General features: G+C 42.5%; 1 protein-coding gene and 1 long non-coding RNA gene across 3 annotated transcripts; one reads left to right on the top strand and one right to left on the bottom strand.

Moving 5' to 3' along the window:
* Window positions 1–30,501: 30,501 nt before the first annotated feature.
* Window positions 30,502–143,938, top strand: hepacam2 (HEPACAM family member 2). Its single transcript, XM_048547587.1, has 10 exons — window positions 30,502–30,721; window positions 39,475–39,825; window positions 47,152–47,436; window positions 81,975–82,271; window positions 99,493–99,618; window positions 115,804–115,828; window positions 117,551–117,588; window positions 134,100–134,176; window positions 139,630–139,751; window positions 142,725–143,938. Exons 1-9 carry the CDS (start codon window positions 30,643–30,645, stop codon window positions 139,729–139,731), a joined length of 1,380 nt encoding a protein of 459 aa, XP_048403544.1. The 5' UTR covers window positions 30,502–30,642; the 3' UTR covers window positions 139,732–139,751; window positions 142,725–143,938.
* On the bottom strand, window positions 45,832–83,097 carry LOC125460289 (uncharacterized). 2 transcript variants are annotated; one of them, XR_007249234.1, is made up of 4 exons: window positions 82,796–83,097; window positions 68,172–68,233; window positions 64,785–64,945; window positions 45,832–47,232 (listed from the first exon to the last, which is right to left on the bottom strand). It is a non-coding gene; the product is annotated as an uncharacterized LOC125460289 (long non-coding RNA). The 2 variants fall into 2 exon arrangements; XR_007249235.2 differs by lacking the exon at window positions 45,832–47,232 and adding an exon at window positions 53,407–53,697.
* Window positions 143,939–144,179: the final 241 nt, after the last annotated feature.

The raw sequence follows: 144,179 nt of genomic DNA, 5'->3' as shown, positions 1-144,179 counted from the left end.
CCAACAAATTGCTGCCACTGCAGCTGCAGGCTGTAATCAGCTCTTGCTTTCCCACACTGCAGACGTGAATACTTGAATCTAAAATCCAACTTAGCTAACCCAATTTGCATCATGATCAAGAAGGCAAATGATAGTCGTTACGCATATGCCTCATCAGTGCACAGTGTTCATGAAGTAACCTTTCTTTCAAAATTGTCCTTGTGTGTTAAGAATTATGAAACAGTAGACCCACACACAGCAACAATCGATGACTTTTCAGCTACCACCTGTGTCCTTTTCATAACAGAAAATGTCAATGTGTTTCCTCTTCCAAGCTAATTTGCAGTGTGTGTTACCGAGTTTATAAAAGCACAATCTGAAAAGACCCCGTTTTCCCATAGCTGACAGTTCTGAAGAAGCCATACCAGAATAGAAACATTAACTGTTTCTTTACACACAGATACTGCCTGATCAGCTGAGTTTTCAATTCCTTGTGTTTGTTTATGATAATGATCCTTATTGCTGTGACGAGGTTAATTGCTTTTAACCACCTTTTTGGCAAAATAATGTTTTGCTTTGTGACACCCTGTCCAAAAATTAAGTTTGGGCTCAATACACTTTACTGAACAATAATCCCGAATAGGATCTACGCAATCCAGTGTCAAACCTGTATATGCAGTATCGTGAGAAGATGTGCTTGCAATTTGCAATAAAAATCAGATGACAAAATGGGGATTGTATTGTACTTGGCAAACCTGATTGAGTTCTGTGATAAAATTAAAGATATGCTGGGTGGGAGAAATGGTTTGGATATACTGTACGTAGACTTTTAGAAAGACTCGGAAACTATTGGAGAAGATCTAGTGATACAGAATGAGGAATTTGATGACAAATTAAATTAAAGCTTGCTAAAGGATAGAACAAAAGTAGTAAGAGTTTAAAGCAGTTTCTGTGAATGTTTGGAAGTAATCAATTGTTTACTATGGAATTCTGTTGTCAAACTACTTCTGTCAACCATGGACATCAGTAATTTCAATATAACATCAAATAGAGCAATATTTAATTGCTCATGATACCAAATAATTCTAAGGATCAAAGGGAGTAGCAACTGAAGATTTGTAAGATGGTGGAATAGCAAGCCCCATGCTAAATAAAAGTTGTTCAGGCACTTGTATGAATATATCATAGGTTCACTGGTGAATTGAGAACGGAGGGTTTTATGTGGTGATTTGATAGTAATAAAATATAGAATGATGTTGTGCTGAACAATACGCCATTTTAAACCAATCTCTCTGCTTGCCCATGGACCATATGCCTCCATTCCTTGCATATTCATATACTTATCTAAAAGTCCCTTAAACACCCCTATAGTATCCGCATTCACTACCACCCCTGACACAGTTGTTCCAGGCTCCTATTACTCTCTGTGTAAAATAAACTTGCCCTTCACATCTCCTTTGAGCCTTTCCCCTCTCACCTTAAATGCATGTCCCCTAGTATTAGATATTTCAACTCTAGGAAAAAGATTCTGACTGTTAACTCTGTCTATGCATCTCATAATTTTATAAATTTCTATTAAGTCTCCCCTCAGCCTCCACTGCTCCTGAGAAAACAGCCCAAGGTTTTCTAGCCTCTCTGTATAGCTCATGCCCTCTAATCCATGCAGCATCTTGGTAAACCCCTTCTGCTTCCTCCCTAAAGCCTTCACATTCTTCCTATAATGTGATGACCAGAATTGAACACAGTACTCTAAATGTGGCCTAATCAAAGTCTTATAAAACTGCAACATAACATCCCAGCTCTTGTACTCAGTTCTCCAACCAATAAAGGCAAGCATGACATATGCCTTCTTTACCACCCTACCTACTTGTGTGGCCGCTTTCAGGGAGCTATGGACTTGAACCCCAAAACCCCTGTACATCAATACTCTTCAGCAATATTTAACATTATGTTGAAAAAGGTTAAAAAAAAGACTGTTTAATAACTGCTTCACTGGCATTTGGTGAAGCATGATCGAGCTAGTTGTTGAAGGAGAGACAATAACAACTTTTAAAAATACACTTAATATATGGCTCGAGGAAAGGATGTATTGAGAACAAGCTGAATGCATGGCATTGGGGTGATTACACATTTGCGGAAAATTTGTATTCTTTTAAAATTTGTTTATGAGAGGAGTATTCACAAGCTAGACTGTCATTTATTGACCATCTCTATTTGCCATTGAGATGTTGGTAATAAGATGCCTTCTTGAAGTGCTGCCAGCCCTGGGAGATTGTTAGAAAGAGTTCTGACTTAGAGGTAATGAAGGAACGGTGATATATTTCAAAGACAGAATGGTATATGCCTTGGAGAGAATCTTGCAGGAATGTTCTAAGTTCTTGTACAGGATGTGTGTGTCACAAGCAAGGCTGGCATTTATTGCCAATCTCTGTTGTATTTGCACGTAATTACTTTTTATGCCTTTTCAGAAAGTGCTAATCACACTGCCAAGTCGTCACATGTAAATCAGATCAGGCATGAACTGCAGATTAAATTCCCAACGTCTTAGTGAATCAAAGTGCTTTTAGGACAATGGTTACAGGGTCACCATTAGACTAGATTTTAATTCCAGATTAGATTTATAATTCCAAATTTTATTGAATTCCAATTTCATCATTTGCCATGGTGGGAATTAAATTCATGCCTCCAGAACATTACCCTTGGCCTCTGGGTTACCGGTCCAGTGACAATTTCACTTTGTCACAACTTGCGTATTTATGAGTGGTGTCCCATTCGTCCCTCTAATGCCATTTCTGCCCTTGTCCTTCTAAGTGGTCTTGAGATTAGAAGGTGCAGTTGAAGAGCCCGGGTGAGTTGCTGCAGTGCTTCTGATGGATGGCACTTACTGCTGCAATTATGTGTTTCTGGTGAAGAGAGTGATTGTTAAAGGTGTTGAACAAGGTGCTGATCAACCAGACTCTTTGTCTTGAATGGTGTTGAGCTTCTTGAGTGTCATCGAAGCTGCACCCCAACCAAGAAAGCAGAGCGTATTCCTGGCTTGTGCCATGGTTGGAATAATATCTAACATAAAGAAAGATGATTGTGGTTATTAGAGGCCATTCATTTTCGTGCCAGGCATCACCGCAGGAGTTCCCAGTCTCCAAGGGCCAGCATCTTCAGCTGCTTTGTTAATAACCTTCCCTCATGACACTGGAAGGATAGGAAGTGAGCTGCTCGCTACAGAATTCCTCGCTTCTGACCTACTCTTAGAACATAGAACATAGAACATAGAACATTACAGCACAGTACAGGCCCTTCGGCCCTCGATGTTGTGCCGACCAGTCATACCTATCTGAAGCCCATCTAACCTACACTATTCCATGTACGTCCATATCCTTGTCCAATGATGACTTAAATGTACTTAAAGTAGGCGAATCTACTACCGTTGCAGGCAAAGTGTTCCATTCCCTTACTACTCTCTGAGTAAAGAAACCACCTCTGACATCTGTCCTATATCTTTCACCCCTCAATTTAAAGCTATGCCCCCCCCCCCGTGCTCGCCGTCACCATCCTAGGAAAAAGGCTCTCCCTATCCACCCCATCCAACCCTCTGATTAGTTTATATGTTTCAATTAAGTCACCTCTCAACCTGCTTCTCTCTAACGAACACAGCCTCAAGTCCCTCAATCTTTCCTCGTAAGACCTTCCCTCCATACCAGGCAACATCCCAGTAAATCTCTTCTGCACCCTTTCCAAAGCTTCCACATCCTTCTTATAATGCGGTGACCAGAACTGTACACAATACTCCAAGTGCGGCCGCACCAGAGTTTTGTACAGTTGTATCGTAACCTCTTGGTTCCGGAACTTGATCCCGCTATTAATAAAAACTAAAACACTGTATACCTTCTTAACAGCCCTGTCAACCTGGGTGGCAACTTTCAAGGATCTGTGTACATGGACACCGAGATCTCTCTGCTCATCTACACTACCAAGAATCTTACCATTAGCCCAGTACTTTGCCTTCTGGTTACTCCTACCAAAGTGCATCACCTCTTGTAGCGACAATATTTGTATGGCTTGTCTGGCTCAGTCTGATGAATGGTAATACCCAGACTGTGAATAACATGGATTCAATGATACTAAAGTCATTGAGTGGCAAGGGGCATATGGGACACAGGCAACTTCAGTATTTGAAGAGTTGCAGATGGTGCTGCACGTTACACAATCAGTGTCGAGCATACTTACTTCTCACTTTGTCATGAGTGAAGGTTATTAACAAAGCACCTGAAGATGCTGGCCCTTGGAGACTGGGAACTCCTGCAGTGATGCCTGGCACTAAAATGAATGGCCTCTAATAACCACAGTCATCTTTCTTTATGTTAGATATTATTCTAACCAGGAGAGAGTTTTCCTCCTGATTCCTATTTTATTAAGGCCTCTTGATACCCCACTCAAATGCTGGCTTGATATGAAGGGCAAACACTCTGGACTTCTGGAGCTCAGCTCTTTTGTCCATGCTTGGAACAAGGCTGCAATGTGGCCAAGAACTGAATGGCTCAGATAGATCCAAAACCAAGCATCAGTGATAAGAGTGTGAGGCTGGATGAACACAGCAGGCCAAGCAGCATCTCAGGAGCACAAAAGCTGACGTTTCGGGCCTAGACCCTTCATCAGAGAGGGGGATGGGGGGAGGGAACTGGAATAAATATGGAGAGAGGGGGAGGCGGACCGAAGATGGAGAGTAAAGAAGATAGGTGGAGAGGGTGTAGGTGGGGAGGTAGGGAGGGGATAGGTCAGTCCAGGGAAGACGGACAGGTCAAGGAGGTGGGATGAGGTTAGTAGGTAGCTGGGGGTGCGGCTTGGGGTGGGAGGAAGGGATGGGTGAGAGGAAGAACCGGTTAGGGAGGCAGAGACAGGTTGGACTGGTTTTGGGATGCAGTGGGTAGAGGGGAAGAGCTGGGCTGGTTGTGTGGTGCAGTGGGGGGAGGGGATGAACTGGGCTGGTTGAGGGATGCAGTGGGGGAAGGGGAGATTTTGAAACTGGTGAAGTCCACATTGATACCATATGGCTGCAGGGTTCCCAGGCGGAATATGAGTTGCTGTTCCTGCAACCTTCGGGTGGCATCATTGTGGCAGTGCAGGAGGCCCATGATGGACATGTCATCAAGAGAATGGGAGGGGGAGTGGAAATGGTTTGCGACTGGGAGGTGCAGTTGTTTGTTGCGAACTGAGCGGAGGTGTTCTGCAAAGCATCTTTGCAGAACACCTCCGCTCAGTTCGCAACAAACAACTGCACCTCCCAGTCGCAAACCATTTCCACTCCCCCTCCCATTCTCTTGATGACATGTCCATCATGGGCCTCCTGCACTGCCACAATGATGCCACCCGAAGGTTGCAGGAACAGCAACTCATATTCCGCCTGGGAACCCTGCAGCCATATGGTATCAATGTGGACTTCACCAGTTTCAAAATCTCCCCTTCCCCCACTGCATCCCTCAACCAGCCCAGTTCATCCCCTCCCCCCACTGCACCACACAACCAGCCCAGCTCTTCCCCTCTACCCACTGCATCCCAAAACCAGTCCAACCTGTCTCTGCCTCCCTAACCGGTTCTTCCTCTCACCCATCCCTTCCTCCCACCCCAAGCCGCACCCCCAGCTACCTACTAACCTCATCCCACCTCCTTGACCTGTCCGTCTTCCCTGGACTGACCTATCCCCTCCCTACCTCCCCACCTACACCCTCTCCACCTATCTTCTTTACTCTCCATCTTCGGTCCGCCTCCCCCTCTCTCCATATTTATTCCAGTTCCCTCCCCCCATCCCCCTCTCTGATGAAGGGTCTAGGCCCGAAACGTCAGCTTTTGTGCTCCTGAGATGCTGCTTGGCCTGCTGTGTTCATCCAGCCTCACATTTTATTATCTTGGAATCTCCAGCATCTGCAGTTCCCATTATCAGTGATAAGAGTTATCACTGATCAAGTGCTGCTTGACAGCACTGTTGACAACCCTGTCTATCATTTTGCTGATGAAATGGATTCATTGAGCCAAATAGCCTATATTCATAGTGTAATTTTGATGTTTTATTTTTGTGATAGTCTCCAATGCCCTTCTGAACATTGATGTCTTGCCACATAGTTCCAAAAGGAAGTCTCACAGGAAATTTAATTCACCTACTATGATGGATATGTGATGGATCTTTGTCAATCTTGCTTCGTGCCTTCTGCTAGTTCCTTCTATTTTTCAGAATTTTTATTGGCAGAGCTGGGTTAGTGCAGAATACATTATTTATCCTGACTAACCCGCTTTATTATTTAGTTAAAGAAGATTCTGACGGAAGTGAATGTTGTAAAAGCTGTAGTCACTTGATCTTTGAATCGTTGTTACAACCAAACAACAGCCAAGATTCCCCAACTGATTATGTTTCCATACAGGATTCTTAAAACCATTTAAGTTCCCATGTGAGAACAGATGTACTGCATCCCTGCCTTTACTCACCAACCCCTTTAGTTGGATGTGGCACAGTTAATGTAGAAAGGATCCCTCTCCAAGGGACACCTTTCTCTGAGATTCAACTGAATTAATCTACTATGAATGGATGTTTTATGTTTATGTTTGTCTGTCTGTGTGCATGCGTTTGCATGCATGTGTGTGTATGTGCGTGCGTATCTTGTGTGTGTGATTGTGATGTTTTTTGAGAAGCCCTATTGAGCTGGACTGTTAATCCGGAAATCCAGATAATGTTCTGGGGACCTGGGTTCAAATCCCGATATGGCAGTTGGTGAAATTTGAATTCATTAAATATCTGGAATTAAGAATCTAATAATGACTATGAATCCATTGTCGATTGTCGGAAAAGCCCTTCTGATTCTCTAATGTCCTTTAGGTAAGGAATCTGCCATCATTACCTGATTTGCCCTACATATGACTCCAGACCCACAGCAATGGGATTCACTCTTAACTGCCCTCTGGGAAATTAGGGATGGGCAATAAATGCTGCCGAGCCAGTGATGCCCTCATCCCGTGAATAAATAAAGAAAAAAAAAAGCTTTCTGAACATGGAACATAGAACATAGAACATAGAACATAGAACAGTACAGCACAGAACAGGCCCTTCAGCCCACGATGTTGTGCCGACCATTGATCCTCATGTATGCACCCTCAAATTTCTGTGACCATATGCATGTCCAGCAGTCTCTTAAATGTCCCCAATTACCTTGCTTCCACAACTGCTGCTGGCAACGCATTCCATGCTCTCACAACTCTCTGTGTAAAGAACCCGCCTCTGACATCTCCTCTATACTTTCCTCCAACCAGCTTAAAACTATGACCCCTCGTGTTAGCCATTTCTGCCCTGGGAAATGGTCACTGGCTATCAACTCTAACTATGCCTCTCATTATCTTGTATACCTCAATTAGGTCCCCTCTCCTCCTCCTTTTCTCCAATGAAAAGAGTCCAAGCTCAGTCAACCTCTCTTCATAAGATAAGCTCTCCAGTCCAGGCAGCATCCTGGTAAACCTCCTCTGAACCCTCTCCAAAGCATCCACATCTTTCCTATAATAGGACGACCAGAACTGGACTCAGTATTCCAAGTGCGGTCTAACCAAAGTGTTATAGAGCTGCAACAATATCTCACGACTCTTAAACTCAATCCCCCTGTTAATGAAAGCCAAAACACCATATGCTTTCTGAACAACCCTGTCCACTTGGGTGGCCATTTTAAGGGATCTATGTATCTGCATGCCAAGATCCCTCTGTTCCTTCACACTGCCAAGAATCCTATCCTTAATCTTGTACTCAGCTTTCAAATTCGACCTTCCAAAATGCATCACCTCGCATTTATCCACGTTGAACTCCATCTGCCACCTCTCAGCCCATCTCTGCATCCTGTCAATGTCCCGCTGCAGCCTACAACAGCCCTCTATACTGTCAATGACACCTCCAACCTTCGTGTCGTCTGCAAACTTGCTGACCCATCCTTCAATCCCCTCATCCAAGTCATTAATAAAAATTACAAACAGTAGAGGCCCAAGGACAGAGCCCTGTGGAACACCACTCACCACTGACTTCCAGGCAGAATATTTTCCTTCTACTACCACTCGCTGCCTTCTGTTGGCCAGCCAATTCTGTACCCAGACAGCTAAGTTCCCCTGTATCCCATTCCTCCTGACCTTCTGAATGAGCCTACCATGGGGAACCTTATCAAATGCCTTGCTGAAGTCCATATACACCACTTCCACAGCTCGACCCTCATCAACTTTTCTAGTCACATCCTCAAAGAACTCGATAAGGTTTGTGAGGCATGACCTGATATGGGGGTATATCTCTGCTTTTCATTTCGTCACTGCCTCGGGAGATATCACAGCCTCATGATAGTCAGAACTCAGCTACACAGTCTAGCATGGAGACTGTCTCTTTTTGTTCAAAACTCCTCTCCTCCATTAGTTTCAGAGGCCCATGCACTTGGTCTGCATGCACCAAGTCAATGGATTCATTGTGTGAGTTCCTACTGGTGAACAGAAGAAAATCTAATCCTTTTGCCAGTATACCAGTGCAATTTTCCACTTTGTCAGATATGGGCTCAGTGTTGTAACTGCACTGGAAGAGTTTGGTTAAGAGAATGGCAAGTTCTGGTGTACGTGTCTTTAGTACTATTGCCACAATGTTGTCGGGGCCCATAGCCTTTTCAGACTCCAGGGCTCCCTACCATTTCTTGATATTACATGGAGTGCATTGAATTTACTGAAAACTGGTATCTGTAATGCTTGGGACTACAAAAGACAGCTAAGATGGATCATCGACAAATGCTTCAGTAAATCTGCCAATGCTTCAGCCTTATCTTTTCCACAGGTATGCTGAATCCTTCCATCATTGAGGATGGGGACATTTTTGGAGAAACCTCCTCCACTGAGTTACATAATTGTCCACCATTAATCATGTGTGGATGTGACAGGACTGCACATCTTAAATCTGATCTGTTGCTTTGCTCTGTCTTTTGCTTGTTGCTTATGCTGTTTGGAATGCCAGTAGTCCTGTTAGCTCATTTTACCAGGTTCACATCTCATTTTTAGATATGCCAAATGCTGCTCCTGGCATGCTCTCCTCCGAGGTTAATTCCTTGCCTTGGTGGTATTGGTTGAGTGAGAGAAATGCCAGACCTTGAAGTTACAGATTGTGCTGGAGTATAATTCTGCAGATTGGTAAGGATGAGGTCAAGTATTTTCTTCCGTGTAGCAGTCATGTCCTTTTGGATCTGACCAGATTAATCAGTCGTGCTGATACCAAGCCACTGTTGATGGTGGTCATTAAAACCTAGAGTGTTAAAGGGAACTGCAGATGCTGGAGAATTCAAGATAACAAAGTGTGAAGCTGGATGAACACAGCAAGCCAAGCAGCATCCCAGGAGCACAAAAGCTGACGTTTCAGGCCTAGACCCTTCTCAGATGAAGGGTCTAGGCCCGAAACATCAGCTTTTGTGCTCCTGGGATGCTGCTTGGCCTGCTGTGTTCATCCAGCTTCACACTTTGTTATATTAAAACCTAGAGTATATTTTGTGTCCTCAGTACTTCCTCCAAGTGTTTGTTCAACATGGAGAAATATTGATTCATCAGCTGAGGAACGACATTACATGATAGTCACCAGGAGGTTTCTTGACCATGTTTAACCTGAAGCTGTGAGATTTCTTGAGGTTCGGGGTCAATGTTCAGACTCCCAAGGCAGCTCCATCTGAACTACATACCATCATCTCTGCTGGGTCTGTCATGCCTGTGGGACTTATCCAGTGTTGTTGATGGCGGTGTCTGGGACATTGTCAGCAATGATTCCACGAATATTACTACGTTACCAGTCTGTGAGACAACTCCCAATTATGGCACTAGCCCCCAGATGTTAGTGAAGAGAACTTTGCAGTTTCAGCAGGCTGTCCTATCATTGCCCTTTCCAGTGCCTAGTTCGATGTGGTCTGTCTGGTCCCATTTCTTTGTTGAGACTTTGTAGCAATTGAAACAACCGAGTGGCTTGTTAGACCATTTCAGAAGGCAATTGAGAGTTAAGCATATTGCTGAGGAGTCACATGTACGCCAGACCGGATGAGGATGGCAGATTTCCTTCCATGAAAGGTATGGTGAACCAGATGGATTTTTCTGATAGTTGGCAATGATTTCATATTTTTTATTGAATTCAAATTCCACCATCTGACAAGGTGGGATTCAAACCCTTTTCCCCAGAACATTAGCTGAGTTTCTGGATTAATTGCCTAGCGATAGTACCACGAGGCCATCAACAAATGATACTCTGAAGACTTTCACTGAATCATGTTCAGATTACCTATGACTTCTTGGAATATTTTGGACATGAAATTTGAGTCTTGGAGCAACTGGATCTTGATGGGAAAACCATACTTGATAAAGAATTGTGTCAATTGCCTCACACCACTGTTTCAATGATATGGTTCTCACAGCTGAGCCTTTGGAAAACTGGAAGTCATATCCATGACAGTAAGGATAAGATTTTTTGGACAGGGATCCCACGCAGTTCAGTCATAATACTGAGTGGTCTATTTGCTGCAACTGTAATCTTTCTGTTGTAACTCTATCCAGTTAGTTGTCCTCAGTTCCCACTTATAAATCTTTGGACATCGTTTTTTACAAGTTTGGGTTTTCTGGCTTTCTAGTAAAATTTTAATTCTAGGTGCCTCACTAAATCTTTCACTGTTTGAGACACAGAACTTCTAAATCTTCAAAAATAACCTCCCCTAAATTTGTTTGGTATGCTTTGGCATCAAATGCAGAAATTTCTCTCCTGTCATGATGCAAATTCAAGAAAGGCTCTTGCAGTTTTTCCTTTAAAATTTATAAAGTGACAATTTACCCACTCTTATCGTTTTGCCTCATCCTTAGGTTCAGGGCAAGGCATTAGCTCTCAATTTGTTACAAATAGACACTGGGCAAGTTTTCCCAATATGTTACAATTCCATATGGGATACGTGAAACTGTTACATTTTCAGGTGAGAAGTAATGGCCTGATTCGTCTTTATTCCTTCCCTAATAGATACCTTGCACCCAGACCATGTTAACTCATATGTTGAAAAGCACTAATTTAACCATTTTTTTCTTGAGTTAACATGGGGTTTGCGAAGCACAATGAGAAATACTCATGCAACATACATCCAAAAAGATTAGAAAGAAGAGATGAGTCCAAAAAGGGAAGCGTTATTTTAAAAATCTACACAAATCACTCTGAATTATTTGCAAAGAGTGGATGTTCGAATGTTGCTGACATTGCAGGGAAGTTACTGGTAATGTTGATATTTGTGGCTGTTGATTTCACAATCCTGAATTTTGCCAATTGGTTTAGATTCTATAATTAGGTTGACTTTTGAGCAGAATTGAATTCCAACATTCTGGATAATGCAAGTCCTTTTGTTATCCTTTTCACTTGGTATGCAGCACTGGAAGTGCTTTTACCTGCAACACAGAGGGAACGACAGGACAGTCCTTTGAGACTGACCTTCACAGTATGTTTGTGCTTGAATCACGCGGTTGTATACAATATGCGTCAGTCATATTAGTGTATTCCACAAAGAGTTGAAACTTGCTTTTTAACCCCAATTCCTGGATAGTGTAAAATGAAAAATACGATAGATGTCTGCAGTTTGGGGCATATTCTGCAGAACGGACATGATACTGAGCAGAGATAATGGGAACTGCAGATGCTGGAGAATCCAAGATAACAAAGTATGGAGCTGGATGAACACAGCAGGCCAAGCAGCATCTCAGCAGCACAAAAGCTGACGTTTCGGGCCTAGACCCTTCATCAGAGAGGGGGATAGGGAGAGGGTTCTGGAATAAATAGGGAGAGAGGGGGAGGTGGGACAAAGATGGAGAGAAAAGAAGATGGGTGGAGAGGAGAGTATAGGTGGGGAGGTAGGGAGGGGATAGGTCAGTCCAGGGAAGATGGACAGGTCAAGGTGGTGGGATGAGGTTAGCAGGTAGGAAATGGAGGTGCGGCTTGAAGTGGGAGGAAGGGATGGGTGAGAGGAAGAACATGTTAGGGAGGCAGAGACAGGCTGGGCTGGTTTTGGGATGCGGTGGGGGAAATGGAGATTTTGAAGCTGGTGAAGTCCACATTGATACCATTGGGATGCAGGGTTCCCAAGTGGAATATGAGTCGCTGTTCCTGCAACCTTCGGGTGACATCATTGTGGCACTGCAGGAGGCACTTGATGAACATGTCATCTGAAGAATGGGAGGGAGAGTTAAAATGGTTTGCGACTGGGAGGTGCAGCTGTTTATTGCGAACTGAGCGGAGGTGTTCCCAATGTAGAGGAAGCCACACCGCGTACAATGGATATAGTATACCACATTGGCAGATGTGCAGGTGAACCTCTGCTTAATATGGAAAGTCATCTTGGGGCCTGGGATAGGGGTGAGGGAGGAGGTGTGGGGGCAAGTGTAGCGCTTCCTGCGGTTGCAGGGGATGGTGCCGGGTGTGGTGGGGTTGGAGGGCAGTGTGGAGCGGACAAGGGAGTCACGGAGAGAGTGGTCTCTCCGGAAGGCAGACAAGGGTGCGGATGGAAAAATGTCTTGGGTGGTGGGGTCGGATTGTAGATGGCGGAAGTGTTGGAGGATGATGCGTTGTATCCGGAGGTTGGTGGGGTGGTGTGTGAGAACGAGGGGGATCCTCTTTGGGCGGCTGTGGCGGGGGCGGGGTGTGAGGGATGTGTTGCGGGAAATGCGGGAGACGCGATCAAGGGCGTTCTCAACCACTGCGGGGTGAAAGTTGCGGTCCTTGAAGAACTTGGATATCTGGGACGTGCGGGAGTGGAATGCTTCATCTTGGGAGCAGATGCGGTGGAGGCAGAGGAATTGGGAATAGGGAATGGAATTTTTGCAGGAGGGTGGGTGGGAGGAGGGTATTCTAAGTAGCTGTGGGAGTCGGAGGGCTTGAAATGGACATCAGCTACGAGCTGGTTGCCTGAGATGGAGACTGAGAGGTCCAGGAAGGTGAGGGATGTGTTGGAGATGGCCCAGGTGAACTTGAGGTTGGGGTGGAAGGTGTTGGTGAAGTGGATGAACTGTTTGAGCTCCTCTGGGAAGCACGAGGCGGCGCCGATACAGTCATCAATGTAACGGAGGAAGAGGTGGGGTTTGGAGCCTGTGTAGGTGCGGAAGAGGGACTGTTCCACGTAACCTGCAAAGAGGCAGGCATAGCTGGGGCCCATGCGGGTGCCCACGGCCACCCCTTTAGTCTTCAGGAAGTGGGAGGAATCGAAAGAGAAGTTGTTGAGGGTGAGGACGAGTTCAGCGAGGCGGATGAGAGTGTCGGTGAAGGGGGACTGGTCGAGCCTGCGGGACAGGTAGAAGCGGAAGGCCTCGAGGCCATCTGCATGAGGAATACAGGTGTATAGGGACTGCACGTACATGGTGAAAATGAGGTGTTGGGGGCCTAGGAATTGGAAGTTCTGGAGGAGGTGGAGGGTGTGGGTGGTGTCACGGGCGTAGGTAGGGATTTCCTGGACCAAAGGGGAGAAAATGGAGTCCAGATAGGTGGAGATGTGTTCGGTGGGGCAGGAACAGTCTGAGACAATGGGTTGACCAGGGCAGTCAGGTTTGTGGATTTTGGGAAGGAGATAGAAACAGGCCGTGTGTGGTTCCATCCCCTATTCCCTATTCCTCTGCCTCCGCCGCATCTGCTCCCACAATGAGGCATTCCACTCCCGCACATCCCAGATGAGCAAGTTCTTCAGGGACCGCAACTTTCCCCCCACAGTGGTTGAGAACACCCTTGACCGCGTCTCCCACATTTCCCGCAACACATCCCTCACACCCCGCCCCCGCCACAACCGCCCAAAGAGGATCCTCCTCGTTCTCACACACCACCCCACCAACCTCCGGATACAACGCATCATCCTCCGACACTTCCGCCATCTACAATCCGACCCCACCACCCAAGACATTTTTCCATCCGCACTTTGTCTGCCTTCCGGAGAGACCACTCTCTCTGTGACTCCCTTGTTCGCTCCACACAGCCCTCCAACCCCACCACACCCGGCACCTTCCCCTGCAACCGCTGTAAGTGCTACACTTGCCCCCACACCTCCTCCCTAACCCCTATCCCAGGCCCCAAGATGACTTGCCATATTAAGCAGACGTTCACCTGCACATCTGCCAATGTGGTATACTGTATCCATTGTACCCGGTGTGGCTTCCTCTACATTGGGGAAACCAAGTGGATCCTGGGGACCGCTTTGCAGAACACTGTTTCGGGCCTAGACCCTTCATCAGAGAGGGGGATGGGGAGAGGGAACTGGAATAAATAGGGAGAGAGGGGGAGGCGGACCGAAGATGGAGAGTAAAGAAAATAGGTGGAGAGAGTATAGGTGGGGAGGTAGGGAGGGGATAGGTCAGTCCAGGGAAGACGGACAGGTCAAGGAGGTGGGATGAGGTTAGTAGGTAGATGGGGGTGCGGCTTGGGGTGGGAGGAGGGATGGGTGAGAGGAAGAACAGGTTAGGGAGGCAGAGACAGATTGGACTGGTTTTGGGATGCAGTGGGTCGGGGGGAAGAGCTGGGCTGGTTGTGTGGTGCAGTGGGGGGAGGGGACGAACTGGGCTGGTTTAGGGATGCAGTTGGGGAAGGGGAGATTTTGAAACTGGTGAAGTCCACATTGATACCATATGGCTGCAGGGTTCCCAGGCGGAGTATGAGTTGCTGTTCCTGCAACCTTCGGGTGGCATCATTGTGGCACTGCAGGAGGCCCATGATGGACATGCCATCTAAAGAATGGGAGGGGGAGTGGAAATGGTTTGCGACTGGGAGGTGCAGTTGTTTGTTGCGAACTGAGCGGAGGTGTTCTGCAAAGCGGTCTCCAAGCGTCCGCTTGGTTTCCCCAATGTAGAGGAAGCCACACCGAGTACAGTGGATGCAGTATACCACATTGGCAGATGTGCAGGTGAACCTCTGCTTAATGTGGAATGTCATCTTGGGGCCTGGGATAGGGGTTAGGGAGGAGGTGTGGGGGCAAGTGTAGCATTTCCTGCGGTTGCAGGGGAAGGTGGGGTTGGAGGGCAGTGTGGAGCGAACAAGGGAGTCACGGAGAGAGTGGTCTCTCCGGAAAGCAGACAGGGGTGGGGATGGAAAAATGTCTTGGGTGGTGGGGTCGGATTGTAAAATTTGTTATCTTGGATTCTCCAGCATCTGCAGTTCCCATTATCACACAACTTTAGTGTTTCTCTCTCTTTCTCTCCCTCCCTCCCCCCACCCCCACCTCCTCTATTGTGCTGCAGGTGACTATAAAGGAGAAAGCTGATTGGTGAGTAGCAGGTAAGTCCTTTACAACTTCTTTTGCTTATAGTACTTTTTTTGCCACTCCAAAGTTCAATTTAAAGAGGTAAGCCATTGGCAGGTGAGCTCAAAGTCTTGGTTTGCTCCTCTTGCTCAATGTGGCCGATGAGGGTCAGTTTCAGACCCCAGGTCAACATGGGTGCAGGGCATGCCTCCAGGACAGCTCCTGGAAGCTCTAGTTTCAGACCTGGAGCGGTGGTGGAGACACTGTGGGGCGAGGCAGAGAGAATCATGGATAGCATCTCTCAAGAGGTGGTAACACTGCAGGCTCAGACTCTGCAGGCAGGAAGAGAATGGGATATAGTACAGGAATATTCTGTGGCGATTACCCTGCAAAACAGATGGACCATTTTGGATACTGTTGAATGGAGTAACCTATCAGGGAAAAGCAGCAGCAGCAACAACAGCTAAACTTGTTGCGCTACGGTAGGTGCTCCTGCCGAGGGGAGGGATAAAAATTGTGCCACTGCATTAGTTATAGGAGATTCAATTGGTGTTCCTGTGGCCGTAAACGAGAATCCAGGATGAAATGTTGCCTCTGGTGCAAGGGTCAAGGATGTCTCGTAGCAGATGCAGGACATTATTTGGGGGGTGGGGGGGAGAATAAACAGCCAGTGGTCATGGTACACGTAGGTACAAACAACATAGGTTAAAAAAAAGGGATGAGATCCTAAAAGTAGTATACAGGGAACTAGGAAGCAAGGTTAAAAATCTGATTTCAAAGGAATTACTACTGGTCCCTCATGCTAGTCAGAGGAGAAATGACAGGATGTATCGGATGAATACATGGCTAAAAAGATGGTGTTGGGGGAGGGTTTCAGATTCCTTTGGCATTTTGACCAGTTTGGGGGAGGTGGGACCTGTACAAATTGGACAGGTTACACCTGGGCAGGACTGGGACTGATGTCCAAGGGGGAGTGCTTGCAAAAGTGTTTGGGGAGGGTTTACATTTATATGCTGGGGGATCGGAAGGAGTCAGAGAAAAAGGGAGCAAGGACAAAAACAAAAGGTATAAAAGGGAATAAGAAAAGTGACAGGCAGAGAAACCTCGGACAAAATTCAAACAGGGCTATTGAGAAAACTAAGATCGAGAAAACTGATATTAAAAAGACAAGCTTAAAAGCTTTGTGCCTTAATGCGTGGAGCATTTGCAATAAAGTGGATGCGCTAATTGTGCAGATGTAAACGGGATGTAAACAATATAAATGGGATTATGGACACATGGCTGTATCGTGACCAGAGATGGGAACTGAATGCCCTACAGTATTCAGTATTTACGAAGGACAGGCAAAAAGGTGGCATTGCTGGTTAGAGAGGAAATTAACACAATAATGAAAAAGGATATTCGCTCTGCTAATGTAGAGCCCATACAGATAGAATTGAGAAATACCAAGGGGCAAGAAACATTTGTGGGTATCATAAATAGACCCCCAAACTGCAGTAGTGATGTTGGGAATGGCATTAAACAGGAAATTAGATTTGCATGTGATAAGGGAATATTGGTGATCATGGGTGATTTTAATCTGCACATAGATTGGGCAAATCAAATTAACTGCAATGCTGTAGAGGAGGAATTCCTGGAGTGCATATGGGATAGTTTTCTTGACCAATATGTGGAGGAACCGAATAGAGAGCAGGCCATCTTAGACTGTATGCTGTATCACGAGAAGGGAATCATTGCCAGTCTAGCTGTGTGAGACCCCATGGAGATGAATGACCATAACATGATAGAATTTTTTAATCAAGATGGAGAGTGAGGTAGTTGATTCAGAGACTTGGGTGCTGAATGTTAATAAAGGGAACTATGAAGATATGAAGCATGAGGTGGCCTTGCTAGAGTTACTTAAAGGGATGGCAGTGCTTAGGTAATGGCAAACATTCAAGGAAATGCATGGAGAAACTGCAACAACTGTTTATTCCTGTCTGGCATGAAAGCAAAATGGGTAAGAGGGCCAATTCATGGCTTTCAAAGGAAATTAGAGACAGTATCCGATCCAAGGAAGAAGCATTCAGATTAGCTAAGAAAAATAATATGGCTGAGGATTGGGAGCAGTTTAGAATTCAGCCAAGAAGGACTAAGGAATTGATTAAGAAGGGGAAAATACAGTACAAAAATTAGCTTGAAGGCACGTCAAGACTGATGTTAAGAGTTTCTATAGCTACATGAAGAGAAAGAGATTGGTGAAGACAAAGGTAGGTCCCCTGCGAACAGAAATGGTAGAATGTATAATAGGGGACAAGGAAATGGCTGAGGAACTGAATTCATACTTTGGCTTTGTCTTCACAAAACAGGACACAAATCAAATACCAGAAATGTTGGAGAGTGCAAGATTTAGTGAGAGGGAAGATTTGAGGGAGATCAATTTTGTTAGAGAAATGGTGCTGGGAAAATTGATGGGATTGAAGGTGGATAAATCCTCAGGGTGTGATAATCTACATCTCAGAGCGCTTCAGGAAGTGGCTCTAAAAACAGTGGATACATTGGTGGTCATCTTCCAGGATTCTGTAGATTCTGGAACAGTCCCTCTGAATTACAAGGTGGCTAATGTCATTCCAATATTCAGAAAGGGAGGTAGAGAGGAAACAGGGAATTATAAACCAGTAAGCCTCACATTGGTAGCGGGGAAAATTCTCAAATCTATTATCAAGAACTTTATGTTGGAACATTTAGAAAGCAGTGGCAAGATCAGACAGAGTCAGCATGAATTTATGAAGGGGAAATCATGCTTGATAAATCTGTTGGAATTCTATGAAGATGTAACTGTAGAGTTGACAAGGGGTAGCCAGATGATATGACATATTTGAACTTTCAGAAAGCGTTTGACAAAGTCCTGCATGAGCGATTATTGTTCAAGATTGGGGAATGTGTACTGAGATGGATAGAATACTGGTTGGCAGAGAAGAAACAAAGAGTAGGAATTAGTGTGTCCTTTTCAAATTCACAGGCACTAACTAGTGAGGAGCCATAGGAATTGGTTCTGGGACCCCACCTATTCACAATATATAATAATGATTTGGATGAGGGAACAAAATGTAACATCTCAAAGTTTGCAGTTGATAGCAAGTTGGGTGAGATAGTAAACTGTGATGAGGATGCAGAGATCCTTCAGCATGATCTCAACAGGTTGGGTGAGTATGCAAATCAAGGGCAGATGCAGTATAGTTTGGATAAATGTGAAGCTATTCACTTTGGAAGCAAAAACAAGAAGGCAGATTATTACCTGAATGGCTAAAAATAGGGAGAGGGGAGTGGGCAGTGAGACATGGGTGTCCTTGTGCACCAGTCGCTGAAAGTAAGCATGCAGGTGCAACAGGCGGTAAAGAAGGCAAATGGTATGTTGGCCTTCATTGCGAGAGGTTTTGAGCACAGGAGCAGGGATGTGTTGTTGCAGTTATACAGGGCCTTGGTGAGGCCACAGCTAGAATATTGTGTGCAGTTTTGGTCCCCTTTTCTGCAGAAAGATACTCTAGCTCTCAAGGGAGTACAGCGAGAGTTTACCAGGCTGATTTTGGGAATGGAGGGACTGACGTATGAGGAGGTATTAACTAGGTTAGGATTGTTTTTGCTGGAGTTCAGACGAATGAAGCTGGGGGAATCTCATGGGGACTTGTAAAACTCAAACTGGACTGACAGGGAGGATTTTCCTGATGGTGGGTGTGTCTAGACCCAGGAGTCACAGACCATTTAGGACAGAGATGAGGAAACGTTTCTTCACCCAAATAGGGGTGAGCCTGTGGAATTCATTATCACAGGAAGTAGTTGATGCCAAAACAGTGAATGTATCCAAGAGGCGACACTTAAATAGGGCATAAAAACCAAAAGAACTGTGGATGCTGTAAATCAGGAATAAAAACAAAGTTGCTGGTAACATAGAACATTACAGCACAGTACAGGCCCTTCGGCCCTCGATGTTATGCCGACCTGTCATACCGATCTCAAGCCCATCTAACCTACACTATTCCATGTACGTCCAGCAGATCTGGCAGAATCTGTGAAGGAGAAAACAGAGTTAACATTTTGTGTCCGGTGACCCTTCCTCAGTGTGTGTTGACTTAGATATGGCACTTGGGGCGAATGGGTTCATAGGTTATGGGGAGAAAGCAGGATTATGCTGTTGAGGTAGACAATCAGCCACAATCGTGAAGAATGGCAGAGTAGGCTTTATGGGAAAAATGGCCTCTTTCTGCTCCCATCTTCTATGTTTCTTTGTTTCTATGACCGCAATCCAATGCTCTGCAATTATTACATGCTAATCTCTTCTGTGGAACCTTTTCAAAAACCTTCTAAAAGTCCAAGTAAACCATTTCCAATCATTACTCCTTATCAACTCTATTAGTTAAATCCTCAAAAATTCCAATAGGTTTGTCAAGCATGATTTTCCTTTCTTGAATCCATGCTGACTCAATCTGATCCCATCACTGTTCTTCAGGTGCTCTGCTGTTAAATCTTTAATTGTGAAGTCTAACATTTTCTCATACACCAATTTCAGACTGACTGATCTATATTTCCCTGTTATCTTTTTGTCCCTTTTATTAAATAGTGGAGTTGCATTAACTATCCTCCAATCCACAGTAACTGTTCCAAGCTCAATAGAATCCTGAAAGATGACTACAATCTCCTATCACTATTACCGTCCTCTCACCTTCCTTCAATCCTGTATAGCTGAGCCATCCATGTGCCATACTCTTGGTTTTTGTTGCACTGCTTTGAGGAAGTATCACCCTCACCAGTATCCACAATGGCAAATCAGATGGTGAGCGGAACCTCTGGAGATCCCTGAACTAGCTACCTGCTTCTCTTGGGCTGCCTGGTGGTCATTTCCTTATCTGCCTGTTTGACCCTAACTTGTGGAGTGGCCACCTCTCTGAAAGTGCTATCCATGAAATTCCCTGCCTCACAGATTTAATTCAGTAACTCCAGCCACCATGCAAGTTCTGAAATCCGTAGCTCAAGGTTATGCAGCCAGTGGCACTTCCTGTGCATGAGTTCTTCTGGGACAAATATAGTGCCCATGATTCCCCACATGCCACAGAATGAGCTTTCCACTAGGCTGTCCTAGCCTGCAATATCTTGAGCTTACTTTAAGCTTTCTTTTGTATTGTTTAACATAAACTGAAGATTAATAAGAAGTAGAAAATCCTCACCCTTTTGCTTACAATTCTGCTGCCTCTCTGACTGCTATTAAAGCTTACTTTTACTGTGTTTGTTTAGAAATTTCGGTGTTTCAAAATTACTGGAGGTGAAATACAATTCATAATGTAAGACCATAAAGCCGTAAGAAACATAAGAGAAACAGAAATTGGAGCAGGCCATTCACCGCCTCAAGTCTTCACTCCCAATTAAAAGGATCATAGCTGATCAGATATTCCTCACGTCCACCTTCCTGCCTTTTCCCCATGACTACTGATTCCCCCACTGATCAAGAATCTTTCTCAGCCTTGAAAGTTAACAATGATTCTACTGCCACAGCTCTCTGTGACAAGAAGTCCCAAACGCACAACCTAATGAGACATGTTTGAAAGAAGGGCAGGACTGACAGCTCAATATTCAAGGGTATAGACATTTCAAATGGGATGGGTAGAGACAGATATAAAAGTGGTGGGATCACGAAGTGTGAAGCTGGGTGAACAGCTTTGCATTATTGGCAAATGAAATACCACTGCAGTAATGAGTGAGGATGTCCAAGAAGGCATTTCAAATGAGGCCATCTGGATACAGGGTAGAAATAAAAAAAAGAGCAATTAAGTTGCTGGGATTATACTACAGGAGGGAAATAAAGGGAGCAAATGTGTCAGCTAATCACAGAAGGGTGTGGGGTGGTAGGGTTGTAGTGTAGAGAATTTCAACTTTGCATATATTAACTGGGATCATCTTAATGTGAAAAGAGGAGACAGGGTGGAAATTGTAGATTCCTGCATCCAGGAGAGCATTTAATGGCAGTACATAGACAGTCCTGTGAGAGATGGGGCAGTGCCCAATCTATTCCTAGGGACTGAAGGCAATGAAGTGGTTGAAGTTTCATTGGGCGAATATTTTGGGCACAGTAGAAAAGGACAAGGAGCATGCAGAAATCAAGGGTCTAAATTGGTGGAAGGCCAATTACAATATCATTAGATGCGCTCTGACAAATATATACTTGGAGAAATTACTTGAAGATGAAACTACATTTGGAAAGTTTAAAAGTAATACGGTGAGAATTCAGGGCTTGCATCTTCCTCAAAGAATGATGAGCAAGAGCAGCAAGTCCAGAGAAACCAAGATGTCAAGGGATATCAAGAATTTGATCAAGAAAAATAAGGAAGCATATGCTGGGTACAGAGCATTAAAAACAGGGGAGGCTCTTCAAAAGTATTGAGAGTGCATGGGGGAGTGTTTAAAAAATAGAAATTACTAAGGCAAAGAGGAGCCATGAAATATCTTTCGCAGATAGGATTAAGGAAAATCTGGAGGTATTTTATAAATATGTTAAGAGTTAACTTAGAAATAGTGGGGTCTACTGAAAACCAAATAGTCATGTGGATGTGATAATGGGAACTGCAGATGCTGGAGAATCCAAGATAACAAAATGTGAGGCTGGATGAACACAGCAGTCCAAGCAGCATCTCAGCAGCACAAAAGCTGACGTTTTGGGCCTAGACCCTTCATCAGAGAGGGGGATGGGGTGAGGGTTCTGGAATAAATAGGGAGAGAGGGGGAGGCGGACCGAAGATGGAGAGAAAAGAAGATAGGTGGAGAAGAGAGTATAGGGGGAGGTAAGGAGGGGATAGGTCAGTCCAGGAAAGACGGACAGGTCAAGAAGGTGGGATGAGGTTAGTAGGTAGGAGATGGAGGTGCGGCTTGGGGTGGGAGGAAGGGATGGGTGAGAGGAAGAACAGGTTAGGGAGACAGAGACAGGTTGGACTGGTTTTGGGATGCAGTGGGTGGAGGGGAAGAGCTGGGCTGGTTGTGTGGTGCAGTGGGAGGACGGGACGAACTGGGCTGGTTTTGGGATGCGATGGGGGAAGGGGAGATTTCGAAGCTGGTGAAGTCCACATTGATACCATTGGGCTGCAGGGTTCCCAAGAGGAATATGAGTTGCTGTTCCTGCGACCTTCGGGTGGCATCATTGTGGCACTGCAGGAGGCCCATGATGGACATGTCATCTAAAGAATGGGAGGGGGAGTGGAAATGGTTTGCGACTGGGAGGTGTAGTTGTTTATTGCGAACCGAGCGGAGGTGTTCTGCAAAGCGGTCCCCAAGCCTCCGCTTGGTTTCCCCAATGTAGAGGAAGCCACACCGGGTACAGTGGATGCAGTATACCACATTGGCAGCTGTGCAGGTGAACCTCTGCTTAGTATGGAAAGTCATCTTGGGGCCTGGGATAGGGGTGAGGGAGGAGGTGTGGGGGCATGTGTAGCATTTTCTGCGGTTGCAGTGGAAGGTGTCGGGTGTGGTGGGGTTGGAGGGCAGTGTGGAGCGAACAAGGGAGTCACGGAGAGAGTGGTCTCTCCGGAAAGCAGACAGGGGTGGGGATGGAAAAATGTCTTGGGTGGTGGGGTCGGATTGTAGATGGCGGAAGTGTCGGAGGATGATGCGTTGTATCCGGAGGTTGGTGGGGTGGTGTGTGAGAACGAGGGGGATCCTCTTAGGGCGGTTGTGGCGGGGGCGGGGCATGAGGGATGTGCTGCGGGAGACGCGGTCAAGGGCGTTCTCAACCACTATGGGGGGAAAGTTGCGGTCCTTGAAGAACTTGGACATCTGGGATGTGCGGGAGTGGAATGCCTCATCGTGGGAGCAGATGCGGTGGAGGCGGAGGAATTCCTCCACCTCCGCCGCATCTGCTCCCAAGATGAGGCATTCCACTCCCGCACATCCCAGATGTCCAAGTTCTTCAAGGACCGCAGCTTTCCCCCCACAGTGGTCGAGAACGCCCTTGACCGTGTCTCCCGCATTTCCCGCAACACATCCCTCACACCCCGCCCCCGCCACAACCGCACTAAGAGGATCCCCCTCGTTCTCACACACCACCCCACCAACCTCCGGATACAACGCATCATCCTCCGACACTTCCGCCATCTACAATCCGACCCCACCACCCAAGACATTTTTCCATCCCCACCCCTGTCTGCTTTCCGGAGAGACCACTCTCTCCGTGACTCCCTTGTTCACTCCACACTGCCCTCCAGCCCCACCACACCTGACACCTTCCACTGCAACCGCAGGAAATGCTACACTTGCCCCCACACCTCCTCCCTCAACCCTATTCCAGTCCCGAAGGTGACTTTCCATATTAAGCAGAGGTTCACCTGCACATCTGCCAATGTGGTATACTGCATCCACTGTACCCGGTGTGGCTTCCTCTACATTGGGGAAACCAAGCGGAGGCTTGGGGACCGCTTTGTAGAACACCTCCGCTCGGTTCGCAATAAACAACTGCACCTCCCAGTCGCAAACCATTTCCACTCCCCCTCCCATTCCGTAGATGACATGTCCGTCATGGGTCTCCTGCAGTGCTACAATGATGCCACCCGAAGGTTGCAGGAACAGCAACTCATATTCCGCTTGGGAACCCTGCAGCCCAATGGTATCAATGTGGACTTCACCAGCTTCAAAATCTCCACTTCCCCCACCGCATCCCAAAACCAGCCCAGCTCATCCCCTCCACCCACTGCATCCCAAAACCAGTCCAACCTGTCTCTGCCTCCCTAACCTGTTCTTCCTCTCACCCATCCCTTCCTCCCACCCCAAGCCGCACCTCCATCTCCTACCTACTAACCTCCTCCCACCTTCTTGACCTGTCCGTCTTCCCTGGACTGACCTATTCCCTCCTTACCTCCCCACCTATACTCTCCTCTCCACCTATCTTCTTTTCTCTCCATCTTCGGTCCGCCTCCCCCTCTCTCCCTATTTATTCCAGAACCCTCACCCCATTCCCCTCTCTGACGAAGGGTCTAGGCCCGAAACGTCAGCTTTTGTGCTCCTGAGATGCTGCTGGGCCTGCTGTGTTCATCCAGCCTCGCATTGTCATATAGATGAGTTCTTAAATTGTTATTTCCCACCTGGATTCACAGATGAAAAGGATGTTGTGTTGGGATTTCAGTTGTGATGGTGAGGTTCTAAAACTTGTGAAGATTAATAAGGAGGGGGTATCAATGCTTTAATGGGCATAAGGATAACAACTGATGAGTATTTTTTCTTTACTTGTTCATGGGATGAGGGTGTTACTGGCTAGGCAGCATTTATTGCCCTTCCCTAACTGCCCAGAGGGCAGTTAAGAGTCACCCACATTGCTGTGGATCTGGAGTCACATGTAGGCCAGACCATGTCAGGATGGCCAGTTATAACACCTTTAGTGACAGCTGCATAATATTTTCGATCAATGTTGTGGTTGATTGACTCGCTGAGCTGGTTCGTTGTTCCGCTGATGTTTCACTACCATGTTGGGTAACATCATGAGTGCAGCCTCCGATGAAGCGCAGTTGTGTTTTCCCACCCGATATTTAAACTCTGGTGTCCATTGAGCTGGATTACCTCACTTCTGGTTTTCCTTTGCAAAGGAGTCCATATGGGTCTAGCTCTATGTGTTTATTTATTCTTAGTGGAGAACCAGGCTTCCAGGAATTCTCGTGCTTGACACTGCTTCAGCTGTCCCAGGGCCCTGGTGTTGTCCCAATAGAACTGGTGGTTTTCCTTATCCATGTGGATGGAGATGAGTGAGTATTAGTCGTGTCATTTTGTTGCTAGTTGATGTTTGTGTACTCTCGTGGTTAATTTCCGACTGTCTGTCCAATGTAATGTTTGTCGCAGTCTTTGCAGGGAATATTGTAGATGACATTGGTCCTGTCCATAATGGACAGCAGGCCTTTGGTTCGGGTTAGCAGTTGGCATCGGGTTGATGTGGGTTTGTGCGCTACTCTGATGCCTGGTGATTGTAGGAATCTTGTGGTCAGTTAAGATGTGTTCATGATGTCAGGTGATGTGATGAGTGTGTTGCTCATGTAATGACCATCTTCTGATCCTGTATTTTGGGTATCCATTGTCTTTGAATTTGTGGAAGAGGTACTCTTCTTCTTTTTGGAGTAGTTCTGTGTTGCTGCAGTGTATTATGCCCACTTAAATATTGTTCTGATGCAACTTCATTGTTTGATTGGGACAACACCAGGATCATGGGCCAGGTGAAGCAGAGACAAGCACAGGAATTCCTAGAGGCCTGGTTCTCCACAAAGAAAGCCATCAACAAACACTTAGAGCTAGACCCTGTATATACTCCACTGCAAAAGAAACTGGAAGTAAGGTAATCCATCGTAACAGACCCCAGAGATTAGATAACAGGTGGAAAAACACAACAGAGTTTCATTGGAAGCTGCACTGATGACGTTACCCAGCAGAGTAATGAAATGTCCGAGGAACAACGAACCAGTTTGGAGAGATAACCAACCATAGCATCCACAACAGCTACAAACCTATTCTAAAACCTTAGGTATTAGATCAATGTCTCCCCAAACAGACATTTGTCATGTCTGTCCCCAGTGAGTTCTGTGCTCCATCCCATTATTTGCCAACTTGTCCTGCATAAGTGTGGGAAGACGATCAGTGATTGAGTTTACAGTATGTTTATGTGCTGTCCCTGTCATAACTATATTGCTAGAATTATGTGGATCTGTAAGATTTAAGTATGAAGTCTGCAGCAGTGGGAAATGTGTAATACTGAGTAGATCTGTCATGAACATGAGACATAAGTCCTGTTTACTAATGACTGAGAGATTTGAGCGAGAGCAGAGAGTATGATTGGAGGTGCTATGAGGAGGGACATCCTTTGAAGATGAATTCACCGACTGTGGTCATTCCAGTGAATTAACAGACATTTTCTAGCGTTGTAGCTAGTCATCAGGGAAAATGCTCTACATTGAGCTTCATGGCTGTTTGCTCATGTAGCTTTTGAAGTGTTAGAGACAACACAGTCTGGAGCTCAAGGAACACAGCATGTCAGGCAGCATCAGAGGAGAAGGAAAGTTCACATTTCAAGTCAGGACCATTCTTCAGAAATGGTGAGTGGGGAGGGAGCTGAGAAATAGAGGGAGAAGGGGAAAGATTTGTGGGCTGGTGATAGGTGGATGCAGGTAGGGAGTAATGGGGGTTGGTCGACGGGAAGGACAGGTGGGAGAGAAAATGGACAGGTTTTGTCAGATCAAGGAAGTGGGAGGGAGGATGGGAAAAGGTAGGTGTGGTTGATTGGTCAGTGGGAAGGACAGTGCGGATAGGTGGGTAAGAAGATAGACAGGTTGTGCTAGTCAAGGATGTGGGGATGAGAGGGAGGTTTGGACATGGGATGAGGCTGGGGGGTGTGGGGAAATCTTAAAATTGGTGAATTCTATGTTTAGGTCATTGGGCTGTATGGTCCCAAGGTAGATTATGAGGTGTTGCTCCTCCAGTTTGTGTGTGGCTTCATTGTGGTATTGGAGGAGACTCAGATGGGCATGTCACCCTGGGATTGGGAGGGGGAGTTAAAATGGTTGGTGACCGGAAAGTGTTGTTGTTTGTCACATACAGAGTGCAGATGCTCCACGAAATGGTCCCCGTGTCTGCGCTTGGTCTCACCGATGTAGAGGAGACCGCAATTGAGAGCAACAGATACAGTAGACCAAGTTGGAGGATGCACAGGTGAACCCCTGTTGGATATCAAAAAAATGCCTTGGGCGTTGGATGGAGGTGAGGGGGGAGGTGTAGGGGCAGGTGCAGCACTTCCTGTGGTTGCAGGGAAAGGTGCTGGATGTTATGGGGTTGGTGGGGAGTGTGGAGCAGATGAAGCAGTTATGGAGTGAGCAGTGCCTACAAAAGGCACATGGGGTGGGGAGCGAAATATCTCTTTGGTCATGAGGTCGGACTGTAGGTGGCGGAAGTAGCGGAGAATGATATGCTGGATGTGGAGATTGGTCAGGTGGTATGTGAGGACCAGGGAATTCTGTCATTATTTTTTGGGGGGCAAATGGGGTTTGAGAGCAGATGTGCAGGTCCTACAATCTGACCCCACAATCCCTTGCATTTCCCGCACTTCTGCTCTCAAAACCCCACATCCTATCCCACAATCCCTTGCATTTCCCGCTCTTCTGCCCTCAAAATCCCTCCATCTGGTCTACTGTATCCATTGCTGCCAATGTGGCCTCCTCTACATCGGTGAGACCAAGCGCAGATTCAGGGACCATTTCATGGTGCATCTATGCTTCAAAGGTGACAAATGACAACACCTTTCGGTCACCAACCATTTTAACGTCCCTTCCCACTCCCTGGGTGACATGTCCTTCCTGAGCCTCCTCCAGTGCCACAATGATACCACCCGCAAACTGGAGGAGCAGCACCTCATATTCTGCCTCGGGAACCCGATGGCCTTAACATAGAATTCACCAGTTTTAAAATTTCCTCACCCCTGGCCTTATCCCACATCCAAACACACCTCTCATCCCTGCCTCTTTGACCTGACACAACCTGTCCACTTCTTCCCCATCTATCTGCCCTACCCTTCTCACTGACCAATCCCCATTACTCCCTATCTGCATCCACCTATCACTATCCCACTGACAATTCTCCAGCCCTACCCCACATCCTTTTATTTATTTCTTGGCTCCCTTCCCACCTCAGTTTCTCAAGGGTCCCAGACCCAAAACATCAACTTTCCTGCTCCTCTGATGCTGCCTGACCTGCTGTGTTCCTCCAGCTCCTCACTGTGTTGTCTCTGCCTCCAGCATTGGCAGTTCTTGCTGCCTCCACCTTGAAGTGTTGACTGGATCGCCTCATGAAGTCATGTGTGAATACCAATTCTCTCCATCTTTCTATCTTCTACTATGAGGCCTTCAGCATTACATCCAAGAACTTGGGAACTCTCGCAGGTCTACTGCTCTACTTCTCAACATTCTTCTTGCTCAAAAGTTTTTCCCAACCACCTTCCTATCTACTCTACCTGCATCCAGTTCCCTCTTAAGATATGCGGGTTTGTCTTAAGAAGTGTCGGCTAGCTTGGATCCAAAGTAGCCTTACATGAACCAAAACCAACTGATGAGTGTGCAGCCAATCAGTTACATCTTCATTGTTGGACTCAGCCCACGATTATAGTGAATACCATGTTTTTTGTTTATATATTGGAAATATTATCACACACAACCAATCAGTTTTTTTTACCGAAGAACAAATCACCTGTGGTTTTTCTCATCTATTAACTAACCCTATTAAATCACCCACATTCCAATTGATTAATGGCTACACATAACATGCTAAGGATGATGCAATATTACCAAAGGTAGGGAGAATGGTAGGGGATTAAAGCAAAATGGAATTAAGGGGGAGATAAAGCACTCCACACCCTCCAACTTTATCTTAAAAACACCAAGAGTGTGTGTACGCCAGAGGCTCCTTTTCCAAGGACACCCAGGAATTAAGTGGAAGAAGTGCAGTCAATCAGCAACTCTGATCCCCTCCACAGCCTGCTGCCTGGACCTATTAGCGACCAACTTGGCCAGGCCCAGAAGCAGGCCACGAGGAGGTCCTCTGATTTGCCCATATCCAGATGCTTCAAAACCAGAAGTGTGGGACTGAAGTGCAACCACAAGCACAGAAGAGACTTTTGAATCACTAGAAAGGGAAGCAGGCAGTTTTTGTGCTTTTGGCATCACCTTGACCTGGTTCGGGGAATTACACCTTCCAAGCCTGTTGGTCACTAATAGGCTTATGCAAATAATATCTTAGAATTTCACTACAGTTCTTTTATTAAATGCGTAATTGCAAGTTGCTGTCGGCAGTGTTCTGAAGGAGGAGTCATACTGAACCGGAAACATGAACTCTGTTTCTGTCACCACAAATGCTCTGAGACCTGTGGAAGTTTCTCCCGCTGCCTCACAGCGCCAGGGATCCGGGATCTCCCTGTGTCTGAGTGGGTTCCTTCCGGGTGCTCTGGTTTTCTCTCAAAGTCCAAAGATCTGCCTGCTAGGTGCATTGGCCATGCTAAATTGCCCGTAGATTTGTTGGGTTAAAGGGAGGTGGGTCTGCGTGGGATGCTCTGAGGGTCCGTGTGGACTCATTGGGCTAAAGGGCATGTTTCCACACTGTAGGGATTCTATGATCTATATTTGTTAACTGTAGTGATGCGCATTAATTTCATTAAATCAAATGATGTACACCAGCATTTTGAAGTACAACTCTATAATGCTGGGTTCTGCATTGCTTCACATTCAATTGCATTTTCTACTGTTACTTGGGTGGATGTTGGTCAATGCACCCACAAAGTTGTACGGTTGTTTGTTCCGTTAAAATAGATATACCAGTTTTCACTGTTCACAATGTTTGTATTGTCGAAAACTGAAATAAACGATTTCATCTGGAAAAATAATAGTTCCACTGAGACCCTTATCTGCGGTGTCTCCATAGGGTAAAAGGTATCATTTCTGTCTAAAGACCTGATCATTCGCTTTGTTCGACCTTCAGCCAAGAGTAAACGGTTCAGAAATAGATCCGAATGGATTGAACGTAGTTCTAAAATCTCCAGGTGAGGCAAACAGAGGATCCGCCCCGTGCATCGCCGAGACAAATACATAAGCGCGGTCACTCGAGCTCCTGCGCTGTTCAGCAAAATCACTGAGCGCTCAGGCTGTGGTGCACATTGCTGGTAGTCTTGGTGCTGTGTCATTTTGTTAAACCAGGCTGGTTGCTCAACAGAAGCAGAAACAATCTCCTGGTTTTAACCAAACGCCATGGGTTTGTGACCTGTTAGAGTCCCGAAATTCTTGCTCTTCCTAGAGACTGCCATAATGCAAGGCAATTCCCCAGTGTTGGTTGAAATAAATTAATTAATTGTCAAAATAATAAACAGGACCTACTTTATGTGTTTCAAGATCCCTTTATTCTGTTATGAATTGTTTTCAGTTCATGATCAAATCGTAAACAGTTCCCCAAAGTTATCATTAAAAGTTCCTCCTCAACTTGGTTGTTTGGTACGCACCTGAAATTTCACAGCAAGAGGATGCATTCGTGTTTCCGTTCAACAAGGGTCCGAGTTTTAAACATATAAAACCTAATAGTGCGATTACCACTGTTCCGGTGATCCATGCTCGTGTGCGCACGATGGTGATTTATCCACAATGAAGTATGATTTTCCAATATTAGTATTTCTATAGCATGTCAGTGCTGTGAAAATAGGAGATGTAAACTGATGGATAGGTGCACTGTGTGTTTATATGTGTTATCTCTCTCTCTCTCTCTCTTTCCGTGTGTGCTGAGAACCCGGAGCCAAAGCCGGGGGTTGACTCATTTCACTGTCAAACGAAGCTGGGACCAGTTGCACCCGAACAGAAACCGTATTCAGTCACGCAAGCTCTCTATGGGACACGATGCTTTCATGGATCCCTTCAGTAGCAAAACTCATTTTCTGCTGTATGAGATATGCATCCTGGCAATAGGTAAGAAAAATAGAGAACGTTACTTGTGTTTGACTATCCAAAAAGTTTTGAACTTAGTTAAATAATTTAAGCGACCGGTCAGGGTCTAGGATTGCTGCAAAAGGCTGAATGCAACGTTAACTGACCAATTGCATACTGTTCCTTCAAACTTTTGAATATATGTTCAGTTGCTTTTAAATAAGAGTTGCAACAAAATCATCTGCTGGGGATAATCAATACTGGGGAATTGCCTTGCATGACGGTAGTCAAGAGGAATAGCAAGGATTTCGTGACTCTAACAGGTCGCAAACCCATGCCGCTTGGTTAAAACAGGGAGATTATTTCTGCTTCTGTTGAGGAACCAGCCCTGGTTCAACAAAATGTTTTTGCACCAAGACTACTGGAAATATCCACCACAGCCTGAGCCCTCAATGATTTTGGTGAACTGTACCGACTGCGCTCATGTATTTATCTCGGGGATGCACAGGGCGGATCCGCTGTTTGTCTCACCTGAAGCTTTTAGATAGAACTACGTTCAATCGATTCGAATCTATTACTGAACCGTTTACTCTCGGCTGAAGGTCGAACAAAGCGAATGAAGATGATTAGGTCTTTCGGTCGAAATGCTACCTTTTACAGAGTCTCACTGGAACTATTTTGTTTCCCAGAGATCATTCTCCTTCTGGTTAGTTACACAGTAAGTCAAGTGGCGGAATAAAAGTGAGGATAAGCTGTGAAAATTGTGGACTTGTGGGTATATTTGTGGCTCTGTCCGTGAGAAGATTCGGTCTAAATTTAGGAAGTAGATCTTATTTCTAGTGGGTGCTCTGTAAAACTCCATTCCCCTACCTTTTTAGCGAAAAGGTCTTAGTCTTGCAGGAAGTGTTCTGGAAAATAAAGGGTAAGTGCAGAGCCCAGCAGGTGTGTTTGCACTCACTCACCTGGAGTAGGCTACTTTTACTATATTATAAATTCTAAATACCTTTTAGGACATAATTTTTGCATGATTTTTATTCACAACATATATTTCGTGGTTATATTTTAATGTTTATGTCACCTTGCTGCAGTTGATATCAGATAATTTAGTCTGCAATTAAAAGCTGTGATCTATGGAATGGATGATAAGTATCAAGGAAATTATTAATAGGTAAACCTGTCAGCTCCAATTAGTTAATGCTATTTGCAAAGTGGCAGCTTGAAATAAAACTGCAGCATAGTTGCAGAATTGTTAAATGCTATTTTACCTGGTCCTGACATATAGTGAAAATCTAAAAATAAACAAATGTTCTGAAATGCTATTTCATTATTATTACAGTGATGAAGAGAGTGATTGGAGGGTTCTGTTCATTTATTTTGTTGCTGAGAAACCAAGGGGAATGGGTTTTGGCCCAAAGTACAAGGGAACATCAAGCTCAAAATGAGTGAAAGAGGTGACACATAAACAAAGAAGTCAAAATCAGAAGACATAAATGTAGGTTTGAAATCTTGGATATTGGAAGTTACACAAGGGTTTGAGCCATCAAAGACAAGAAGTGGTAATTGATTGTTTATGGCTCACAATCTATAGACCCCAAAAGGCAAGAAATTGAGTTGGCATCAGGATACAAAAGGATGGAGCCTTTGATCAAAGATTTTGACTGTTCAATTGGGTTGAGTCTCTGCACTTTCCAAAACGTGGTCAGCAGTGCAGTGACAGGAAAAAAAATACATCAGGAGTACATCTCTCATTTGGATCCCATCCAGGAACAGTATTGATGGTATGTGTGCTGTCATATGTGAGGCCTGCTTGTGAAGTGTGGGGCAGGGAGCATCCCAGTCAGCCAGATGATTAGGGAACTATGATGGCAACTTAAGGAAACTTGAGGAATGGGGCAGGGGATCCAATGTGATAACTTCAAATCCAGCTAAATACTTTAGATTATTCTGGCTGAGAAGTAAAGAGCATGCCAGATATGCCCCTTTGTGTCTTGGCAACCTGCCATTGGCAAACTGTTGCAACACAGTATCTTTCTCATCACCCCTGGTTCCAGTCCACTTCTGCTCCCTATTCCAAATTGTAATCCAAAAAACCCTCTCCAAGTGTAATATGTTTTGGAACTTTTCAACTTCAGATGTATTTTGGTTTTATTACCCAAAATAGCAACTTGGGAAAGCAGGTCATCTATTGAATGTCTCCACACTCAATTTTCAACCCAATAATTTGAAATAAAACTTGGGTGGCCTCAGCCATAGTTGAGAAATCTGCTCCATTTGTAGCCATAGAGTCATTCATCATGGAAACAGACCCCTTGGTCCAACTAGTCCATGCCAAACATAATCCTAAACTAAGCTATTCCCACCTGCTTGCTCCTGGCCCATATCTCTCCGAACCCTTCCTATTCATGTACTTACGCAAATATATCTGGAGGCTTATTCTACACATGAACCACTGTCCACGTAAAAAAGTTGCCCCTCATGCCCTTTTTAAATTTTTCTCCTTTCACGTTAAAAGTTTGCTCCCTGGTTCCTCACCATGGGGAAAAGACAACTGCCATTCACCTATCTATGCCCCTCGTAATTTTTATGAACTGCTGTAAGGCCACTCCTCAACCTCTGAGCTACCAGTTAAAGAAGTCCCAGCCTATCCACCCTCTCCCTACAATTCTGCCATGAAGATGGCATTTCACTTCAATGATTCAGTGAAGTCAGATTATATCAAATTCACACATGTTGCTGAACTTCAGCAAAAAATCTTTATAATTTCTGCAAAATTAAGCAATAAATACAAACATTGTGATATCTTTTCAAATGTGATTTAATATTACATAAACCATACACATTTCAAATAGCAGTATGTTTATGGAGAGATTATACATTTAATGGCAAATATGAAATAATATGGCAGATTTAAGATGGTAAAATCCTCCCAACTTGATGGTTTGCTGAACATTTTCTTCATTTGATGAAGTAAAACTGAAGCAATATTACAAATTTCTACCACTGCTTGTTTCTCCTTCTTAATGCCCTTTTTTTAGTCCCTTTCTTTAGTCTCAGTCAGTTTGTTTACCCACCAACCAGTCCAATTTACATGTCAATAAAGGATTGGTCACTATTACTCTCCATGAGCACATTTGCCTCAATTCTGCTCAGACAGAAAAAGCAAAAGATTTCCCTAACCTTGTCAGTCAAGTTACTGTGCATTTGGCTGTAATGAAAAGATGGTTACACTAACGTATTTTGTGCATTAAAGATTGAGATTTACCAGTGAAATTTGGAGGAATTTCAATAATTCAGTTAGATTACAGACCTGCAGTACTGTTCAAATTATAAATGACAGGTCAGCTATTTATATTCCCATTCTTTGGATTGTACTACTGACAACAGATAGAAACTACAATTAGCCCATTTACCTTTCAAGACACAAGCCCCAAAATAATTGATAGCAGTAATAAGTCTCAGCAGGATAGGACTGACTGTTTCACGACAGCCTGCAGGCCTTGACAGCAGTGCGAGCAAGTCATGCAGCATACATCAGCAAGACATTTTCAACAAGAATAAAGAGAAGAAAATTAAAAATCGTAACAGTTAGGAATGACAGTGAATGCAGCTTTGAACTGTGTCATCTTCCTGTCCCGCAGGACCGACCAGTCCCCCTCCACCGACACGCTCATCCTCCTAGCCAAACTCGTCCTCACCCTCAACAACTTCTCCTTCGATTCGTCCCACTTCCTACAGACAAAGGGGGTGGCCATGGGCACCCGCATGGGCCCCAGCTATGCCTGCCTCTTTGTAGGCTACGTGGAACAGTCCCTCTTCCGCACCTACACAGACCCCAAACCCCACCTCTTCCTCCGTTACATTGATGACTGTATCGGCGCCGCCTCTTGCTCCCCAGAGGAGCTTGAACAGTTCATCCACTTCACCAACACCTTCCACACCAACCTTCAGTTCACCTGGGCCATCTCCAGCACATCCCTCACCTTCCTGGACCTCTCAGTCTCCATCTCAGGCAACCAGCTTGTAACAGATGTCCATTTCAAGCCCACTGACTCCCACAGCTACCTAGAATACACCTCCTCCCCCCCATCCTCCTGCAAAAATTCCATCCCCTATTCCCAGTTCCTCCGCCTCTGCCGCATCTGCTCCCACGATGAGGCATTCCACTCCCACACATCCCAGATGTCCAAGTTCTTCAAGGACCGCGACTTTCCCCCCACAGTGGTCGAGAACGCCCTTGACCGCATCTCGTGCATTTCCCGCAACACATCCCTCACAACCCGCCCCCGCCACAACTGCCCAAAGAGGATCCCCCTCGTTCTCACACACCACCCACCAACCTCCGGATACAACGCATCATCCTCCGACACTTCCGCCATCTACAATCCGACCCCACCACCCAAGACATTTTTCCATCCCCACCCTTGTCTGCTTTCCGGAGAGCCCACTCTCTCCGTGACTCCCTTGTTCGCTCCACACTGCCCTCCAACCCCACCATACCCGGCACCTTCCACTGCAACCGCAGGAAATGCTACACTTGCCCCCACACCTCCTCCCTCACCCCTATCCCAGGCCCCAAGATGACTTTCCATATTAAGCAGAGGTTCACCTGCACATCTGCCAATGTGGTATACTGTATCCATTGTACCCGGTGTGGCCTCCTCTACATTGGGGAAACCAAGCGGAGGCTTGGGGACCGCTTTGCAGAACACCTCCGCTCGGTTCGCAATAAACAACTGCACCTCCCAGTCGCAAACCATTTCCACTCCCCCTCCCATTCTGTAGATGACATGTCCGTCATGGGCTTCCTGCAGTGCCACAATGATGCCACCCGAACGTTGCAGGAACAGCAACTCATATTCCGCTTGGGAACCCTGCAGCCCAATGGTATCAATGTGGACTTCACCAGCTTCAAAATCTCCCCTTCCCCCACCGCATCCCAAAACCAGTCCAGTTTGTCCCCTCCCCCAACTGCACCACACAACCAGCCCAGCTATTCCCCTCCACCCACTGTATCCCAAAACCAGTCCAGCCTGTCTCTGCCTCCCTAACCTGCTCTTCCTCTCACCCATCCCTTCCTCCCACCCCAAGCCGCACCTCCATCTCCTACCTACTAACCTCATCCCACCTCCTTGACCTGCCCGTCTTCCCTGGACTGACCTATCCCCTCCCTACCTCCCCACCTGTACTCTCCTCTCCACCTATCTTCTTTTCTCTCCATCTTCGGTCCACCTCCCCCTCTCTCCCTATTTATTCCAGAACCCTCACCCCATCCCCCTCTCTGTTGAAGGGTCTAGGCCCAAAACGTCAGCTTTTGTGCTCCTGAGATGCTGCTGGGCCTGCTGTGTTCGTCCAGCCTCACAATCTATTATCATCTTCTCACCTTATTCGTTTCATTTGCTATTTTACATTAAAATGATAAGCCAGCAAAAAAGTCCAACTCAATTTATTTTGGACACATTCCTAAACAAGTAGTCAGTATTTTCCAAAACAAGTCATATTTTCTTAGTCAAATCCATTATATTATAATTACTGCAAACATATCACTCACTCCAGCACACAGACTACTATGCTTGGGCTGAATTTTCACCTGCATGTTGACTGATCTACATTATACTCAAACAAAGTCAATGGAACATTGGAAAACATTTTCATTGAACTAAGCAAAACACAAAGAAGCCCTCCATGTATTCTTTTAAGTGGATTAGTGTATCCTAGAAGGAGCTTTCCACGATAAATGGAATACAGCAGCTATACCAACTGATGGTTCAAAATACTGACAAAACCCTGTTTTAGATAACAAGGTGTAAAGCTGGATGTATACAGCAGGCCAAGCAGCATTAGAGGAGCAGGAAAGCTGACATTTCAGGCCTAGGCCCTTCTTCAGAAAACAAATTTCAGAAAATTCATTTCTGAAGAAGGGCCTAAGCCCAAAACGTCAGCTTGCCTGCTCCTCTGATGCTGCTTGGCCTGCTGTGTTCATTCAGCTCCTCACCTTGTTATCTCAGATTCTCCAGCATTAGCAGTTCCTACTATCTCTCAAACAACACTCTGTTTTACCTCTCCAAGACCAGCTGCAATATACTTCCATGACCCTCCGCACCTCAAAGTCCATCACTGCTCTTCAGTTTATAGCCACCTTTCCTGCTATGTAATTCTTCAGCCAGCTTTCAATTTTCGTCTGATTCTGCCTTAGTCATTGAGATTTTAAATCTTTATATAAATACAGCTTCTTGTTCTCAACACAAACAGCATATATCTCTCTGTTGTGTTTCCCTACTGTATTAGCATTCTACTAGTGATGGTAACATTCAAGTAAAAATATTCACATTGGGAGTTTTCAAATCTGGTGCAAGGGTCCACCTGAAGGTGAATTATTTGTTCATTTAAATGGGAATGAAAATAGAATGGGATGATTATGTTGGGCTTTTTCCATATGTTACATGGTGTCAAGAAATGGTGAAGACGCAGATTCAAAATGACTTGAGAACAGCCCATCTTTTATCTTTATTCTTCATAGAATGTTGAAATTATTGGCTAGACCTGCACTTATTGCCTATTTTGATTGCTTTTGGGAAGGTAGTTATAAACAGTGCTCAAACTGCTGCCATCTGTGTGGAGTGGATACACTCATAATGTTTTTGTTGTTGTTGTTGTTAGGGAGGGAGTGTTATTGCTTTGACAACATTGAAAGACTGATGATGTAGTTCCAGAGGAATCTATTGCTCTTTTCATCTGTGTAGTTGTGGTCAATGGCTTAGAAGATGCTGAATCTCGGCAAATTACAGTTGTGCATCATCAATAGGTGCTACACACTGTAATGGTAATGTTGTTGGACATCAAGGGTTGGATGTTTGGTGGCCCTGGTCATTTCCTGCAACATGTGTGGCTCAAAAGTGACTTGCCACTTAGTTCATTCCTAAATAAAACATTGAGGATGGTGGAATTCAGAAACTGAGGTTTGAAGGATCACTGGATCTGAAATGTTAACTCTGCTTTCTCTCTGATGCTGCCTGATCTGCTGAGGCTTTCAAGAAATTTCTGATTTTGTAGCTTAATCCTTCAGGTTGTTCAGATCTTGCCATATGGACTGAGGAGTTGTGCATCAAATTGAACACAGTGCAATCCTTAGAGAAACTTCCCATTTCTCACCTGATGTTGAAGGGGAGATCATTGATGAAACAATGGGTTTACAGTCATCAGTAGATTCTTAATTACAAATATTTATTGAATTCAAATCCCACCATTTGCCATGGTAGGATTTGAACCTGGGTCCCCAGAATGTTATCTGGATCTCCAGGTTAACAGTCCAATGATAACACCACTAGGCCATCACCATTTTTAATACGCTAAATGTGTTCAGTATCGATAATAAGAGCAAAATACTATGCATCCTGGAAATCTGAAGCAAACACAGAGAATGCTGGAGAAACTCAGCAGGTCTGGCAGCATCAGTGGAGAGAGAAACTGAGTTAATGTTTCAAGCCCAGTGTGTCATTTCTTTAGAACAGGTGTTGAGTATCAGGTGTTAAGAGCAGGTGTGTGATGGAATGAAATGTCACTGTCTAGGCTACAACATGCGTGTAAAAGTATAAGTTGCCACAGCAATTCATATTTGTCGTGGGGCTAGTTTGCCCAGTTAGCTGCACAATCAGTGTAGATCAGATTGGTGCCAAAAGAACAAGGTTTGATCTCTATTTTGGTTGGGATTGACTTGTGATCCACCCTACCCATGGTGGAGGTTCGTGCACTGACTTAACTTTGGGCAGGGAACTCAAGAAGAAATGTTTGGATAATGAAAAATGTCAAATGTGAGACAGGGATGATAGGCCTGAAGTCAGTGTTATTGGTTAAATTGGCTATAGGGTTCCAACAAAAAATTTAAAAATCAGCTTGGATTCCTGGTCTTGATCATTCTCCAGTCATTTTTGCTGAGAAGTATCTGTTCATGGGCATTTGATAAGCTCAGTACCTGTGTCAGCACATCAAAATCGAAGTGGGCTGATGGCTTTCATTCTTGAGGATAACATGTCAAAACTGGTCGCTTGGATAAGCTCAGGGATAATAGGAACTGCAGATGCTGGAGAATCTGAGATAACAAGGTTTAGAGCTGGATGAACACAGCAGGCCAGGCAGCATCAGAGGAGCAGGAAGGCTGACGTTTCCTGCAACGTCAGCCTTCCTGCTCCTCTGATGCTGTTTGGCCTGCTGTGTTCATCCACTTCTACACCTTGTTAACTTGGATAAGATCAACAAGTTTTCTGGTCTCTGTCTTTAGTCTACTTTCGTCAAATCATTTGGAAGGGGAATTGAGGGAAGAAAATGGAATAAAATAGCTCTTGCATTTTCTGCAAAAGATATCCCCTGTACAAAGAGATCAGTTTTCAGTAGCACTATTCAGATTCAGCAGGAAAATGTAAGTGATTTCTGAAAAAAACAATTTTCCAAGTAAACAAATGACATGCTGTTTTCATTTGCTAACTACAATTTTTCCAACATTGAAAAGGATATTATTTCCCTGAGAATCAATTCTTCAGTTCATCTGAGCAGGGATCTGAATTTTTGTCATATTTTTGTCTAATGCAATATACTAAAAATATTTACTCTAATGATGTTTTATTTTAATTGTGTACTTTTCAAATTCAGCTGAAGTGTCTGTATTAGTTTGACAAATAAAATATAAAATTTAGCATTTAAATGAAGTGTAAGGATTATATTTTTCGTTTCTGAAATATCAAATATTTGTGGCTATATTTAAGATTCAAATGGGTTTTCAATTTTCTTAATCTTCTCTTTAGGCTCTTGTGGAGATGTTACAGTTACAGTGCCAAACATACTGATCCTGGGCACTGTCGGACAACCTCTATTGCTCCCTGCAAACTACACCACTGGAACTAACGATCACAACATTCAGATAACATGGACTTTTCAAAGTCAATCTTCAGGCTCTATGCTTCTGGTAACTGCTGTGAACAATACCTTGACTCCTGACATGGAACATGGCCATAGGTTTTTTTTGTCCCCTCCCAGTGCTTCATTACTGATTAACCCAGTGGAATTACGTGATGATGGTGAATATACTATTAAAGTGACTGTTTCCGGGATGAAGCTGGCATCAGCTAGTCGCCAACTGATTGTACACGTCAACGGTGAGTAGACTGACAAACTTTCTTTGAACAGCAATTATTTATTAGTCAGGGTGTTGCTCACATGGTGTGCAGGTCAGGAAGGTGAGCAGGGGCATGTCTGACTTACAATTCTTCCAGCAATAATTGAAAAGAATTGCCCTCCAAGCCCCGATCAAAGTTGTTCCAGAGATAGTGGGAACTGCCGATGCTGGAGAACCTGGGATAACACGGTGTGAAGCTGGATGAACACAGCAGGCCAAGCAGCATCAGAGGAGCAGGGAAGTTGACATTTTGGATTGAGTCCTTTCGCAAAAGTTATTGCTTTGTTCTGGAACTTATTTACTTCCACTGTTTGTACCTCCAAAGGAGCTGCACTTCTGTAAATAACGGATAGACATCCTATATGTAAGCTTAGGGCTACCAAATTATTGCCTTAATATTTGACAGATTTTAGATCAACTTTTCAGAAAAAGATTCAGATTCAATTTGGTACAGTTGAAATATTTTTACATTGTCATCTCATGTTCAATGATTATTTGTGAGAGGACTTCAATAGAGCACTCACAGTATGTTCACCTACCTGGGAATGCTTTTGTTTCAGTCCTTTTGCTTATCAAACATTACCACAGGTTTATATTATTACACAACTTGGAATTCAGAATTAGTATGACTTTGTGGTGACAATGGAGATGGACTGATTCAGATAAGTCATACAGAATTAGTCCAGTACTCCTTGCATGCAGTGAGATGTCTTGATGATTGCATTGCATAACAAATGCTTGTACCCATACTTTTGTTTCTCTCTCAACATGTCCTTTTCATTCACAAGGGACTACTTTTGCAAGAAGATTTGCCACGAGCTGAATGTTATTCTGTGACCATTGATCATAAAACCAGCCTTGGACTTTATGTACTTATTGTACAAAAAAAATTTCAGTGCTTTATGTGAGAGGGCAAACCAAAGTGACACTTCAGGCATGTGCAAGCCTCAATGAAGTAACATAGTTTTTCAATTCAGGTCATCTGCCAAATCTTGTAACTTCAAATAAAATTTTGTTCATAGCTCACACTTTGTCCAGGAAGATGATTGCATCAAGAATCCCAGATCATAATCTGCTCAAATAAACAATTGGTGATAAATGTGGTAACATAGTATGGAGCTGGAGTCACACAGCAAGCCAGGCAGCATCAGAGGAGCTGGAAAGCTGGTGTGTTGGGTTCTGCAGAAGGGTCCTGACCTGAAACCGTCAGCTTTCCGGCTCCACTGATGCTGCCTGGCCTGCGGTATTCCTCCAGCTTCACAATGTGTTGTATCTGATTCTAGCATTGGCAGTTCTTACTATCTCTGGTGATAAATGTAGTCCTTTTGTGTGCTTTCAATCATAATTTTCATAGTCCATTGTTTGGTTTGCTGAGATAATCCATAATTTTTACCTTTTTATTTAATTTGCCTCAATTTAACACTGAAAACAAAATCCATCAGGCAAAGCATTTTAAACATTCAGTTGAAGGCTCTGATTACGTTGAATGTTTTAATGGAAGAATAGGGATTCATGATCAGATAACAAATGCTTGATACTGGAGGCAGTTGAGGCAGAACGAAACTCTTGCTGACAGTGCTTATTTATACCTCCACACATCTTGAGACTATCAGAAGAGACCTGCTCTGTTATTTCCAATTTATGTGAGGGTTTATGTGAATGATTGATTCCTTCAGATTTACATGAGGCAAACATTAAAGATAAAAATTACTACCTGTTTGTTTAGTTTATTGTTCAAAAGTTGCCAAGTGCATCGCTTTGAAAGTCAAATGTCCAGCCCATCGCTGTGTATTCATGTGTGTAAAATGGCAATCGTTGTGCACTATTCTTTGACTTAAACTCTCTGGAAGCTGGAAGAACTTTCAAATTAGTTTTCTTCAATGCCTGACAGTCTCATACGGAAATGTGCAGAACATTGGTTACATCCTCACATTCATTCTGTTCCCATTGCTGGCAAACCACTTCCTCATTTGCAGCCAGGCATGAGTCAAACAGGTGACTGCATTGACTTGTGTTGCAAAAATTTAAGGGTGGCACTGTGGCTCAGTGATTAGCACTGCTTCCTCACAGCGCCAGGGACCCCAGGTTCGATTCTGGTCTTCAGTGATGTTTGTGAAGTTTGCACATTCTCCCTGTGCCAAGGTGGGTTTCTTCCAAGCACTCCAGTTTCCTCCGATAGTCCAAAATGTGCAGGTTAGTTGGATTGGCCAGAGTAAATTGCCCTGTAGTATCTAGCTATGAACAGGGTAAGTGGGTTATGGGGAGAGGGTGGGGGACTGGGTCTGCATCTGGGTGAGATGCTCTTTGAAAGGTGGGTGTAGACTCGATGGCATCTTTCCATATTGTAGGGATTCTATGATTGAATAGCAGAGCAAACTTGATGAGCTGAATGGCCTAATTCTGCTCCTATATATGATGGCTTTAGTTTAGTTCACTTTTAGTTCACCTTTAGTTCACCACCACCAAGCATTTGTCTTGTGGGCTACTGAGACACAACAAAGTTTTCACTCTTTAGTCATATGTTCAACAAGCCAAGTTGTGCAGAAAATAATTTTTTGACTATTCACATTTGGCAAATCCATAATGTTTGCTTCCAGCATTCTGTTTTCACAAGCTTTGTAAAATCTGTCATTGTTTCCTTACTTGGTTCTTCTTTACTTGTTTCTATTTTTCTCTGTACGTCATCGAATCCAATATTTTGCTGCCAAGTTAAAATTGGAAGTGCCCTTTTTTTTTAAGATTATGTGAATGCTGTTTGATATCCAAAATAGTGTTGGCAGCGTGTGTGCACATTTCTGTTGTGGGTTGTGTATAAGCCATGTTGGTGAGGATGTGACCAGCACACAATGGGAGTTGGGTAGAAATATGCAGAGGTGGCAGATCACAATGTTCATCAGTGTATTCGGCAGTAAGAAAGACCGTCTGCCTCAGACATATTTAACAGGATCATCCATTGTATTCCACATTATAATGTGGACATGGGTGGCAGTTGCCTGTCAGTAATTGAGCTTGAGAAGGTGGTCATTACTAACCTTCTTTAAACACTTCAGTTCATGTGATGAAGGTAATGTCATAGTACTGTTAAGTATGGGTTCCAGGATTTTGATCCAGCAATAAAGTATGAATGGAGATACATTTCCCAGTCAGGATCATGAATAATTAGAGGTAAACTTGAACATGACAGTCAATCCATCCGTGCCTGATGTTCTTGTCCAATAATAAGATTGTGGTCATGAGTTTGGGAGAACTGTAAAAGAAAGCTTGGTGTGTTGCTGCAGTTTACCAACGTTCTGCAGTCATGTGAATCAGTGGTGGAAGGAGAAAATACTTCAAGCAGTGGATTGGCTGCAGATTTATAAAATTTCTTTGTTCCGTAGAGAGTCAGGATTCTTGGGTGCGGTTGGAACTGCACTAATCCAGGAAGTGAAGAGAATTCCATCCCACTCCTTTCATGCCTTCCATAGTGGAAAATATTTGTAGAAGTAGCCAGTGAGTCAATTGTTGGAGAATTTCCAACCTCTGACCTGTTCTAATGGTCCAGTACTACAGTTTAGTTTTTGGTCAGTGTGAACACTCAGGATCGTGACACTGGGGGATTCAGGAATGGTGATGCAGTTGAATGTGGTTAGGTTCTGTCTTACTGGGGATGACCATTGTCTGGTATTTGTACAAAATGAATATTTCTTGCCATATATGAAAGCCTGAATATTGTCCAATTTTGGGCTCAGACTGTTCAAATATCTGGAAAGGTATTAGTGAAACCGAACGTTAATGATTGCACAATGAACATCCCCAGTTCAGTTGATATAATGGAGGGAAGGTCATTGATGAAGCAGCTAAAGATGATACCCAAATAACTTGCACATCAATGTTAACCTAATGACCGAAATCATTTTTCTTTATGCCAGGCATGACTCCAACCAGATGAAATAATTCCTCCTATTTCAAGTTGACTTCTATTTTTTAGCACTCCTTGATGCTCCATTCCATTTAAAATTTAGAACATAATAAAAACTTTAGGGACAGGAGTAGGCCATCTTGCCCTTTGAGGCCGCTCCGCCATTCAATAAGATCATGGCTGATCTTTTCAATGGCCTCAATTTCACTTACCTGCTCTCTCACCATAATCTTTAATCCCTTTACTATTCAAATAATTATCTATTTTAGCTTTAAAAACATTCAGTGAGGAAGCCTGAACTACTTCACTGGGTGAAGAATTCCATAGATTCACAACCCTTTGAGTGAAGAAGTTCTTCCGCAATTCAGTCCTTGATCTGGTCCCCCTAATTTTGAGGCTATGCCCTCTTGTTCAAGTTACAGCTGCCACTGGAAACAACCACCCTGCTTCTATCATATCTATTCCCTTCATAATCTTACTTGCTTCAATAAGATCTCTCCTCATTCATCTAACTTCCAATGAGTATAATCATAGTCTATTCAGCCTCTCCTCATGAGCCAACCCTTTCAACTCTAGAATCAACCGAGTGAATCTTCTCTGTACCCCTTCCAGTGCTAGTATATCCCTTCTCAAGTAAGGAGACCAAAACTGCACGCTGTACTCCAGGCATGACCTCACCAGCACCCTATACAGCTGTAACATAATCTCCCTGCTTTTAAACTCAATCCCTCTTACAATGAAGGGAAAATTCTATTTGCCTTCTTAATTACCTATTGTACCTGCAAACCAACCTTCTGCGATTTGTGCACAAGTCAACTTGAAATAGGAGGAATTATTTCCTCTGGTTGGAGTCATACCTAGTAGAAAGAAAAATGGTTTCGGTGATTTGATCAACATTGATGCACAAGTTATTTGGGTAGCATTTTTAGCTGCTTCATCAATGACCTTCCCTCCATTGTACCGACAGAACTGGAGATGTTCATTGTGCAATCATTAATGCTCGCTTTCACTAATACCTTTCCAGATAATTGTCCCTCTGCACAGCAGCTTGCTACAATTTTTTACTGTTCAAGTAATAATCCTTTTTATTGTTTCATTGACACCACGAGCAGTTACTCTCACCTGGCACCTGGGATTGAGGTGTTTCGAAGCTGAGTTGCTGAAGTCGAGTGCAAACTGGACATCATTGAATAAGTTATTGAAGTGTAAATGCCATTTGATTGCACTTTCTATGACAATGCCATTGATGGAGAGCAGAATAATGGGGTCATAGTTGACTAGATTGGATTTGTCCCACTTTTTATGGACGGGGTTTTCTAAAATTCATATATGGTATGTGGGCATCACTGTCTGGGCCAATATTTATTGCCTGTCTCTCGTTGCTCTTGAGATGGTAGTGGTGAATTGCCTTCTTGAACTCCATCTGCTGTAATTAAACTCACAATGCCATTAGGGAGGGTGTTCTAGAACTTTAACCCAGGGAAACTGAAGGAACAGGGATAAATTTCCAAGTCAGGATGGCGAGTGTCTCGAAGGAGAAGATGCAGGTGGTGCTCTTCCCCTGTATCTGCTGCCCTTGTCCTTCAAATGGAAGTTGTAGGTTTGGAAAATGCTACCGAAGGAGCCTTGGTGAATTTTTGCAACGTATCTCATAGATACTAAACTCAGGGGCAGCAGTTTATAGTGAGGAAGAAGATGCTGACAAAGCATTGGAAGAAGTGGAAATAGTAGGAGTAATGCATAAGAGTGAAAATTGATAGGTAGAGTTTCGTGGAAAGATTGGTTTTGCTGAGAGTGCATAGGTTGAGTTCCCTGAATGGCTTGCAACCCAAGTTGTGAAGAAAATTATGAATGGTATTCGCAGAAGAACTTGCCATGGTCTTCCAATCTTCCACAGTTTTGGGAATAATCTTAGAGGGTCGGAAAGGGGTAAACCTGACATCCCTATTTAAGAAAAGGTGTGAGGATATTTCCTTCACTACAGGTGAATTAGTTGAACATCAGAAATAGATAAAATTTTAGAAACAATAGTCAAGGAAAAAATTAATAAGGACATAGAGGAGTTTAAATTAATTAAGGAAAGCCAGCATGGGATTTATGAGAGACACATTATGTTTGGCTCAATTACTTGAATTTTCTCTTTGATGAATTAACAGGGAGGTTTATGAAGGGAATGCAATAGATATTGTCTGTACGGATTTTAGAAAAACTTTGACAATGTACCACATCAAAGACTGGTTAACAAAACTGCAACTCACAGAATAGGAGGGCCGGGAACAGCCTGGATCATAAAGTAGCAGTTAGAGTTAACCGTATTGGTTGATGTAGTTAGTCTAAAGCCACTATAGGCAGGTAGGGGTAGAGATGGCTAATTTTGTTCCCTGAAGAGCATGAGCAAACGAGACTCTGTTTTTATTTGGACAATACTAGTTTCATTGTCATCATTGTTGAGTTTTCCCTTTGAGATTCCTTTAATTATTTCTAGTTAAGTTTCCCAGATGCATTAAGGAATTTAGAAACTCATGTCACTAGAGTTTAAACCCTTACACCTGGCTTACTCATCCATTTGGCATAACCACTGAGCTGCCATTTCTACTGGTGACACAAAAACACCATTAAGCCATTGTTGTTTAAGCATTTCAAAAGATTGAGGCAGATTCCAGCTCTGCAACAGGTTTGGAAATTGTAACAATCTGAATGGACTAATTATCAAAAGCCATCAATAGAAAGTAAAGTAACCGTACTATAAGTTTCATTAGATATTGTGAGATTTTGCTCCACTTTCTGGTTTTGTCAAACAATGTTGTTGGTTCATAATGGGCTCTAACATAAATATTTGGTAACATTTTAAGGAACTGAATTTTCTATTGCTTTGTGGACTTCCTGATTCTGTCAAAATTGCTGGGTCATATGTCAAATGGCAGAAATGCTTTACCTCTGTAGTTCTTCCTTTTCTCAACCTCCATTTCAAAATGAGGACACAATAACAAAAACAAGCACACAGTGCTTACACACCTGCAACAATGGTCCTTGTTCATCTGGAGCAAATCTTTGATTTGTCTGCTCAAGAATTGTTTAAAATATAATGTAAATGAAGATGTCAATTATTGTCACTGAAGGTAGTTTATATGTAACACCTGATTGAATTAACATGCAGTTATGTTCAGATTTTTATTTTTGTGATTCGTTTTACTAAAGCACAAGTCATATAAACCTGGAGAGAGCCACACTCAACTGTTTTCCAGTCAGGGAGAGTGCTGCACTGGGAGGAAGAAATTGCAAAATCTACTTCATAATTTGCTCTGAGGCTAAAAAATAGAATAATACGCAAAGTTTGCAGTTATCTTGAGCTTTGTTCAGGTTATCAGCAGTGACATTTTGACTGTGGAACATCCTTTTATTTTGCAGTTCCTGTTTCTAAACCAGTCGTGCGTAGTGATCCGGCCTGGGGAGCAGTGGAGTATGTGGACAATGCAACACTCACCTGCACTGTGAATAAAGGCACAAAGGTCATTTATCAGTGGCTAAAGGATGGAAAGCCCTTATTGCCAAGCTCTCGTCACACCTTTTCGTCGGACAACAAGATGTTATTCATTTCCCCTGTTTTAAAAGACGACCTTAGCAATTACACATGTGTGGTGAAGAACCCAATCAGTATGAATGAAAGTGAACCGATTGCACCAAATATTTACTGTAAGTCATATGTTAAACATTGATACGTAGGAATAGTTCAGAGTTTTAAGGAGCTGCTAATTTAAATATGGTATAATATTTTGCAATTTATTAAGCCTGTCATGTTGAAAGGACTGATTGCAATGATAGACCAAGATGGTAAAGCAATGAAAATGCTTCAGTTTCACAAACACAGACAACATATCCTGCCAAAGGAATGACCAAACTTGACAATCACAAACAACACAGTACATTGATAGCAACTGGAACATAACATATTATTTTCCCATAATAAAGTGCAAATATCTGAGCTGAGCGTGAGCAGAATTTCTGTCCCCTCGAATGATTAATGACATGTATGTTGGCTCACACAGAAACCTGATAGTACAAACGGGGAACTGTGCCTTGAAGTGGAACACATCCCGATTTCAAGTAGAAACAAGATTACAAGTGTGAACGTGGTATCCTGCAGCAAATAGAGACACAATGAGCTAAATTTATACCTCAGATATGTTGAAAGGGAGGCAGAAAATCTAGGAGGGGGAAGCAATCTGGACCAAGCTCTGATGCATTCCTGACAGTGAGCTTGGCCTGGTCCAGGGATTTACAATGGATAAGGCATTATTTAGGGGAAATTTAGTCATGTTACTCTTACCCATGATGGCGTTATCTCTGACTTTGTGCAAGTTAGTGGCTCCTTGGAAATAGCCCCTCTCGCAGACTCACGGGTGATTGGAACCAGAGGCTCCATGCTGCAAAGTGGGGAATGTATAATGTAAAACCTTCAGGTGCAACTGAGACCAATCCAACAGAAAGGGTTTCCACTTAGCCTGATGAAATTCTTTGTCTGTATTTCAGTTACTTGGTTACTGCTGCCTGCACCTGTGATGGAGCCTCCAAGTTGAGGCAGCCTCATCAGCATTTCGTACTATCCCAATCTCTGAACTGTCCATCAGTGCCCAGCTTTCCCAGTGGGGCTGTCAACTCCAGGCCCTCTGAACTGGCAGCAATGTGACTCTGCCTGCTGTCCAGAACTGAACAGTGCATGTGGAGGTAACCATAAAGATTGCAGCACTGCTCTCCCTTTCTGTAAGGTCAAGGTCTGGGTCCCCTTTCAAACCTGACGCTGGATCCTGAGGCTCATGGAAATTCTAGACCATTGTAATGCCTTGCCACAAACCAAGTTATCCTAAAACAGTTACAATAGTAATAATTGCTTAGAAGCCAATAATACCTGAGCTTATGGAATTCTTTTTTCTCATTACAAAGTAAAAAGCATTAAAAATGTGCGAATGACACACTGCTGTGGTTGGTCTTGAATGCAACAACATAGACTTCCGGTATGACCAGTATTTCCATTTCTACACCTTACTCATCTATTCTGTTTTTATTTTCTTCTCTGGGACAGATTAGAGACAGGACTGGATGAAGAATCAGTCAAGGAATGAATCCGCTGCTGTCACCAGTCACCATTTTGTACTGCAAGTGGCAGAGTGTGTTATATTTCCCTAAAAGATGACAGTACTTTCCAAGTAGTTGGTAATAATACAGACGTAACAGATCACATATTTCCTTCGTACCACCTATCTCACACAGGTGTAAGTATAATTGGAAACTCATTGGAAAATGACAATGAAGTTAACCTCAGAAAATTCTCTCAGGCTGGATGAGTGATTGGGGACAACATTTTCGATTCTAGAGTTCCTATGGGAATATTGCCACAGGAGAAAATCTGGGCCTGTGCCACAACATGAGAATATGATAATTTGTGTCAACTAATTGAATTTCGCCAGCACACTTACATGGAAGACTGAGATTTCCATAGAGTTGTTATTTCCCTATGTCTGCATTTGAAGATTCAGGAGATTCATCAGGATATTGTCTGGCTCAGAGAAGTTTATCTATGAAGAAATGTTCCATAGGCTTGTTTTGTTTGGAACAGGGAATGTTGAGCATTGAGCTGTTTGAACTGTATAGGTTTATGAGGGGCAAGGACAGAGTGGCTAGGAAACAGCTGTTCCCCTCAGTTCAAGGATCAGTAACAAGGAGGCATAATTTTAAGGTGAAGGTCAGGACTTTTCGAAGGGATTTGAGGAAAACCTTTTTCACCCAGAGGGCAATGGGAATCTGGGATGCACTGCCTTGGAGGACAGTATAGGCAGGAAACCTCAGAACTTTTAAAGCTACCTAGATGAGCACCTGAAGTATCACAACATTCAAAGCTGAGTGACAAGTGCTGTAAGTAGGATTCATATAGATAGGTTGGCTCAAATTTGATGAGCTGAAGGGCCTCTTCTTTGATCTCTGACTGTGACTCATTTGTTTCTTGCTGTCCTGATCCTTTTTGTTTGAGATGTTGTCCCGCATTACAAGAGGTGTGTGTGACATTGCGCATTGATTCAGCCTCTTCAATCATTTAGAATCTCCGGCACAAAGATAAACAAACGTGCGTCCACATGATTCTTGGAAGAATTTTTTAAATGCATTTCCAGTGGATGTGCAGGACTGTTAGGCTGCTGTTGGTCAGATGTGCTCGTGTATTTTACGCCTAGAACCTGGGCAAAGTTCCCGAATTTGTTAGTGATCCAGACGGGATACCCTAGACTGTTAGGTTCCTGAAAAGTTGAGGACAAATGAACTGACTCACCTTCTTTATTCATTTGATTGCCTCGGTTGATGATAACAAGGTTAATTTTAAAAGTTTCCCTTCTCTTGTGGACATGGGGGCAGTGTGGAGCGAACAAGGGAGTCACGGAGAGAGTGGTCTCTCCGGAAAGCAGACAGGGGTGGGGATGGAAAAATGTCTTGGGTGGTGGGGTCGGATTGTAGATGGCGGAAGTGTCGGAGGATGATGCGTTGTATCCGGAGGTTGGTGGGGTGGTGTGTGAGAACGAGGGGGATCCTCTTTGGGCGGTTTTGGCGGGGGCGGGGTGTGAGGGATGTGTTGCGGGAAATGCGGGAGGCGCGGTCAAGGGCGTTCTCGACCACTGTGGGGGGAAAGTTGCGGTCCTTGAAGAACTTGGACATCTGGGATGTACGGGAGTAGAATGCCTCATCATGGGAGCAGATGTGGCGGAGGCGGAGGAATTGGGAATAGGGGATGGAATTTTTGCAGGAGGGTGGGTGGGAGGAGGTGTATTCTAGGTAGCTGTGGGAGTCGGTGGGCTTGAAATGGACATCAGTTACAAGCTGGTTGCCTGAGATGGAGACTGAGAGATCCAAGAAGGTGAGGGATGTGCTGGAGATGGCCCAGGTGAACTGAAGGTTGGGGTGGAAGGTGTTGGTGAAGTGGATGAACTGTTCGAGCTCCTCTGGGGAGCAAGAGGCGGCGCCGATACAGTCATCAATGTAACGGAGGAAGAGGTGGGGTTTTGGGGCCTGTGTAGGTGCGGAAGAGGGACTATTCCACGTAACCTACAAAGAGGCAGGCATAGCTGGGGCCCATGCGGGTGCCCATGGCCACCCCCTTAGTCTGTAGGAAGTGGGAGGAATCGAAAGAGAAGTTGTTGAGGGTGAGGACGAGTTCGGCTAGGCGGATGAGCGTGTCGGTGGAGGGGGACTGGTCGGGCCTGCGGGACAGGAAGAAGCGGAGGGCCTTGAGGCCATCGGGATGCGGAATGCAGGTGTAAAGGGACTGGACGTCCATGGTGAAAATGAGGTGTTGGGGGCCAGGGAATTGGAAGTCCTGGAGGAGGTGGAGGGCATGGGTGGTGTCAACCTCTCCACCCGTCTCACCCACTCCAACCTCTCCCCCGCAGAACGGGCAGCCCTCCGCTCCCTCCGCTCCAACCCCAACCTCACCATCAAACCCGCAGACAAGGGTGGCGCAGTGGTAGTATGGCGCACTGACCTCTACATCGCCGAGGCCAGAGGCCAACTCTCCGACACCGCCTCCTACCTCCCCCTCGATCATGACCCCACACCCGAGCACCAGACCATCATCTCCAACACCATTCATGACCTCATCACCTCAGGGGACCTCCCACCCACAGCCTCCAACCTCATTGTTCCCCAACCCCGCACGGCCCGTTTCTATCTCCTTCCCAAAATCCACAAACCTGCCTGCCCTGGTCGACCCATCGTCTCAGCCTGCTCCTGCCCCACCGAACTCATCTCCACCTATCTGGACTCCATTTTCTCCCCTTTGGTCCAGGAACTCCCCACCTACGTCCGTGACACCACCCATGCCCTCCAACTCCTCCAGGACTTCCAATTCCCTGGCCCCCAACACCTCATTTTCACCATGGACGTCCAGTCCCTATACACCTGCATTCCGCATGCCGATGGCCTCAAGGCCCTCCGCTTCTTCCTGTCCCGCAGGCCGGACCACTCCCCCTCCACCGACACCCTCATCCACCTAGCCGAACTCGACCTCACCCTCAACAACTTCTCTTTCGATTCCTCCCACTTCCTACAGGCAAAGGGGGTGGCCATGGGCACCCGCATGGGCCCCAGCTATGCCTGCCTCTTTGTAGGTTACGTGGAACAGTCCCTCTTCCGCACCTACACAGGCCCCAAACCTCACCTCTTCCTCCGTTACATTGATGACTGTATCGGCGCCGCCTCTTGCTCCCCAGAGGAGCTCGAACAGTTCATCCACTTCACCAACACCTTCCACCCCAACCTTCAGTTCAGCTGGGCCATCTCCAGCACATCCCTCACCTTCCTGGATCTCTCAGTCTCCATCTCAGGCAACCAGCTTGTAACAGATGTCCATTTCAAGCCCACCAACTCCCACAGCTACCTAGAATACACCCCCTCCCACCCACCCTCCTGCAAAAATTCCATCCCCTATTCCCAATTCCTCCGCCTCCACCGCATCTGCTCCCACAATGAGGCATTCCACTCCCGCACATCCCAGATGTCCAAGTTCTTCAAGGACTGCAACTTTCCCCCCACAGTGGTCGAGCAGGCCCTTGACTGCGTCTCCCGCATTTCCCGCAACACATCCCTCACAGCCCGCCCCCGTCCCAACCGCCCAAAGAGGATCCCCCTCGTTCTCACACACCACCCCACCAACCTCCGGATACAACGCATCATCCTCCGACACTTCCGCCATCTACAATCCGACCCCACAACCCAAGACATTTTTCCATCCCCACCCCTGTCTGCTTTCCGGAGAGACCACTCTCTCTGTGACTCCCTTGTTCGCTCCACACTGCCCTCCAACCCCACCACACCCGGCACCTCCCCCTGCAACCGCAGGAAATGCTACACTTGCCCCCACACCTCCTCCCTCACCCCATCCCAGGCCCCAAGATGACTTTCCACATTAAGCAGAGGTTCACCTGCACATCTGCCAATGTGCTGTACTGCATCCACTGTGCCCGGTGTGGCTTCCTCTACATTGGGGAAACCAAGCGGAGGCTTGGAGACCGCTTTGCAGAACACCTCCGCTCGGTTCGCAATAAACAACTGCACCTCCCAGTCGCAAACCATTTCCACTCCCCCTCCCATTCTTTAGATGACATGTCCATCATGGGTCTCCTGCAGTGCCACAATGATGCCACCCGAAGGTTGCAGGAACAGCAACTCATATTCCGCTTGGGAACCCTGCAGCCCAATGGTATCAATGTGGACTTCACCAGCTTCAAAATCTCCCCTTCCCCCACCGCATACCAAAACCAGACCAGTTCGTCCCCTCCCCCCACTGCACCACACAACCAGCCCAGCTCTTACCCTCCACCCACTGAATTCCGAAACCAGTCCAACCTGTCTCTGCCTCCCTAACCTCTTCCTCCTCTCACCCATCCCTTCCTCCCACCCCAAGCCGCACCTCCATCTCCTACCTACTAACCTCATCCCACCTCCTTGACCTGTCCGTCTTCCCTGGACTGAACTATCCCCTCCCTACCTCCCTACCTATGCTCTCCTCTCCACCTATCTTCTTTTCTCTCCATCTTCGGTCCGCCTCCCCCTCTCTCCCTATTCATTCCAGAACCCTCACCCCATCCCCCTCTCTGATGAAGGGTCTAGGCCCGAAACGTCAGCTTTTGTGCTCCTGAGATGCTGCTGGGCCTGCTGTGTTCATCCAGCCTCACATTTTATTATCAGCAGATATTTAAATGTTGTGGCTGTTACACTGAAGGTTGCTGGTACGTTTGATGTTGATACTAAACAGTTTCACAATTTTCAGTTTTGCAGATTGGCTGAATATTTGTAGTTGAGATTTATTTTGATTGTGATTGAATTCTAGCAATCAGGTTGAGGGAGAGTCTTTTATTGTACTGTCCTTTTGTTCCAACTGATTTGCAGCACTCTCAGCATCTAAGTTCACTCTACCTGCAACACAGGGAAGACAAGGGTCAGTTGTTCAATAGTGATTTTCACTGTCTGCTAATGCTTGAACCCAGACTAGTTCACCTGAGAACAGTCAGTCTGACAAGCTACTCCAATAGAGTTAAAACTGGCTTTTAAACTCCTGTCCTTGTGTGTTGTTCAAAGAGAAAACACAAGATGTGTTCATAGTCTGGGACATAATTTGCAGACAGTGGCTTGCACTGCCCAACCTATTTTGATTTGCCTCTTTCTCCCTTTAAAGGGCTGTTGTTTGAAGTTTTATTTGCATCACCAGTTGTGACATTCCTTGGGTCTGTTGCTCCCCAGTCATTTAATTTACATCTGCAGCTATTTTTGGCTGTATCAAATTTATTTTTAAAAACATAGTCTGAAATGACGTTAAAATTATTCATAATCCTTTGGGGTTCTCATCCATGGTCATGACAGTACGAGTGAGTGCAGTTTGAAGGGGGATCTTCGAGCATAAGATAAGGCTTTGCTTTGTGAGGCATCCCTTCAATAATCAGTGCAGTTTTGAACTGTGAGACTGCCCTGATGTCAAAATCGCTCTCATTTTCCAGTTGATTTCCAACTGCCTTTCCAACTACTTTGAATAGATGATAAATGGAATCTGGAGCTCCCAGGCATCTGCCAAATTAGTATGAGGCCAATAAGACAAAATGGTGGCATTTATGGGAAGGTAGTCGTGTAGAGGTAACACCGCTAGGCAAGTAATTCAGCTGCTGTGGCAATGTTCAGGAGATGTGGATTCAATTCCCATCCTGACAGATGGTGAAATTTAAAAATAGTGAAGCAAATCTAAAATTGAAAGCTATAATGTGGCATGAAACTATCATCAATTGTTGCGCTTTTAGTGAGGGAAGTGTGTCATCTTTACTTGGCTGGCTCTGGCCAGCATGTGACTTCAGACCCACAGCAATTTGGCTGTCTGCAGGCTGTCCTCCAAAATCATGTGGTAGGTCACTTAGCTCAAGGGTGATCAGGAGCAAGTAATAAATGCTGGCTTTGCAAGCAATCCTCACATCCCAGCAATGGTTTCTGCCCTTCACACTTTGATAGCTACAATTTCAAAGACTATTTCCTTATACTGAATTCATAATTTGAAAAGATTAGCTTCATCAACAGTCTGGTTTGTCAGGAATTTCTCTGGTGTCTCATTCTCACATTTCAGGCCTTTGCTGTTGCTTCAATTTTCTGAGAATGACCGAGCTGTCATCATTTTGATGTTGCACCCTTGCTTAAATTTCAATTCTGCTTTTTAATCTGGAAATGTTACAAAAACTATCTAAAAGTTACTGCTCTAATGATTCTTCTTTCCTTTCACTCCACACCTACACTTCTAAAAAGCATTATTGCAATGTATTTTCTTTATTTATTCATGATGTGGGACATTGCTGTCTAGAACAGCATTTACCGCCCATCCTTATTTGCCCTTGATAAGATCGTGGTGTTCTGTTTTCTTGAACTGTTGTAGATTTGCATGTAGGTACGTCAATAGTACTGTTCAGAACGATGTTCTACAACTTTAATGCATCAACAGTAAAGGAGCATTGATTTACCTCCACGTCAGGATGGTGTTTAGCTTGAGGGTAACTTGCAAGAGTGGTGTTCCCATTGATCTCTGCTCTTATCCTTCTGTATGATGGACGCTGTAGGTTTGGAGTATCTGAGGAGCCTTGGAGAATTGTTGCGGTGCATCTTTTGGATGATACACTGCTAACACTGTGGTGGAGGGAGCGAATATTGAAGGTAGTGGGGTGCAAATCAAGCGAGCTGCTTCCTACTGAATAGAGTTAAGTTTCTTGAGTGTTGTTGGAGATATATTCACATAGGACCAAGTGAGGATTATTCTGTCACTCTCCTAACTGTGCCTTGTAGATGGTGGACAGGCTTTAAGGTGACCTGAGTTGAGTTACTCATGACAGAATATGAGCCTCTGACCTAATCTTGTAGCCACAGTATTCAGGTGGAGTTCAGGTCAGTGGCAATTCCCCAGGATATTTAATGGTCACGTCATAGATTGTCAAGGAATGATGACTGTTATGATGCTCATCTTATTGAATCTGAGTAGTAAGTTTCCCACATAAACTGCAGGATGGACTTTTGAATTGATTGAGGATTATCAAGCATCAAGAGAAACTTCAGATCTGTAGTTGCCCAAACATCAAGTCAGTTGGTGCATAGGGAAGACAATAGACTTCCAGAGTAGGGGAGAATCCTGTATGGTTTTTAATAGTTTCACCACAGCTTAGTTTCTTGTTCAGGCAATTCAACCAGTGCACAAAATAACCAATTATTTGCTTTTCATACTTCCACATTTGTAATGCAAATCCTATGTTTAAAGAAGTTAAAATCATACTTCAAATGAAGCATCCATGACAGAAATAAAACTTTAAGTGGGCCAACTGGTTAAAGCACTGAGCAGCTATCAATTCGCATTAGGAAAATTGGACAATCCAATTCTTTTGAGCTTCAACAGTGTGCCCTAGAATTTGGAGAGGAGACTCCTGCAGGAATTTTCATACCAGGTTATTAATCAACAATCTGTGCCAGAAATATGATTATATGATTGCCAAATATGAGACGAGCATGAGCCATCCCACAGTGACGCTTGTTCTTTTGATGTTGTTGTTTCATGGATTTTCTGACTTTGGAAATCCATGGCTTGCGCATCCACTAAGCTGGAAATGAAGCTACTATAGATCTATAGGTTTTGTTTATATTTATTGAACTGACCTCTTGTCCGACAATAGTACTTAAATTAAAAGATCTATTTACAGTCTCATTGTCAGTATATTTCAGCATTTTAATGGTTTGAATCAATTTTTTTTGTCTTTTCCTATAAAAATGTGTTAAATTCTAAGTGGACCCTCACTTTAAGTCCTATTATTACTTTTGTCATTTTACTTTGAGACCTGACCAGAACCATTGCATTGACAAATTTGGAATGCAATGTGATGTTCCAAATGTGGCTATATGAGTCAAAAGAAATACTTTTACTATATCCCAGAACTTGGTTTACTCAGTGCAAACAGCCTGGAATTAGGCACTGTAATGACGTAACTGTATTCAAGGATAACTTGTATCATATTATTGTCAAATGAATAATATGAATTTACACTTGTAATGCATTTTAATTCACACATCCTTTAGTGAAAATGTACAGATTATTTAATCTTTGAAGTGAAATCTATTGTTGCTCAATGACTATTGCATTTTAATTTAAATATTCTTCGAAGGCGCTATTGGCTGAACTATTCCTGCTTCCTACTTGAGATGAGTTGAAGACAATTACTGTAAATTGCATTCAGTGACTCAAAAGCTATAGCTGTCTCCTGCCTTACCATTCAAGCAATATAATGTTGCTGTTTCATAGAATCCCTACCCTGTGGAAACAGGCCCTTCGGCCAAGCAAGTCCACACCAACTCTCAGAACATCCAACCCAGACCTGTCCCCCTATAACCCACTAATCTACACATCCCTGAACACAATGGGAAATTTTCCATGGCCAATCTAGCCTGCACATTTTTGGACTGTGGGAGTAAACCAGAGTACCCAGAGGAAACCCATGCAGGAACGAGGAGAGTGTGTAAACTCCTCACAGACAGTCACCCGAGGGTGGAATCAAACCTGGGTCCCTGGCTCTGTGAGGCAGCAGTGCTAACCACTGTGTCACCGTGCTGCCATAGTTCAACAAATAACCTCAAAACAAGGTACTGTGTTGGTATGTATTTTGAACTTGTGCAGTTTCCTATTTGGGAAATACCAGAGAGGGTGATAATGAGTATCGAGGAAGCGATTGCAAATATGCAGGTGATTTTGAATTGGTTGTGGGTTGTGGATTTGCATTCACAAGATCAGAAACAAGGAAAATCATCTGCTGATCATCCATATGATACAATAAAGCATAAAACATGTTTGTGCTTGTGCAACGGGGACCCGAAGAAGTAAACTGTTCCAATCGTAATGACTATTATGAGGCAAGTGACATAATTGTTATCCAGTGGAGTGGGTCAATTACTGAAATCAGCACTTAGGTTCAATCCATCTGAAACAGTGGAACAGATATAAAAACTAAAGTCCAAACTCCTATTTGAAAGAACATGGGAATAAATTGAATACGGACTGGAGTGATCGGAACAACATCAGCCAGGGGGACCTCATAGGAGATAACACGGTGTGAAGCTGAATGAACACAGCTGGCCAAGCAGCATCAGAGGAGCAGGAGAGCTTGATGTTTTGGGTCGGGACCCTTCCTCAGAAATGGGGGAGGGGAAGGGGATTCTGAAATAAATAGGGAGATAGGGGGAGGCAGATAGAAGATGGATGAAGGAGAAAGGTGAGAGGAGACAGACAGTTCAAAGATGCAGGTTTAGAGCCAATGAAGGTGATTGTAGTTGAGAAGTTAGGGGGAGGTAGGTCAGTCCAGGGAGGACAGATAGGTCGGGCGGGGGGGGGGTGCGGGATGAGGTTAGTGGGTAGGGGATGGGGTGGGGCTTGATGTGGGAGGAATGGTTATGGAGGCAGGGACTAGCTCAGTTGGTTTTGGCATGTGGTCGAGGTAGGGGAGATTTTGAAGCTTGTGAAGTCCACATTGATACCCTTGGGCTGCAGGATTCCCAAGCGAAATATGAGATGCAGTTCCCTCATCTTTCAGATGGCATCATCGTGGCAATGCAGGAGGCCTAGGATGGACATGTCATCCGAGGAGTCGGGGGAGGGATGGGTGAGTGAAATGGTTCATGACTGAGAGGTGTAGTTGTTTGTTGCGAACAGAGCGTAGGTGTTCCGCAAAGCGGTCCCCAAGCCTCCATTTGGTTTCCCCAGTGTAGAGGAGGCCACAACGGGAACAGTGGATACAATATATAACATTGACAGATGTGCAGGTGAACATCTGTTTGATGTGAAAAGTCTTCTTAGGGCCTGGGATAGGGGTGAGGGATGAGGAATAGGAGCAGGTGTAGCACTTGCTTCAGTTGCAGGGAAAACTGCCAGGGGTGGTGGGGCTGGAGGGGAGTGTGGAGCGGACAGGGGAGTCACGGAGAGAGTGGTCCCTCCGGAAAGCTCATAAGCGTGGGGAGGGAAAAATGTCTTTGGTGGTAGGGTCAGATTGCAGATGGTGGAAATGTCAGAGGATGATGCGTTGGATTTGGAGGTTGGTCGGGTGGTACGTGAGGACGAGTGGGATTCTGGTTTGGTTATTATTGCAAATAGTGGGTGTGAGGGATGAGTTGCAGGAAATGCAGGAGACACGGTCGAGAGCATTTTTGATCACTGTGGAGGGTAATGAAAGGTGATCTGCTGATGGAATACCGGCTGTCATGGAGTTATTTCAGTACCCAAAGACAGATTGGGGGATTGCAACTTGCTTGAAATGAGACAGCACAGCATCCTGTGCAGCTTGTTTCTTTCAATGGTTTTTGTGTATGGCTAATGCTAACTTTGCTCATTGGCTTTGCAGTTTAACAGGGAGTGAAAAACTGTAAACTTCTAACACTAATTAACTCTAGCCATTGCTGCTTAAATGTAACCTCTTCCTGTTAAAGTGAAGGAGCATTGTACCGAGAGCAGGTGCTAAGAGTTGAGCAAGAATGCATTTGTGCTGGGACACCAAGAAATAGCACATCATGGGATAGAGAGGCCCCCAAGATTTGGACTTGCACTGGAGATCTTAGTGACTGTGCTTTAAAAGAGGGAAGATGTCCAGCATTCAGAAGTAGAGGGCTGGAGACTGCAGGCACATGTTCGAAAGGCAGTGGGACCAGGTAGCTGTGGAGTTAACGGTGAGTGTCAAGCTCTAAATAACTTGATGCAGTGCCTTAAGAAGGTCAATGGCCACGCACAAAGTGATCTTGGCAAGTAAAAACATCTTCAGGTGCAATACATGACCAACTATGTAGCTCATCTCAATCGCAGAAATTCACTCGAACACTATTGATCACATACCGACAATACCTACCAATTTTAATTCATTCTAGCATCAACAAACTTCATTTCACCCTCACAGACTGTCACTGTTGCAAGTCTCACATCCAAGTATCACAGCTTGCGCACAATAGCAGCATCTCTAATTTCTTCAGTGGGGAGGTTATGTTCCACTAATGGAATATAATGGTGTTCCACTTGTGCAATTTGCAAATTCACAGATTTTCCAAATACAGTGGCTGTCATTTTCCATATCAGTTTCAGCTGTGCTTGTTTCGATCAAAAGACTACATGACAACAAAGATATTTTACATTTACTTGAGTCAAATGATTGATTCAGACCTTTTTTTAAGGAATGGCATGAATTTAAAGAATTTAATGTTATCCGAAGCTGGTGGAACTCCCAAATTCCTTCGCTTTCTCCTAGTCCTTTTTCGCTTGGAGACTCTAGGTAGCATTTTAACCAATTGATTCCACATACAAATGATATACATCCACTGTCTGATACAGCTCAGTTAAAAAAAAAACTCTGCAATCAACATATCCATCACTGGGCTGAACCATCTTTCAAATCTGCTGTTTCATGTTGAGTTTCAAGTACTTTGTTATCGTATTTGGGACAGTTCATGGCATAATTGTACTTTGAATCACACCTGAAATATTTATTGACTACACCCTGATCATTTTTAGGGTTATTTTGCTTACTGTAATTCCCAAATTCTCTTCTAAGAAGTATCAATACCATTTTTGGTCTCCTTCTATTATTTACAGTTCTCTTTTTGTCCTGTCACCCTGATCTGTATCTTGGTGGTCTTGCTAAATTGTTAATATTTTCTCAGGTATTGCCAATTTCTGCCCTTGTGCTCTGAATGCTACTAAGAAGGAATGCTTCCCTTGGAATTTTTTTTTAAGCACTTCCGACATTCGCCCTAGTGGAGTATGTTTATCCACAAATTTAACTTCTGTCAAGAAGTCTGCTCATGGTTGAAACTTTGGGTACAGTTCAATACCTTAAAAACAGCACAGATTGGGTAATTTCCGAATTAAATTTCTGGAGGCAAGCATGCAACATACTGAATTCCATTTGGCAATTTTCAACAGTGCTACCCTCAGCCTTTCGAAATGTGTCAGAATCTGACAACACCTCAGAAGCAGTCAATCTTCTTTATCCTGTTGATATATTTTGTCCATAAAAGTTGACAATCTGTAAAACTTCATCCATGTTCAAATCATTAGGCTCCACTTCTGAAAAAAGTTTTATTTCTTAGTTTGCTTCTGCATGGTAACAATTGTGCTAAGGCCATACCTTACTCCCTCTTTGGTAAAGAAATAACCAAGACGCATATTGGAACTTTATTTTCCATTGGCCATAAAGCACCCCTATTATCTCACAAAATAGAGGTGGATAATCATTCCCCAAAATGGAGTTGTTGGTTGGTTAGCCAGGCTGACTGGTTTTCGTGCAAATGTTTCATCCCCTTGTAGGTGACATTTTCAGTGCTGTGTAACCTCTATTGAAGTGCTGTTGTTCTGTTCCTTCCTGAATTTATATGGTCCAGTCTGACATGGTGGCTCGTTCTGTTTCCAGTTTTGCTCCTGAGTGATATATGTAGATGGGATCTATTTCAACATTTTTTTTACTGTACCAGTGGTTGAAAACCAGGCTTCTGTGAATTCTCGTTCTCGTCTTTGTTTTACTTGACCTAGTACTGTTACATTGTCCCAGTTAAACTGGTGTCCTTCTTTATTGGAATGAATAGAAATGAGGGAGTTTGTCATCCTGTTTTGCTGCAAGTTGGTGTTCATATCTGCTGGTGATGAGTTTCCTGCCCGTTTGTCCTACGTATTGCATAGCGCAGTTGCTGGATGGTATTTTGTATGTCACGTTTGTCCTGCTCATGGTGACTATGGGGTCTTTCATCTTTGAGAGTAGCTGGCAAAGTGTGGCTATTGGTTTGTGTGCTGTCATTATTCCAAGAGGTCATAGGAGTCTTCTAGTCAATTCCAATATGTTTCCAATATAAGGTAGGGTGGCCAATGGTTGGGGCGTACTGTCTCTTCTTGGTGTTGTTCATTTGCCAAGCATCAGCAGATGAAGCTGCTAGGATACCCATTGTTTGCAAGGACTTTGTACAGGTGTTCCTCTTTGTTTTTTGTGTACCTCCAGGGTGTTGCGAAGTGTCATCACTCGTTTAAGCAGAGTCTTGACACAGCTCTGTTTGTGGGCAGTGGGGTGGTTACTGTTGTAAATCAGGATTTGTAATTCTGAATTCTTGGAAGCTCGGTTTTCAACCACTGGTGCCATAAACAAACATATTGAAATAGACCTCCTACCACTACGGAGCAAAGCTGGAAACAGAACTACCCTCCATGACAGACTGGACCGTATGAATTCAGAACAGAACAGAATAACAGTGCTCCACTGGAGGTTAGACAGCACTGAAGATGTCACCAAAACAGGCAGGGGGGAGCTGAAATGTCTGTATGAAAGCCAGTCAGCTCGGCGAATCAACTCCAGCCACAACCCGAGCTCCAGATCTTCACTAAAACATTACCCAAAATGTTAAATTTTGATTCCCCCATCTTCTACTACCAACAGTTACCTAAACGATAACTGTTTTTAAACAATATTCAACTCCACGATTTTATGAGAGGTTCATTTAGTTAGCTGCACTCCATAAAATTCACCGCCACTGATTACTTGCTCCCTATATTTATACAAACAATTCAAAACCAGATGTCTTTTTAGTAATATACCCATCACTGGTTCCCTCATTCCATTTGGTCTTAGGCATTCCTTCATACCAGACTGGATGATACCAGAGATCTCACTTCTGGATATCATGTCAGTGATGCAAAGATAGCACGATGTTTTGGGACTCAGTAATTAGCTAATTGTTAGAAGATCTAGCCATGGAATTAACTTTCCTATCCATCCCAACCAGTCTTCAAATTTATCCAAAATGTCACAGCTCGGCTCACAGTACCACAGAGCATCACATTTACATCTTCCTCCTGATTAAAATTCCTGTATGGACTTTCCCTCCCTATCTGGGAACTACAGACTGCTGAGCCTTACGTCAATGCTGGGTAAGTTGTTGGAGGGAATTCTGAGAGACAGGATTTACATGCATTTGAAGAGGCAAGCAATGATTGGGGATAGTCAGCATGGCTTTGTTTGTGGGAAGTCTTAGCTCACAAACCTGAGTATCTTTTTTGAGGATGTGACCATAAAGACAGATGAAGGCAAAGCAATAGACATCGTCCACGTGGACTTTAGTAAAGCCTTTGACGAGGTTCCACATGGTAGACTGATCAGTAAAGTTAGATCACATGGAATTTAGTGGGAGCTTGCCAATTGGGGAGAAAATGGGCTTCAAGTTATGGGACAGAAGGTGGTAATGGATGGTTGTTTTTTGGATTGAAGACCTGTGATTAGCAGTGTTCTGCAGGGATCGGTGCTAGGTCTACTAGTGTTATTCATTTATATAAATGATTTGGATGAGAATATAGGAGGCACAGTTTGTAAGTTTGTGGATGATGCCAAAATTTGTGGTAAAGTAGACAACAAGGAACGATTACAAAGGGATCTTGAACAATTTGGCCAATGGCCAAGGATTGGCAAATGGAGTCTAATTTGAATAAATGCAAGGTGTTGCATTTTGGTAAGATAAGCAAGGGCAGGACAGACACAGTTAATGGAAGTGCCCTGGAAAGTGTTGTCGAACAGAGCAAGCTAGGGGTTCAGGTACATAGTTCTTCCAAAGTTGAGTCCTAAGATGACAGGTTGGTTAAGAAGGTGTTTAGCACACTTGTCTTCATTGCTCAGATCATTGATTATAGGAGTTGGGGATGTCATGTTGGTGAGGCCAGTTTTTGAGTACTGTGAACAGTTCTGGTCGCTTTGCTATAGTGAAGATATCATTAAATTGGAGAGGGTGCAGAAAAGATTTACAAGAATGCTACCAGGACTGGAGAATTTGAATTTTAAGGAGAGGCTAAGTAGGCTGGGACTTTTTTCACTGGAGTTGGGAGATTGAGGGGTAACCTTATAGAGATTTATAAAATCATGACGGGCATGGATAAGGTGAATAGCAAATGTATTTTCCTGAGGATAGGGGAGTTCAAACTAGAGGGCATAATTTTAAGGTGAGAGGAGAAAGATTTAGAAGGGACCTGAGGGGCACCGTTTTCAAACAGAGTGGTTTGTATGTGGAATGAACTGCCAGAGGAAGTGGTAGATGCTGGTACAACATTTACAACAGTGAAAAGACATTTGGACAGGTACTGGAATAAGGAAGGTTTAGAGGGATATGGGTCAAATACAGGCAAATAGGACCAGTTTAGTTTGGGAAACTTGTTTGGCCTGGACAAGATGGATCGAAGGGACCGTTTCTATGCCATGTGACTCTATGACTCTCTGAGTCTATATCTGTAAACACCTCCAACCCTTTGATTCCCACAGCACTTTCTACTCTACGATGAACCCCTTATTCCAGCACACCTTTAACTGCCTTGATCTCAAGACGTTGATCACTCCTTCAAGTCTCTCTTTCTTTCTATTGGCATACAATTTAGTCTGACTTACTCTCTGTGAAGTTATCTTGAGCAAACACTTCCTGAATTGCATACTCTTTATGCCAATGATACTTTTGACTGTACATCTTCTACAGTTCATTGCAGCATAAAATAACATTCCCTCAAAATGAAAATGCTGGTATCATACTGTTAAATGTTATTGGTGTCAGCTGAGCAAGTTATTTGCATTATTTTGGGAATGGAATATGAATGATATCAATAAGATGCATGCAAACATGTACTGCTTATTAGCACCTTGAGACTACCACAGCTTTTTACGCTGGTTGAGAAAGAAATTAGCTTGAGAAAAAATTGAGAGAATTGCAATAAAAATAATAAAATATCGGCAGCTTCAGGGAAAACTAGCTGTGCTTTGCTGAACAGTTCCACATCATAAATAGTGTCATTTATCAAAAGCCAAATTTGAATGAGATGTGTTTTGAATAACAAAGTAGCAATAGATTCAAAGTAGTAACGTAGCAAAGGTGAAAGATTAACACTTGGTGATATACTTCATCTTTGATCAAAGCCAATGTGATGATATATTTGAAATCAACAAACTTACCATGATTATTAACTATTGCATTCGCAGAAAAGCTGTGGTCTGCATCTCCACATGTAACAGCACAGTCCTGTTCATTTTTAGCTGAGCCCAAGAATATAGGAAAATCACGGAGTATGTTTTTGTTATTTATTCTGAATGAAATATCCAATATCAGCCATCCCCTGGAAGTTAAAACTGCAACTGTGTCTTTGTGAAAGTGATACATTTAATTCAAAGACAAAGAAAATCCAGACAGTTTCACACTTAAATAAATTTGCAGCATATTAAAGGAGCTGCATAACCCAGTTTGATATTGTTTATAATATCATTACATAAAAATCCAACCTAACACTTTTATTAAACTGCAACAATGTCAACTTACTTTGATAAGCCTTTTGTTGCAAGAAAACATGCCAGGTGCTTCTCAAGAGTGTCATCAGATAAAAATTGCATCAAATCAAAGTTATAGAAAGACATGAGTAAGAAAGGTTTCGAGGTATATGGGTCATACAGAGGTAAAAGGGACTAGTTCTGTTTAAGATGTCTGGTCAGCATGGAGAAGTTGGACCGAATGGGCTGTTTCTGTGCTGTATGATTCTTTGACTCTCAGAATCTAAGTGGCCAAAGGTTTGGAGAAAGAGATAGCTTTTAGTATGTTTCTTAAAGATGGAAAGAGGTAGGTGCTGGAGATGTTCATGGACAGAAGCCCAGCATTTCGGATCTGAGCAGTTGAAGGTTCTGTGATCATGGGCTAATGAAGTTGTAGATGAGTGCAGAGATCCTGGAGGGTTGTAGTGTTGAAAGTAGTGGTTAGAGACTGGTGGTTAGGGTAAGAATTTTAAAATCAAGGTATTGTTAGACCAGTAGTCAGTGGAAGTCTGTGAGAACAGGGATGATAGTGAATGGGACTTGATACAATCTCGGTTAAAAGTCAGAAATCCATTATCCATACACCCCAAAATTGAAAAGACTTAAAAACTGAAGGCCTTTTCAGAAACTGACCCGATGAGACACGTTGAACTTGGGCCCTTTGGAAAGAAAGCTTCCTTTTTAAGTCAGCTTGGGTTTAGCAAAGATTTTTTTTTCCCAAAGACCAAAACAGACTGCAATGGACCCAAAACTAAAAATGTCCTTTATCCAAAAGCCAGTTGGTCTCAAGATTTTCACATTACGAATTACCAGCCTGTACATGAAGCTAATTTTTTTGAGTGACCTTAGGGTTATGAAAGATGGAAAATGGGAAACTGGCAAGTGAGCTTTGGAATAGTTAAGGTTAGAAGTAGAAAATGCATTGTTGACAGTTTCATTGGCAGGTTGGTTGAGGCATGTTTGAAGTCAGGAAGTATCATGAAGGTGAAAGTAAGTGGTCTTGGTATTGAAGCAAATATAGGGGTGGAGCTGGCCTTAGGGTTAACCAGAACACCAGGGTTACAAACAATGACGATTAACTTGTATGCAGAGATTTGGAAACAGTGGCAACGTTTGTGATAGTGGCTGAAGACATGGGTTGAAAATCAGTTTTTAGTTGGAGAATATTCCTATTTATCCACTAAATCCTGACTCAATGAAAGACAAACAGTTTGACAACGTAGATATAGTCGAGGGTCAAGAGAAGAGGTGATGATGTTGAATTGGGTTTTTTCAGTATGTCACCTGAGGTTGTATTTCTTATGACGTTGACAAGGAGTGACATATAGATAGGAAAAGATTGGGAGAAGGGGGAACAAAGATAGATCCTTGGGAGGCATCAGATTTAAAATTGAAAAAAGTATGAAGAGAACCAGTTCCAGACAAGTCTCTTCTTATGAGTGATAATTAAATGCACAAGCGAGGGCAATCCTACTCGGTGCAGGGGAAAGGCACCAGAGGAGAATTCCCCTTTCCATTTTGATGTATTTGCCACTTTTGTTTATTTTCATGTTCTGTTTTTTAGACATTTGAATCAAAGATAGTGTGCCAGGTTTGTCATTCCTGAAGGCCTCATCTTTTAGCATCACTTCATCATTGCACAATTGGACAAAATAAAAGTTTGTGGGAGAGAAATGCTGTTGCTCGGATTTTATAGCCTTATTTGATTGTGCTTTATTTTAATTAAAGATGCGATTAATACTAGATAGTAAATGCTAATTTCTGACAAAGAAAATGTACTGGGACCTATTTTTCTTGATGACCAATAAAAGTCAACAATAGGTTTCAAAATTAAGAATATTGCACTTAATTATCGGGAATGAGTAATTTCAGATTACTTGAAAGAATAACAGACAGTTGTGGTGAGGCAGCAACAAACCAAAACCAACGGACACCTGCCTGTTAATGCATTTATTGCTAATAATGGATTATTTATGCTGATTCACGATGTGACCATGAGAGCTGGCATACCCTTGCTACAATGTAATGAACACTCTAGAAATGTGGAATGCTCTGGGAAATTGGATTTTTGTACCAGCATAAATTGATCATGGGCAAGTGACCCTACCTCGAGGCCAGTAGGTCTGGGTTTATATCCTGTTTGCTCCAGAGGTACATATTAACATCTTTGAACCAGTTGATCAGAAAATATCTAAATTGACCATGGGCATAATTCAGCTTTTCTAAGAATCCTGAAATCTTTGTGCTGCTTGGTTCAATTCTGCCCATATTAAACTTCTATCTAAATGTATGCAGAAACTCTAATCTAATGTGCCGATATAAAGATGTTCGAGCATATAGATAACTAATTGTCAGAAGATTAAGGGGTGAATGAAATTTAAAAGACATAAAATTATTAACAATTTTGCATTACAGTTTAGCTGTACTGATTTTAAACCACATTGTGTATCATTTCATTTTTGTTCTTAAGGCATTAGATTCTCAGGGAATGCTTTTGAAATAGGTTCAAAAGTTTGATAAAAGTCATAATACTTCTATGCATATATGGAGACACTAGCATTTTGACTGTATGGAGTTGCAATAAACGCCAGAAACTGTAGTTTTGAGATTCGAAATGATCGGTACTTTGAGAAGCCGTTAGCATATTGTAGTAACATTCTCCTCTATCATTGGATATGTCTCACATACCAAAAGGTATAACTTTATTTTTAATTTAAAGGAAAAGTGGGAATTATTTACAAGATAATTACTGGACTCTGCTGTAAAATATCACATCAATATTGTCAGTATATAACATAATGGGTGGATTTGATCCAATTACTGAACAAAGTGGGCCTTGCTGAGAAAGTTGGGAGAAAGGGTTAAATAAGCAGGAAGGAGATTCATTATGTTGAGTGTAAAAAGACTCATTTTCTAAACAAGTGTTGAACAGCAGGACAGTAATCTCTCCTGTGAGTAGTGAGATACCTATTTGCATGGATTTGCATGCATTAACATTTCATTATTAGATGAACTCAACTCAGTTTTCCATTTGCCTACCTGAGGCCTGCTGACTCCAGCACGCTGCTGGTTCTTCTGGCATCCATCTGCATTGCCAATCACTGCCATAAAAAAGCAGACTGTCATGAACAGCAACCACTCTTCCATTATCCACCTTCCTTACTCACTCCATTCATCCATCCCCCAAAAGTTCAAACTCTGCTTGACCTTTGTGCTGCCTCTGCTCACTTACTTGGGACACCTCACCACTTTCCCCCGAGCTTCAATCACATCTATTTTCATCTCACTCAAACGCTCCCCATTTATCTCAAACCAGGGAAAAAACACAATAGGGTAGAAAGAGCCAAGAAAGTAATTAGATGTCTGATATTTGACATCTCACCAACTACAAGAAGAACTTGAACAGAATGAACATGTCCAAACCCCTGGACTAATATCAGAGGCTTCCCTTGTCTTACTGTGATGAGACCCCCCTCACTGACTGCATCTCCTTAAGCTTCACTGAGGACTGCTCACCTGAGACTTTGAGCCATGGAGTGTGTTTATGATGTAAACTGCTGCAACATTGTACAGATGTGAGATTGAGGTAACTGGATCACATAATGCAAAATAACCAAATCCTTTACTGATTGCTGCTGACCAGAGTGACAAGCTGTTTGGCTTTTTGTCTGCATTGAACAGTAAGGTAGTACAACAGGTGTGACCCTTTAAATTGTGGCTGGGAGGACAAAGCGTAAACAGCTAAGGCAAAGCAGAAGCTGGTGAGAAACGAGGTAAGTTCTAATTGAAGATGAAATAGTGAGCCAGGAGCCTGGTCCAGTCTGTGAACTGGGTGCATTTCCCTGTACATAAAGTTCCTTGCAGTATAATTCCAATGATAGTTCACAGCATCAACCAAAGTGCAGCGTTGAAGAGCAGAAATGGACCAAAGATGTGCCATGATAATATGGAAAGGCTGGCACATGTTGGATGCCAGTATCCATAGAAGTGAGGGTGAATTGGGCTGGTGTCCCAGAGCATGCGCTAAAATATTGCAGACAGAGATGGTACTCCAGAAAAACAAGGAGCGAGCTGCAGTCACCAAGTGACTTTCAGTTCAGGAATTCTTGACATTTTGTTGTATCCATGCGGTGTGACAAAAAGCTGCATAATAACAAACTTAAATTTGGTGTTAATATTGTGATAACAAATAGTAATCCCCATTGAAAGGCATCTCACCACTGTGGCATGAGCAATTCACCAGAACGTCCAAAACTGTTGGAAAATGCAACGAGTTGCACCCAACATTGAAATCGTCCCTGCTCGATGTCTTTTGCAATTCTCCCAGATTTCTTACCATAGCCCAAATCGTTCAGGGCCTGAGAAGATTCTGTCCTCTATTTCTCTCCAGAGATGCTGCAAAACCTGCTGAGTTTCTCCAGCACATGATTTTTTTTGTCATTTCCAGCATTTGCACAATTTTACTTTTATCCCAGTTTTCAACTTCTACATTTTCACTGGCAATTTGACTGGATCTGAGCTCCTGCAAAATAGCTAGCCAACTAAAAGAAATTCCACATGACATTGACTCATTACAGTCTCTCATTCACATGAACTATGCCAACATCATTGATTTTACGAGTAATTTGTAACTTCTACACATTTTCTTTCTTTCTTCCATGCAGGCGTGTGTGTGTGAATGTGGTGCAGACTATTCCTGTCTTTTCTTTCAGCACATCAATAAACACCACTTTGTTAAATAACCTTAAAGAACTAATTGCAGTTCAGTTTTTAATTGGACTTTGCAAATAGCTTTTGGGGAATGCAACTTTAAACAACATTTGAAAAAGACAGTTAAGAACCATCTCCGTTGCAGACAGGGGAGGAGGATTGTAAAATAATTAAATTCAGAAATTCTTTTGACTGTAACATGTATTTCAATATCCCATATCTGGGCTCAATTCCAGCCTTGGATGACTGTGTGGAATTTGCACATTCTCCCTGGGTCTGCGTGGGTTTTCTGTGTGCTCTGGTTCCCTGCCATGCTACAAAGCTATGGGTTAGGTGGGTTGGCCATGTTAAACTTCCCTGTAATGTCCAGGGTGTGCAGGCTAGGTGGATTAGCCAGGGTAAATGAGAGAATAGTGTGGGGTTGTGGGTCGGGGTGGGATGCTCTTTTAAGAGTCTGTGCAGACTTGATGGGCGACATGGCCTATTTCTGCACAATGGGGTTTCTGTCATTCTGTGATTTTTCTCTGAACAATCTCACGGTTGTTCCTGTGAGAAGACCTTGTTTCCGAAGATACACAAGCTGTATTTGCACTAATAAATTTACTTGTGTGGAATTGTGTGATATAAGTATTATACATATTTACAGTAACCTTCTCACATGCTTCAATGTCACTGTCTTTGAATTGCTGTACAATTCAGTGCTGAACAAAGCTGATTCCATTGTTAAAGTCAGTGAAAATCTCGCAACAAAGATGGAAAATTATAGGCCGATTAGCCTAACCTCGGTAGTTGGTAAAATTCTAGAATCCATTGTCAAGGATGAGATTTCTAAATTCCTGGAAGTGCAGCATCAGATTAAACAAGTCAGCATGGTTTTAGTAAGGGGAGGTCGTGCCTGACAAACCTGTTAGAATTCTTTGAAGAGGTAACAAGTATGTTAGACCAGGGAAACCCAGTAGATGTTATCTATCTAGACTTCCAAAAGGCATTTGATACAGTGCCTCACGGGAGGCTGCTGAGCAAGGTGAGGGCCCATGGTGTTCAAGGTGAGCTACTGGCTTGGATTGAGGATTGGCTGTCTGAAAGAAGGCAGAGAGTTGGGATAAAAGGCTCTTTTTCGGAATGGCAACGTGTGACGAGTGGTGTCCCGCAGGGTTCAGTGTTGGGGCCACAGCTGTTCACCTTACATATTAATGATCTGGATGAAGGGACTGGGGACATTCTGGCGAAGTTTGCCGATGATACAAAGATAGTTGGACAGGCAGGTAGTACTGAGGAGGTGGGGAAGCTGCAGAAAGATTTAGACAGTTTAGGAGAGTGGTCCAGGAAATGGCTGATGAAATTCAATGTGAGTAAATGTGAGGTTTTGCACTTTGGAAGAAAGAATTCAGGCATGGACTATTTTCTAAATGGTGAGAAAATTCGCAAATCAGAAGTGCAAAGGAATCTGGGAGTGTTGGTCCAGGATTCTCTAAAGGTTAACTTGCAGGTAGAGTCTGTAATTAAGAAAGCGAATGTAATGTTGTCGTTTATCTCAAGAGGGTTGGAATATAAAAGCGATGTGCTTCTGAGGCTTTATAAGGCTCTAGTTAGGCCCCATTTAGAGTACTGTGTCCAATTTTGGGCCCCACACCTCAGGAAGGACATACTAGCCCTGGAGCGTGTCCAGCAGAGATTCACACGGATGATCCCTGGAATGGTAGCTTTAACGTATGATGAACGGCTAGGGATCCTGGGATTGTACTCATTAGAGTTCAGAAGGTTGAGGGGAGATCTAATAGAAACTTAACAGATAATGTATGGTTTAGAAGGGGTGGACGCTAGGAAGTTGTTTCCGTTAGGCGGGGAGACTAGGACCCGTGGGCACAGCCTTAAAATTAGAGGGGGTAAATTTAAAACTGAAATGAGATGACATTTCTTCAGCCAGAGAGTAGTGGGCTTGTGGAATTCATTGCCCCAGAGTGCAGTGGAGGCTGGGACGTTGGATGCCTTCAAGGCAGAGATCGACAAATTTTTGATCTCAAAAGGAATCAAGGGTTACGGGGAGAGTGCAGGGCAGTGGTGTTGAAATGTTCATCAGCCGTGATTTAAATGGCGGAGTGGACTTGATGGGCCGAATGGCCTTACTTCCACTCCTATGTCTCATGGTGTTATGGTCTAACTTGTAGGCAATAGAGTCCTGTGAAAAAAGATCTCAATAACTTTCAATTTCAACAGTGTTTTTGAATGGGTATTATACAAGTAAGTCAAGAGAACATAGAAGAGTGAGCGATCTTTTGCATTAGGGTGATGATAACTATACAAAGAAATTGATGATAGTGAATGAATCCATATTGCCAGCTAATTCCTATAGATTCATAGACATTGGTCCTAGGACCCTTTTGTCAATTTTTATGAAGATTTGGAGCTGGGGATAGGTATAATGTTGGAAATGGAAATAAAATTTGGAGCAGAGCTCACATAATAACAAAAATGGCAAATTATATACAAAGAAATCTGGATACATTGGAAATGTTAGTTGCAGACTAGCAAGTAGTATTCAGTGCAATGGTGGAGAAATAATGGTAGTATCAATGGAAACAAAACAATGGCACCAAGGGACAGGACACAATGCAGAAGGGCTTTGGTGGATTGCTCACTGAAAACAACAGTGCATATTGTGATAGCAATGTAGGATGACAAACAGATCTCAGGATATGAAAGATACAGCACTGTTTTCAGGAGATCATACTCTATCGTAAACTGTATAGGCCCACCTGGAGTAGTATGTCTAATTCTTGTTATCATCCCACAATAAAAATATCCAGAGAAAGCAGAAAAGGCAACCAAACTGACAAGCTATGAAAGCATCTGAATTTTGAGAAGCTGAAGAGGTTGCAATTGTCTACAGTCTGAACGAAGATTTGGAGAAGACATTATGCACACTTAAGATTTCTAAAGGAAATAGACCAATTGAATTGTGATCCCATACTTGAAATCCAAACAAACTCTTAAAAAAGAGAAGCTGCAACAAGTAATTTAGTTGTTAACAATGTTCTCCAGATGGTGGCAAACATAAAGGATAGATTGTCAAGGGGACAGTAAAGGCAATAAAGTGAAAATGTTTTTGAAAACATTTGAAAGTATATTTGTAGGTACCAGTTTTTGGAGGTTGCCAGATAGAATACAGCGTTTTCTGTCCTCGCTTTTCAATGTTACTTATAATTAAAATCAAATACTTTAATGTCAAAGGGTTTACAATCCACCTCGTTCTATATCCTGTTGCTTCGGGGTATAAACTGTGGTGAAAGATCACCTATTATTTGTGTTTGCCAGCTGCTTAGCGACAGGAGGCTGCAATATAGCGACAGAGTAGTCAAAATAATGTCATCAGCCGTAAAATGTTATCAATGTGTACACTTGCTTTTATTTGTCATCAGTCTCAGCATATGATGAACAGGTGGTATGTTGTGTGTACTGTAACATAGTCCAAAGGACTAAGGCAAGTAATGCAAAATGGATACAACACATTGATGATAAGACGTTATAATTTTTCTTTCAGTGTGAATTTTATTTCATTCTATCCTCCCTTAAAAGAGTGATCAATGCAGTTCCCTGGATACCAGTAACCCCTTTACCTCACATATAAGCTAGGAGGGTGAAGAATGGTGCAGAATTCAACAGAAGGGTGTGAAAGATGATCCAATCCTGATCTCCCTAACCACTAAACAAACTGCACTTCTAGGAAGGATCACTGTAAGAATTGACAGCCCTGGTTCAACTTTCTCTTTAACCTAAGTCATCAAGACCAAGAGTAACTCTTTAGTTTGCCCAAAGCCAAAATGATCTAAGTACAGATCACAAATTGAAATAGGGCCTTAACTTTGCTCTTGTGTTCGATGTTACAGTAGCATAAACCTGCTGAATTATGGAGAGAGCCAAAATGGTATTAACTTACTGGCCATCCCGTGAGCTGTCAGTCATTTGGCTAAAACAGAATACATATCATAACTGTCGATGTTTATGACTGACCAGTGATTCCTTGTATCGTCTGCTTCTCAGACATTGGAGGCAAAAACCAGCATAAGATTTAAACTTCCTACACTGTTTTGAGATCATCCCAGAAAACACAACTACAAAGTTTTCCATTGTTGAAGCAGTGATGGTGGTTTGGAGATTGCTAAATTAACTAAAAAAGAGAGACTTGAGGCTGTGAATGTCAGCCTTTTTCCTGATGGTTGAACATGCTTACAGACCTTTAGGGATTATTAAAACTTATGGAGATGTTTCAACCACAGAAAAAAAACTCAACAAACTGCACCATGAGATTTCACATTAAAAAAAAATCTTTGCTCTATTTCAAGAGTTAACAAAATATTGTTATTCATTTAACATTATAGTTTACAACTCCAAGAAGTGTGAGTCCAGTTGTGTTTTTATTTCTGCCAAGATGTTCCTTATATTGTATAAAATAACTTGATGGTGCATTTACTTCTTTAGAGACCAACTGAAAAGAATGCCTGAGTTCACTGGAATTGATGTTAACTCTCCATCGTATTCCAGCTTTCTTCTGAGATGAGATTCTTTGGGGATCCTTTCCTATTTTTTGGCAATGCACTCTTTTCCTTTCCACACTTCACACTGTTGTGGATATTTCAGCTCCTTGCTCATATTACACGCAGATACCTAAATACCTTCCCACAGCTTTCCAAGGTAACTCAGTTGATGCTTTTCTGTCTCAGAGATCTGCGAGAACCACTGATAACAAAGCGTGGAGCTGGATGAACACAGCAGACCAAGCAGCATCTCAGGAGCACAAAAGCTGACTTTTTGTGCCTAGATGAAGGGTCTGCAGTTCTCAGCATCTGCAGTTCACATTATCTCTGCGAGAACCTCTGTTGGTTTCTTCTATTAGTTGCAAGCTGGAGGAAATTTTACACCTGCCTTCCCTTGCCAAATTCAAATGGAGATGAAGTACACATACAAATAGTTTCCATGCGATCAATTAAAGTCTCATGAGTTGCAATCCATACCACAGCAAAACTGCAACTGCCACCTCAGCAAACATACACAGCTAACTGACAGATACTGATAAGCAGATACAGATAACAAAAGAACCTTGCACTAACAGCCCATCTTTCTGACAAGGTCACATGCTTTGGGATATTTTCAAACAGAAATGCATACAAAATATTTTACCTTCCATGACACTCTTTGATTGTGTAAACTACATGAATAATTTATATTGTTAATGCGGTTTTACAATCCTTTCTGCAAACAGGTTGGACCCACAAAGCTGCTTTCTGCTTCCTTTGAACAGGAACCAAATATATATATATATATAATTAAAATATTCTTTTGAAGTGAAGGCAGGCCTGGTTTAACTGCTGTAAGATAGAAGACTCCCTATCATTTACAGCTGTCACATTATTAATTTTGACCTTGAGGATAAACATAAGTTACCTTTTAAGTGTAATCACTCCAAGCTTGTTTGAATTGCCTTTAGATCAGTGTTATTACCAGTTTCTCAAACAGAATTTCCCATTTAACATACACTAAATGCATTAATACCTAAAACTGAAAGTTATATTCTAAAATACAAACCATAAACCAGATTGTCACAACAGTATCAATATTTTAATGGAGAGAAATATGTTTTTGTCACACATTCGATGCCTTGAGCTTAATTTGTCAGGCTACTGGTTTTAGGCAGAAATTTCGTATTTGGAAGGTTCATGCAAATTTTCTGCATTGCTCATTGTAACAGTGGTATGATATTACATCACACATCCTCTGTACTTATGCCTCACATGAAGCACCTTGAAAACGTTTGAGTGTTAATAGTGCGAGATCAACGTAAGTTTTTTTTTGGTTGTGGGATAGGATTGACGCCCTGGTGAGAGAGAAGGAGATGACGGACTCCTCACACAAGCCAAAAACCAAGTGAGGTCAATAGTGGACTGAGGAGGGCCAGGAGGGGGCACGAGAAAGACTTGGCAGGAAGGGTTAGGGAGAACCCGTAGGCATTTTACTCATACGTGAGGAATAAGAGAATGATCAGGGAGAAGGTAGGGCTGATCTGGGATAGCGTAGGGAACTTGTGAAGTCTGAGCAGATAGGGGAAGCCCTAAATGAGTTTTTTGCTTCGGTTTTCACTAAGGAAAGGGACCTTGTTGTGAATGAGAACTTTGAGGAGCAGGAAAACAGGCTTGAACAGATCAAGATTGAGGAAGTTGATGTGCTGGAAATTTTGGCAAACATTAAGATTGATAAGTCCCCAGGGCCAGACCAGATTTATCCTAGGTTGCTCCGGGAAGTGAGAAAGGAGGTTGCTAAGCCGCTGGCGAAGATCTTTGCTTCCTCACTCTCCACAGGAGTGGAACTGGAAGATTGGAGGGAGGCAAATGTTGTTTCTCTTTTCAAGAAGGGGAATAGGAAAATCCCTGGAAATTACAGACCAATCAGTCTTACGTCTGTGGTCAGCAAGGTTTTGGAAAGAATTCTGAGGGATAGGATTTATGACTATTTGGAAAAGCATAGCGTGATTAAAGGGAGTCAGCATGGCTTTGTGAGGGGCAGGTCATGCCTTACAAATCTTATTGAGTTCTTTGAGGAAATCACAAGACAGGTTGACGAGGGTCGAGCAGTGGATGTGGTGTACATGGACTTCAGCAAGGCATTTGATAAGGTTCCCCACAGCAGGCTCATTCATAAAGTCAAGAGGTATGGGATACAGGGTGATTTGGCTGTCTGGATTCAGAATTGGTTGGCTGACAGGAGGCAGAGAGTGGTTGTAGATGGTAAGTATTCTGCCTGGAGGTCAGTGCTGAGTGGTGTCCCGCAGGGGTCTGTTCTTGGGCCTCTGCTCTTTGTAGTTTTTATAAATGACTTGGATGAGGAGGTTGAGGGGTGAGTTAGTATGTTTGCTGATGACACAAAGGTTGGAGGTGCCGATGATAGTATCAAGGGCTATTTCAGGCTTCAGCGAGACATTGACAGAATGCAGAGCTGGGCTGAGAAATGGCAGATGGAGTTCAACCTGGATAAATGCGAAGTGATGCATTTTGGAAGGTTGAACTTAAATGCTGAATATGTGATTAAAGGCAGGATTCTCGGCAGTGTGGAGGAACAGCGAGATCTTGGTGTTCAAGTGCATAGCTCCCTCAAAGTTGCCACCCAAGTGGATAAGGTTGTTAAGAAAGCATATGGTGTTTTGGCTTTCATTAACAGGGGGATTGAGTTTAAGAGCCGCGAGGTTATGCTGCTGCTCCACAAAACCCTGGTGAGACCACACTTGGAATATTGTGTCGAGTTCTGGTCGCCCTATTATAGGAAAGATGTGGAGGCTTTGGAGAGGCTGCAAAGGAGGTTTACCAGGATGCTGCCTGGACTGGAGAGTGTGTCTTATGAGGAGAGGTTGACTGAGCTCAGACTTTTCTCTCTGGAGAAAGGAGGAAGAGAGGTGACCTGATCGAGGTGTACAAGGTAATGAGAGGCATGGATAGACTCGATAGCCAGAGGCTTTTCCCTAGGGCAGGGTTGACTGCCACGAGGGGTCATAATTTTGAGGTGTTCGGAGGAAGGTATAGAGGAGACATCAGAGGGAGGTTCTTCACTCAGAGAGTTGCAAGTGCATGGAATAGTTTAGCAATGGTAGTCGTGGAAGCGGAGTCATTAGTGACATTTAAGCAACTGCTGGACATGCACATGGACAGCAGTGAATTGAGGGGGATGTAGGTTAGGTTATTTTATTTTTGGATTAGGATTAGTCCACGGCACAACATCGTGGGCCAAAGGGCATGTACTGTGCTATACTTTTCTATGTTCTCTGTTCTCTGTTCTGAAACATAAATAGTGAAACACCACTCCACTCCAATTTTAAACTATCTCAGGTTTCAAGCCTATAAGTTACTCAATAGGTTCACTGCATCATTTTACTTCAGCTTAACCAATGCTGATGGTCAAAGACTGCCTTTACAAAGATAAATTTAAAGCTTCACTTTGTGGGACCCAGAGGAGCCTGAAGGCTATTTGCAATTACACTAGGAAAGTGTAGAATCATTCATTTCTATGGTGCTGACGAGCCAAGAGCCCGACGCTTCCTGTTGTCATATTTATTGTGTAAACCTGTGGAAAAATCAAGTTTTTCATATCAAACTTTTAGTCAAACAGTTGGAGGTCAAGTTATGCAAATTTTGAGAGGGTGAATTTCACCACTGTCTCACAGTCTCACCACACACCTGTGTCAGCTGATCAGAGTTGCCAGAATCTGCCTTGGGAACCTTGTGATCAGCTGAAATAGTCACTGTGCCAAAACAAGTACAAAAGGAACCAAAAAATAATTTTAGAATTCTGTAACACAGGAGGAGTTTAGTAATTGCCTTCAAATGGCTTGTTTTGCACTAGGCCAAGTATAACTCAAGTGGCGTAGGCTTGGTAAATTTAGAGTTTTCAGGTAAAATTCAAGCATCAACTTTTACACAAGATCAAATATTGCTTGGACATATATGACAGTTGCTTGCACATGAAACATTTGAAAATCAAAATTATGGAAAAATGCTCGAAGTAATGTAAATATTTTATGTAAGATCAGGTCAGATGACCATTCTCATCATTTTGGAATACTGAGATGATGCTGAATTGCCAAGATATTTTATTAAACCTGTCATGCACTTTGAGGAACTTGATATGATAATATCTTATGGAATGAGACCTACACACTTGTAAGTAAATTTGAGTGTTCTGTGTCGATGGGCAGTTGCATGCAGAACATCAATGCCTCCCTGTGGAGAAAGTAAATGTTATCAACATGGAGAAATTGCAGGTTGTCATTTTCTTTTCATATGTGTTTTATTTTGGATTTGTGTTGGGAAAGCTGAATTAATACAACTCTTGGCTGTGGAAACCTGGCTGTGGAGAAAGTGCCACAGATGCTGTAACTTAGATCTCCTGGACTGGGGAACAGATACTAACTGATGATGAAGGGCCGAGGCCAAAAACATCAGCTTTCTGGCTCCTAAGATACTGCTTGGCCTGCTGTGTTCATCCAGCTCCACACCTTGTTATCTCGGATTCTCCAGTATCTGCAGTTCCTATTATCTCAGAAATTAACTGAAATTGGGTTTTACTGTTCCTGAAAATGGTTTTGAGGTAGTCATCAGGTTTGTCTGGTGTGGAGATGGGTTGATCCAAGACTTAAAAGCTGTTAACAAAACAATGAAACAATAATATTCCCTCAATCCCACACTTCTTACATTCTGCCATTCACTTACACACTCCCCATACCTTGCCCACACCAAGCCATGCCACTTTATAAACCGTACCAAAAACATGACTCCACGTACCTCCAAGACAACCTATACCCCTTGATACAACCTCTGGGTCCTTAAAATCCCCTGCACCAACTTGATGCTATCTCAGGCCAACCATATATTCCACACAATACCCTTTATCCCTAAAACCTCCACCGCAACTCCCTCAGAACCCACCATAGAAAGCATCAGGATCTTTGATGAGATGGAATAAGATAATGTGTCTTGATGAAAGTAACACTCTAACTAATAAAAACCCATTTACTGCATTTAGTATCCTTCATCCATTTATTTCCTAACCCTAATAAAAGCAATGATTTTCCAACCTTAAAAAATTGATATTCTGACTTCAAAGACTTTTTCAGCATTTGAAGCTGGCGATCAAACAATGAAGTGACAGGTCTCACACTGTGACATTAATAAATTGTGAAGTCATATCCACGGAGCACAAATCCCATAATGATAGTGCACCAGCCTATATCGACACACAGTGAAATTGCTGGCTCAGACTCTTTTGCTGATTTTTCCCAAAAATTTAAAGACCATGAAATTTAAATGTCTTGATGATTTGACAGCTCCAATGACATTAATTTATCCCTTGACAGGTTGACAGTTCCCATGAATTTTATAGCTTCGTTGAGTTCAATCTACTTGTGACAATCTCAGAAGCATCTTGGTCTTTTCAATAAGTTCCTTACCTCTCCCAAAAACACTAAACCTCTCCCAAAGGTGTCCCTGGAGATATCCAAAAGGATACTGTACCTCTCCAAACACATCTGGCATTTTTCGACCTTTTTCTGCATAATGTAAAGCCAATAATTTAGATTTTGTATATATCCCACTGATGAAAATTGGACCCATTTGAAGGCAGCTGCGCTTTAACACAGATAGCTGCTGCACTGATCCAGGGATATGTCAAGTACAACCCATACCCGCACACACCCTTGTAGCCCAACAAAACTAATGTACGCCAGGTTTAGAGGGAAGGACTTCCAGAATCATAGCTCTTGTCATGAGCCACACCTGGAGAGCATATTGATCATCAAGAATATTCCAGCATTAGTATTTTTGACTATTTGAAGTATACTAAATCTACATTTCATACAGCTTTTCCATTTTTCGTCTTTTAATTGGCTTCTTTGTCTCATGCGCACTATTGCAGTCCGCAAGGCAGATAGAGCTGTTAGGAATATCTCATTCTTGTCGGGACTGTTTTTCCCTGCAGTTACTTAATGATGGTAGTTAAAATAACAGCTTTCATAAAAATCCCTGCAGATTTTGTAAAATGTTCGGTTAGTAGCTGTGGTACTTGATCTGATGAATACCTTTCTGTGGTATCTGGTATCAAATTGAGGGTTCAATTTCTATCATTTGAACATATACAATATTGAAATAATAAATTCACAACAAATATTCTTTCTGATAGTAATTTGATGGTGGAATGGAATGACCTTTGAAAGGAAAAATCATTGAGGAAACAGTAAACTCAGATAAAGACAGAGAAATGATACATTATTGGGGATAAAGACTGAAGTCAGGCAAGCCTCATGAAGAAAATAATTCACAGTGGGACCGAAGTTTCAGTCATGTGACATCTGTGTATACAATGATTTTTACCTTTTTACTTTTTAATATTATGCAATCATTACAAAATAAGGTAAAAGATTATGCGCAGTGTCTATCTTCTCCAATTATATTATTTATAATGTGATAGTAGAACACAGAATTGCTCTGGTTGTTAAGCACAAATATTAAAAATACATTTTTTTTGTGCACTTGGGATTCAGAACATCGAATGTCTTACAAGAAACACAGCAGGGAATGAAATCTATAACAACTTTTAACAAGGGAGTAGATAAATATTTGAAATAAGAAAGGAGAATTGTTTAAAGGCGACGGTAGAGAACTAAATACGCAGTTGCTTCAGAGAGACCATGTAGGAAATCAGAGCAGGATTGGGCCATTTGGTCCATCAATTACAGGGTTTGATTTCTACATACAGGATGTAGTCACAGGTGTTCCCCATGGATCTGCCCTGAGCCCACATTGATTTCTGAGAAGTTGGATGGAGAAATAGAGTTGTACATTATATGAAGTGTGATGAATTTGAGTTGGCTGTCAAAAAAAAGGAATACATGGTTAGCGTAAGAAAGCTAAGGTGTAGACAAGGACCTTGAAATGAATGCCGAGAGATTCCTGAAGGTTGTTAGAAACAAATAGCAGGATGGAGTTTATTTTACATGTGGCCTGCAGCGTTCAGTACAGGGAGATGTTTGAGGTGGCTTTGCATGGCTCTAATGATGCCCCAACTTCTCCAATGATGGGAAGATCCCAACAGACTAATGAGCAGAAATTGATTCACTTAGGCTGAGCAATGTTGTCAGCTGTAGCCAGTGACTGGGTCTGAGATCACCTTGAGTGCATGTGTTGAACAGACCTAGCGCCAAACCCCACACATAGATAAAGTGCGAATTCAGATGCAAATGCAATGTGCGTCGGATTGTTAATGAGTCAAATTTTAATCAAATAACCAAATATTAATGAGTCAAAACTTTAGTCGCTAGAGTTAAATTTTAAATAAAATGAATATACTTAAGTTTATACAATGATCAGCATCATCTTCACATCATGGGTGTAGTATATCCATTACAAAACTCTTTAATTTTTAGGCTAGTGTTTTCAGGGTTCTGGAACAGACCGCCAGATTACTACTCATGCTGTGGAAATTTTAATTTGTTCTATAAATTTTTGTCACATTGTCCAATAATCTCTAAGAGTTTCATAGAATGCTTTGAGATTTCTTATTCTTCTGGTAATCTTTCTTCCACTTGAACATTTTCAGATGGTCCCTATGATCTAATGGTGAAGTCTGAACCACGATTCAAAGTTAGTGAAGGAGTGTTCGCTGCTGGCAAAGGAGAGCCAGTCTGGTTTAAATGTTCAGCAAACTCCAACCCACCAAATGTCTACTCATGGTTTCAGAAAGATGACAACAAAACAACACCCATCCAGTGGGGGCCAGTGTTAAATATCAAGTCTGAGAAAGTACCGGACAAAGCTGACTACATGTGCTGTGTCTACAATAATATTACTGGCAAACGGAGTGAAACTCAATTCACTTTCATACTCTCTGCTACTGGTATGTACAGACTTGTTGATATCAACTCATTAATGGCAGCTTTTTAAAAAATAATATGATCATTGGTATTCTTCAAACTAATTTGAAGAGTCAAAAATAGAACATCACTTTGAATGGCAGATTAATTAATTGGAAATGGAACTTAATGTGAATTAAATTGATGTTACCGTCAATCGTATGTTGAATAAGTTATCATTTTCAAAAGAAACAATGGAATTATTTTGCAGTGTGAATGATGCATATATCGGAATCACTACAGTTTTGCTTTATGAAAAGTTCATTCAGTCCTTATTTGCAAATACACTCGGTTCTGCTATAGCATGACAGTTGCGTTCCGATACAGCATTGCATTATAGAAAATTGCACTACAGAAATAACGGGCCCTGTAGGAAAAGTGGGGTTCGGGACATATCGCCAAAAAAACACTCAGAATCACTCAGTAGCCTAACACAAAGGATAGCTCAATTTGAATAAATATTTAATTCGTATTGAAAAATGAAATAAAAGTAAATTTAATACTTTACCTTTAAAAAATGTCAAGATGACTTGATGGACCTGGAGACTGTACTATACCTCCCACAGAAAGCACTTCATGACAAAACCCGTGAAGTGATCACACGATGGCAGCGTGGAGACTCTTTCAGTGCTAACATTGTACGTGTTCACAACAAAGCCTGTGAAATGACCATGTGATGTCGAAGCATACCCCTCTGTGCACCGATACAATTTTGAGTTATGGTCAACGCAAATTTGTGTTTCAGAAATATCATTCTCCTATTTGTCAACTGCATTACAGCCAATTCGCATTGAGGGAAGACGTGTTGTAGCAGAACCAACTGTTAACTGAACTGAGCGTATAGCAAGGATCCCTGGTCTCACATAAAAGTTAAATACAGTGGGTATCAGAGATCTGAAACAAAACACAAAAAAGTGCTGGAGAAATTCAGCAAGTCGAACAGCAAGTATGGAGGAGAAACAGAATTAATTTTTGACTGGAAAATTATGCTTTTATGCTTTCGTCATCCTCACAATCTGTTCCAATTGAAATTCAGCATGTCCATAGAGACTCTTACAGCATGGGATGGCAACTGCTCTTCCTAACACTGAAAGAAACGACAGACAGTTGTGAACATAGCCCAGCCCATCCCGCCAAATCAGCCTTTCATCCATTGACTTGAGCTATATTTTCTAAAGACCTCTCCCACCCTGGGTATACTCTCTGCCACCCTCTGGTAGAAGATATATAAGGTTGGATATATATACACACAGATTCAAGAACAGCTTCTTTTAAACTTTTGAATGGACCTCTGTAATGTTAATGTTGACCTCCCTTTGCAGCTTTTCAGCAGCTGTAACATTGTATCCTGCACCCTGTTCTCTTCCCCTAATGCACTTATACAGTATGATGTGCCAGTAAAGCACATAAGCCAACACTTTTCACTGTACCTCAGTACATGTGACAGGAATAAATCAAATCAAACCAAATCTCTTCACACCTCCCCCTAACCCCGACCCCCCCAGCTAAGACAGCAGGATAATAACAATGATTTGCAGGGTCTCCTGTTCCAAAGAGTCAAGTCAAACTTGAAATGTTAAATGTTTTGCCTCTTAACCCATGCTACGAGACACATTGAATTTCCACAGCACTTTTTTTTTATTATCCCCGATCTCACATACCAAGCTCTAACCAGAAAATCACTATCTCATTGAATGGATCGCTTTAGGTTTTTTTTTAAAATAGCAGCTAGAGTAAAGCTCCATGAACCACGTGCCATGTTTCTGTATATTAGTTTATAATGAATTATTAAAATACTTTCTCTATATTATCTCTGAAATGCACACACATTTACACTTACCTTATCTTTAGAATTCTAAAACAAGTCCAGCAAGTCCACATTCAATTTCCAAGAATTCAGGACTGATATTACACAGATGTACTTGAAGAATTACACCAAAGGAACAGATCATTTTGTCCATCTGGTCTCTGTTATCTTTATGCTGCACACCCTCCCTAGATCCCATATTTCTTCATCTCACTCAAGCAACATGTTCCTTTCTCATTTAGTTAACTTCTAACACTTTTTGTGATGATGAGGCTGACATTCTCACTACTCTTCTTAATTTCCTATTAGATTGTTAAGTGGCTGTCTTATTTTTGCGCTTCGGAGCCATATTTCCCCCACTCCCCTCAATAAGAGGAAATATTTTCTCTTGTTTGACTTCATTGATCCTGTTTTTTTCAATCATCCATGAGTCTATGCGTTTATCATGCAAAACAGTATTGAGGACTTTGAGTTCATTGGGGCTACATTGGATAGCCCTGGAGTATGCGGTCTGGAATTTTCACGGAATCACAACCCAGCTGGCTGCAGTGAAAACAACACAGTATCTTCATACTGTATCAGAGATAATAGAAACTGCAGATGCTGGAGAATCCGAGACAACAAGGTGTAGAGCTGGATGAACACAGCAGGCCAAGCAGCATCATAGGAGCAGGAACGCTGACGTTTCGGGCCTCGACCCTTGATGAAGGGTCTAGGTCCGAACCGTCACCCTTCCGGCTTCTACGATGCAGTTCAGCCTGCTGTGTTCATCCAGCTCTACACTTTGTTATCTTGTAGCTTCATATTTCTTGCTCACTAGCATGATTTCTGTGTGCACCAATGTTAACCATTCTGTTGATTGACTGGACGTAACAGCACAAGGACCATTGTTATTACTGGCCAGCATCACTTGAGTCAACTCGTACCTCTTTAAGTGCCGGTGCTTTGCGGCTGTAGTGTGTGCTGGAAACCCTTTGTGAGCTTTGTTTGATCTGGTAAAGAAAAAAGAATGATTGAGTTGGGATACGTAGCTGCCAGGTGTTTTATTCATGCTGCAATAGAGATCTTGGTGGGGAATCTTGAAAGGAGGGCAGATGTCCTGTCCTCTTGAAGATCCCTCAGAGTAACGAAGATGCTAGCTATCGAGTCCCAGAGTAAGGACAGGTACAGAGAAAGAAATCAAAATGGAAGAAGAGAGAGACATTGTAAGAGATAGTAGTGAAACTAATGAAAGGCAAAAGTTGGGGGAAAGTGCTGATTAAAAAGTCTAGGTGAGAAACAGCATGAAAAAGAAACCCAGAATCCACATCAGCAGTCAGTCATCAGTCAATCCAATTAATCCATGGATGTTGAGTCTAGTGCAGCTTGAAATTTCTTCTCTTCATACACCTTTGGGCTTCGTCATTTGTCCTGCTTTAAAACCAGCCTCAGTTTGGTGAAGAAGGGTTTGCCATCAGTGGTGGCTCAGTGCAGTGTCTTCCCAGATTTTTTGGTTAGAGGCAATCTTCTTCAAGCGGACTTTAGCTTATCTGTTAAAATTTTTGCTGAGTGTCCCATGATCTTTGGCCATGAATTGGGATAATTTGGCAGGCAAGTACTGTTGTATAGGATTCTTATATTGTGTGTGGACATTCTTCCTCCCACCCATCCCCTCCTCCCACCTCAAGCCGCACCTCCATTTCCTACCTACTGACCTCATCCTGCCCCCTTGACCTGTCCGTCCTCCCTGGACTGACCTATCCCCTCCCTACCTCCCCACCCATACTCTCCTCTCCACCTATCTTCTCCTCTATCCATCTTTGGTCTGCCTCCCCATCTCACCCTATTTATTTCAGAACCCTCTCCCCATCCCCCTTTTCTGATGAAGGGCCTAGGCCCGAAACGTCAGCTTTTGTGCTCTTCAGATGCTGCTTGGCCTGCTGTGTTCATCCAGCTCCACACTTTGTTATCTTGGATTCTCCAGCATCTGCAGTTTTCATCATCTCTGATCACAATTTTAACCTCACTGCGAAGTCTCTTCCAGGGATGCCTAACCTGAAAAAGTTACCCTCCTCCCTCCGGACCAACCTCAGGGGATCTCTCTCCCACTGCAACTCTCTTGTAATCTCTTCGGCCTTGAAACTGCTCGACCATGTGCTGAAGCAAACCAGGTACCACAGCCACATCACCTTCCTCAGCACCTGCCTATGGAACCAGATCATTCCTAATGGACTACAGTCCACATTCAATCCTTCCCAATTTGGCCCACAACGTGACCATATCCCCATCCAGAACATTGAGACCCTTCAGAAGCATTTCTTCCTGCGAGTCCTGAAACACATTCACACCAATGCGCCAGCATCTCCAGGCACTGCAATCCAGCCTAGCCCAGCTCAGAGCCTCCCTCTCCCAGACCTGCAAAGGACCTCTTCTGTTTTTTATTCTCTGCAGGATCCACAAACTGAACACACAGTTCTATTCAACTTTACTGGACACCAAAAAACCACAAGTACAACAAACTCACTGGTTCCTGCTACCTTCAGCAGGATTCCTCCCAAATCCCCAGCACCCCCGCACCTCCCCAACAATGTACCCGCCGCCATTGGCCATGAGGCCACTGCTGGAGAACCCACCGATGACGTCACATCCGCCACCACCGGGCACACCACCGGGATCGCGAATGCGACCGCTGCTGTAGCCACCGTCGCCACTTCTACAACGAATACCACAAACATCACTGTCACCGCTGCTGCTGCCGCCCACGACCGCGTTGCATCGCCAACCGCTAACGCCGATGCAACTCTGCCCACCGCCGATGGAACTCCGCCCACCTCCAACACCAGCGGCACTCCTCCCACTGTCGACAGAACCCCGCCCTCACCCGACGCCGACGGAACCCCGCCCACAGCCGACACCGACGTTGCTCCGCCCACAGCCTCCATAGCCAGCAACCCCAGAGAAGACAGCCACACTGAGCCCTGCCGCATCTTCACCATCCTCCCAGACCTCCCACTGATGGAGGATGAATGGTCAGTCCGCAGCAAAGGGCTCACCTTTGTCCCCCTCCATCCACACATCAACGAATACCAGTCACGGTTGGACATAGAGCAGTTTATCAGCCACCTCCACCTCCACGCTTACTTCTCTAACCGTGAGCCTAACCCTCTCTCCCCTGACTCCCTTCACCCGCCTCCAACACAAGTCCTCCACCTGGACACCACCCCAAGGCCTCCTACCCTCCCTCGACCTCTTCATCTCCAACTGCCGTCGAGACATTAACCGCCTCAACCTCTCCACCCCTCTCACCCACTCCAACCTCTCCCCTGCAGAACGGGCAGCCCTCCGCTCCCTCCGCTCCAATCCCAACCTCACCATCAAACCCGCGGACAAGGGATGCGCAGGAGTAGTGTGGCGCACTGACCTCTTCATTGCTGAGGCCAGATGCCATCTCTCCGACACATCCTCCTACCGCACCCTGGATCATGACTCCACCCCCGAGCACGAAACCATCATCTCCCAACCCATTCACAACCTCATCACCTCCGGTGACCTCCCACCCACAGCCTCCAACCACATCATTCCCCAGCCCCGCGCCGCCCACTTCTATCTCCTTCCCAAAATCCACAAACCCACCTCCCCTGGCCAACATATTGTCTCAGACGGCTCCTGCCCCACCGAACTCATCTCCACCTATCTGGACTCCATTTTCTCCCCCTTGGTCCAGGAACTCCCCACCTACGTCCGTGACACCATCCATGCACCTCCTCTATAGCTTCCAATTCCCTGCTCCTCAACACCTCATTTCCACCATGGACATCCAGCCCCAATACGCCTGCATTCCCCATGCAGATGGCCAAAAAGTCCTCCACTTCTTCCTGTCCCGCAAACCAGACCAGTCCCTCTCCACCGACACCCTCAACCGCCTAGCTGAGCTCGTCCTCACCCTCAACAACTTCTCTTTCGGTTCCTCCCACTTCCTATAGACAAAGGAGGTGGCCATGGGCACCCGCATGGGCCCAAGCTATGCCTGCCTCTTTGTAGGTTGTGTGGAACAATCCCTCTTTCGCACCTACACTGGCCCTAAACCCCACCTCTTCCTCCGTTACATTGATAACTGTATCGGCGCCGCCTCTTGCTCCCAAGAGGATCTCGAACAGTTCATCCACTTCACCAACACCTTCCACCCCAACCTCAAATTCACCTGGACCATCTCCAACACATCCCTCACCTTCTTGGACCTCTCTGTCTTCATCTCAGGCAACCACCTAGAAACCGATATCCATTTCAAGCCTACCAACTCCTTCAGCTCCCTAGAATATATCTCCTCCCACCCATCATCCTGTAAAAATGCAACCCCCTATTCCCAATTCCTTTGCCTCCACCACATCTGCTCCCAGGATGAGGCATTCCACTCCTGTACATCCCAGATGTCCTCGTTCTTCAAGGACCGCAACTTCCCCCTGGCAATGGTCAAGAACGTCCTCAGCCATGTCTCCCGCATTTTTAGCAACTCATCCCTCACACCCCGCCCCCTCAATAACCACAAAAAGAGAATCCCCCTCACCCTCACATACCACCCCACCAACCTCCAGATACAGCGCATCATCCTCCAACACTTCTGCCATCTACAATCCGACCCCACCACCAAGACTTTTTTCCATCCCCGCCCTTGTCTGCCTTCCGAAGAGACCACTCTCTCCGGGACTCCCTTGTCCACTCCACACTCTCCTCCAACCCCACCACACCTGGCACCTTCCCCTGCAACCGCAGGAAGTGTGACACGCCCCCACACCTTCTCCCTCACCCCCATCCCAGGCCCCAGGAGACTTTCCACATCAAGCAGATGTTCACCTGCACATCTGCCAATGTGGTATCCTGCATCCGCTGTACCAATTGTGGCTTCCTCTACATTGGGGACCACTTTGCAGAACACCTAAGCTCGGTTCGCAATAAATACCTCCCAGTCGTGAACCAATTTAACCCCCCCGCTATTCCTTAGACGACTTGTCCATCCTGGGCCTCCTGCGGTGATGCCACCCGTAGGTTGCAGGAACAGCAATTCATATTCTGCTTGGGAACCCTGCAGCCCAATGGTATCAATGTGGATTTCACAAGCTTCAAAATCTCCCCTCCCCTTACTACATCCCAAAATCAGCTCAGCTTGCCTCCGCCTCTCTAACTTGTTCTTCCTCTCACCTGTCCCTTCCTCCCACCTCAAGCCGCACCTCCATTTCCTACCCACGAACCACATCCCACCCCCTTGACCTGTCTGTCCTCCCCGGACTGACCTATCCCCTCCCCACCTATACACTCTTCTCCACCTATCTTCTCCTCTATCCATCTTCGGTCCGCCTCCCGCCTCTCCCTATTTATTTCAGAACCCTCCCCCCATCCCCCTTTTCTGATGAAGGGTCTAGGCCCAAAACATCAGTTTTTGTGCTCCTCAGATGCTGCTTGGCCTGCTGTGTTCATCCAGCTCCACACTTTGTTATCACTGGAAAGGCTAGCATCTGATGCCGAAGCCTTGAATTGATTGGCTCTCAAGGCTACTTTGGAGAGCAGTTAAGAGTCAATCACACTGCTGTGGGTCTGGCATTGCAGCTGATTGTCTCTTCTAGAAAGGCCACTATGGATCTCATGCCATCTCTCTAGCCGACGGGAAAAATATCCACTATCGCCGTTAAATCAACAGTGGTGAGATAATGGAAACACATGGTTTGCAGCCACCGTAGAGGGAAGGAATAGCACAGATGCCAACTCACCAAAACTGCATATGGAGTTCTGCTGCACAGAATTCACTTAAAAACTTGATGAGAAATGTCACAGAAACATGTGAAATCAAGTGAGAGTGCTGTGTCTTCATAACCTTTCTCTTGTTATTCCTTTGATGGAGGGTTCAAGTACAGATTGATCAGAGTTAATAAACGAGAAAAAGGTATCAATACTTGGTACAGTTCGACACACCACCACCCGATGGGAAAGCTATGGAAAAACAAATTTACGGGGAAATAATAGAGCAGTGCTCAAGCTGTTGTTTTGCGATACTGTGAAGCTTTACTTAGCCCTAAGATAAACTGGGACATTAGTAGTTTAAAGAGCAGAGAGGGAGAAGTTTTTTTAAAGAGTCTTCATGAAGATATTCTTAATCAACATATTTCTGGTGTAACATGGGGTGATGCATTGCTGAATTTGGTTCTGGGGGACAAGGTGCATTTAGAGTCAGTAAGGGAACATATAGGAAAGAGTGATTGCTTAGCTAAGGACAAAAACATGGAAAAATCTCAAATAAAAATATTTAAATGCAGGAGTGTCAATTGCAGTGTGTTGTGAATGGATTTTAAACACCAGACTGCCTTTAAAGAGGAAGCAGTGCAGGGATAGTCAAGATACATCCCTACAAGAAATGTTAGGGCAACTAAAGCCAGTGTTTCCTGGCTGAGAGTGAGAGCATTAAGAAAAGGTGTGTATGATAGAGAAAAAAAAACAGTGGATTCTGGAAACCTGAAACTGAAACAGAAATTGCTGGAGAAACTCAGCAGGTCTGGCTGCATCTGTGGAGAGAAAGCAGAGTCAATGTTTTGGGTTAATAACCCTTCTTCAGAGCTCAGAAATGCTGAGTTTATCCATCAATTTCGGTTTCTGTGTATGCTGTGATGTCAGGTTAGAAATTCAGTTGAGATCAACCAGCTGAATAAGGAAGTTTAGATGGGAAGTGAAAAGGAGATGAAAGAGGTCAGGAGATAGAATGAGAAAGGACTTCGGCCTGAACTTTTGTCTGTGAGTCAGGTGCACACAGTAGGGAGAATTTCCCACTGCACTATCCAACTTTTAAAAATAGCTGTCCAAACTCAGATATTGGAGTTGGGGGCGGATGACTCCGGAAGAATTGAGGAATATGCTGGATGAGGAGATGGGCTGGGCAGAGACCTGCTTTGGGACTCTGGCTTTCAAGCCTCAAACAATCTGGTCTTTAATCTTCTTATAGATTGGGATAGTCAGATTGGCAAATGAAGCCATGTGGAAGAACCCATATAGTATTTTCAAGACACTTTCATATGTTGTGAACCCAACCAGGATCAGGTTAGAGATAATGGGAACTGCAGATGCTGGACAATCCGACATAACAAAGCGTGGAGCTGAATGAACACAGCAGGCCAAGCAGCATCTTAGGAGCACAAAAGCTGACGTTTTGGGCCTCGACCCTTTGAATCTGATGATGCGTGATGAGACAGGTTTAATAAATTATGGCAGAGTAAAAGATCCACTTGGAAATGGTGACAATTAATTGGTATAATTTAACATTCAGTGCGAGAGGGAGGCACTTGGATCAGAAGCAACTTTGCTAAACTTAATTAGGGGCAATCACAAAGGAATGAGAGCAGAGCTAACTGAAGTGGACGAGGAAAGTGCTTTAGCAGCAGAGACAGCTGATGAACAATGGCAGACGTTTGAGATAGTATGCCATTACACACAGCAAAGATATTTTCCTGTGCAGAAGGGCCAAGGAAGGAGAAAAGCCAACCATGGTTGACCAGAAAAATTAAGGACAGCATCAGATTGAAAGAATAACATACAATGTGGCACCGATTAGTAGTAAACCAGCAGATTGGGAAAATGTTAAAAATCACCAAAAGATTATCAAAAAAAGACAAAGACGGAGAGGACAAACTTATAGTAATATTAAATATGATTTGTAAGTAATATCAAGATGGACAGCAAGAGCATCTTTAAATAGAGAAAGGAAGAGAGAAGCTAAAGAAAATCGACCCCTTTGAAAATTAGGCTGGGCAAATGTAATGAGGAAACAGGAAATGGCAGAGAGTTGAACACATACTTTGCATCAGTTTTCACAGTAGAAGACATTAATAGCATTTCAACATTACGATGTAATATAAAGTATATTATTCAATACCAAGCAAGGGGCAAAGGATGAGAGGGAATAAATAGAATAACTATCTCTAAACAAAAAATACATGAGAAACTAATGGGATGAAAGACCGTATGAGTCCCCTGGATCTGATGGGATGCATTCCAATATATTAAGTAACATGGCTGCAGGTATAATGGATGCCACTGGGAGTAATCTTCTAAGAATCCTTAGAAAATGTTACAGTATGTTATAAAGGATAGTGTATTAGAGCATTTAGAAATACATGATTTGATCAAACAGAGTCAGTATGGTTTCACAAAGGTGAAACCATGCCTGACAAATTTAGTAGAATCTTTGAGGAGGTAGCAAGCAGGATAGATAAAGGGGAAGCTGTAGATGTACTATAATTGTATTTCGGGAAAGTGTTTGATAAGCTACCAACATTATGCTACTTAACAAGGTAAGAGCCCATGGTTTTGGATGTAGTATAAATAAATGTAATAACCCTTTAAAGGTAGAGGTTACTGCTTCATCAGAAGTGATGACAAGGCAAAGTTTTACATAATTTGAAAAGCTAATACTTGAAGCACATGGAAGTATCAGGCAGGCATGTAGAATTACCATAACTTGATAGAGGTAAAAAAGTTGATTTAGCACAGGCATGATAGCCAAGGACATCACTGCAGGAGTTCCTCAGGGCAGTCATTTAGGTCCAGGGCAGTCTTATAGGCACAGACATCTCCATCAAAAGATTAGAAATGGAGATATTTGCTGATGATTGCATAATGCTTAGTATCACTCATGATTCCTCAGACATGCAGCAAGAGCTGGACCACATTCAGACTTTAATTAATAAGCAGCATTTAGCATTTGAGACATAAGTGCCAGGTGATAGTGACTTTCATCAAGAGAGAATTTAACATTCTTTACTTAATTTCCAATGTGCTGCCATTGCTGAGTTACCCACCATCAATATGTTTAGGGTTACAATTGACCAGAAGCTTAGCTGTACCAGCGTCATTGGTTGTAGCTTCATGAACAGACCAGAGATTAGGTGTATTTCTGTGGTCAGTACACCACTTGATGTCCTCAAGTCCTGTCCACCATCTCGAACATAGAACATAGAACATAGAAAAGTACAGCACTGTACAGGCCCTTCGGCCCATGATGTTGTGCCGTGGAATAATCCTAATCCAAAAATAAAATAACCTAACCTACATTCCCCTCAATTCACTGCTGTCCACGTGCATGTCCAGCAGTCGCTTAAATGTCACTAATGACTCCGCTTCCACGACTACCACTGGCAAAGTATTCCATGTGCTCACAACTCTCTGGGTGAAGAACGTCCCTCTGACGTCTCCTCTATACCTTCGTCCTAACACCTTAAAACTATGATCCCTCGTGGCAGTCAATCCTGCCCTGGGGAAAAGTCTCTGGCTATCGACTCTATCCATGCCTCGTACACCTTGATCAAGTCACCTCTCTTCCTCCTTTCTCCAGAGAGAAAAGTCTGAGTTCAGTCAACCTCTCTTCATAAGACAAGCTCTCCAGTCCAGGCAGCATCTTGGTAAACCTCCTTTGCAGCCTCTCCAAAGCCTCCACATCTTTCCTATAATAGGGCGACCAGAACTCGACACAATATTCCAAGTGTGGTCTCACCAGGGTTTTGTAGAGCTGCAGCATAACCTCGCGGCTCTTAAACTCGATCCCCCTGTTAATGAAAGCCAAAACACCATATGCTTTCTTAACAACCTTATCCACCTGGGTGGCAACTTTGACGGAGCTATGCACTTGAACACCAAGATCCTGCTGTTCCTCCACACTGCCGAGAATCCAGCCTTTAATCCTATATTCAGCATTTAAGTTCGACCTTCCAAAATGCATCACTTCGCATTTATCCAGGTTGAACTCCGTCTGCCATTTCTCAGCCCAGCTCTGCATCACTTCGCATTTATCCAGGCTGAACTCCATCTGCCATTTCTCAGCCCAGCTCTGCATTCTGTCAATGTCTCGCTGAAGCCTGCAATAGCCCTCGATACAATCAACGGCACCTCCAACCTTTGTGTCATCAGCAAACATACTAACCCACCCGTCTATAAGACATAAATCAGAAATATGATAGCATAATCTTCATCTGTCTGCATGTGTGCAGTTTCTAAAACATTCAAGATGATTGACACCATTCAAGACAGAGCAACCACCTTATTAGCACTTTGCCCATTATTTGACAGGTTCATGAGTAAAGTTCCTTAATGTATCTCAGTTTCAAACGAATGACCTAAATTTATCAAGCTCCCAGTTTATTTCTATTAGTTCATGGGATGTAGCCCTTGCTATATATATATATATAAAACATAGGCCAGCATTAACATTCCATTGCTAATTTCCCAGAAGGTAGTTAAGAGTCACATTTAAATAGGTAAGATTAGCAGATTTCCTTCCCTCCACCACCACTTTCTTAAGGCCAATAAGAAAGAGCATTAAATGTTGGCTTTTCCAGAGTTACCCAAACCCTCTGGAAAGATGTGAACAAAAAGAAAGCCTATATGACAATATATTGAGTGCAGGTAGCCTCGCTATGAAATGAATGGGAATGGAATGGTGCATATTGTTTTGTAAGGTGAAGTGTTGTGATAACATTTGATTCATGCCACAATGGGTGGCACGGTGGCTCAGTGGTTAGCGCTGCTGCCTCACAGCACCAGGGACTCAGGTTCAATTCCAACCTTGGGCAACTGTGTGGAGTTTGCATGTTCTGCCCTTGTCTGTGTGGGTTTGCTCTTTTTTTTCCCACAGTCCAAAGACATGCAGATGAGGTGGATTGACCATGCTCAATTGCCCACAGTGTCCTGGGATATTTGGGTTAGACATGGGAAATAGGTCTGAGTGGGATGCTCTTTAGAGGGGCAGTGTGAACCTGTTGGGCTGAAGGGCCTGTTTTCACACTGGAGGGATTCTGTGAAAATATTAGTGACTGTATCATAAATATTCCTGATTCTGTCCTTACTTAAAATTAACTTATAATAATAAAGATTCCAAGACTGTTTTTTGTGAGTTGTGAGAAATCCATTAAGATTCACAAGGTCATAAATCACACCACACCAGGTTATAGTCCAACAGGTTTATTTGAAAACACAAGCCATTGAATAAGAATGGGTAAGTTTTTTTTCTTTCTCATCCAGTGACAAAAGACAATGATAATATTACTATCAAGACCTCTGTAAGGCTTGAGCTTTAACCTGAGATCTTCCTTAACATTATTACTTGGTTATTCAATGTGCGAACTCATTTCACATTTCAAAGAAATTTTTGTTTATATTGTAACGTTCTATATTTTGCAAGCGCTGCTGGTTTGAAGAGGTTTTCTTACGAGGAGAGATTGAGTAGGGTGGGTCTGTGCTCATTGGAATATAGAAAAATGAAAGTCGACCTTACCCAAATATGCAAGATTCTTCGCAGACTTGACAAGATAGGCACAGAAAGGTTGTTTCTCTTGTGGGAGTGTCTAAGGCTGGGAGCATCATCTCAGAATAAAAGGTCAAGCATTTAAGACAGAGGAGGTGGAATTTCATCTCTCAGGCCATGGTGAATCTGTGACATTCTTTACTGCAGAGTACTACAGAGGCTATGTCATTAGATATATTCAAGGCTGAGATAGACAGGTTTTTTAATCCAGTAAGAGAATCAAGGGCTGTGAAGAAAGGCAGAAAAGTGGAGTGGAGGATTATTAGCTCAGCCATGATCTCATTGAATGATGATACACACTTGATGAACTAAGTGGCCTACTTCTGTTCCTAGGTCTGACAGTCTTATTGACCCTGTACATGGCGCTGAAAACATTCTTGTTTTAATTTCTTTCATCATAATTGCTGTTCCTTTTTTCAAAGTCTTCAATGAAAAAGTAGGTTACAGGCTCACTGGGTTCTCATCACTGTGAATTATAATATGTAAACTGATTGTCAACAATGAATGGGCTGCTCTTTTTCACACCTAACCTTATGCTTTGATGAAGGCTTCATGTTGCAGGGCAGGTGTATTTTACAAGTAAATAGAAACAGCAGGTGCTCATTGTTGATCTTTTTTTGCAATCAGTGCAGGCAGAATCTCCATAGTGATATCTGCACTACTCCATCATGTTGCAACCAATCAACTTCAGACAGAAACAGAGTTTGAGACAAAATGACCAATGTGTTGGTTATCTCAGTGCAGATAAAATAGTTCTAATTGTCAAAAATCTTCTTGCTATTTAAATAAGTATCCCTTGCACGTTAACATAATTAACAAGTCTCCTAAACTCTGCATGTCATCTTAGTGCAGCTCCATAGCCTATACTGCAGCTAGTGCACTCTTACAAACGTGCTAAATAGTACAACATGAATCAATCCATTAGAAAATAATGTCCTAATAACATTTACTGCTATAAATCTTAATGTGGGGGTCCCGGTGTTGGACTGTGGTGAACAAGGTCAGAAAATACACGACACCAGGTTATAGTCCAACAGGTTTATTTGAAAACATAAACTTTTGGAGCCTTAGTCTTCCGTCAGGTTTTGGGAGGGAGGCTTCGTAAGCTTGTGTTTTCAAATAAACCTGTTGGACTATAACCTGGTGTGGTGCGATTTATGACCTTGTGAATCTTAATGGATTTCTCACAACTCACAAAAAACAGTCTTGGAATCTTTATTATTATAAGGTGTTGCAGTTTGCAAGCTTTGTGAATGGCTTTTAAATAGTCTTTATGTCAAAGTTTGGGACATTGTGAAGTCTGCAAAGTACTGTCGCATCCAAAAATCCTCCACATGAACCATAAGATGGACCCAGTAAAGCTCAGCACAGATGAGCATCCCTAGTGTTAGGGATTTTATCCTATCACCTAATGTTGTAACTAGATTTTAGAGCAAGAAGATTGAATGCTTCTGGTTGTTGATATGATGCTTGTATATTTTCCACTTTTCACAACCATAAAGGAGTAATGGAAGAACCATTGCCTCGTAAACTTTGATCTTTGCTGTGAAAGAAACTCCATGCCCTTTCCAAAGACTGTGAGTCAGCCTACCAAATGCTTAACTTGCTTGCTAGGTAATGGTTCATTTTTGTCAGACAATGTAATTGGAGAAGATACTCAGAAAATAGCAAATCTTTTATACTAAATAAAGTGGTACATTGCGGATTGAGACTCTCGATCCTAGAATACATGGCTATGGGCAAGTTAATACAAGATCTCTGTCTTTCTTCAGACTTATTGTCATGTTAATTGACCTAGGGTTAGGATTGACTCAAGTGGAGAAGTTTCTGTCATTATAATATTTCAATATCTGAGGAAGACACTGTCAAGAGTCTTCAGGACAAGCAATCATAGCCAAAGACCAATATGAAGACAAATTAACCAGCAAAGTCGAAGTTCTTATGCGATGTTTGTAATTGTGATGCAATTGAAATTTGGTTTAATATCATACATGAGACAAAAGTGGCCTAGAATTTAAATCAGTCTTTTGGTTTTGCTGAAGAATTGCCTGCCAAAGTGATTGGAAAATCCATCATAAAGATGTTATTATATGTGGTGAATGTACAGCATAGATTTGCTCACCAGAATTTTGAATCATAGAATTCCTACAGTGTGGAAGCAGGCCTTTTGGCCCATTAAGTCCACATTAACCCCCCCAAAAAACATCCCACCCAGACCCATTCCTGTAAACCTGCATTTCCCATGGCTAACCCACACATCTCTGACCAAGATTGGTAATTTAACATGGCCAATCCGCCTAACTGCACATCTTTAGACTGTGGGAGGAAACTGGAGCACCTGAAGGAAACCCACACAGACACTGGGAGAATGTGCAAACTCCACACAGACCATCGCCCAAGGCCAGAATCAAACCCAGATCCCTGATACTGTGAGGCAGCAGTGCTAATTGTTGAGCTATTATGATAATGGGCATTGCAAATTCATATTATTGTTAATCTTTTGGGATGAAATGAAACACTTCCAATTGCAAGCATCTGTATTTAGGGTGAGACCAGTTTACACTGCAGTTACATTTCATTTTCATTTAATTATATTGTTAGTCTGAGTGGAATGAGCCTTTTATTTTAACTGTCTTTCCTAGAAATGGTATTGCAGCAAAATTGCCCCATGGACTTTCAATTCCTTAATCCTTATCAATATTACTGTTCAGTGTACACCTCACAAGCACAGACTGTTTTTTTTCGGATTGGCATTACGTGCATTGAACAAAAAAAATTGCTGGAAAAGCTCAGCAGGTCTGGCAGCATCTGTGAAGGCAAAAACACAGTTTCGGGTCCGGTGACCCTTTCTCAGAATTCAAGGAAGTTGGAGGAAGGGCCACGAAACGTTAACTCTGTTTTTGCCTTCACAGTTTCTGCAAGACCTGCTAAGCATTTCCAGCAACTTTGTTTTTGTTCCTGATTTACATCATTCGCGGTTCTTTAAATTCCTGTTACCTGCATTGAATCCTGGTTGAGTTCAATAATGAGTTGGTTCAGCCACAAAGCACCTTTCAGCAGAGACAGTGCAATTGACAAAGGTAGGTTCTTTACTCAGAGAGTAGTAAGGGAATGGAATGCCATGCCTGCAGCAATAGTAGACTCGCCAACTTTAAGGGCATTTAAATGGTCATTGGATAAACACATGGATGATAATGGAACAGTGTAGGTTAGATGGGCTTCAGATTGCTTTCACAAGTCGACGCAACATTGAGGACCAAAGGGCCTGTACTGCGCTGTAATGTTCTATGTTCTGTGTTCTATGTTCTATTTGCCTGATGACAACCTGATTTAGGACTGTCTGTTGACCATAGCTCTTGTCCATTAAAAAGTGAAGTTTCTGTACTGTCTCACCAGGCACGCAGCTGGAGTACTTGCAGCATAGTCTCAAGTACTTCTGTTTCAGTAACTGATGAAAAATGAAGAATGGTAGGAAAACTGAAGAAGGCTGATCAGCCCATATCACTCATGTTGAAATTGTTCAATGCTCTTCAGTTGTACCTCCTCAATCTCTCTAAACTCATACTGCTCAATAGACTGAATGTGACACCGTGACTATGTAAAAAAAAACAGTTTCTACTAAACGTTTGTTCAAAAACCATGGATTAGTATTTTGGAAAATTCACCCTTTAATGGAATTGAGAAATGGCTGGGATTTCCTTGCAAGTTTAGATCCCACTAATAGATTGAACATGGTAAATCAGAGCTATGTATATACTTGCAGCTACTTGACCAAAAAAATTAACAAAAGAATGAAAATGAACCCTACTGCAACCAGAAAGCAGCAATGTTCAGGTATTCCTGAATTCACATCTAACATTTGTCACAACACCCAGCTGGTAACTAGTTTGCCAGTGTAAATTCAGTTTGGATGCAACGTGTAACTTGTTCATCTCACTCTCTGCCATTCTTCCAATTTAATTGCACCAATACCATTATTTATTGTCACGGTGTTCAATTAATGTTTATAATTCCTGTGCACTGCAATGACAAAAAGTACCTTCACTGATTGTCTTCTCATTGTGTGATCATATTCCACTAACAGGTCAAGAAAAACAGAAACAAAAAGGAAGTTCACTTCATTCGTTGGGAATAATTGTTGGATTGTCACTGACTCTGATTGTCTGTATATTTCTTTACTTTCTTCTGAGAAGATACTTCCCACGAAGAGGTATGCTCTTATCAACTAAGATTAAGCTCCATTTTGTGGTGTTCGTTCAGAACTTCTCATCCACTAGACATTTGGAAACAATGAAAATAATTTTGATATTTACATAGATGTTATTGTCATATTTACCTCAGGATATTAGCTCAAGATTTGCAAGCATTTTCTTGGCATTGTTTTTCTTGTAAAGCTATTCTGATGGTTCTGAGTAAATGGCTCACTTGGACTCAGGAAACAGGTCATGAAGTAGCCAGTGTCTTTACTATGTTAGCTTATTTCATGTAGAGTGATGGTTGGGCATTAAAAATAACTCTCGTACTTTGAGTGAAGTAGGAGAGAAACAAAACCAAAAAGAGTTTATTGCTTCTTGCTGGAAAGTGCATGTTGGGTCAAAACAGAATCAAACGAGGCAATGATCCATTCAGACAGCTTTCAAGTATTCATTATTTAGAATCAAACTTGAAGAATTATAAAGTAGGTCAGGTACTCGCGGGCAGCTGGTGCACTGTTTACCACACACTGACACATTTGTCTTCAAGACAAATGGGAAGGCATTTATTTAAAATCGTAAACTCAATAAAAAATAAAATTGACAGGTTAGCAAAGATTTCCTGTCCAGCGTGTTGTTACTTCCATTTGTAAGGCTGCTTGCAACCTATTTATAACTTCTGTGGTTTGTAGTTGGCCGATGGGCTTTAAATCTACATTGAAAGCAAAATGTGTCTGCAGTGGTTGATGTACTGAATACTTGGAGTTTATATAATTAATTAGCTTGTCTCTTGTTTTGGTCAGTGCTGACATATTCTGTAGTTTAATTTAACTTTTGGCTTTTCATTGAAGAAATATCTAGAAGTTTGATAACCATTGCAGTTGTAAAGGTTTAGGCAACCTTAAAGCACATGTTGAAAGGTTTAAAACTCAGTAGTTCAGATTTAAAATGCAATTTTAAAAATATTTTTCTAAATATTTGTAACATTTTTCTGTAGGAGCATAACATGAGACATTTGGCTACAGAAGCCCATCATCTCCAAATGGTGGAATCATCTTTATTTGATTAGGATCTTTGTCCTTTGCTGAGCTGTGTGTCAGTAATTTGGATAATTATGGGTATAACTAGCTCAGGATTGCCCATTGTTGCACAAGATGTAACTTTATTCTACCTTTTATCACCTGACATTTTATTTACCTTGAAGCCAACTGGAACCCAAAGCAATCCTGTCTACCTCTCTATAAGAAATCAAGTCATTAGTTGGTGATTAGTGTTTTGGATGAGACCAAATCCCTTTCAGATATATCAACAAGATGACCAAGACCCTAACTGTTTCTTATTTAAAAGCAAGTGTAAGCACTGTGTTTCAGATGTAATTTAATTGATTGTACTTCTCATCTTTAAGCAAAACACACTTTATTCTTACTCAACAGTTGAAACACAAATAAAATAAAAGAGGAGAGATAATGGGAACTGCAGATGGAGAATCCGAGACAAAGTGTGAAGCTGGATGAACACAGCAGGCCAAGCAGCATCTTGGGAGCACAAAAGCTGGCGTTTTGGGCCTAGGCCCTTCGGTTGTGAAAGCTGCTATATCTCTTTCGGGCCTAGGCCCAAAACGTCAGCTTTTGTGCTCCTAAGGTGCTGCTTGGCCTGCTGTGTTCATCCAGCTCTACGCTTTGTTAAAATAAAAGAGGAATTGGTCTAATTTTAACTCATTTGGAAAATTTACCAGAATATTAGGTTATTTAATTACTAAACAGTCACTGTTCTAATTTCGTAACACCCCAAAAACACATTGTTGGCAAAGGTAAATTTAGGGAACTAGATTTGTCCCACATGCAGTTCTAGCAGTAGGAAGAGAACCCAAGTTTTTAGCTGCAACAAAGATAGAAAGAGATCTAGCAGCTTTCATGACCAGTTTCCATAAATTGCCATTGACTACTGAACGCTAAACTGAAACCCTAGCTCCATGGGAGCCTGACCGTAGAAGTGCTGCCTCTATTGTTCCAACTTAAAAAAAACCTCAAGGCCTCAACGAGCTGTTTACCTCATTGAATCAGAACAGACCACTCAGCGCCTCTGTCTCAGCCTCTCTTCATTGAGGAAACCAGGACAAAATACGTCCCTTATAGCCATAGTATTGTCACATTAGGTAAACGATCTGTAGAATTGTCAGTAATTGCTAAGTTAAACACTTCCTAAATGGTGAATTGAGAAACATAAGTCATAATAAACTATACTTGACATTCTATGAATACTTTTTAAAAAGTTCCTTGAATACTTGAAGCATTCTTCACAAGAAAGAAAGTAAGTCTAAAATTCATCATCCAGGAATGCAGAATTTAAAAAAATCATGGAGACAGTAAGGTCTGCAGGTGCGAGAAGCTAGTATCAATAAATATGGAGCTGGAAAAGAGCATAGGATAGCATTTTTGCAGGATGGTGGGTGAGAGGAGGTGTCGTCGAGGTAATCATGGGAGTCAGTAGGCTTGAAATGGATGTCAGTGGAAATGGAGAAGGAGAGTTCTAGGAAGGGGAGAGGGATGTCAGAAATTTGAGGTGAATTTGAGGGTGGGTTGGAAGGTTTTGGTGAAGTGGATGAACAGTTTGAGCTCCCAGTGGGAGCACGAGGCAGCACTGATACAATCATTAGTATAGTGGAGGAAGAGGCTAAGGATGGTGCCGGAGTAGTTGTTGAAGAGGGACTGTTCCATGAATCCCACAAATAGGCAGGCATAGCTTGGGCCATGTCCATGGCCACCTCTTTGGTTTGTAGGATGTCCCTTCCTGTATCTCTCCATCTCCATTTGCTGCTGCAGAGTTGGTACGAGGACTGTGAACTACGTTGCGAGAGGATCACACATGAGTTTTTTGACTAGGAAGAGAGTGGTTCTGGACCTTTGTCTGAAATTGAGTGGTGTACAGTTTACAGGCCTCTGTGTAGAAAATTTGCTCTCAGTCATGGGAGGAATAATTACAGGTCTGCAATTCTGTGATTCTAGAATCATGTGGAGATGTTGGTGTTGGACTGGGGTGGACAAAGTCAGAAGTCACATGATGCCACGTTATAGTCCAGCAGGTTTATTTAAAGTCATAAACTTTCGGTTTGTCAGGTGAAGTGACTTGTCATTTCAAATAAACCTGTTGGACTATAACTTGGTGTCAATTGCCTTCAGACTATGATTCTAATAGACCATGGAGGTATTTCAGTTATTGGGGAAAACACAGAAGGATCTGGATGGCGGGGGGGTGGGGGGGGGGTGGCGGTCTTTCAACAGAGCCCCTTAACCATTAGGAGTTGCTGTGAACATATTCTTACTGACATTGAAGCCAGCAGTGTACTATATAATAGATATAGCAGCCAAATTTCACACTGGGACTAGTCAGTGGGCTATGCTGCCTCCTCACATTGGATGGAAACCACCCAGCATGGTAATATCGCTGCTGACAATGTACAAACAGGTCACCATAGACCTCAGTTTCTCAACTGGAGGATCCTTCCATGCTGGGACTGGCAAATCATCAACTTTTCTCAGGTCATTATGCATCACTGTTTCGAGGTCACTTCAGCCCTTTGTGTCAGGAAGAAACTGAGGTGGAGCCATGTGACTTGGCCAAGATAGTGGGTTTCCCATTGTGCAGAAACCCTGTGACTGCTCATGCATTGGTGTATTGGTACCAGATCCCAATATGGCAACCGGAAACGTTCCCTTGCAGTAATGTGCAAATGGTAATCAAATGGGTACAATGCTTGCAACCACGAGTTTGGCAGCCAACTCAGGAGGAAGAATAAAGGAGGGGACAATACACATTTAGATGGAGTGACCATGAGCATCTCATTAGACTCGGTTTCACATGAAGAAATCCCAAATGCATATCAGAGAGGGGAGATGACATAATAATGAGGATGCTAATACATATACGCAAGCCTGTCACTGCTCACTCATGAGAATCTTCTGTTGTCATTCAAGACTTAGTTGAAAATGGCACTTTTTTTCTTTACGTAAGGAATATCGTCATTGTCATTCTCACATAATTCTCACAACTTTCTCAACAACATCATTAAGTGTCTGAAAATGTTCAGCTCAATGTCTTTTCTTCACCAAAATCCTGGAATAAATATACAGCAAATTAACCATTCCATACCAACATTGTTCAACAGTTCTGAAAATAATATGTATGATGTGCAACTATTACTTATTGTGCCTCCCTGAGGATCTGTCTGACAGCTTTGTTGGGCTGAATAGCCTAATTTCTGCTTCTACGTTATAGTCTGTTCTGCCTGTCTCGTTTTTCTGTACAATGTTAACCCAAGGACTACAGTGTGGTACTTGGAAGGCTCCAGTCTTTCAGTGGGGAAGACTTGCAACAGTCTCAAGCAGCTTGCAACCTTGAGGGCATGGCTTTGGTCTGTACCACCTTGGCAAGAGTTGCACAAGTAGGAGGATGAATGCCAGCATGCTGAGAGAAAATAGTATGTTTATGAGAGTCCAGCCATCCACCGTTCTCTCTCAGCATGGTAGCATTCATTCTTCTACCAGTGCCATAATTGCTGGGCCTCGTTGGAGATGCTACTAGCTACTTTGAACATTGTTATCATAGCTAGATGACAGCTGGTTGAATCCACAGGACATTATGCTAAGCTTGCATGACATCAAATAATAACTTCAGTCTAAACTTCCAACTGCAGCACTAGGAAGTTGGCTGGCTCTTGTGTGTGCTGCAGTTGAAACTGAGACATTAACTGTCAGATGCTGAATCATGGCTGGGTCAGCAAGTGCTGTCTAAGATTGAGCCTTTACTTCTTCTTCACTGGAAAGCTTGATCTCCATGTTCTGTGTAAAGCTGTGCCAAGTGGAGCTGAACTCTTTCCTGTTTCTTGGCAGTGACAGTCAGGCCCTGGCAGGTGTGCCAATGCTCCAAGCCTTTCTGTGTGCACACCCACCAGTCCACCAAAGTGTGTCCATCAAATTCCTTCAGGGTTTTGAAGGAGAGTTGTATGCATTCACTAATGATAATGTGTTTCATCTCTTGGAACTGATTGACATAAGAGATAATATGTTGAATTATTCTGTTGGTTATGATCAATAGGTGATAAATGTGAAGATTGTCCTTGACCTCAAATCAACTGACATTTGCCTGTAGGTACAACAGAGCACCTGAGGTTATCATCTTCGATCTCAATTTGTACTGCATTTTTTAGATCATAACCTTGAGTTTTGATAAGAAGAGATGGGAGCTGTGGTGGTGCATTTGTTATTGCATCTTACAAGTTATTTCCAATGCTTATGATCAATCTGAACCATAAGAAGTTACATGTGGGATTACTGTATTCTAAACACCAGTGCCAGAGCTTTCCTTTGATGTCAGAATAGTTTCCCTGGAGTATGTGAAGATTTTAGATATGAATGCAGTGGACACTGCCCAGCACCAGGCATGCACTCAGGTCTTTCTGAGATACATCTACTGCCAGAATGGTAGGTCTAAATGGATCATAGTCTGAGGTATGAATTTTTTAGATGAGAAAGTGCCTTTCAAGGTTTAAAGATATGTTGGTGGCCATCCCAGCAGAAGTATGGCATAACTTTATGTAGAAGATTTCTGAGAGGAAAGACTTTACTTGCAAAACCTGTGTCCTTAGGTGATAAGAAGTTGAAGAAACCATAACACCACTGCAGGTTGTCTTTATCCTGAACTGTCGGTATCTTCTATACATCCTTAATCACAGTAAAGCCCAGTCTGATACTGCTGGGTGGGTATATGAGAATGAAAAGGATTATTTGGCTTCTATTGTTCTAATATTTCTTTTGTTAAAATTAAAGCCATTTTTAGTTGCCACCTCCATGAGCTGATGGAGATTGATGTTGTGCTTGTCTTTGTTTGCTCTTAAGATTGTAATGCCATTAGTAATGCATTGACAACCTGGGATATTGTCTGTAATTTTTTCCATGTGCTGCTGAATTATATCCTGGCCCACAGACAGTCTGTACAGTAATCATATAAAGCAATATGTATAAAATTCTATCCAGAAGCTGGTAAGTTCTTAGGAATCAGATGAAAAGTTCAACAACCCATCAGGTATTTTGCAACCAATTTGGAGAAGGACCTAGCACTAGAGAACTTGACATTGAACTCCTTGAGAATGGAGAATTTAATGAAGACAAATTATAAGGTGAGATTTAGTCACCAAACACTAAATTCAAACACTAATGTCTAGTAACATTTATTTTTAGCGTACAAGTGATTCAGTTGCACCAAGTGATAGGGGCTGACCATAGAGATAACATTGTTGTGTTTCAGTATATCTGGTTCCATTTTGAGTTTGTCATGTGTATGGACACTGTATTTGTGACAAGGGTTGATTCTAGTCTCCATGTCACCTTTAAGGTGATCATCATGCATCACTGGAAATTTCTAGCGAGGTCAGACAGCTCTGGGTATAGATCTGTGAAGTCACGGATGGATTCAGTTCTTTTGTCTGTGACCCTTGGTTTCATGATGGATGTTCTTGTTACTTAATGAATCATTAATATGCAAAGATCTATGCACATTGCAAACTAACAGTAGCTGAACCGATTGTTTTGACAATGTACAAAATTTCTGACGTCAAACCAGAAGAACCATTTTGACTTTTGAAGTTAACAATGCCAATACATGGAATATTAGCTCTATTATAGGCATTGATCTTATCATGTGTAGGTATCACCACACTGCTATTTTTCGGCATTCAATTCACCTCAGGTTTGTAATAGGGTAATGTTAGCCCTTGCATCTCTGATAATTTTGGCTCACAGTTCACACTACCCATTCTTTGTCTGAAGTACTTGATCTTCATGATTGTTTCAGCTGTTCTTCAATGCTGTGCACCGGATCAACCACATGTATGGTTTGGAAGCTATTTTGCTCAAGTTATTTCTTGAATTTTGCCCAAATGGTTGTGCTTCATGGATGTAATTTTAGTCACATTCTTTGTGTTGGACTTCGACTGAACCATTTTCATGTATTGTTCAACTTGGTGCTGCACCTTGGGTTGTTTTTGATGATGAAATGTTGAGCATATCTTTGCCTAAAGCAAAGGCATATTGCTTGGGTGTATTGAGAACTGTGGGTATTGCTTCACTGGACAGAATAAATAGCGTCCCATGCATGGCTCGAGTGGTTTTTGACCAACTCAAATTGACTTTGATTCCCATTGCAATTATTACTATGGAGTCCAGAGTTTGGAGGTATTTCTGTCCTGCAGTCTTTATTCCAGTATTGAATCAATCATGTGTCTTTTGGCTTTATCAAAGAGTATTCTTTGGAATGATTTAACTGGTAACAAAGCTATTACCAATTCCATGAATCTTTTAGCCTCATTTTTTTTGTAAACTCAAACTCTGTGCATCTGCAACATTATCAGCCAAAAACTGATAAAATGTTTGACTTGATTACTGCCTATAGAACATAAACTCAAGTCTGTGAACTTTGAAGCTTACACTGATGTTGAGTGAATCGTCTATGAACCTGAAGATCTTTTTAGGGTCTTTCTAGTCATATTTGGCCAAAGCAGAGAAGTTAACTATTCTCAAACCTTGAATTCCTAAATCAATGAAGAGTTTGACTACTTTTTTTTTGGTCAGTGAATTGTTGGTTGGTGAATTGAAGTGTTTAAATTATTGGAATTCTGCAATGAAGTGAATAGCTTGCTAACCTATTTTGAGTATTGCATTTTCCAATGTGGCTCGTAAATTATGTGCTTACTGTATATTTACAGTAATTGCAGACACCTCTACAGAACTGTTTCTGAGCTGAGACTAACTGAAATGCACAGTACTGATTTATTTTATAGCTGTGGCTACTGTTTCTTTTCTTTTCACTGTGCTGGGAGAGAAGTGGTTGCAACTTGACAGAACACACCAAATCAATGGTTGGTGCTGACTGTGGATTGCAACACCATTTATTTCATAGGAACTTTAGAAGTCTGTATTAAAAATGTAGAAATCAAAATGGAGTTTGCACATCTTCTTTGCATTTTGTGCCTCTTCTTGAAAATCAGAATGTCAGAATTCAATGAAGGAGAGACTTGAAAAGCACCAACATTCTTAGCATTCTGTTTGCAGACTGGTTAGGAACTGCTACTCCAGTACAATTAGGTTACACTGTTCACAAAATGCTGCTGTTTTTCGACAGTTAGGTTTAGGCCAATTCGGAAATCTCACTTTTTATTATAAAACTAATGGGTTTATTCCTGTCAAATACATTAACTGGAAAGCTAATAATTTGCACTCCTATTGAACAGCTCTTGCTTGTAACAAGGAGTAATACTGTGCTGTATTGTGAACTGATTTGATCTGAGAGTCTACTGCTATCATGTAGACTTCTGACCTTGACTCAACGATACAATGATAAAATCAACTAGACTTAATTAAATAGGACTTTTTGGAGCATTAGCCACCAAACACCTTCTAAAATGCCCTTCCAATGTTGACATCAGCTGCCATCATGGTGAATATTCTAGATCATACGATGATAAGATATAGGAGCAGAAATTAGGTCATTTGGTCCATTGAGACTGTTCTGCCATTCAATCATGGCTGATAAGTTTCTCAACCCATTCTCCTGCCTTCTCCCTGTAACCTTTGATCCCCTTAACAATCAAGAACCTATCTATCTTAGTCTTAAATATACTCAACAACGTGGCCTCCATAGCCTTCTGTGGTTACGAATCTCATCAATTCACTGTTCTCTGACAGAAGACATTTTTCCTTATCTCCGTTCGAAAGGGTATTTTCTTTACTCTAAACCTTTAACCTTGGGTCCTAGTCTCTCCTGCTAATGGAAACATCTTCCTAATGTCCACTCAGTCCAGGCCTTTCAGTATTCCTTTAGTTTCAATTAGATTCCTCCGTCATCCTTCTAAACTCTATTGAGTATAGGCACAGTGTCCTCAAACTGTGGTAACATGAACAATGAGATGAAGTTCTTACTGAACACAAATATCAGAAGATTTATTCACAGAGCAACAAAACATTGCATGACACCACACTGTGTTCATCCAGCCTCACATTTTATTATCTTAACTTCTACCATGGTGTGTTCTGATATTCTAAAGCACCTATTCTGCTGTCAAATTGTCTCCAAGTTGCCATCACTGTTTTGCATACAAAAACAGCATCCAATTTACACATACAAAAGTCTCCAGAAAGCAAACAAGATAAATCTTCAGTTAATCTGCATTTTGATGTTGGCTATTGGAAGAATGTAAGACAAACACATTTCTTATTCATCTTTCAATAATACCGTAGGTTTCCTTAACATCCGTCTAAACTGTAGGTTAGGTCAACATCACATCCAAAAACATGACATTTCCAATCCTAGATTTTGTGTTGAAGTCTCTAAAGCAGAAGTTCGCATGTTTAAGACTCTAGTCTGAGAAAATACTACTTCCAGTATGAACGAGTGAATATTGAGTTCAGTCAAGCTTGAAAATGATGAAGATCCTAACAACTGTGCACATTCTCCTTATTGGAGCATTATTCTGATAGAATATTTTAACTAACTGCAAGACCATTCCCAATATAAAGGATGGCAACTGAAATTGTTGGAAATACTCAGCAGTTTATGTAATGTTTAAGGAGAGATAACAGATATAATGATGTGGATAGTAGGAACTGCCGATGCTGGAAAATCTGAGAAAACACAGTGTGAAGCTGGTTGAATACAGCAGGCCAAGCAGCGTCAGAGGGTTTCGCTGTGGGGTTAAAATCCTCAGATACAATGATGGAATGTTTTTCTACCAATGGTGAGGATGATATAGGGACCATGTCTACTTCTGTGGGTATTTTACTGGTGGCAGTGTAGCTGTTGGGTGGTCCATTCACTCTTCGGCCAATTGAGAATCTTAAGTGGTCAGTAAATTTTATTTTACCAACAGCAGGCTGTGCTCACACCATGTAGTGTGGCCTCCAAGTATATCTTGGCAGCCTGGCTGCAGGAGTGATGTAGGTGGGGTTCTGTGGGTAAAGAGATTGGCGAGGGAGCTTTCTTCTCAGTGTCTAACAGAGGCACCTCACACAGAACGAGCTGACCCACTTGAATACACAGCCCAATCAATGCACTTTTGCCTAGTTGATGACTGACTCCCTGGTCCTGGAGAGGCCACTTGCTTCCTTCCAGTGCAGCGTCCCCCATGTCTTTTTGGTGGAGACTGACTGCTGGCTCTGCAGTGTTCACCCGTCTTGGTGGCAATGTTGAGACTAGTTGCTTTTTCTTGGAGATGGGACATTTTCTCTCACGGATGGTGAAGGTCTAACCTCAGGCAATTAATGGCCTAATGACCATAACATCTCAGCATTGCCTCTACTTAAGATCCAGTCTAATGCACAGGTTGACAGCCTTACTATGACCTAAACAAAACTTGACCTGAAAAGTTAACTCTCTTTCCGCCTCTACAGCTCTGAGATGTGGAGAGTTCTCGGTGTCCTAGTGCATGAATCACAGAAGGTTAGAGTGCACGTACAAAATTAATCAGAAAAACAGATGGAATGTTCTTGTGTATTGTGAGGGCAATTGAATGCAAGAGTAGGGAGGAAATGCTTCAGTTAGACAGGGTACTGGTGAGATTACATCTGTGTACAGCACTGGTCATCATACTTAGAAAAGGATGTTAATTGTTAGAAACAGTTCAGATAAGATTTACTCGACAAATAGTGGAATGAGTAGATTGCCTTACGGGGAAAAAGCTAGGTAGAGGCTAGGCCTCTATCCTCTGGTGTGGAGATGCCATTGTTGGACTGGGGTGGACAAAGTCAGAAATCACACAACACCGGGTTTTCATCCAATAGGTTAATTTGAAAACACAAGCTTTCGGTTAGAAGGTTTAATTGATTAATATTATTGATTTTAATTGATTAATATAACCTAACTGATTAAAGATTTAACAACATCTTAGTTTTGCTTAGTACATCCTCATAGATGGTGTGAACCTTTGGTCTTTCACTTATAAATTCTGTGTCTGATACTACGTCTCTCGCTAACACCTGATGAAGGATGAAAGCTTGTGTTATCAAATAAACCTGTTGGACTATAAGCTGATGTTGTATAATTTCTGACTTTGTCCACTGGAGTTTAGGAGAGTCAGAGGTGATGTGATAGAAACATATATATCCTGAGAGGACACGACCAGGTCAGTGTTGAAAGGATGTTTCCCCTTGTGGGAGAATCTAGAACCAGGGCTCATTCTTTAAAAATTAACGTTGTCCATTTAAGACAGAGATCAGGAATTTTATTTTTTCTGTCAGACGGATGTGAGTCTTTGGAATTTCATTCCTCAAAAGGGAGTAGATGCAGAATCTTTAATCTTTAACTTTCTTTTATCTTTTGTGAAGGCAGAGGTAGATAGATTCTTGATTAACATGGAGATGAGATCCTATTGAGGATATGCAGGAATATAGGGTTGACAGATTAAAATCAGATCAGCCATGATCTTCTTGAATGGCAGAGTAGGCTGAAAGGGCCAAGTGGCTTAATCTTGTTCCTCGTATTTATACGTTTGTACAATAATCCAATTTTCTGTCCCTTTCTACATACATGAGTGAGTTGATGCTGTATTCCTGGATAACAAAGTGATCCCCCACTCACTGCAATGGTAACATGTCCATCCTTGGCCTCCTCCACTGTCAGACTGAGCCAAATATAAACTGGAGGAGCAACACCTAATATTTTGCCTTGGGGGTTTACAGCCCAATGGCGTGAATATTGACTTCACGAGCTTCAAAATCCCTCCAACCCCAACATGTCCATCTTCTGACACACCTATCGACTCCACCCTTCCCACTGACCATCCACAATAATCCCCTACATGCATTACCAGCTTCAAACATCTCTTCATCCCCAACCTGTCCATCCTCCTAGTCACCTATCTGATCCACCTTTCCCACTGACTGATTACACTAACCTCCTACCTGAATCCATCCCACCTACCCTCTCTCCAGCCCCACACCCCTCCTTCTATTTATTTCTGGGCTTCCCTCTCTCTCCCCAGTCCTGACAAAACATTTCAGACCGAAATGCTGACTTCCCTGTTCTTTGGATGCTAACTGATGTGCTGTGCTTTTCCAGCTCCACATTTATTGACCCTAGCTTCCAGCATCTGCATTCCTTACTGTCTCCAAGTGGCAGAATGGTCTTTTGCTTTCCCACAATCAGTATCAGTGTCATGATGGAGCTACCGAATTAAACTAGGCCGTTAACTTTATTAGACTAAAAGCTTCCAAAATGTAATATATAAAACACAATAGCTGTCATACTGTTCTGAAACATTCAGTTTCAATGAATCACCATAATTTCTGGCTAAACGTGATTCAGGCTGAAGTTATTGTCATTAACCCCTCTACAAACTCAATGCCCAGGCACTGACTCCATCCCCTTTCCAGCCACTCAGCTAATTCTTCAGTTCCAGAGTAAGCCTCCAGTCACAGGACCCAACGTGAGTGACACTTGCACACTACTCATGCAATGATGCAGTTGTCACCTAATTAGGTAGACATGCATGTGGAATACAGCAAATCTTGTGGAATGGATGGGCAGGAAGTCAACACCCTTGCTGTTACATCATGGGGTTAAGGGTGCAGGCTCATGCTCAAAGGGCATTCACACATTCCCTGCAAGCCAGGTACCTTGCTGGACATCTGCCATATTGGTTCTAAAACTACATGTACCGTATCTTCACTGATTGGATTTCCTCACCTTTTGTCACTAGTTCAGCTTCCTACCATGCGCAATGTTGGACTATAGGCAGAGAGTGGTCTCATGATTTAGTGGTACCTCTCTGCAGAACTTCCTGTAGATGAGCTGTTAAAAGCAGGAGGCCCTGTTTGCTAGGGATGGCAACAGAAAGCACTCCTGCCTGACCAAGTCAACCTCAATGGAGGTGGCAGCCACTGTCAGCGGCTGTGGGGCTACCCAGAGGAACCTTTGCATGTAGGAAGAGGGTGAACAATCTCCTGCATGCTGCAAAGGTAAATGGCATTTAGCTTTCACTGTATGCTGGCAGTCTTAAGAACGGCAAGTGCTGCAAATGTACAAAATGCAGAGACTGACACTTGAAAATTGGGCAAAGTTGCTATTGGCCATGAACAGACCAAAACAAAGTCTGGAGGTATCCTTCCACATTACGAGTGAGGTCATTGGCTACAGCTGTGATTTTCTCCATTGACAGACTTTCACCAAAGAATGTCAAATGCCATAAATGGCCTAGTACTATAGAGTACACAGTGGCTTGTACTTGCATTCCATTGCTCTCGCCATGTGTTCAGTGCCAAAATGATTGGACAAGAGGGAAAAGAGGCGTTCCAATCTTCTCCATGTGTTCCTTCTTCTCAATGATGTGCCACTGGGAAGTAACAGGAAGGAGGTGCTCCAGCAAATCAAAGAAGACTCCAAAGCAAGGATCCTGCAACAGACTTCATCCCAGAACATACCACCTCCCTTCTGCCAGTGACTCCAGTGCCTCCAGCAAGTTAGGCCGAGGGGCATACACATGCCCTTGGACAGGACACCCTTGGCAGGATGGAGCGCTCCAAGTCTTGGTCCACCAGAATGAGGTCACGGTCATGTCAGTAATCAGGTCTGTCAAATCAGCCAGCTCTCTTTACATCGATTGTAGATGTCAGGGCTATTCTTTGGAGCGATACGAGAAAAAGAAAGATTTAGAAATCATACAAGTTCAAAAGTGGCACAGGTTTCTAATTTCTGTATGTATGAAACACACATGTAAATGTATGCTTAATTTCATATACATATGTTGTAATTTAATCATGCTGTTAGTTGCTGCAATGGTCACACATATTTAGCGTAATGAATTTGGTTCCCGATCCATCCCACGTCATGTGGTGTGGTTGTGGCTATCGGGATGCACTATTTACTGTGTTGCATCATCAGTAATGGTATCTCTGAGTATCTTGACACGTATAGGATTGAACTGTTTTGATATGGATTTGGCTGTTCAGATACATTCAGGACAACCTCAAGCTGTTTCTTCAAATAGTGTTTTATTACGCTGCATATGTGAAGCATCATGCAAGAGCAGTTTCTGTCCTTCACTATTCTAGTTTCAACCTTAAGAGAGGGTGCCACAAAACTATACTGTCACTGCCGTATCACTATGTACCTCAGAAGCTAATCCTTCAACCCTATCTCTGTGTGAACTTTGGGTATCATTTAAAGTTGCAACTTTGAAGTGTATCTGTTAATCTATTAGGAAATGTTCAGTTATTTATCATCCCTTTGAGGCTGATTTATCATGCCCATCTACAGCTGGGATCACTGTTAAGGTACGCGGTGAATAAGTATGAACTGTACAACAACCAGTTATTCAGTTCAAAAACAGAAGTTGCTGGAAAAGCTCAGCAGGCCTGGCAGCATCTGTGAAGAGAAATCAGAGTTAATGTTTCAGGTCCAGTGACCCTTCCTCAGCATTAATGGTAGCTTGGAAAACATCAGTTTATATGCTGAGAACTGGGTTACTAAGTTCAACGGATTTATGCTGGTCTATGTACTGGTGTTATGTGCTGATTGACTTACACTTTTTTTATTAGCTATGTAATAAAGCAATGCAAATACTGTATTTTAATAATTATCTGATGTTCCGCTGCTCATATTCCCCTTCATCTAACTCTCAAAATATATTCTTCTATACTTTATTTCTTGAAATGCTTACTAAGCTTATCTCAAATTCTGCTGAACTACTCCCTGTTGTAACAAATTCCATGTCCTAATCATCTATATATAAAGAAATTTCTCCTGAATTTAATAGTGACTATATTTTATTTGCATTCCCTGATTCTGCGTTTAGCTGCGAAAGGATAGAAACATCTTTGCTGCATCTGGGCTATCACTTTGATAATCTTCACTATCTCTATCAGGATACCCTCTCAGTCTTATCTGAGAAAAATGCCTCAACTTATTCAATTTTCCTCAAAATCCTGATTCTGGCATCATCTTACTTTGAAAAGGATAGACAATAACATAGTACAGGAGCACTGCCTAAAGTATTCAAGAGAGATGAGATATGACTGTTAGCCGGTAACACAAAGTTCTGCTGAAATTCAATCCATATGAACATATTGAGGATCAGCAATGTTCATATTCTTGAGCAACATGAAAGCTGCTAAAGATTTAAAACAAAGCCCAGGTTGTGCTCAAAACATCTCAAGTGGATGCCCGTGCAACAAGAAATAAGTAGAAGCCCTGGCCTTTTGGACCAGTGTCCAATTTGATTCCACGGAATCATAGAATCATCGAAACCCTACAGTGTGGGAGCAGGGCACTCGGCCCGTCAAGGCCACACCGACCCTCCAAACACCTACACCCAGTTCTGTACTCTATCCCTGTAACCTTACATTTTCCAACCCAATTACTCCATTCTCTGCTGCATGCTCAATTTATATGTCAACTTGGGACTAACCAACTCTGTTTGGGGAACAAGACATCAGGGGGCTAATTGTGATGTGGGCTAATTGTTCTTTACTTCGAGTATATCTACTTCTGTGGTGAAAAGCTGAAATTAGTCGATGCTGCCCTATGCAATATGTTTCACTTGTACAATGTCTCAATATTTCTCAAAGCAACTATCCTATTACTGACATTTAAGAGGTCAATGTCCATCCAATCAACTTTTCTTTCTTTCTAATTATGGATGATTTCTCTGCTCTAAATAAGCATTCAGATAGCAAAATCTGCATTAGCAGGATTTATAAAATTGAATGGCCCATTTTTAAAACAGTTAGCAAGTACTGTGTAGTTAGAGATTAGCCATTCTCTGTCATTACTATTTCAAAATTTGTGCGACTTTTGGCAAACATTTCCAAATTATAGCACGGGCACTGGAATAGGTCTTCAGAATGGATGTCTAATGTGTAGGATTATGTTTGGTTTCTGAGAAGCTTGTTATCATGATTGACTTACACTTTTTTTATTAGCTATGTAATAAAGCAATGCAAATACTGTATTTTAATAATTATCTGATGTTCCGCTGCCATTGCTGATTGTTATCAATCTGAGAAGTACTGGTGCTAGTATAACTCCCGAATAATTAGTTACTTTCACTGGAATTCTAGTATATGTCTGTTTTTTTTTCGATGTGATTGTGTAGTTTTCATAACATCTATTGCATATTTTGACTAAATGTGTCTGAATTTGTGCTTCTTTTTTAACAGTTGTTGAAGAAGAGCTGTATCACAGGTAAGTCTATCTGACAAGTTTTTTAAAGCTTTTATTTTAACTTTATTTTGTTTTCTACAATTGTCACATCTAAGAAGATTCATTTTAATTTTATACTGGACCTGATGCTTTAAAAATGAAAACACGGAAATTGAAGTTGTAAATTAGGCAGAATCCTCTGGTGATAACAGCAAAACATGTCCAGATGTTTGGTACTAATGCACATTGGAACCCTGCAGAATTCCTGATCTGGACACATGCAGAATTTACTTTGGAAGTTTAAACTTTTGAATTGCACTGCCTGAGACATAATGAAGACTGAGCTGAATTTTGAATACTTGGGCTTGATGCTCTGTACTGACGCAGATACTGTTAATCATACAACGGATGGTAGATATTTGGGGCTGTCTTTCAAAAATGGCAGTTGATGCGAGGTCACTTGTTAATTGTAAGCCAGAGAAAGATTATTTTTCATTCAGCAAAGCTTTTGACGGATATGGGCCAAGGGCAGGTCTATGGAATTGGGCCAGAAATCACATAGAACAGCAGAACAGACTTGAGGAGCTGAATGGATTACTCCTGTTCTTATATTCTTATGTTCCTATAAGTGTCAGGCAGTGATAAACAAAAGAGGTAATGGGACAAGGCATTTAAAAATCCCTTACAACCTGAAGCTGCTTGGCGTCTCCTCCTCTTGTAATACTGCTTGTATCTTCTGGCACCTATTGCTCATCCCTCTACCCTCCACTGGTCATCACTTCACCAACCCCTTCCACAACCTTGGCACTGATCATTCCCACCCCGACAATGCTCACCCGCTCTTGCAATCTGACCCTCCTCATCCTCTTCTCTTCCACTACAACACTGTTTAACCCTTTCTCTGGCATTACCAAACACTTCCATCACCTCTCTCTCTTATGCCTGATAATGGTCATCCCCTGCCACACCCTCAACATTACTCATTCCTAGCCACACCCCCTCAGCATCTGAGAACTGATCAACCCTTCTCTCACTCCCTCCCTCAACTTCTTCTGCACCCCTTACAGTGTGTATACTCTCCCGCAGTTTCACCCTCGCCTGACAATGATCACACACCACCCTTATTCCCACCCAACACTGCACACCCCTCTGTTATCCCTGACACTGCTGTCCCTCAGCTCCAACAATGCTTACCCAACAGCAACTCCAATAATGCTCATTACCCCACGCACCTCCTCCCCATCTCCCACTTCTCCTTCCTGAATTTATGGCCTCTATCCGGCCAGTGTCAGAAGCCTCAGCATTTTCAGAAATGTTAGCATGATCAGCCTTATTGAGGGTGGGGTACTGAAGAGGGAATGCGCATTGTTCATGGGTGTGGTAAATGGATAAGTTTCCATTGTGGTCTCACTCTCTGCCATCTCCTTCATACACAGGAGCAAATGAGGAATAGGCATTATTTATAAATATGTAGATGTACGTACAAATTTGATAGCCTTGGCCCTTTTATCTAGCTCTTCCGGTTAAGTTCTAACTCAACTATATTGGATTTTTCTATGTATATATGTATTCATTGTTCACAGAAAGTTTTTTTTTGAAAATGGAGAAATGAATTTATTCTGAAAAGTACATAATGAAATTAGGAGACTCTGCAAGAGTCAATGAAAATTGATAAGCCGGTTGTGTACCAGCAAATTGAAAAACTATGTGATCAATTCCAGTCATAATTCACTGCATTCAGCTTGTTTTCTTAATATACTGTAGGTCACCAGCAGATTATATACAAGCACGCCAAGTATCAGGTAATAATCAGAGTAAAGTAATGTTTAAGAATGTTTATGTGAACGAATGCAACTGAGAACTTCTGATTTTTGTACATGCAGATTGAACTTTCAAATATCTACCATTAAACATACAACTGATTATATTATCATCTGGAAACTACAAATAATTTTTGTGATATATTTGGATTTTAGTATCCCAGCACAAAACAAACAGTGCAAAATACTGTCAAGGAGAACATTGTAATTGCAGTATGTCTCTGTTTACGGGGGACTGAATTCAATGAAGCAAAGAAACATGGGAGAAATTTTAACATAGTTTCCAAAATTCTGATAAATTCTGATCATATTGGGAGAAACTTATAGTTTTAGTCTTTTTTTGGTTTATTTTAGTTCAGGAGTGATGAATGGAAACAAATTTATATTGTTGATGAAAGAGTGAGTGCAGAGGGTAGAAAAACAATTTTATGCAAATAACTGTCCAAGATGCTTTGTCGTATGAATAGTTAAGGCAGAGACTGTAAATATTTAAAGGGAAGAGTAGATTTGGGAGTCAGAAACCTCCAAGGATGTGAGAACAGGTCAGTGAGATTCATTTTAACAAAGATCTGATAGGAACACAATGGACAAAAATAAGTTCCTGTTGTGCAACTAATCTTAATCATTCTTGAACTTCCAACTGTATGGTCAAACATTTCAGGACTTTTTAAAATATACAGATTTAGAAATAATTTCTTCCTCTGAGTTCTTCCAAATTGTTGGATTTAAAATTCAACTGAACAGTGCATTAGAAGCCATTCTCTTCAGTTTTATTGAATGGAACAACTTTGTCAGAGGTGTCTGCATTATAAACACGTGTTGGAAACAGTGCTCTGACTGGAAATGTAGGAGACTTGTTAAAAAGAGCTTTTTTTTCAATTTGTAGTTGTTGGAGGCTTTGATAAATTTCACTAAAAGCATTGTTAAAATATTTGACTAGTCAGGACAGTTAATGTGCAACTTGGTAAGGTAACTCACCATATTCTTTGAGTGCTTAGAGACAATGAGAGGCAAGTGTTTACTAACTCAGAGGATACCACTCTACATCATGCAAGGATGGCCATACAAAGGCAAGAACGCAGCCCTTCATGAAGTTCTACAGTTGATATGGAGATTAAACTCATTCTGTTCCTGTCCTCCTGCATCACACACTCACCACCTGGTCAACTGAACTAACCTGTGCAGTTGACCATATTGTGCAATTACATGACAAATTATTGAGCTTTTAGGAACATTACTGCGACCCTACATAGCAACATGTAAATACAACAACATATGGCCTAAGTTCTCTCATGATTAAATCAGCGAGGCTAGCAACACTCATTGTCATTATGGAGCAAATCACACAGTAATTTCCGAAGTTATCTATTTTGAAACATATACATGAATATTGGAATCTAGACATTATTTTCTGATTAGTCCTGCCCCCGTAAGTTTGCAATGTCAGTACAATATCAGAAGGCTTTCAGTAATGCCCCACAGAAGAGATTAGCATGGAAAAGTAAAGTGCATGAGATTGGTTAGTGTACTGACATGGATGGAGAACCGGGTGGCAGACGGGAAACAAAAAGGACAGAAAAAATGGGTCATTTTCTGAGCAGCAGGCAGTGATTAATCGGGTGGTGCAGGGACCAGTGCTTGGGCCTGGGTCATTCTCAATATATATGAACGATATTGATGAGGGAACTAAATGTAATATCTTAAAGTTTACAGATGACCAAACCTGGTTGAGAGGGCAGTGAGGAATATGCAGAAATGTTTCATTGTGATTTTGACAAGTTGAGTGAGTTGACAAATGCATAGCTAATGAACTCCAATGTGGATGAATTTGAGGTTATTCATTTTGGTAGTAAAATCAAGAAGGCAGATTATTTTCTGAATGGTGATAGTTTGTGAAAGGTGAGGTGCAAAAAAACCTGGGTGTCCTTGTACACCAGTTGTTGAAAGTAAGCATTCAGGTGCAGCAGGTGGTGAAGAAGGCAAATTTCTGTTGGCCTTCATAGTGAGGGGATCTGAGTATGGGAGCTAAGTGTCTTGCTGCAATTATACAGGATCTTGGTGAGATGACACGTGGGTTCTGTGTGCAGTTTTCATCTCTTCATCTGAGGAAGGATGTTCTGGAATGGAGGGTGTGCAGTGAAGATGCATTAGACTGATTCCTGGGATGTCAAGACTGATGTGTGAAGAGACATTGGTTAGGACTATGTTGACTGGAGTTTAGAACAATGAGGGGAGGCCTCATAGAAACCACCTATGAAATTCTAATAGGAGTAGGCAGGGTAAATGCAGGAAGGATGTCCCTGGTGATTCCAGAACCATAGTCTAAGGATACAGGGTAGGCTATTTAAGATAGAGGAGATGAAAAATTTCTGTGCGCAGAGACTGAAGAGCCTGTAGAATTCTCTACCACATAAAGTAGGTGAGGTCAAACCATTGAATGTTTTCAAGAAGAAGTGAGAGATAGTTCTTTGGGCTAAATTGATCAAATTGTTTGGAGAGAAAGTGGGACCAAAATGCTAAGTTGAATGTTCAGCCAGGATCTTATTGAATGGCAGAACAGGCTTGGAAGGCTGCATGGGCTACTCCAGTTTCTATTTTTGATGTTTCAATTGTGTCAATTCTGAAGTGTTATACTTGCCCGCTAATTGCTGAGTTAGCTTTTGGAAAATGTTACAGCTGCTGCATACACCTGTAAGTGTTAATTATTCATTATAACCAAATAATCACTTTAGTATTGGAAATTGTAAGAGTAGTGTCTCATTCTTTTAGATTTTATTTCGGATTTAATTATGACTGGAGATTTTTTTATTAAGTGTAAGAACATGACAATTTTTGTAAGTTTTCTTTGACCGTTTTTGCTCTCTATTAATTTTCTTAATTATTAATTTTTCATCAATATTTCGTGCATGACTTAAATCAAATCTATATTTTTCTTTTTCTACTTCTTATTTTAAACCCTTCGGACATAAATGTCAGCATCGTATCAATGACATTTCTACAGCTTTAGGTGCTGGCTTAGGTGTCATGTTGGTTTTCCTAGTGCAGGGCCATACTATTTTGTTGACAGCATGAGCACAAGTGTTGTGTGTATTGGCAGATCAGGACGTAAGTCAGTGCCAATTTGCGATTTTGACCTTATTACTCTAGTTTTTTTTAATAACCTATTTTCTCACCAGCCTGTCAGGGATGTTATTACATGGATTCTGGAAATTGCTTCTGTTAAACATGCATGGATAAATATGCTTTCAGCAGCACAAGGGACACTCCCCCACCTCAGTAACATTATCATTCAAGTTGTAATTACTGTCTGCTAGGTCTTGCTGAGTTTGTGGAACATCCAGGATTTTGGAAAAGATTGTGTGCCTTCAGTGAGTAGTGCTGGACAGGGAGAAACTACTGTTTGATTCTAAATGGCCTCTGAATACACCACATACATGTGTTATGGGATTATCAGTATCCCTTTCAGTAGTGTCAGAAGAAGATGAAACAGAGAAAGGAAAGCAGATGCAAGAAGGTGTTGGCTCTCAGAAGGAAGTTGTATCTCCCTGCAATCTTCAGGGAACACTTCTCCTACCTGCATGTAAGTCAAGAACAAAATATTCAGTGGATGCACTTCACAATGAAGGTGCTCACAGACTATACCACCTCCTGTATCCCTTTCTGCAGCCTCACAGCGGCATAAGGATGCCAATGCGAGTGACAGTCAAGGAGATCTTGATTCTATATTTCATTACTAGAGCATCCTTTGAGTCTAGAGCAGGTAACATAGGAAACATCTCAAAGTTTGTTCATCATTGCTGCATTTGATAGGCCACAGAGACTCTGTCTGTCAAAAGAGGAGAGCTTATCAATATCTTAGAAGAGAAAATAAAATGGAACATGCATATGGCACTTGTGAGGACAGTGAGCTTCCCCTGGTGCAGGGTGCAATTAACTGCACACATATATCTTTGCAGAGATGCACTAAAAATGCAGTGTTCACATATAGTTAGTCTGCAGTCACTGCCAGATATATCACGCTGGTTAACACGCAGTTTCCCGCTACTGGCTAAATTTCGGTAATCTTGTGCCATTGTCTGCTTTCCAACAAAATTTCATCCACTACATCAAATCAGAGGCTGGTTGCTAGATGATAAGGACAATCCATTCTTACACATGGCTGATTTTGCCTCTTTGCAATCCAACTACACCATATTGCTATGAGGAATGTTATTGAGCAGCACATTGTGCTGCTGATATATGAGTACCATTGGGGCAGTGCCCTCCAGTATTCATCTGATTGGGTGTGCATATTTATGATCAACTATTTCACTCTCTTCAAGCTGGCCAGTCTATCACCACAAGTTCAGGACCTACCACAGGATGAGGAGAGGAGACAGGAGGTTCATCCACACTCTGGATGACACATCCATGAGTGTATCATCATCCCTGGTTCTCTTGTTTGAAACCTGAAGTTCTACTTGGTCCACAATTCCTCACCTTACCATTAGGGGCTCAGTGGTTAGCACTGCAGCCTCACAGCGCCAGGGACCCAGGTTTGATTCTAGCCTTGGGTAACTGGCTGTGCAGAGTTTGCACATTCTCCCCGTGTCTGCGTGGGTTTCCTCCGGGTGCTCCGGTTTCCTCCCACAGACCAAAGATGTGCAGGCTAGGTGAATTGGCCATGCTAAATTGCCTGTAGTGTACAGGAGTGTGTGGGTTATATGGGGATGGGTCTGGGTGGGATGCTCCAAGGGGGCACTATGGACTTGGTGGGCTGAAGGGCCTGTTTCCACACTGTAGAGAATCTAATCTCTCTGTGTGCAATCATCAAGGTATTCTCTTGGCCCACAAGTTTGAAATAAATGTCATAATCAGCCTTTTTCAACAACAGATCCAATACTCCATTCTTATTCAACTAACCATCTCTGCACTGCTTGTGTTGTGAATGCCTTTCCCTCACCAGGACTCTTACATAATGCTATCTCAAAAGCTGCACAATGTTTTGTGGAAGTCTACCCACTTTCACTGTAGAGACTGCAAATGACCTTTTAGGTTTATGTCAAGCAGGTTGCAACCTTATGTCAGACTTCACCACTATGGCATGGGCAGTAGTTGTCAAGGTTGATGGAGAACCTTGAGGAGACTGTTGCTGTGTTTGTGGTGCAAGGGTGAATGTTGTCATCATGAGGGAGCCTGAATGGCAACAAGCTCAGATTGCAGGTCCTCAACCTGAGTACATTCCAGCACTCAGATGATGGTGTTTTTTGGTTTGCACTGCTGTGGATGCTGAGCCGTTAGCCATCAGACACTGCTTCATAGTTGGATCCAAGACTTCTCATTATGTTGATCATCACATAACACTGGAATGGCCGAGCTCTAAGTTTGAAGCCTATGCTAACTTGGTACCATCTCCATGTACCTTGACAGCAACAAGAGGCTCTAGGGGAGGTCTCCGCATGCATTAAGCATTTCTGTGTGCTCGCTTCTACCTCTTCCAGTAGATTTCTCCAGTTAAGCCCTTGTCTGAATCCTCGAAAGAAGAACTCATAACTACTGGCTGTATGTACTTGGGTTGGAAAATGGCAGAACCTCGACCTGGGGATCTGCTACCTGTACTGCCCATTCTCCCCATCCTGGATGCTTGATTTGCGTGATTCACTGTATGCTGATTCCATCTTGATACTGCCTGCTGAAGTTCACACAGTGCCACCATCAGAACTAATGGCTGTGTGTCTCAGATGTGTTTCATTTTCTTCAATCTATTCACACTCCACATCTTCTTCCTCAGGCAACGATCATGGCTAAGGGCAGTACTTGAAAAGAGTGAGGTTGGGATGAGGGCATAGAGAAGTGAAGATCCCTGGTCACACCATTTATGGCTTGTACAGATTGTAGGTCGAAGATGAAGTGAGATTTGACAAGCTGGACAATCAGGAGGATTAGGACCATGAGCAGATAACTCTGCTTCTAGTCTGCAACCACCTATGTTTAAAAATACTTCTGGAAGACAAAGTGGGAACAGAAAATTGGTCAAGAAGCCTTGTTATTGACTCCCCATCCCTCTGTAACCCTATCCCCACCCTCCTTTTGTTGCAGAATGAGTTCTTCAGATTCTTGATGCAAACTCAAGTCAGACTTCTAGATTAATTGAAAACAATGTTTATGAACAGATTGTAGTTAGCAGTAAGATACAGTGCAGAGATAGTAGGAACTGCTGATGCTGGAGTCTGAGATAACAAGGTGTGGGGCTGAATGAACACAGCAGGCCAGGAGGCATCAGACGAGCAGGAAAACTGATGTTTCAGGTAGCAGTTGCCAAATTGGGATGGCCTGAATGTAGATTGCAGTCCAAAATGTCAGCTTTCCTGCTCCTCTGATGCTGCCTGGCCTGCTGTGTTCATTCAACCCCACACCTTGTTATATAAGATACAGAGCAGGATTTTCTGTGCTCTACAAGACTGCACCTTCGAGCAGAGTGCTGGTGCATGATTACTGAGTTGACAGCTCTATCATAGCATAACCCCCAGAGGCTTATTTACGTATTCATTAAACCCTATCTCTCCAATTTATAGTGCATTTGTAACTATTTACACTACTGCAGTGTGAAGTTTTGGAAATGATTGAATGTTGCCCTGTCCAACTGCAGTAAAAGCATTTAAAGATATGCTGCTGCTTTACACGATCAACGTGGATTTCCTAATGTAGTCAGGGAGGCCACTTCAATTGCTAAAATTAACCTAAATAACAACCGAAAGAACTGTGGATGCTGTAAATCAGAAACAAAAACAAAAATCGCTGGAAAAGGTCAGCAGGGCTGGCAACATTTGTGAAAAGAAATGAGAGTTGACATTTTTGGTCCAATGACCCTTCCTCAGAACTGATGGTAGCTAAGCAAATTAAACCTGACTCCAGAAAATCCCCTCCGAAGCCACATTGACTATTTCCAATAACTGCCACCCTGCATCCCCTCTCCCCACTCCTAAACTCCATTTCAAAATGCATGTGCTTCCCTGTGCATGTACAGTACTGCATTTACACATTTTGATTTATTCATTCATGGGATGTGGGCATCATCCATATATAAGAATCAACCATATTGCTGAGGGTCTGAAGTCACATGTAGGCCAGACCAGGTAATTACGGTCGATTTCCTTTGTTAAAGGACATTAGTGAATCAGATTGTTTTGCCTGACAATCAAGAATGGTTTCATGGCCATGATTGCATTCTTATTTCCAGATTATCAGTGAATTCAAATTCCATCATAGTGGGATATGAACCCAGGTCCCCAGGATGTTGGTGTTGGTGGAGTACACCTATTCAGAATACCCATCCTCTCACCCACCTTCCTGCAAAAATGCCATGCCCCCTTCCGAATTCCTTCGCCTCCGCTGCATCTGCTCCCAGGATGAGGCATTCCAGTCCTGTACATCTCAGATGTCCCTGTTTTTCAAAGACCGCAACAATCCCCACTCATTGATCGAGAACGCCCTCGACCGTGTCACCCACATTTCCCACAATTTATCCCTCACACCCCTCCCTGCAATAACAACCAAAACAGAATCTCCCTTGTCCTCAAGTATCACCCCACCAACCTTTGGATCCAACGCATCATCCTCTGACACTTCCGCCATCTGCAATCCAACCCCACCACCAAAGACAGTTTTCCCTCCCCACCCTTATCTGCTTTCCAGAGGGACCACTCTCTCTGTGACTCCCTTGTCCACTCCACACTCGCCTCCAGCCCCACCTCACCCGACATGTTTCCCTGCAACCGCAGGAAGTGCTACACCTTCCCCTTCACCTCCCCTCTCACCCCCATCCCAGACCCCAAAAAGAATTTCCGTATCAAGCAGAGGTTCACCTGCACACACGTAATGTGGTATACTGCATCCACTGTTCCCGTTGTGGCCTCCTCTACATTGGGGAAACCAAGCGACGGCTTGAGGACTGCTTTGCAGAACACCTACACTCGGTTCACAGTAAACAACTGCACCTCCCATTGCTCAGGCGACATGTCCATCCTGGTCCTCCTGCAGTGCCACAACGATGCCACTTGAAGGTTGCAGAAACAGCAACTTATATTCTGCTTGGGAACCCTGCAGCCTGATGGTATCAATGTGAACTTCACAAGCTTCAAAATCCCCCCTCCTCCTAACCACATCCCAAAACCAGCCCAGCTTGCCCTGCGTCCCTAACCTGTCCTTTCTCCCACCTACCCCCTCCTCCCACCTCAAGCCCCACCCCATCTCCTACCTACTAACCTCATCCCGCCCCCCTTGAACTGTCCATCCTCCATGGACTGACCTATCTCCTCCCGTTACTGGCTCCATCCCCACCTCTTAGACCTGTCTTTCTCTCTCCACCTATCTTCCCCTCTATCCATCTTCTATCTACCTCCCCTCTCTCCCTTTTTATTTCAGAATCCTCTTCCCCTCCCCCATTTCTGAAGAAGGGTCTAGGCCCGAACCGTCCACTTTGTTCCCCCAGAATGTTATCTGGGTCTCTGGACTAATAATTTAGTGATATTACCACTAGACTATCACCTATCTCCTGTCACCCATGATATCACACTTAGTTCCAAACATGATGTGTCATCTAGTAGAATTTATGTGTGTGCACATTCCCAAATGAGCGCACATGCATTGTTGCCCAGATATCTGAAAACAGTGCCTTCCTGTTAAGTAGGTTTTCTAATGTGGTCTAATCTATCTGAATCAAACCATCCCTTTGAAACATTATCATATCATCTCATGTGGAAGTTGTATGAGTAGAGATATTGGTATCCAAACTGAATTTGCCTCCCCTCTTAAATAAAGGTGATAATGTGCGATGTAAGGGGAAGCAATAGCCTAGTGGTATTATCACTGGACTGTTGACCCAGAAAATGTTCTGGGGTCCTAGATTTGAATCCTGCCACAGCAGAAGGTGGAATTTGAATTCAAGAAAAATCTGGGATTAAGAGACTAATGATGACCATGAATCCATTGCTGATTGTTGTAAAAACCCCTGTCATTCACTCATGCCTTTTGGGAGAAGATCCTTACCTGGTCTGGCCTACATGTGACTCCAGACCCCCAGCAATGTGGTTGACTCTCAATGGCCCTTGTGTAATTAGAGATGGTTAATAATTGCTGCCTAGCCAGTGATGCCCTCATCCTGTGAATGAATAGTGAAAAAAAAATCTGCTTTCCACCCTTTCTCCCATGGAACCTGTCGTGAGGTAGTCCTGCACAGTCTGTTAGGGCAGTACGGTGGCTCAGTGGTTAGCACTGCAGCCCCACAGTGCCCGGGAGGTGACACTCTGTAGGTCATGTTAAACACAAATGACTAAGATGTGGCAGATAACAAGGTGTAGAGCTGGATGAATACAGCAGGCCAAGCAGCATCTTAGGAGCAGGAAACTGACATTTCGGGCCTAGACCCTTCTTCAGAAATGGGGGAGGGGCCTCCTCCCTGGACTGACCTATCCCCTCCCTAAAACCCCACCTACACTCACCTTTATGGCTCCATCCCCGCCTCTTTGACCTGTCTGTCTCCTCTCCACCTATCTTCTCCTCTATCCATCTTCTATCCACCTCCCCCTCTCTCCCTATTTGTTTAAGAATCCCCTTCTGCTCCCCCATTTCTGAAGATGGGTCTCGGCCTGAAACTTAAGCTGTCCTGCTCCTCTGATGCTCCTTGGCCTGCTGTGTTCATTCAGCTCTATACCTTGTGGTCAAAGATATTAAATGCGTCTGCTTCAGTAAGTTTGGCTATATCAGATTAAAAGGTCAGTTGGCTGGACAGTTGGTTTGTGATGTAATGGTTAGCCAACAGAGTGAATTCAGTTCCTGCACTGGCTGAGGTTACCATGAAGGACCCTCCTCAACCTGTGGTGGCCCTCAAGATGAGCCAGTACCAGGCGCCTCTTTTGAATGAGAGAGCAGCCCCATGGTCTATTTAGACTGTAGTGATCTTACCTTTACCTATAATGATAAACTGCTCAGAGGTTACATTTTCCATCATCTTACTTCATTACTAAAGGTTCACTGATGGCCAGCATGGTTTATTTCCTGCTTTCACTTCAGAGTATTGTGTATATTTACTTCAAAGGTGTTTTTTCTCAGCTATTCTACAGCCAGCCATCCCACTCTGTCAATGTAAGTGCCTCATGCCTACAACTGCAATTTTCCCCTTTCCTTGTAGCAGACCAACAGCAAAGGCAGAATCCTTCCTATAAAGCGAACAAAGCTGGGCTCAAGAAGTTCATTCAGACAAATTGTTGGATTAGGAAAAATCTTGCTAACAATTCTACAGAGCTACTGTTGTAATGTAAGATCTGTTTTCTTTGGATGACTATTTTGTCATTCACTTTATCCTTAAACTTTTCTCAATCTTGGAATGGTCACCTTGCATTTTGGGTACATTGAAATCTTTTAATTTGTTTCACCTCAAATGAGTTTGGTGTGGAGTGGGTGCACATTAACTGCTTCAGTGCCTAGAATTTGCCTGACCACCGAAAAAGATTGAGAAATTTCAGCAGATTACTTCTAGTGCAATCGAGTTCCTGAAATACTTTGCATTTGTTTACTAAACAAAATGTGTGAAACTTGCCCTGATTCCCAAACAGGTAATAGCTCAGATTAAATTAATTGTCATTGCAAATATCTGCTAATTGCTCATGTGTGGGCATTTGACAAGGCTCTTTAAAAAAAAGCCCATTTTAGGTATAAGGGCATAACAATGCAGTGTGTGTACCTTGCTTTTAAGAGAGTGTGCATTTGAGGGTTCCATTTGCTGTGTGCATGTAATGTTGCAAAGCTGACAGTGAGTTAGTATTCAATGTGTTGGCAAGCTGTACACAAAAATCAGAATATTACAACAGGTTATTGTAATATCTGCTTAATAACTTATCATTTCTTTTACTGTTTTCAATCAACTGATCTGCAAGGTTAATCAATCCCTGATGAGCAATTGATTATTAGATCATTATCATTAACATCTTGATCAGCGCGGGAAGTGGGCTGAGAAATGGCATGTGGAGTTTAGGACAGATAAGTGTGAGGTGTTGCATTTTGGAAAGTAAAATCGAGCTAGGAGTTTCATGGTGAACGGTAGGGCCTTAAGGAATATAGTGGTGGAGAGATACCTTGGAGGTCAGATCCACAGTTCTCTGAAAATCAGTCACGGGTGGACAGGACAGTGAAGAACGCTTTTGGCATTGATCTGGCTTTGATCAGTCAGAGTGTTGAGTGTAGAAGTTGAGAAGTTATGTTGCAATTGTACATGACATTGGTGAGGCTGCACTTCCAGCATCTGCAGTTCCCATTATCTCTTAGACTACTGTGTTCAGTTTTGGTCCTCTTGCTATAAGAAGGATATTATTGAAGTGGAAAGAGTGCAGAAGAAATTTACAGTCTTCACTCATTTCACAAAAACATAACCATATCATGATTATAGTAATTTAATGCCACAATTGAACTAGTGGGTAAGCCAGTCAAGCGGGTTCATGGTCACAGTTCATAGCCACCAATACAATACAGTCTGCTGCACCTAATACTGTATGTAAATTAGAGTTAAGTAAATTGAGGAATTTTCATTCCCAATATAGTTTGCTCAACACAGCAGCTACTAATTCTTCATTTCTTTGCAATTAACTTCTTTTTTATCCCCAGCCTCAACATATCTGAGTGTGAGTCAGTGCAGTCACAAAGAACAGAAATAAAATAAAAGCAGTATTTTTAAAGGCTTGTAACATCTTGTCCTTTCTCAGAGACTGTATAAGTCAGGCGGGGTTTCTTAATCTTAGATTAAATATTTGACTCGGCTTATGCCTATTTAACATCTTAATGTTTGATATTTAGTTATAGATCCAGAGTTTATTGCTTTTTGTTTACTTATAGCAACAGCATGTCATTGCATTAAAAATTAATCCAGAATTCTAAAATAATTAAAGTAATATCCAATTAAAATCTAGACACCATTTCAAGCATGCATTTTCTTTGCAAGAGATGATGGTAAGTACTTTATGACAAATATATGGAAATGGTGTACAAGAATATGGGGGAAAGTCAGGAGATTGGCATTAGGTAATAGAACTGGCGCAGGCACAATGGGCTGAATGGCCTCCTTTTGCACTATAACAATTATGTAATTGTTATAATAACAATTATAACATTGTAATGTTATAATTATAACGTGGACCAGTACTGCATACACTTCCCTTGATCATGCTGGCTGCTTCCACTTCAGACAAGAGCTTCAAATGATGTCACTGATTTTTCAGGTTTCCCTCTAATACCCAATTTGGGGGCATTGCTCACTAGACCTGCATTTATTGGCCTTCACTAATGGCAGCTTCAGTAGGAACAACCCTTACAGCAGCAGTACCTGCCTTCTCCTCAACCATAGTCCCCAAGACAGAGTAGGTAGCCATGAAGATCTTGCTGCACAGAGGTGAGAACCCCTGATGCAAAGCATTGCAGGTGACAATTTGTCTTTAAACATTTGTGAAAACTAGTGCCTCAGAGACCCAGGCTTTCACATCAGGTTATTGCTGATATCTACACCTTCCTGAAACCTCCTTCCCCATGAACCATGTGGATGTGCATTGCCAGTGCATGCCAAAGGCCATGTCACTGGAGGGAACATCAACGGTCTCTGCCTGTGGCTGTGGTTGTATACAGTTGTTTCCTGCAAGGAAAGTAAGCAAATAGAAAGGAGAGTTAGAAATGGCTTGTATGGAGGAAGAGGAAAGACAACTTTTGCAGGAGTGATGTAAGACTTGAGTATGAGAGAGCAATATGATGAAGCTGAATGTGAGTGTTGACTCTTTAGGTAGGCATGTGAGGTGCCTGGAAAAACAGGAGTTAAGTGATTGTAACGAGGTCAGCCAGGTTGACCTCATAGAATATGAGTTCCCTGAATGGGGACGTTAATCTGATCCAGTCAGGGAGCCCTGACTGATAGATATAAACAGGAGTGTCAAGGAGTCTGCTCACTGAGAGCTGGCTCTGAGGGAACTGGATCATTGTCAATGATTCTCCACATGTAAATGAAGAGTGACTTGGTGATGGGATATTCACCTTTGTGGGGTTATTTCAAGGAGTAAGTGAAGTTGCAAAGTGTCCATGCGAGATTGATATTCAGGTGCATGCTGGAGGGGTGAAGCAGAGGCTTAGGCCCCAGCTAGAGAAGGACAAAGGCCAGGAGTTGCACTGGAGGGACAGTTACAGGCACAGAATTGTGGGAGGAGGAAGTCAGCTTCCGGAATGGGGACGAGACAAGGCTGACTCCGGGGGTGTTGGGAGATAAGGCCTGTTTGAGGAGCTGGCGGAGGAAGGACTACCTGCTGTGGGAAGTGATGTTTGTTCTGGGAGCAGGGTGACGTAGGGTCTGCAGTGGGAGTGAGGATGATGAGGGCTGAGCAGCAGGAGGGAAGGTGGTTGAGGAAGTAGGATTGGGAGGCCTGCACAGAGGCAGCATTCTTTTTGCCTGTGGGTGATGGGCAGACTAAGGGAAATTTGGGAGGTCACAGAGAGAGTGGAAGAGAGAGGGAGCCAGTTGGGAGAATAGAAAATAAATACTATTTATTCTGGCATGCAGGTTAGTTTATTTTAAATCCTATATTGTAATGTTTAGACAGGCTTCCCTTCACTTGAGAATGACATGTATTTGCTTTCTGCTCTTTATATCACTTAAAGGTAGCACTCATAGGAAACGGAGCCCTTTAATTCAGAATCCTTCCTTTAACAGATCTATGGCCTGATTCTGTCTTCAATTTTAATTGTCAGGTAACCCTAAAATATGATGTAAATGCTGTGATTCATGGTTAAAGAGCCATGTTAAAAGCCTGTTGGAAATTTAAGTGGATTCCTGGCAAATGACTGCTGTTTTTACGTGGGCTACATTTTAAAATTTTCATCCATTGACATAATAACAGAGATCCCACACCAAAATTCCTACTTAGACCCTTTCTGCCTATTGGGCAGTAACAAGATTCAAGAATCATTTAGAGCTGTGTTCACATTCTTGTTTCTGATTTAGGAAGTTGTGAGTTTAAGTCCCAGTCCAGGATTTGAGAGCATGGGAACCTAGAAGCTGGATGAGGCCATACAGCCCCGTGTGTCTGCGCAGCCATTCTAAGCCATGTCTGATCATCTATCGCAATGCCATATTCCCATGTTATTTCCTTGTCTCTTGATGCTAATAGTAACAAAAAAAATTATCTGTAATTGTTTGACCTTCATGTCTGAGCTTCCGCAGCCCTCGGCAAAAGAGAATTCAGAAGCTGTACTATCCTCTGAGTGAAGAAATTCCTTTTCATCTTAGTCCTATATGGCCTACTTTTCATTCCGAGACCATGCCCCCGGTTCCAGATTCCACAGATATCGGAAACATCCTTTCTGCATCTACTTTGTCTGTCTCTTGAAGAATTGACTCCCTCTGTGCTGCACTGTTACAATAATGTCTTCTCCTCACATTGCATTTCCCATCCACTGCTTCCTCCAACCTGCACTTGCCCTTATGTGAAGATTATTTATTTCACACATGAGCCTGTCATTTTGACTGATAAGAATTTATTGGACCTTGTAATTCACTCTTCCTTTCCCATCAATTCACATCTACATTCTTCTACCTTCATCTCTTCTCCCTTTTTCCACTTCCTTCTGACTGCACCTCCGTTCCCTTTCTTGTGCCTTCCCCTCCCCATCACTATTTTCCTGGCCCCCTTGCCACAAGCAAACTCTGTTGAATCAGTGGTAATGGTTTGGATGCAGTCGTGAAGTGAGAAGCAAGCACTCAACAAAACGATATCATAACCTTGATATTCATTTTTTTTAATTGTACATACTTTCAGCCAGAGAAGCCCCTATACCACTACTGGAATTTTACCAAATTTAGCCTGTTCAATCACTTTGTTACATGGCATAATACATTGACCAGTTGGGATTATTCTGGCACACATACAACACATCTACACCAAGACTGTTTCAATCATGGCAAAATGTGTAATATTGTTAGAAGGACATCCTCTCTGACTGTTTTAGTTGAATTTTTTGAAAAAGTGACTTAATATATTGATGAGGATAGTGCAGTAGAAACGGTTTACATAGACTTCAGTAAGGCCTTTGATAAGGTCTCACATGGAAGGCTGGTCAAAAAGGTAGGAGCCCATGAGCAAGACAAGTTGGCAGACTGGATCCAAACGTGGCTTGCAAACAAGAGGCAGAGGGTAATGGTGGAGAGTTGTTTTTGTGACGGAAAACCTGTGACTAGCAGTGCACCACAGGCAACAGTACTGGAACCCTTGATGTTTGTTATGTACATTAACGATATGCGTGTGAATGTAAAAGCTAAAATTAGTAAGTTTGCAGTTGACATGGAAATTGGTGGGGTGGTTGATAGTTACGAAGATGGTCCCAGGCTATAGTCTGATATTGATCAGCTAGTAAATTGGGCAGGGCAATGGCAAATGGATTTTAATACTATTAAGAGTAAGGTGATGCATCTTGGGAGGTCTGATAAAGGAAGAATAGACACAATGATCGGTTGGTCCCTCAGGAGTACTGAGGAACAAAGGAACCTTGGTGTACAAGTCCATAGATCTCTGAAGTTGTCAGCGCAGGTGGATAGGGTAGTGAAGAAAGATGTTGCCTTCATCATGCAGGGAAGACTTGTACATCTTTATAAAACATTGCCTAGGCCACAAATAGAATACTGTGTGCAGGTCTGGTCACCGCACTATCAGAAGTGAATACACTGGAGAGCATGCAGAAGAGATTTGTCAGGATGTTGCCTGGGATAGAAAGTCACAGTTATGAGTAGCGACTGGATTGGTTGGGATGGAACAGCGAAGGTGAGGGGAAATTTGATTGAGCTGTATTAAGTTGTGAGAGGCATAGTTTGAATAGATCATGAGAATATTTTCCCGTGGCAAATGTGTCAAAGACGAGAGGAGATAAGTTTAAGGTGAGGAGTAAGTGGTTTAGAGGGGATTTGAGGAAAGTGATAAAAATATGGAATGTGCTGCCTGAGAGGCTGGTATTCATGTAACATTTTCAGCACAGTCAGATATGAACCAAGTGCAGGTTAATGGAATTAGAACAGTCTGGGTTTTTTTTGGTCAGCAAAGACATGGTGGGTTGAAAGGCCTGTTTATGTGTTGTGTGAGTTCAAGTGCAGTTTGGCAGAACCAAAAATGACAGTGCACTGTGTCTTACTTGGAGGGTGTCCGACCCCCATCAGTTTGGCTCCTGCTGTGCCACAGATCCAACTTTTGCAGCCAATTGTAGATTCAAACTGACTATCCATAACAAATGCCAAGAGAAAGTGTTGTTGATAATAAGTTCATAACGTATTCCAGATTTTTGATTTTCGTTCTTGCAAACCATGCTACGATACTTTTAAAAGATTACTGTTTGCAAAAAAAAACATGATCATGCATTCATGCCACACACCTGCAAATTTGGGATATTGTTCAATAATTCTGACTTTGCCAACTAAATTGATCATTTCTGTTTCTTTTCAGAGGAACGAGAGCCTCCTATGGATGATTATGGAATATATGAATTTGTTGCTGTGCCTGAGCCAGCAGAGTTTCAACGGGTGCGTGTGTTGGCCTGCTCAGCAAAACTGGTTTTACAAGCTTAACATTTGTTTAACACTTAACGAAACCTGCTACATGCACATTTTAAAATCAAACTGCTTTCATTTTGCTGAATAATCCAACTGTAAATTGAGAAAGGTTACTATCATTTGCATGTAGGATCCTCACAGATCTTATCATTCAAGCAGAACCGTACAGATATAGGATATTAAGAATGAGAGGAACTGGTCACAGGTGGAAAGAGTGGTTAATAAAGCATACAGTGTCCTTGGATTTTTTTAACAGGGACATAGAATGCAGAGCAAGGAGATGGTTGAACTTCTGTAAGACACTTGTTAGATCTCAGCTAAAGTATTGTGTACAGTTGTGGATGCCACATAATAGGAAAGATGTGAATGCATTGGAGAGACTGCAGAAACCATTTATAAGAATGGTTCCAGGGATGAGAAATGTCAGCTTTTGTGCTCCTGAGATGCTGCTTGGCCTGCTGTGCTCATCCAGCTTCACACTTTGTTATCTTGGATTCTCCAGCATCTGCAGTTCCCATTATCACCAGGGATGAGAAACTTCAGTTATGAGGACAGATTGAAGAAGTTGGCACTGTTCCCCTTAGAGAGAAGAAGACTGAGAAGAGATTTAATAGAGATTTTCAAAACCATGCGCAGGCTAGATACCATAAATAGGGAGAAGCCGTTCCTGCTTGGAAAATAAAAAACAAAGAACAAGAGGGTATTAATTTAAAGTAATGTGTGAAAGAAGCAAGGGTGAAGTGAGTAGAACTTTTTCACATAGCATATAGCAGAAGTATAGAATGCCTGCCTGGAAATGAGGTAGAGGCAGGTTTAAATGAGGCATTTGAGAGGGCATTGGATGATTATTTGGATGGAAATTATTTACAGGGCTCTGGGAAAACCAGGAGATTGGCACTGAATAATCAAACAAGTGCAGGCACCATGGGCTGAATGGCCTCTTGTGCTGCCACAATTCTGTGCTTCTGTGAGTTAAGGTGCCTCTCACAAAGGGTAGACACAGTATTAAGGAGTTATGATTTGGTTTGCTTATACTTTATAAGCATCATTTGGGAAATACTTTCCGAGAAATAACGCATGGTTTTACCCTGTTGACTTAATTTCTGTGAGTGTGTGTGCCTTTTAAATCAATTCCTTTGCCATTTCTTTGTTCCCCATTACTACTTCTCCTAGATAATAAAATGTGAGGCTGGATGAACACAGCAGGCCAAGCAGCATCTCAGGAGCACAAAAGCTGACGTTTCGGGCCTAGACCCTTCATCAGAGAGCCTATTTCATTTTCCACTGATCCAATGTGCGCTCTTGCCTTACTCTTACCTTTTAAACATCTAAAAGAACTTGCTATCTTCTTTTGCATTACTGGATAGTTCACCTTCATATTTCATCTTCTCCATTATTGCTTTTTAGTTGTCATCTGCTGATTTAAAGGCCTCCCAGTCCTTTGGCTTCCCATTAATCTTCACCAAATTGTATGCTTTTTATTTTGTTTTTATGCCATCCCTGACTTTCCTTGTCAGCCATGGTAGCCTCATCCTCCCCTCAGTGTGTTATCTATCAATGTCAATGGCAGCGGTAACTTCCATTGCAACACCAGCATATGTCAAGTAATTGCTCAGCACAAACAGTTCTGAGACGCTTATTCCTTTGGACTCACTGTTTATTGTGTGTGTGCGTGTATTGGGTGAATGTGTGTGTATTGGGTGAATAAGCATTTCATCTCTCCTCACGCAGGAGCTTAAGAGGTTTGAGGTATAAGAAAATAATTCAGAAATTTTGATGTCACTCCATGCCATTAGCATTTCATTTCAATACTCAAATGAGAGATTGTTCTCTGTGGTGGTGATGCCCTGAAAATATTATTAACCCAAAAAGCATAGAGACTTGAAATACAGTTTTCCATTTGGGCTTGGGGTTCCTCTACTCAGATATTAGCCTGATGTGATATGTCACCAAATTGTGATGTATGGTGGCTCAGTGGTCAGCAATGCTACCTCACAGTGCCAGAGACCCAGGCTCAATTCTACCCTCAGGCATCTGTCTGTATGGAGATGCATATTCTCCCTGTGTCTGTGTGGGTTTCCTCCCACGGTCCAAAGATGTGCTGGTTGGGTGGATTGGCTGTGCTAAATTTCCCATTGCATCTAGGGACATGCAGGCTGTGTGGATTAACCATGGGGAAATGCAGTGTTACAGAGGTAGGGTAGGAGGTTGGATCTGGCTGGAATACTCTTCAGAGGGTCATTGTGGACATGATGGGCTGAATGGCCTGCTTCCACACTGTAATACAAAGGGGTCTTGATCAAATGGGTCAATGGGCTGAAAAATGGCAGATGGAATTCAATCTGGATAAATGTGAGGTATTGCAATTTGATATGACAAACAAAGGTAGGGCTTATACAATTAATGGTAGGGCCTTGGGTAGTGTTGTAGAACAGGACGACCGAGGGTGCAGGCACATACTTCTTTAAAGTTTGCATCACATATAGGTAGGATGGTCAAAAAGGTGTTTGGCACACTTGCCTTCTTTGCTCAGCCCTTTGAGTATAGGAGTTGGGACATCATGTTGAAGTTGCACAGGATATTGGTGAGGCCTATTCTGGAATACTACGTCCAGTTCTGATCGCCCAGTTATAGGAAGTATGTTATCAAGCTGGACAGGATTCAGAAGAGATTTACCAGGATGATATCAAAGGTTTGAGTTATAAAGGAAAGGCCAGATAAACCTTTCACTTGAGGATAGGAGGTCGACAGTTGATCTGATAGCAGTTCATAAAATGATATGAGGTATAGATAGAGATTATGGTAATTGCCTTTTTTCCCCGAAGATGGGGAATTTGAAGGCTAGGGGGCACATTTTTAAGGTAAGAGGAGAGTTTTTTTAAAAAACTGGCAATTCTTTTACAAAGCGGGTGGTTTGTGTGTGGCATGAACTTCCAGGGGAAGTGGTGGATGTGGGTACAATTACAACATCTAAAAGATAGTTGGATAGATATATGAATAGGACGTTTGGAGGGATATGGGCTCGGAGCAAGCAGGTGAGACCACCTCTTTGACCTGTCTGTCTCCTCTTCACCTATCTTCTTCTGTATCCATCTTCTATCCGCCTCCCCCCTCTCCCTATTTGTTTCAGAACCCCCTTCCCCTCCCCCATTTCTGAAGAAGGGTGAAGGTGCGAAATGTCAGTTTTCCTGCTCCTCTGATGCTGCTTGGCCTGCTGTGTTCATCCAGCTCTACACCTTGTTAACCTTGTTTCATTGTTTTGATTTGTCCACAATGTGGAATCCATCTGCCTCCTGGAAAATTCCAGTCACAAAATAATGGATTTTTCAATTATTCTCTTTATTTTACACTAGACATGGGTTTAATGCAAAAGAGAATTATCTCATTGATGTAACTTTATGCCAGACAGTATTTGTTGAGCATAGGAAGTTGGGAAAGTGGCCTGAGTTTAACAGTTGGCAATGCCACTACACAGCAGGAATGACAGGTTGCATTGAATTCATTTTTCCTGTACCTCCTTCCATATTTCTGTATATTTTACCAGTATATTAATTTTTTAACATTGCACCACATTAGTAACTTCCCTGGTAAATTGTTTAATAACTACCCATATTTTAACATTGATGGCCAGATTGAATCCTGCATATTTCTTTTCCCTGTGGAAAAACGATAGAAATAAGTATTGACTTTGGAATTACCACAAAATGGGTTTTTTGAAGTTGAATTACTATACCCTTCAAAGCCCTGTTTAACAAAAGATGTCAACCTTTATTACATAAATGTCATAAATATAACTTTTACATTATATGTAAATGTCAGTTGAGAAGACCTCCTTTCAACCTATTCTATAAAAGGTTCCTGTCATGTTTGTATTGAAAAGGGAACTGAAATTTTACTACCTCCAGCACCACCAAATCCCATCCCTCGGTTGGAGATGGGGATGGAAAGGGATGGCTGGACAGTGTAATATTGGGTGGGACTGAAGGGCAGGTACTACACCCATCACCTACCTGCCTCTGCTGGTATTTTATCAATGGTAGGATAGATGATGCAACTTGTAGGTCAGTTGAGGCCATTGGGCAACCAATTAATAGCTGCTTAAGGGCCTCTTCTGCCAGCACTGGTATTTTACCAGCAGTGATGAGGAAAAATGCTGTGTGGTGAGACTGCAAGGTAAACACTGGTATCCTAACTGCAAACTCAACTAAATGACATCCCTCAGTGGAAAGGCTACCCTTAATTGGACCCTTAGATTCCCAAACACTGGATCCCACAAGGCTTCCACCCTCTCTCACTCCAAGTTATGCTGCTGGGCCGATGGAAGTGTTAACCAACTGATTGATCAGCAGCTCTCGAAGCTGGGTCTTAGTCTCTGAAAGGATCAGAAACCATGGCCTAAGGCAATTAATTCACAGACAATGAGAAGGTATGCTTACTGTAGAGACAGGCTCACCCCTAACTTTTTAGCCACAGCTACCACATAACATTCAACCCTGTTTGTCTAAGCTTTTCATGTTGTGATCATAATCTCCCCAGGGTGACATTAAAATTTAACCACACAGGCTGAATGTATAACTTATAAATAGTGACTAAATTACACCTAAGCTTCTTGCTTCAAATATTTCTCCAGTCCAGTTTCAGCTGAAGATTTCACTCTATCTGGACATATGTGTGCATCAGTTTATGATTATAAATGTCACACCGCTGCTGGAGTAATTATTCTTCTGAGTTTGACAGTAAAATTTATATCAGAGGGTACAGGAGAAAGAACTTTAGACTAGACTTGTCTTGGGAACATTCATTGTTGGTACTGGGGTATCAAAGGGTTGCTTATTGTATTGCCAAAATCCGTCATCTCAGTTTCCAGAAACAGTAGAAATAGATCTTACTCACCCAACATGTTGATTTATTTTAATGTTTTACATTATTTCATTGATGTGGCTACTTACTTTGACAGACAACCACTGATACAGCCAGCAAAATGCTGTTGCTTTTGGGCTAACATAGTAACGCAGAACAATGTGGACTTGGTATCGCTTCTACCCTATACCTGGCATCACATCAGGACCAAAATCCATCTGACACATTCCACATTACCTTCAACTGTGGTAGCCTGATGGCAGCATACTATTAGTGATAATATGCCTTTTATTTTTGCTCCCCCACTCCCCTTCAGCAGAAAACCCATCACCTATCTTCCTTCAGATCTGAATAAGAGTCATTGACAACTTGATGTATTAACTCCGCTTGTCTTTCAACAGATGTTGCCAGAACAGATATTTTTACAACACAGCAAGTGTCTTTTTACGTGCTTTTGTGACCAATCTAAATCAAGTATGATTTGATGTTACACTGCTCTACAGTGAGTGGGAATGTATATCCAACATAAGATAAATGTGTTTTGCTTATTTAATACATTCTAGGTTCGACCAGATAAACTGAAAACAGTGTACGATATTATTCGGGAACCAGATGTTCACACGACTGTTTATGAAGTCATTTGTCATTCACCAAAAACATCCTGATGTTTGATTGACCACAACAGGTAGAAATTTGCTAATTATATTATGTCTAACATCCTTATTTCCAAAACTATTTGGCAGAGATTGAATGACCCATTCATCTGGGTTGTTCAGATGTGAGTCTTATTTCTGATGCCTGGAAGATTTTCTTTGGGGCTGCATCTCAGCTTCAATTGTGGGCAAATAGATGGCACAAACTGGCTGGAGTTGCACTCGGTTTCCTGAAAGGTGCCAGGAGCTATTTAGATATTTTCCTTCTCCAAGAAATCAGTTTGCTAATGCATGCTCTGAGTGCCAGAGAGGGAGTCAGGGTGGATTAAAGACTGGCTAAGGTTAAAGGCATCACAACACATATAGGTAACCTGGCAGAGTTCTGCATGACGTAATGCCAAGCCTCGCACACCAACTACAATGGAAGCATTTTCGTCCACTTATACCCAGATGGCAAAAACAATAAAACTGGCAGATTAGACATATTGGTCCCATTCATCGACTGTACTTCCAATTGGAGGTCCAATATGATCAGCGTGCTCATGGTACCACCAGTAATGGATGTTTCCTCTGGTGGTTCAAGATCTTGATTTGGAGCTTACAAGGTCTTATGGTCTGTATTATTATGCTGTATAATTTTACATGCTATCTTTTCAAAAGAGAGCTCTGTTTTCCTGCTTTGTGACCACCATTTAGAAGGTGATAAATTGTTTTTCCTCAGCAAAGGCTAGTCTTGCTTCGTGCAGAGGATCACATATTAACTGGTGTTAATAATGTCAACTGTTTGAGCTAGAATAATCCTAACATTTAGAAATACAGTGCCACAGTCACCTTCAGAGTCACAAACACCACTCTATGTGACCTATGTTAGATTGCAGTTGGTGCTATAATAAGTGCTGTAGCTCTGGTGAAGACCCTCTCTGGTGAGGAGAAACCAGCATATGTACAATTGCTTGACCAACAGGAGCTAGGTTACTGTGGTTTTACAGAGATCTTCTGTGGCGTGCCCTCCTTCGTCATTTTCTCCCAGCAGATGCTAGCTTGCTGCTCTTCCCCCTTCTGCGTTCTTCAGCCATGACCACAGCCTGAAGAAACATGCTCCTTGTTGGAAGACTATTGGACATAAGCACTTTATTGTGGTCAACTGCAATGACAAACACTAGCAGAAACAGGTCAAAAAAAGAAATTCAAAAGCATTTTGCAGAAATTGCTGCACATGTTGGAAATTTGAAATAAAACGAGCAATGTTGGAAATCATTGGCAGTAGGTAGCATCCATGGAGAGAGAAACACAGAAACGACTTCAGACCTGCTCTGGAATTTCCAGGGAGGCATGCAGATCAACCCCACTAGATAGGAGGGTTAACCCCATCATTTAAAAAGCCATCCTTGTAGTAATAACATCCAGGGGGCAACATAAACAGGCTGATGATCGAATCTCTGTCCCACAATGGATTTAAGTCCCGCTCTTGAGAGCTGTTGGCCAGAACTCGTAATGAACACTGATGGGGCTGCAAGCATCTATAGGAAGAAGAGAGATGGGGACCAGGCTGGGATAAATTCCAGGCTTTTAAGCTGGGAAGAGTTTGGACGATCTCAGGAAGGGAATAATTTATGGAGGATCAGGGTATATTTTGGAGGCCATGTGGAAAGGAACAAAGGGGAGAATAACATCTTGAGGGGGTCTTCTTTTTGTGTACAGGGCACCACTGGATTGATAAACCTTTTTTTCTTCTCACTTTTTCAGAACAGTTGTTTTCTGGCCTACTTCCTACTGCCCCAGGTTGTATGACTGGAGGTGAACTAAGGCACTTAATTGGCACTCACTTGTTCTGTTAAGAACCTCAATATTCCCAGACAGCTGTTCTCACAGGTGCCTTACTCAACCTTTATGTTATAGGGAACAGATTGGGGCAAGTGAGGAAAGGCTGGGCTAGACATCCAACTTATTTTACACTCTTGCCATGACCAAGCCCTGAGTGAAAACACACAAGCAGAGGCCATAAAATCCAACCAGTTAAATCTGATTTTCATCCATAGATGATGCCAAACTGCAGAGTTTTGCCAACATTTCCTGCATTTTCTTAATTTCAAAAATGGAAGTAGGCCCATCAGCAATCCTAAATGATTAACTAGCCATTTAATTGGGCAGGCATCAATTTTGATTGGTCTCTTTCTCTCAGAAGGGGCAGGAGGTTAATTTCTGTATTTTAAGTGCCAGCAACTGAAGCACAGACCTATGACACCACTTATAATGTTGCAAAAATTGGGAACTGAGGCAGGCCTTTTGCTATCCTACTAAAGTTCTGCTAAAGTATCCTACTATCCTTTCATTAGTTCCTGCACTGGATACACTGATTGAGATGGCAAACTAACTTCTGGCATGGACTGGATTTTTCTAATGTGCAAATCCCATTTTGTGGCAACCCGGTGATAAAAGTGGGTTTTGAATGTGGCATCTTTGCACAGAATCATTCCCACCTCCTAATTTTTACCTCCAGTGACAAAATTCATCCACTTTATCAATCTCAAACAACATTGTAAAACTACAATCTCCACAAGGCAATTCGTTACAGATGGTTGAATCTAAATCCTGAAAATTGACCTTCTCTGCTATTTTAAATAAAATACTGTTTATCCTTGCCTATATATATTGGGGCTCACAGGATAGGGTTACCATAGTTTTGCCAATGTTCAGCTGTAATAAAAGGAATGAAACTCATTCATTTGCTGAAATACTAATATACTGACTGTATTCCTTTTACAACGCTAAGTGTACTTACAATCCAATTTATCTTGGGATCCAAAAAATGACTGAAATTAAACATGACGTTGATTTTTCAAAGTATGTTTCTAATCTAAGATTTATATTTGCTAAGTATTCATATTTTCATTCCCACGCAGAAGCAAAACGTATTGTGTGTATACAGTAAATAAGGCAGGCAAACTGTTGTGAATACATGGATTTCAAAGTACAGTAAACTTGGATTTTCCCTTTTTTACCAGTTGGATGCTGTATTTTGTCGGAAGCAAGAAGATTGAGACAGCCATACAATGTCTATGTATTTTGACGACAAACATTAATGAAAGACAAGGTCAGACATCAAAAAATGGAACATTTTACATTCCAGTAATTTGGTGGATCAAAAAGAAGCATTTGTTCCCAAGAAACAAAACAAAAACTAGTGATGCAGTTTGTAAACATATACTTCTATCGATGTTATGTGCTAATGTCACAGCAGAAAATGTAATATAAAATTGAGAATATGTTTCATGACTATAATCAATTTTAAGCATTATGCATTAATTGTCTTGTAAATTGTCTTTATCATTCTGTGTAAGCATTGGTTTATGTTTTCTATGAGACTTTTAGTTATATAATGATATGCAGAACATATTAATAGATAAAGAACTTTTAAAAAGGATAAATCTAAAACTCAACCCTGCCTAATCTGGGTGGGTTAGAAGTCTTCCCTTTTTCTTAGCTGAAACTGACTACAGCGGAGTAATATTTTCTTCCAGACTACCAGATATTGAAGTGTAAACAAATAACTAAATTGCTTCTATTTTTTGTACCATTTCACATGACATGCACATTTGTCTGAATAAGGGAAGTCATTTAAAAATGGGTGTGTGAACAAACAATGATTTTAAATTCAAAGGAATGAAGGTACCTTAACCAAACCTGGCTTTTAATATTCCAGAAACTTGCAAAATATAACCCTGTTTTCTTTTTGTGAAATTCTTCTACCTTCTAGAAATCCAGATACAACCGAATGTGTTACATTGCAGCTATAAATGTTGAAATGTTTCAGGCTTTTGCATTACTAAGTATTTATAATAGTTGCTGAAGAAATGTTGAATTAACCCTTTGGGGGCAATTATCATATCAAAGTCCACCTCATTAAGTTTGTCCTTGACACTTGCAAAAAGATGAAGGGTGTATTTGATCAACCATGGTGTTTCCAAGAACTCAATAAAAATGTCTCAGTTTTATAATGTTTAGCATGTAAAATTTAATTAAGATTATTTTTGAAATATTTTGTGAAAAATAAAAAGTGCCTTATTGGATATCTGAAAATGGTACCTCTGAAATTGGGTTAGACTGAATTGGCAAGGTCTAATGATTAGCATGTAATTTGTATATGAATAGTATCATTATTGTCAGTACTTGTACTGTACCATCATTACCCTTTTTTAAAAACTATCTTTATCTGAAAATACACGATGAAAAAATCAAAAATTCATAGTGGTGGTTGTGATCATTTTATTAGAAATGAAACTGGTTAAACTTCCATTGACCAATGAAGTAACAAACTGGATATGTTGGCTCAAAAATAGATTAAATGAGCAAGCATATTTCTGACTGAGGAACCTGGGAACATTTGTTTAGAAAAGGGTTGATTTCATGAAGGGGTGGGAAGTAGAGTTAAGAACTGAATAAAATGTCAGTGAGGTTTG

This window comes from Stegostoma tigrinum, chromosome 2 (genome assembly GCF_030684315.1).
Source record: "Stegostoma tigrinum isolate sSteTig4 chromosome 2, sSteTig4.hap1, whole genome shotgun sequence".
NCBI classification, from domain to species: Eukaryota; Metazoa; Chordata; class Chondrichthyes; order Orectolobiformes; family Stegostomatidae; genus Stegostoma; species Stegostoma tigrinum.
The sequence above is the reverse complement of the archived record's forward strand: the minus strand, read 5'-3'. Positions and strand labels throughout refer to the sequence as shown.

Bases quoted from the DNA above. Each gene is read 5' to 3' on its own strand.
- hepacam2 (XM_048547587.1), top strand. From the start codon at position 30,643: ATGGGACACGATGCTTTCATGGATCCCTTCAGTAGCAAAACTCATTTT. The intron at 82,272-99,492 runs GTATGTACAGAC...TTCCACTAACAG, and splicing joins TTTCATACTCTCTGCTACTG to GTCAAGAAAAACAGAAACAA. The intron at 99,619-115,803 runs GTATGCTCTTAT...CTTTTTTAACAG, and splicing joins AAGATACTTCCCACGAAGAG to TTGTTGAAGAAGAGCTGTAT.